General features: G+C 41.7%; 7 protein-coding genes and 2 non-coding genes across 11 annotated transcripts in view; 3 read left to right on the top strand and 6 right to left on the bottom strand.

Moving 5' to 3' along the window:
- LOC139287976 (unconventional myosin-VIIb) overlaps positions 1–16,264 on the bottom strand; it is an 18,824-nt gene extending 2,560 nt beyond the window's left edge. Inside the window, exons 1-42 of the mRNA XM_070909200.1 lie at positions 16,247–16,264; positions 16,047–16,148; positions 15,791–15,943; positions 14,979–15,163; positions 14,015–14,136; positions 13,771–13,913; positions 13,559–13,672; positions 13,266–13,419; positions 13,075–13,151; positions 12,873–12,992; positions 11,787–11,926; positions 11,441–11,651; positions 11,222–11,357; positions 10,975–11,144; positions 10,714–10,854; positions 10,439–10,597; positions 10,244–10,336; positions 9,666–9,760; positions 9,494–9,578; positions 9,186–9,404; positions 8,781–8,990; positions 8,502–8,702; positions 8,233–8,394; positions 7,847–8,146; positions 7,591–7,751; positions 7,371–7,497; positions 7,159–7,278; positions 6,378–6,551; positions 5,886–6,113; positions 5,623–5,790; positions 5,401–5,518; positions 3,955–4,081; positions 3,641–3,807; positions 3,370–3,551; positions 3,163–3,284; positions 2,917–3,071; positions 2,350–2,503; positions 1,435–1,590; positions 625–730; positions 425–538; positions 190–277; positions 1–86 (exon numbers count right to left, since the gene is read on the bottom strand). The exon at positions 1–86 is cut by the window's left edge and continues 21 nt beyond it. Of these exons, the coding sequence (XP_070765301.1) occupies positions 1–86; positions 190–277; positions 425–538; positions 625–730; positions 1,435–1,590; positions 2,350–2,503; positions 2,917–3,071; positions 3,163–3,284; positions 3,370–3,551; positions 3,641–3,807; positions 3,955–4,081; positions 5,401–5,518; positions 5,623–5,790; positions 5,886–6,113; positions 6,378–6,551; positions 7,159–7,278; positions 7,371–7,497; positions 7,591–7,751; positions 7,847–8,146; positions 8,233–8,394; positions 8,502–8,702; positions 8,781–8,990; positions 9,186–9,404; positions 9,494–9,578; positions 9,666–9,760; positions 10,244–10,336; positions 10,439–10,597; positions 10,714–10,854; positions 10,975–11,144; positions 11,222–11,357; positions 11,441–11,651; positions 11,787–11,926; positions 12,873–12,992; positions 13,075–13,151; positions 13,266–13,419; positions 13,559–13,672; positions 13,771–13,913; positions 14,015–14,136; positions 14,979–15,163; positions 15,791–15,943; positions 16,047–16,148; positions 16,247–16,264 (6,063 nt within the window). The remainder of the gene's footprint in view (positions 87–189; positions 278–424; positions 539–624; positions 731–1,434; positions 1,591–2,349; positions 2,504–2,916; positions 3,072–3,162; positions 3,285–3,369; positions 3,552–3,640; positions 3,808–3,954; positions 4,082–5,400; positions 5,519–5,622; positions 5,791–5,885; positions 6,114–6,377; positions 6,552–7,158; positions 7,279–7,370; positions 7,498–7,590; positions 7,752–7,846; positions 8,147–8,232; positions 8,395–8,501; positions 8,703–8,780; positions 8,991–9,185; positions 9,405–9,493; positions 9,579–9,665; positions 9,761–10,243; positions 10,337–10,438; positions 10,598–10,713; positions 10,855–10,974; positions 11,145–11,221; positions 11,358–11,440; positions 11,652–11,786; positions 11,927–12,872; positions 12,993–13,074; positions 13,152–13,265; positions 13,420–13,558; positions 13,673–13,770; positions 13,914–14,014; positions 14,137–14,978; positions 15,164–15,790; positions 15,944–16,046; positions 16,149–16,246) is intronic.
- A 2,851-nt stretch (positions 16,265–19,115) lies between these two features.
- On the bottom strand, positions 19,116–28,456 carry sap130a (Sin3A-associated protein a). The gene is made up of 21 exons (XM_070909008.1): positions 28,433–28,456; positions 27,624–27,751; positions 27,263–27,528; positions 26,287–26,454; positions 26,071–26,197; positions 25,838–25,953; positions 25,619–25,743; positions 24,556–24,703; positions 24,377–24,467; positions 24,147–24,251; positions 23,871–24,012; positions 22,883–22,998; positions 22,410–22,700; positions 22,146–22,317; positions 21,250–21,348; positions 20,782–21,143; positions 20,418–20,663; positions 20,205–20,330; positions 20,007–20,110; positions 19,669–19,782; positions 19,116–19,413 (listed from the first exon to the last, which is right to left on the bottom strand). The coding sequence occupies exons 2-21, from the start codon at positions 27,733–27,735 to the stop codon at positions 19,255–19,257; spliced, it is 3,189 nt and encodes a 1,062-aa protein (XP_070765109.1). The 5' UTR covers positions 27,736–27,751; positions 28,433–28,456; the 3' UTR covers positions 19,116–19,254.
- Positions 28,457–36,618: 8,162 nt separating this feature from the next.
- On the bottom strand, positions 36,619–45,088 carry amotl2a (angiomotin like 2a). 2 transcript variants are annotated; one of them, XM_070908673.1, is made up of 11 exons: positions 44,966–45,088; positions 43,433–44,232; positions 43,148–43,301; positions 42,458–42,602; positions 42,258–42,350; positions 40,428–40,723; positions 39,754–39,944; positions 39,544–39,645; positions 39,281–39,441; positions 38,771–38,959; positions 36,619–38,516 (listed from the first exon to the last, which is right to left on the bottom strand). In XM_070908673.1, the coding sequence occupies exons 2-11, from the start codon at positions 44,155–44,157 to the stop codon at positions 38,431–38,433; spliced, it is 2,142 nt and encodes a 713-aa protein (XP_070764774.1). In that variant the 5' UTR covers positions 44,158–44,232; positions 44,966–45,088; the 3' UTR covers positions 36,619–38,430. The 2 variants fall into 2 exon arrangements, with proteins under 2 accessions (XP_070764774.1, XP_070764775.1); XM_070908674.1 differs by having other exon boundaries at positions 43,148–43,298.
- Positions 45,089–62,305: 17,217 nt separating this feature from the next.
- On the bottom strand, positions 62,306–66,907 carry cep63 (centrosomal protein 63). Its single transcript, XM_070909465.1, has 14 exons — positions 66,867–66,907; positions 66,547–66,724; positions 66,152–66,247; positions 65,873–65,980; positions 65,654–65,767; positions 65,376–65,549; positions 64,435–64,580; positions 64,130–64,273; positions 63,942–64,041; positions 63,653–63,850; positions 63,395–63,481; positions 63,041–63,237; positions 62,612–62,960; positions 62,306–62,506 (listed from the first exon to the last, which is right to left on the bottom strand). Exons 1-14 carry the CDS (start codon positions 66,905–66,907, stop codon positions 62,306–62,308), a joined length of 2,133 nt encoding a protein of 710 aa, XP_070765566.1.
- A 798-nt stretch (positions 66,908–67,705) lies between these two features.
- trnap-cgg (transfer RNA proline (anticodon CGG)) lies at positions 67,706–67,777 on the top strand. The gene has a single exon. It is a non-coding gene; the product is annotated as a tRNA-Pro (tRNA).
- Positions 67,778–68,208: 431 nt separating this feature from the next.
- On the top strand, positions 68,209–68,280 carry trnap-ugg (transfer RNA proline (anticodon UGG)). Its single transcript has one exon. It is a non-coding gene; the product is annotated as a tRNA-Pro (tRNA).
- A 445-nt stretch (positions 68,281–68,725) lies between these two features.
- LOC139288296 (uncharacterized) lies at positions 68,726–70,599 on the top strand. The gene is made up of 4 exons (XM_070909578.1): positions 68,726–68,745; positions 69,134–69,613; positions 69,975–70,079; positions 70,185–70,599. Exons 2-4 carry the CDS (start codon positions 69,267–69,269, stop codon positions 70,228–70,230), a joined length of 498 nt encoding a protein of 165 aa, XP_070765679.1. The 5' UTR covers positions 68,726–68,745; positions 69,134–69,266; the 3' UTR covers positions 70,231–70,599.
- A 6,132-nt stretch (positions 70,600–76,731) lies between these two features.
- On the bottom strand, positions 76,732–121,062 carry rab6ba (RAB6B, member RAS oncogene family a). 2 transcript variants are annotated; one of them, XM_070908656.1, is made up of 8 exons: positions 120,993–121,062; positions 100,924–100,982; positions 92,356–92,409; positions 91,759–91,864; positions 90,480–90,591; positions 84,501–84,594; positions 82,140–82,206; positions 76,732–76,796 (listed from the first exon to the last, which is right to left on the bottom strand). In XM_070908656.1, exons 1-8 carry the CDS (start codon positions 121,060–121,062, stop codon positions 76,732–76,734), a joined length of 627 nt encoding a protein of 208 aa, XP_070764757.1. The 2 variants fall into 2 exon arrangements, with proteins under 2 accessions (XP_070764757.1, XP_070764758.1); XM_070908657.1 differs by lacking the exons at positions 84,501–84,594; positions 90,480–90,591; positions 91,759–91,864.
- A 2,277-nt stretch (positions 121,063–123,339) lies between these two features.
- On the bottom strand, positions 123,340–139,586 carry slco2a1 (solute carrier organic anion transporter family, member 2A1). Its single transcript, XM_070908686.1, has 14 exons — positions 139,501–139,586; positions 133,608–133,745; positions 132,410–132,572; positions 131,643–131,855; positions 130,624–130,722; positions 130,323–130,507; positions 129,462–129,495; positions 129,117–129,281; positions 128,451–128,655; positions 127,202–127,349; positions 125,523–125,686; positions 124,953–125,017; positions 124,000–124,120; positions 123,340–123,904 (listed from the first exon to the last, which is right to left on the bottom strand). Exons 1-14 carry the CDS (start codon positions 139,561–139,563, stop codon positions 123,784–123,786), a joined length of 1,884 nt encoding a protein of 627 aa, XP_070764787.1. The 5' UTR covers positions 139,564–139,586; the 3' UTR covers positions 123,340–123,783.
- Positions 139,587–142,814: the final 3,228 nt, after the last annotated feature.

The following is a 142,814-nucleotide window of genomic DNA, read 5'->3' as shown; positions in this document are numbered from 1 at the left end:
ATCGGCCTCTGTGTCTCTGCCAGGGATCACGTTGAACCACAACTTCCTCATGAAGAACACAAGGTAGGGTATGTTGACTGGCCCGCCTGCAGAACACACACACACACACTTACTTCAAAAAGGTTTTTATAGATTGACACAGAGAAACGTCAGAAGTCCAAATGGTACTCCAATCAGATGTTTTTTTACCGTCTTTGATCCTCTTGGATTTCTTGGACCAGTCAGTGATTTGTCTCAGACTATCAAAGAAGTAGTCCGTGTCATTCAAACTGAGAACCTGGTTTAAACACAATTACAGACTTTTATTTTACAACCAGCAGGGTGAAAGTTCATGACAGAGGGCTGAGAATTTATGAGAGAGCACACATTGTAAAATTCTAGATGATGAGATATAATGTTCAAGGTCGAGAAACGTCAGATGAACCTTGTCATGTGTTTTGACGAAAATGCTGAAGCCGTCCGCTGAAGCCAGAGTGAGCTTGTTGGTAATGTTCTGGATGAGATCCCTGATCCTAGTGCTTGTCGTGACCTCAAATATCTAAGGAGGAAGAGGAATCAGCGTAGGAATATTTGACCTGGCTTTTTTTCTGTAACTTTATACATAAGAGAGGTCTGCGTTCGTACCTCCTCTGTGTCGTTGGGGAAGTGGACTTTGTGGAAGATCTGGGTGCTGTTCTGTTGGATGGCGTCTACCTCAACCTGGGTTGGTGGGAGCTTCCTGGGCTCCATCCTACACAAGGAGAGCAAATGCATAGTCATATGTTTTGTTTTGTTTTTTTACTCAATCGTTTTGACACTAAGCCACAGATCCAGTGCAGATAAAGAAAAGAGCACGCACTAAAACGGCAGCCTTGCACCAAAAGTCTCTTAGAGCCTGTTGTCATTGTGTTAATACTGAATGTAAATCAAATGTATTTATAGAGGAGGCCATGCAAATGCAATGTGGTCAAGTCACAGTGTGAAGTTGATGCAACACATTTGTTTAAAGAGTTCTGCTGTCAATGTGAGCCTCGCTGCAAGCAAGTGTTACCTTAAATTGCACAACTTGCCCTTAACAAATCTAGAATAAGAAGCCCATATACCTCCAATATACTAGTGTATTTACCTCATGAGGGTTTTAAAACACGAGCCACCACAGCTTGACATTTCCTTTCCTCACCACACCAGTCGTGGTGTTGTGTCGTGTTTTGTCACGGTGGGTGTTAATCAGAGGTTGACTGTTGCAACTGCCTTGTACTTTTCTACAGGCAACATTTGCTGCTCTATAAATCATCCTGTCACTGCTTGCACACACCCTGTAACTGTTACTATGAAATCGGGGAGGAGCAGGAGCTGCCATCACGCACTCTTCATCTCATAAGCCCTTCTTTAAAAAGCTTGGAAACTAGGAAATGCTGTGTGTTGGTGATGGGCGATGCAGCACGTCGGGCTAACCTCACTGAGCTCTGCAGCCGCTGCACACAGTCGGAGGCGAGGGGCTCTCTGCGGCGTGACTCCAGAAATCGCTGAGTGTGCCTCAAGAGAGACTGGCTGGGCGGAAACAGGCCGCAGCAGAGCCACAGCAGCTGCCAGCCGTGCTCCATGCTGAACCTGGGCGATGGACAAAAAAGATATATATGTAAGACACCATAAAGCCCATGATGAAAGGGATTTATGTTCAAATCCATTCTTGTACACTAAGGGTTAGGGTTACATTTCAGTTCCACTTCTGGAAAAATGTCAGATTTCTCTTATTTTTACTGTTTGTACTTCCTAATGTGTAAATAAAGAAAAATACACAAGGGAATAACAGTTCTAGCTCCTTAAATTGACCCGATTTATCTTAAAATCTTGGTTTTATCTTTTTTAAATCTGCTAGGGCTGCAACCAAAAATTATTTTCATTATAAATTAATCTGTCAGACATTTTCATCAATCAACCATTTCTCCTATAAAATAGTTTTAAAAAAAAAATCCTAATTTCTGTAATTCCAAGTTTCCAATCTTCAAATGTCTTGTTTTGTCCAATCAACTATTCAGTTTACCACGATATACAACAGAGAAAAGCAGAAAATCATCTTATTGGAGAAACTGGAACCAGAATATTCTGATTTTAAGTGATACTCTGTTTTCTGTCAATCGACTTTACTATCTACAATAACAAAACAATGTATCCTGACAGTAACAGAATGGGCCTTTACCTTTGAGCCACTGCCTTATTATCATTCATGCGTCATAAATAGAAATATTACTAAAACAATGGAGAAGAGTGAGCTGAACAGCAACGATTGACAAATGCTCCTTCCTTTATCATACAGATTTAAACCTTTTCAATCTGAGGACATGAAATGGTGAAACAACAGAAGCATACCGGTTGTTGTTGCCGCTCATCTGCTTTATGATCTGGCAATAGATCTCATCCCTTAGCGCCTCATCCTGAGTGGCGGGGCTGAAGATCTGGTCGGTGAGCTCGAGAGGACTCTGCATCTGCTTGGTGGGATAATCTCCCATATATTTCAGGATCGGTACACAACAGTCAAGGAGCAGTAACCGTCCTGGTTTCATAAACGTTGAAAAAGAAAAAGCTTGGGCTGATGTTGAGCTGTACTCGCTGCAGACGCTTGTTAGCTTAGCATGTTAACTAGCTTAGCTAGGCTAAGGCTATAAGCTATATCAATCAATTTAATCTTCATCATGTCTGTCTGGTCACTGGCTAGGCTAACATGTTTGGTGATGTTGGCTATATTGGATATGGAGAGGCCTTTTGCTAGCACAGGTAGCATGTGTCTCAATGAGTGATGTTAGCCAACAGTGTTAGCTTTGGCTGTGTTGAGTGTATGTGTGAAGGGCAGTTGTTTTCTCTGAGCTGTGGCTCTACTGACAAGTAAATAGTAAGAAAATGCTATTTTTTCATATAAATCCGGTGTGTGGAGGATATCAGTGAAGGCCAGACAGGCTTTGTGGCTGAGCTCTGAGTTGCCCACCAGTTTCTTGAGGAGGGGCTGTCTGATTGGCTCTCTGGAGTTCACCCACAGCCTCTCAGGAGCAGCGTTTCTGGACATCACCTGACGGTTCACGTCCTTAGTGGGCTGCCTGTTGGATCAAGGAAACAAGATGGGCACTCCTGCTGATCAGCTGGTGAAAACATGCAGAATGTAGTAAAGAAGAGGTCATTTCCACATACCTGAAGTACTCGAGGGAGAATTCTTTCAGCGTGACAGGAGCTAATCTCTCCACTGTTCCCATTTCTTTCCTGTTTGCCTCTATGGCACTCTTCCTCTGGTTGGGGGACAAGTTGAGGAGGCTCTGAAATAAAGAAACATGGGCCACGTTTAACACTCCACAGATTCTGAGCACATCTTTGATGAATGTGTCATTGACATCTCCGTACCATGACCTCATTGGTGGGTTTGCTGAGAGTTGGCAGGATTAAGATGGCGTCACTGGGGACGGCCCCTGTTTGTCTTGTGCTTTCATTTTCTCCCTTTATCCAGCCACGTCCCTGAGAAAACTCATCATCTTTGATTATTTTAATGAGCTCTCCTTTCTTGAAGCTGAGGAGCGTGGGGTCGTCTGTAGAGAAATGAGAGTTAGCAGTTAGCGGAAATGACTCTAAGAGAGATAATTCAGCTGTGACAATATAAGAAAAACAGTCCTCTGACCTTGACTGTCAGCTTCCTTCAGAGTCACAGCATACTGAGATCGCTCGGTCAGTCCACTCAGGAACATTGTGACCAGCTCCACCATGTCGTCAGCTGTGCCTCCGCTCAGGGTGAAGTCTCCTTTTAGTGTCAGCAGGCTCACTGCCAGGCCCGACGCCTTACCCTCCCTGGGTGGACATAAAGGGAGAATCATAACACAGGAGTCGTGCGCAGCTGGCAAAGTGACACATCTGCACTGTTTAGGTGAACTTGACTCTTCCTAACTGTAAACTGGCACGCTATACTGCCTCCTCCCCCTCTGATTCTGTCTCTACCTTATGGTGTTGACTCCGGTGACTTCAGGGAAGGAGATCTCCAGTAACCTCTTCTCTCTGTCATCCAGGAAGGTGATACCAGTCCAGTTTATGGCCACTATGAACTTGCTCTTTGGCAGTGGAGGACCTAAAAAATAATAATAAATCATGACTCATGAGAGATATGATGGGAATTATGAAATACATTCCTGACCAGCAGTGAAGTGTTGCTTGCAACTAACAATTATTTTCTAAATTCCTTCATCAGTTATTTTCTTGATTCATCAATTTGTCTGTAAATGAGAAAAGAAAATAGTGAAATATGCCCATTACAAGCTGCCAGACACCAAAGTGACTTCTTCAAATGGCTTGCTTTGTCCAACCAGCAGTCCAAAACTCAACTCACGATGATACAAAACACAAAAAAAGTAGAACATTCTGAAGGAAAGTTTGGCATTTTGGTTCATAAATAACAAACATGGCATGTTATGTGGGCAATGTGCACATATAGAAAATGGGAAATGCTGTTATTTATGTAAGATGAAATCAAATTCTGACAAGGACGACACATACTGTCTGTTTAGGTTTACATTAAGTATAAACATCTATAACTTCACCGGGGAACTCTGTTAGATATGTTATATTGAGGAATCGTGTCATGGAAGCCTGCATAATTACTTTTATCTTGCCAGCATGTTGCCGACCATACAATTACAGACAGTAACAAAAGAAATTTGACAAAAAATGTGATCTGTTTAGGGAAACTGACCCACTGTCAGTGAGCATTAAAATAAAAAAATAAAACAGCATTAAATCTGAAATCCAAGGGAGGAAGAAATGTTGTTCCTGGCCTACTTATCCCCTCTTAATCAACTACTTTGTTCGAGTCTTAACCCCACTGGTCTAGTGTGTCTATAAATAGCCTTGTATATTCCAGTCTGACATAGATACAAAAAGCAGCAACAACTAATTGCTCAAAGGGGGCTGGTTTAAAAAAACAGCTTCACTGCTGATCATTAAAAGTGTTTGTCTCTACATTCCCCAGGAAAGTGTAGAGATGTCTGTGTTATACATGTTTTCTGCTATGCAGTGATTTGAAAAATGTAATAAAAATATAAATCAATGAAATATATAGACAATTCTGAGCTGTTTCTGCAAACTTTTGATGTTCAGCACTTGAGGAAGGAAAATAATCCTGTACTTTCGGAATAATGGCGTGCATGATGCCTTCAATTTTACCCTTCCAAGTTATTTGTTTTAAAGATGTTGGCATTAAGATGATAATCAGCACAAAAGAAACTTCCCTGTACATGCATATTAATAGCAGCCTTACATATCACCATAACACTGCACAATTGTTGCTTAATGAGTTCAAATGTGTGCACTCATCACGGTTTGCCTAACTATAAATTCTTTAAGTACATAACAACAGAAAGGTAGACATGTTCTTTGCTAACAGATGCCTACCTGACACTTTGACCACTTCAAAGAACCTCGAGAAGAACATGGGCCACTCCTCTCGGGCGTAGTCGATCATCTCCGCCTTCACTGAATCTGCCTTTTGTCTTGAACTTAAATATGGACCCTTGTGTGGTTTAAGAAAAACAAACAGATTAAATCTACTGGAGGCCACTGCAGAGCTTTTTTTCCTGTCCCATTCTGTTCGTGCTGATATGTGGTGTGACTGACCTCAGCGTGAGCGGTGCTGACCATTTGCACCCATTTGGCCTCGGACTTAGCCTCCAGCAGAGAGCTGTTGATGCAGTCCTGAACAGCTTCCTTGACATGTTCTGGACTGCCGTCTGAGCCATGCTGGATGTATAAATGTTTTGCAGCAAGCTGAACAAAATCAGCCTCCTGTCAGAGTGAAATGTGGGGGGAAAAAAAGTCAGATTTATATCTGAGAATATGGCAGGAACTTTGTAAGATAATCATCCAAATACAAGCCCCACCTTTTCACTCTGGTACTCCCCTAACTTCAGACCATGGACAATCTGTTTGTAGATGAGGTCTGTGCTGATCTTGTCCTCTTTGCAGTCATGCCAGGGGGTGAAGACCTCCTTGCGGAAGAAGAGACGCCAGGGAGCGTGCTGCTCCTGCCCTCCTCTCCTCTTTACCTCCTGCTCACACTGGGAGATGGCGTCCATCACGTGCTCCCGGCCGCTGCCCAGAGCCCACACCTTCAGGACAGCAGGTCAACATTTAGTGTATGGATGTCGAGATATAATAAATATCTCCACCCTCTAGTCCTAATCCTAAAAAACAACACCCTCATTCTGAAACTTTTAAAAACTGTTTCTTATATTTCCCTTCTCAAAGGCAGAAAGAATCTGATCTGACTGTTAAATCTACAAAGAATCCGTGTGAGAAATTTGCGATAGCGAATCTGCTCATCGCCTACTGTGCTACAGGAACATACACAACAAGCGGATGCAACTGCGTACCTTTTCATACATGGCGACATAGAGAGAAAAGCCGAAGGTGTCTTTGAGTTTGACTTTGGTGGAGAGGCGCTGGCAGATCTCTCTGGAGGTAGATGCTGAGTCAACTAGCAGGTTAATGGAGCGTCCATCCAACAGCATCACAGACACATTCATGGGCTTTTTCGTCTTGGTTGCCTGTCACAGTACAGAAAAAAATGACCACGTTGATTAAACAGTAATGTAAGTTCATAAGTGTTAAAGGGTTGGCTCACTCAAATGACAAAAAAACACGTTCTCACTTAACTGCCGGTTGTATCGAGCCATACAGACAGCTTGGTTTCAATCTGTCCAGGTTTTGAGATTTCAGCTGCCACTTCAATACAACTGAGGTCAATAGAATTCAACACTTATTTCTTTTCTCAACAAACAATCCCCTATACTCGGGATAATCCACAAAGCTCGCTGCCAACAGCTTTCAATGGAACAACTTTCTGCCACAGAAATAGTCGCCATGAAAACTGTTGACAGAGAGGTCTGTGGATTATTCCAGATGACAAGGACACTGTTTCTTCAAAGAGATGTTGCTGCTGAATTATTTTAAATGGGTGCCTTCAATCTCAGAAACTGGACAAATTAAACTAATCAAAAGAAATAAAAAGAAACACCATCTGTTTGGCAAGATACCACTAGATACTGAGTGAGAAAATACATTTTTTTCCCTGATTTTTTAAAATTATTTGTTTATTTCTACAGGGACAGTGAATCAATTTTAAATATGTGCAGGAGCATCTTCTGTCAGTACCTGCAGCTCCAGCCAGGCTGGAGGCTCTCCTCGCCCTCCGTTCAGTCCCGTGCGTTGCAGCCTTTCAGCGCAGTAGGAAGCGTAGCCTCCTGGAGCGAAACGGATGAAACTTTGCAGGTACTGCCAAGACGCGAGACAAAGAAGGGATGAGGAAAACTTCCAATCCTCGCTGGTTGTGAGGCTGAGGCAGCCAATATGACTGTTGAACTTACCCTCATAAAGACCTCGCTTGGAGGGAAAATGCCCAGACAGAGAGACAGCAGGATCCAACCACGGAAGTAGCTGTTGCGATTGTTGTTATCCTGAAGCTGCTTGCAGATCTGACAGTAAATCTCATCTCTGGACAGACAACAGACAAATATTGTATTAGTACAGAATAAAAGAAAAATGGAAAAGAAACTTGGATGTGTTTTTAAATTGAGCTTCTGCTACCTAAGGTCACGTCTGACAATGGCATATCCCACAATGATGTGGAGTTTCTCGAGAGATGACAGCGGCCGGTCCAGGGTGGGTCCTTCTCCGACCATGATGTCATCGTCCTCCTTCACAGTCTGCAGGGAGGGAGGCTTGGACACCTCCATCTGATCCTCTGACTATAAGAAAAAACATGGAATTTTATTTTATTGTAATTTAAAAAATGACTTCACAGAAACACAAAGTCAAGATATTTTTTAGGCTTACACCTCACCTCCTCCATGATGATCGAGGGTTTCCTGAGGCTTGAAGTGGATCTTGGGATTCCATTTTCTTGAATAGTGGATGCTTTTCTGTTTCTGGACAGAAGGTCAGTGAATGTGGATCCTTTCCTTGTCCGAGGGACCCCATCTGGCACAGTGTATGCCTTCGGGTTTTGAGCTGTCTCACTGGGCACAGCGGAAGCCTTCCTGTTTCTCGTCAGGATGTCTGTGAAAATGGAGCCCTTTCTGTTTGGTGCCGGCTCCTCGGGTACTGTGGAAGGCTTCCTTTCTTTCTTACTCCTTAGTACCCTCTAAAACAGTCAGAAACATGATGTTAATCTACAAAATTAGGCAATATTCAACATGTATAAAGTCCTTGCTTTGTGAGGGTATTTACCTGATCCAGGCCAACCATGTGGCTGAGGCGTCTGTCTTTTCTGGAGAGCAGGTCCTGTGGCAGGAAGCGTTCCTGCGAGGAGGTTCCCTTGACCTGCATGTGCTTGGGCTCAGGGAGGTCTCCCATGAACCTCAGGATGATCCACCACACTGTCAGCGAAGCCTGGTGATAACATAACAGAAACACCACTGAAGTTAATGAAATATACAAATGTATTCTTAATATAAGAACAACTGGAATGATGGATTAAAGTGATCTAAGAAAAGCACCAGGACATCTCCTTCATCTTCATGGTACAGCAGGGGCTGCCGAAGCCTCTGGCGGATGTGGGTGGGGGTGGCTGCACCCTGGAAGTACATGGAGGCAAATTTGGAGAAGGAGTACTCATCCAGGTCATCGTCGTCCTCTTTGGGAAGATCTTCCTCCATGGGGAGGGCGTCGATGTCTATCTCCTTGGTGATTGTCCTTTTCTGAAAAGAACAGATGCAGACATGCAGTGACGGACTCTAAAAGGAATACAAAATGTGCCAAACTTTTGGTTCCCGAACCTCAAATCCCACAGGTACCTGTCCCTCCTGCCCTACAACCATAACAGGCAGGAAGTCAAAGATGCTGTCCACCATCTGCTGGTCTGTGATGGATTCGGACTGAGCTTTGGCCTCCATCGCTTTCTTCTGTCTCAGCACTTCCTCCAAGTGTTTCTGTCTCTCCAAAATGACACGTTGTTCTTCTTCTTTTTCTTTAGCAGAGAGGTACATCTGAAAAGAACACAACGGTGAAGAAGATCAGAAAAATGGACATTGGAACATTTGGAACATGACGGGTGGTGTCAATGAAGGAGCACTTGAGTTCATCTGATAAGGATGTGGGGGTACCACCTAAAACCAGCGGGGACGTTAACCTTCTTTTTTTAACCTTCTTCATAGATAAATAGTTCTTTAAGTCGAACTTACATCTCTTTTCCTCTTTTCCAGAGCTTTTCTTGCCAGCACCCCCCTTGTGTGTGCCTGTAGGAGGATTACAGCATCTCTCTTGCGCTTCAGTTCCTTCCTGACCAGGTATCCTCTGGTTCTGGCCTGCAGCACGATGGCTGCCTCCCGCTTCTTCTTGTACTGGTGGTGGAGCTGGCGAGAGCGGACCTGGGCCTGCAGTCTTGTGAAGCCCAGCTGGACCTAGAATTTAAAACATAATTGAAGGTCTAATGCAAGCCAGGCTTGTCCTCTCGCATTGGTGAATACCGACACATTAGAAAGTGACTCACCACTTTGTACAGCTTTCTGCCTTTGTGTCCTCGCCAGTATTTCTGAATGACGAGAGCGGCTGCCTTTTTCCTCAGGAATTGTCTCCTTTAGAAGGCATGGATCAGACAGACATGAAGTTGCAAGTCACATGAGCAAAATAAAAAGATAAATGTACAGCTTTTTGTCTCATACCTGTATTTGTAGCCTCTCAGGACTTTCTGGATCAGAAGTGCTTTCCCATTTAGTGCTTTCATTCGCTCCAGTTCGAGCATGGTGTCATGGAAGTCCTGAGAGAAAACAATAGCAAGTTTGCTTTTTATTTTGGTGGATGTTGGTGTTGGAAATTAACCAATTAACCAAATTATGTGGTTTGAATTTCACTCTGAAATTTCAAAATGTCCCATAGGTAAATGGTGCAATTTAGAAATTGTATTTTTTTTAATTTCATAAATCCTAAATTCGTAAATTCAGGTGTCAATATTCAAACAAGACTAAGCATCTACAGCCATGCTAGTGGCTCTGTGAGGCTGTATTTAAGCACACTGGTGCTTTGAGCTAAATGCTAACATCCACAAGCTAACATGCTTTTGTTTTGCAGGTATAATGTTAACCACGTTCATAATATTAGCATTATTGGTATAAAGATTTCAACTTTAGGTATTCAGCAGTGGTTACATTTCACAATAGCTTATAACATAAATTATTTTGGCTATTGTATCTTCCACGCATACCCATGACTAACAACAGACAAACAGAATGTAAGGGAGCACCTTGAGGAAAATCTTTGTCTTGCCCGTCTTCCAGTCGCCCTCTCCACTGAGCACAGTTTCACAAATGCTTTCACAGCATTTCTCTTTACTTTCCTGTTTGAGCAAAACAATCATATAAAACACAGCAAGAGAGGATGAGAATAAAAGTTTGAGGATGTCATGATCAAAATGATCACTTTAAAACCTCCAACTTACTGTTTTGGGATCACAGATTGTCGTTTTCAGAAGGACACGGTAGCGGCCTAGAAACTCGTCGAATGTGTAGCGTACAGGGTATCCGGATTTCCGGATCCTGATGGTCTCCATCATACCAGAGTATCGGAGCTGGCGCATGCACAGCTGTCTGTCAAATAGCTGAGACACAAAGGGATGTAATCTGATTTACTTACACCCACCCTGTGTCACTCATTTTTGGTACAGATGTAAATATGTTTTATTTTCGGTCGAGTGAACACAGCTTCTTTCCTCACCACAGGCTTCTTGAAGTCATTGGGTTTGATGCAGCGTATGAAATAGGGCTGGCACACAGTCAGTGTTTTCATCAGGGAATCCAGAGACTGACGGAACTGTCCACTGAGAGTTGGCACACGCTTCTTGCCATCAGTCGCTTGCTATCAGACACAAAGAAATGCCACATAGCGTAAGAAAATACATGCAACACTGGTATTTTTATTTTCCACCTGATTATAGCTGCGTCTGATGCTGATGCTGAAGCTAAAGACAGCACTGACCCGGAGGCTGCTGTTGGCCGAGGTGATGATCATCCTGGGGTTGGTGCTGCTCTTGATCTTACCGGAGGATAGCTCATTATGAAACGCCTGTTTGAGGAGTTTATTGGTGGAGGTCTCCACCAGCTGAATCAGATCTGAGCTGAGGGCGTCACGGTTTTTCTCAAGGAAACCTCAAAAAGAGACAGGCACAATAAGGACATCACAGATGACTTGCACGAGAATGGTTTGTTAAAAGCTTTAAAGGTACCTTTTGAATCATAGAAGACCTCTCCAGCAAAATGTTGGACTCCAAACTGTGTCTCATAGTTGTTCTTGGGGGGAATGTAGATGTCCCCTTTCCCATGGACCTGATTCATCTTTTGGAGCATGGTGGTATCTGAGCCCTGGAAATCAACAATAGAAGAGAGTTAAAACCTGCTTTACTTTGTTACAACCAGATTTCATGAGGTCTAAGGAGGATACAGACCTTGGGGAAGTTGCTCTCCTCATCAATAAGTGCCAGCATGTTCAGAGGTTTGTTGGCCAACACGTCCAAGGTGCGCTGGTTGTCTTTGTAGTCAATGTGCTTCCAAACAATGTTTTCACGGGCATACTCCTCCTGCTCCAGCTTGAAGACGTGCTTGACGAAGAACTGCTGCAACTGCTCGTTGGCAAAGTTAATGCACAGCTGCTCAAAGCTGCGACAGTTCAACAAATCCAACAGCAGAAGAGCAAAAGATAGATGGATGGAGTTTAGTCAACTTAACATGTCCTTTGTCTAAAAACAGCAGAAAGAAAGCTCTGATGTCATGAGAGCTGCTGTGAGCCCCAACCTGTTTTTTGTGAAGTTCTCAAAGCCAAAGATGTCAAGCAAGCCTATTGACTGTCGGACCTCTTCAGAATCCTCAAGTGGCTTGTAAATGGCAGCGTTGATTTTGTCCACGACCCAAAGGAAAAGTCTTCCATAAATAGCCTGGACAAATAATACAGAGAATAGCTTACTATTCATACAGAGCCCCTCACATCGTATGAACAACACAACACAAAACATCCAAATGACACTCACGTTATTACTTCCAAGCTATGGTATATGACTTAATTGTTAACTGCCTCTGTCTTTTAGTCTTTTAATATTGTTATCTGCTTTAGTAATGATTCATTCATTGCCCGATTTTGTATTGTTTTGTAACTTTGCAACTTTTTAAGCTGCTGTCTGGCCAGGTCATGATAAAAAACTGAATGTGACTAAGCTGCTAAAGTTAACACATTAGTTTATTAGCATCATACTAACATACTAACATTAGCATGTATCCTTACATAAGTTAGAATGCTAGTTAACATGATAAAATATTGCATGTGACTATGCTGCTAAAGTTAACACATTAGTTTATTAGTATCATGCTAGCATACTAACATTATTAGCATGTATCCTTACGTGCTAAACGTTAGCATGTTAACATATTTCAATACCAAACGTTACTACACTGCTGAAGTTAACATGATGCTGCCTACATTAAGCTCAAAGCACTGCTGAGTAAAACTGTGGACATTTGCTTTAGCTGATGATTTCATTCGTTTTTAGTGTACAAATCAGTGTCTATGCAACCACTCATTGCAGGTGTGGACGTGCAACTTGCAACCTTCTCAGAAATAATATCAAAGCAGTAGAGCAGCTCTGCCTGACAATCTGAGTCCTAAAACAGCCACAGTACATCATGTTTTAGTTTTGGCCTCATTGGTGGTAAGGAATTAAAAAAGTTTCTCAATTTATCATCCATCCATGTATTTTGTTTCCTGGTGTGTATGAGCTTTACATCCTCACAGGGCTTGTTTGTTACATGTTAAAATGAGCTGCATTTATTTCTGAAATAAATGTTTGCCTTCGAAAAAAAACTCAGGTAAAGTGTGACTGATGTTACTTTGACAAAGGCGTCCCTGCCGTCCACAGCCTGGGCGGAGGTCAGAGATTTGGTCACGCTCTCTCTGGCTGTCATGAAGGAGCGCTGAGTCAGGCTCTTCTCCAGCGCTTTGGGAGCCACCTGAGGTTATGGGACAAACACAGTCAGACAAGGTCGTCTCAGCTCCTTTTGTTGGCATTTGTAAAATCAAAACCACACGTACCTCCAGTAGTTGGCTGGCCATGCTGAAATGGGATGATGTGTGGATTTCACAGCCCTCTAGGTTATTTACTACGGTGCCTGACATTATGCAAGAAAAACATGTTCAGTGGCTCAAAAGATGCAGTTATTTTATACATTTGAGAATAGTGTATACAGTACATGCATCCCATTGTAAGGTGCTTAGGTCCTTACTCTTAAAGTCCACATTGCCCAGGTGAAGGATAGCAGCGAGCAGTTTGGATATTTCCCAGGAGTCATTCTCTGTGAACATGAGGATCTTCAGAGCTGAACGGAAGTGGGAATATTCCTTCACATCATCGCGTCCTTCACAGCTGGTGCAGTTACCCTGGTGACATGATCACATGGTTTAAAGCTAAATTCTTATGTGATTATCTCTTATCCACACTCTATGCATTTATCTGCAAAATCAATCAATAAAGACAGTGTTTATTCAAATTTCACAATTTGCCGAACTATTTCAGTACCATGGTCAGATAGTTGTACTCAGCAGCATTCCCGAGGGAAAGAATCTTTTTCTGCTCAGCTGGCATGCCCGTCAGCATGTAGTAAAAGATGTGGTAGTTTCTTTCCTCAGGCGCCTGCACATGAAAGCACATGTTCTTTACCACAAGAAAATTTGACTTAGCAGTAGCCATGCTACTACTCTGGCAAATGTTCAGCCATCCGATCTTCCCACCTGACGACAAACTCGGGACTTCTCCAGCAGGTACTGCTCAACGCGGGCCCCTTCGATGGCCCCATCCTTGGTGAAGTTGACGTCGATGTACTTCCCAAAACGACTGGAGTTATCATTTCGAATGGTTTTGGCATTACCAAAGGCTGAGAAGAAAAAGTATATTTCATCAGAGCAGATCAAGTGAAGAAGGGGGATTCAGCTGATTATGAACACTGATAACTTCATGTTGGTGGTTTGCTCATACCCTCCAAGATGGGGTTTGCTTCAAGAATCTGCTGCTCGATCCAGGAGTGCTGGCCGCTCACTGCAGCCAGGAACTGCAGCATGAGCTTGGTGCTCTCGGTTTTCCCTGCTCCTGACTCTCCACTGACGGAGGAAACAACAAGTAACAAGCATGTATAGAGAAAATGCCTTCAATAATTTCCTTTGTGTTGCATTTGACTGTTTCTCACCTAAACCTATGTTTTAAATCACTGGCTATCTGGTTTCAGACCTGGACAAATCAACATTGTGCTGCTCTGTTTATCGGTCTTAAGCCTTTGATGAGGTAGATATCATATATAAATATGTCATTAAAGGGCCTTACAGATATTCTCAACATTAACAAAGGGGTTCCACAGGGATCAATTTTAGGTCCTGTTCAAGTTGAATATGAATGATTTAATTGATCATTTTGTTCTTGTTATCATTTATTCTAGTAGCGCAGTGTTTTTCCATGTTTTAAATGGTATTTTTGCCATTGAATCATGTATTTGTCTTTTGTAGTTTGTACTTTTGTAATTGATTGTTTGGTCTATACAATGTCGGAAAATGGTAAATCACAATTTCCCGAAGCCAAAGTTGACATATTCAAATGTCTTGTTTTGTCCACAACACAAAGATATTCAGTTTACTATCATAGAAGATTATGAAAACCAGCACATATTTGAGAGGGTGTGACCAGAGAATAATTGATTATCAAAATGCTAGATAGATACGAGTAGATTCATTTTCTGTCAACTGACTACTCATTTCAGCATAACAATGTTGTCTTTTGTTATGTAACTATCACTTATCACACTTATTGCTTGAACTATTGAAAACAGGGAACCCTCAGGGAGTTTCCCCTGTATAAATAAAGGTATCAATCAACCAATTATTTGACACAGTCTTAACAACAATCTGGGATCAGCCTCGGCCTCCTGTAACTAAGTAAGACAAATTCAGACCTGATGACACAGCACTGGCTCTTTTGGTTGCGGCGCATGTTGAAAAAGCAGCAGTCTGCGATGGCAAAGACATGCGGTGGCAGTTCACCCAGCCGCCGGTCTGTGTACATGTGCACATGCTCACTGGTGTAGATGGGCAGCAGCTGGTAAGGGTTGACTGCAACCAGAATGGAGCCTGTGTATGTCTTCAAACAGAGAGGGATGTTAGCTATCACACAGCAGCACAGTTGACAAATGTGTGTGTGTGTGTGTGTGTGTGTGTGTGTGTGTGTGTGTGTGTGTGTGTGTGTGTGTGTGTGTGTGTGTGAAGGCTATATTGGCATTGACGAGTTATTTTGGTGTAAGCCAGTGAACCCAGTGACCCCCTGTTTGGGCATGGCTTCAATGCACGAGATGCATGTTCTAAATATGATTAATTGGATTTGAAAATGTCACGGATGGATTATAAGCATGAAAAGTTGTGGTTTATAAAATGAATAGCGAGTCCAAGACAAGGGAATATCAGCCTTAGTAAATTGTGCCCCCAGCATTTAGCAGTAGTATTTTTATGCAACAAAATGGCCTGATTCATAATTGAACACACAATGTTGAGCTTTGATGCAGTGACGTAGAAACACTGGGACGTTCTCTTTCAACAGAGGCTCATTCGTCTCTATGGAGACAAACAGCACTGTGATAAACTACAGGGCAAAGTCTGAGTTAGAAAGCCATTCACAGCCAGGGAGGACACACACGAGTAAGCATTTCCACAGCAGGTTATGGACATCATAAAACTAGGTGGTTCAGAGGGAATCCAGGAAACAGAAACCTACATAGATGGAGCCTTCTTTGTGTCGCACCAGGAGGTTCCTGAGGAGCCCTGCCTCGTTGAGGTCACCGAGCCTTATCATGTCATCCACACCCTTCACAGAGGTGGGGTGCATGGGCCGGATGGTGCCCTCCGACTTCTTGTTGATCTGGTGCTCCTGTGAGTATGTTACAAAAGAGTCAACATTATAGAAAAGGCTTACACTTTATCCTGGGCCTGAAATACATTAAAGAAAATACTACTCTTGTGGAGTTTTGTACCTTTCCTTCATCATCGATCAGCTGAAGCTGTCCGGTGTCTGTCACCGAGACCTGAGCACCGATTGGCACCACATCACCGGAGTCCACCCACACAAAATCCCCCTAGTTGGGGAAATCAGAAGTTGGGATATCTCAAGATATCTGAGCATCACGAGTTTTAGAATTATGTGTACCACAGAGATACCGAGATAGATTCTTACCTTACTCAAATGCAGCATAGCAGGAACGTGGTTTGAGCCTGTAAAGAAAATGACAGAAATGATTCAGCCCAGTTACAGAAATTCTACTGAACCAATACCTGCTACCAAACCAATATTACTGTTAGTTAGGTCTACTCAGTCCACCTCAGTAGGTTTTAATAGTGTGGGCCGTGCCTCCACCTAATGTTTATAGCAAGACACTGTAGATAAGCTGTAAGGCCATCTTGAAAGGAGAATATTGACATGTTCCAGAAGCCCTTCATCATATCTTAGCATGATATCAATATGACTCTCACTTCCAAGAAACTTCTATTAATGGCTATATGGAATCTCATTATAAGATCACAATGGAAAAGTCACACTGAAAAACTACACATACGTAATCAGGTTACCTCTTTGGAAACAATAAGATAGAGAGTGTAATCACAGATTTGAAGACACTGTTATGTGTCAGTTCTTACCTGAGAATAATTTGGTTTCTTTGACGGAAGCCCCTGCTGCTGCTGCGGCTTTCCTTGACTGACTATAAAGCAGGAAGTAGGGAGTTTTTCTCAGCAATCACCTCTTTATGGCCCTTTGACTTTGCTCCTGCAAAGGTAGAGCCACCCAGTGTCACCAACCACCACACGTCATACTACCACAGAGCATCAATTCATTGAATTAGTTTTCATCACAATAACTGTAGTTTGCTGTTAAATATCTGATGTGAATCGTACGCAATTAAATATGTAAAGATAAATAGTATAAGGATGATACGTGTTCTTTCCCTTTAAATGAACTTAAGTCTGGCTACTGACACTTCATGCTTGGATTCACACAAGCCTACCGTAGTACTGTGATCAACTGTAAACTATATAAACACAATATTTGTCTATTAAATATATGGTAAACAAAATTAACATTATCCAATATTTTGAGTCAACTTCAGGATTTCAAGTGAGTCCTTCCTAACTGAAATAGTTGACAAATTAGTTTTACAAGGCGTGGAAACGTTTAAAAATCTTTTCTTTACTAATTTTCTTCTTGAATAATGACAAACGGTATTCTTTGGCAACATAGTCAGTCAGCTGTTGTCAGAAATCAAAAGGAGAAGGTGGATTATCCAAAACCCAGTAACTCACTTATCAAGAAACAGCCATCACAGGTCAAGTGCTGCCAACGCGCTGTGCTGTACCTGAAAGCCATTATGTTGTAAACAGCAGATAGGAAAGAGGAATGACTGGGCTCACTCTGGAAATGTCAGAATGTGATCTTACTGGATAAAAGAAGCTCATACCATCCATACCATCCATACTGCCTGTGGTAATATTGACAGGTCAGACAGAGCCATGAAGACACACTTCCAGAAGTGGAACCGTGAATAGGCTTAAATCCAAGGTTGCAGACTGGTGTAACATACTGTCAAATTAATCTACATCCAAGGATTAAAAACAGGGTTGTAAAACAGGTATCATCTGCTGGGTTGTAATGTAGGCTCCTCATTTAATGACAATGAAATATAATCACAAGCAATGTATGAGCATGTTCCTTATGAGGACCCAAACTGTAACACTGTAAAGCAATAATCAATCTCACAATCTGTCCTCATGTGTGGTCCGTTTATCCAGTTTACTTGGCACCAGACTTTTTTAAACTATATACAATATACAACGTTTAAAACAGATAATAGAATTAAAGTAAAAATGTGTTAAAAGAACAGCAAACTATTAAACACAGCAAAATACAAACTTCACAATGTACCTGGTATTGTTTAAGTATCTTTACTATAATTACACAGACAAAAACAATGTACAATAGCTGGATGTTTTTTCGGGCCCACTTCATCTCATAATGTCATTATCGTAACACTCGGCAAAAATGAAGCGGCACACATCACAAAATGTTTCATCGAGTACAAAACTTGAAAAGAACCAGGTCAATGAAAAACCAAAAGCACATTTACAGTGATTTACATGAGTTCAGTCCACCGGTACAATCACACGAGGATGCTCGCTCTCACTCTTTCTGAAACCAAGGGAAAATATTGTTTTTAACCACCATGACATCCGTTTACTTTGGATTAAGTAAATGATTCATAGCCGTTTAAATGAAAAGTTAACTTGGCATAATGCATAAGCAGTATGTCCTCACTAACCATCTAATTAATCCTTTAAGAGCATTTGTTTGTATATTAAATAAATTCAACGTCACATTTAGATTCACCCTTCATTTTTTTTTTTTACCTCAACCCACAAAAGTATTCCATTATCTTTTAGATTAAACTAAACTTGTGGCTGATAATAGGCAACTATTAACCCATCCTAGACGAACACTGAACTAAAAAAAAAAAAAAAACATCCAGGTGCAGGACGTTCGGAGAAAAAAGGGGAAGCAGTGAAATTGCCACTTTCCTTTGAATGATATTTTAAGAATATTTTAACAGCATGTCAAACAGCTTTCACACCCCCGTTCATTTCAGGTACACAGACAAAATGAAGGCACAGGTTAATGAAAAGAGCACGATTGAGATTAGTCTGTATACACACAGTTTACTAAAGGGACTCTTTTGAAAATGATTTGGATTTGCCCCCTTCAATAACTCTCGGGTCGTTCACCTTAACTGAAATGCTTTCATCACTTACATGGATTTACTGCGCCAAATATCAAAGACACACAATGCGCCGGTTCAAACATTGTCTTAAAAGAAGTGGCAGAAATTAAGTTAGTACAAATGGTCTCTTCAAAAATTAACAAAAAAAGGGGTGGGGGGGGGGTGACCGGGCCATCCGGCACTCTAATGCAACCTACAATGCTCCACGCTCAATGTGTGCGTAGGTCTTGAATGAGAACCTGTTCCTGATGGGCTTTTCTGCCTCTTGAAGCCCCCCTGTCACTTCTCTCTGTCCGCTCTCAGGCAGATAGGGAGGGTGCGTGCGATTGTATGCAGCAAATCATAGCACCAAATTCTGGGCAGCTCCTTGACCTCTTCGGAGAGGGGACGGTGGTGGTTGTCGACAGAGTGAGGAGGCTTATGCCCGTTCTTTGCGCTTCAGTTTGGAGGACTTCTTGACGGCGCCATTCTTGTTGAGCAGCTTCAGCACTTTCTCTTTGTGGTCGAGCACTTTCATCATGGTGTCTCTGGCCTCGGTGACCTGGTCCATCACCAGCTTACAGCGCTGCATGTTACCCTGAGGACAAAACACATAAATTACTAACGCTGTTAAAAGCAAAAACGTGCTGGTAAAGACACTGATTTACATCTCAACAGGGTAAAAGAATGGGGTTGGATCAACATTTTCAAAGTGGATTACCTGGTTTTGGCCAACAAATAATGTTTATTTTATTAGTTAACAAAACTAATATATACAGACAACTTTTAATAAGAAAATAACTGAGCACAGAAATTGGTATTTGAAGGTGTCAGCCTGCAGCAACAACCTTACCTGTATAAGCTCGTTGATTCGGTGAAGGTCATCATCGGCTCCTGCTCTCTTCTTGGGAATCAGGCCCTCTTGAAGGGTGGAGAGTCGGCTGTACACGTCATGCTCCAAACTCGACTACAGATCAAGTAACAAGCACACGCGTGTTTACAGAAGTCCACTCAAAAAAAAAATCAATCTTACATTATTGTAGTCACATTGTTACAAGGAATTGTGAAAAGCAGTGTGAATTTCTCTGTGTTTCTCTCTCTGTCCTTTTAGCCTCTGTCTAGATCACTGACCATTTTTGAGAAGACCACTAAGATGAGCAATACTAGTTTTTGCAGGTCTGGAGCACTCACCAACTGCCTGAGCTGCGCAGCACACAGGTGAATTTTCCAGCCTTGTGCTCTGCATGCCACTCCTCTCTGGTTGGCCATATCCTGTAAGCTGCCCTTCTTCTCCTCTGAGAGAAAAACCAAAGGATGGTTGTTAGAAAGAAAAAGCCACCATTGTCCATCCTCATTAGCTGTAGAATATATAGGTTTTAGCCTACTGACCTTTGACCCGGATGTCGCTGTACCTCTGGAAGTGGTGGTAGGCAGCTTTCCAGGGGTTCCGGTAGTGCCGCAGAAGAGTAACGGGTGGTCGAGGCCTGACTGGTACATAACGCACTCCTTCCTCATCTGGAAGACAAACAAGTGTTGAACACGTGATGATGCAGACTCAAACACACATTATCATCATCACTGACAGCGGATTACATTACATACCAACATATTCCCTTGGTGGAGATTCACGCCTCTCAGCTCTGCCGGTGATGGGTCTGCCCGGGGCCTTCTCCTCGTCTGTGCTGTTGGTCTCCACCATCTCGCTCTCCTCTGTAGAAATAACATGCTGCTGTTTGCGAGGCTTCTTCCTCGGGGAGGCCCCTGGGATCAGATCTCCTGTGGCAGGAGTGTTCAGGGTGGAGGCCTGAGTGGTGAGCGTTGGGCCTGATGACAAGTTCGCATTGGGATCTGAGGGGAAGAGTTAAACACATTGTTTACTTATGTGTGTATTTCAGCTTTCTTACATTCATCGATTTCCAATCATTTCACATTAATCACTTTCACTGACGGCTGACACGCTCCTCACCTGGCTGGGAGGTGTCCATGGTCTCCACCTCCTGCTTAATTTTCAAATCTGGGCAGGCGGAGCTGGCAGCACAGGCTGCGGTGCTACTAGCAGCTGGCTGAGTGGGGGAGGCCACAGTGTTGGCCATTGAAGCGGGGACGGGGGGAGTTACAGCCATGGATGCTGGCAGGGCTGAGAGCACAGTGGAGGCCTGGGAGGGAGGCACAGGCCCCGGCGTGGCGAGCATGGTGGGGATGGCTTGGCCGAGGTGCTGGGCATTCGAGGACACGGCCTGCTGCTCTCCTCCCTGAGAAGGCAGTGCTTCTACTGTGGCCATGACAGGAGGGGCCACTGTCATGTGCAGCTCAGCTTTGGGTTTCACACTGAGAGAGGAATCCAGAGTGTCAGGTTACAGACTCATATCATAACTTCTAATGACAGGACGTGAACATGGATGTCAGTGATGTGATCAGTGTGACAGAGACTCACCCTGCAGGCCGGGGAGATCCTGCTCCTCTCACGCCACTCTCAATTCGGCCACTGCTGGGTTCACCGGGCTGGGCGGGGATCAGGTTCTTACGAACACAACTGGAACACAAAGACAGGCAGGGTTGGTTTGGTAAAAAGGAAACATGAAGTCATCCTATTGGAGCTTTACAAGTTTCTGTCCGACTTTATTGTGACAATCTAATGCTGACAGTCAACCTGCTATAAAGTGACTATGCGCCACTGAAAAGCCTGGTTTAAAAAGTCAAGCAATGCATTTTAGTACAGAGCAGTCTAAAACACAGCTTCCGGAGTTAGGTCTAATTTTAGGGCTGGGCTTTGGTTTAAAAACTAGGTAGGGGTCACCACAGTCTGTAATGATTCAGAAACTGAGCTAGAGATGTGTGTTACCTCACTATTTGTTCTAAATGTTTAAGTGCAATACATATATAGTCATACACTTCAGTGCAACACATACATACATATACATTGTTATTGTATATATTTTTTTTACCTCATTTCACTTAAATACTGTAAATGTGTATATTTTTTTATTTTCTGTTTCTTATTTTTATATTTTGTACATACTTTTAGTTCTAAATTATGCTACTTCTCTACTCTTGAATGGGAGCACCGGTACTGTACAATTTCCCCCCGGGGATCAATAAAGTATTTCTGATTCTGATTCTGATTAGAAATGTGATATGTGTTTTACATAATTGTGCATTTTAGTAAGCTACATTTTATTACAATCTAACCTCATCAAACAATTCCTTCTTTATTTCGACTGCGTTAAGTCTCACAGACACAGGTGGTGTTCATCAGGTCGATACAAGCTATTTAAGACACGTTTGTGCCGTTACGAGACACGCTGTCTTACGTGTTGGTGGTACACTCACCCTTCATTAGCGGGCTTCTTGCGGAGGATGCTGGGTCGCGGGGAGGAGACCAGGGTGGGAGCTCCTCCTACTCCTCCCTGGGGATGTGCCTGCACCATGGTGGCAACTGGCTGGGTGGTGCTGAATGTGCTGCTGATGGGGCTAGCTACAAATCCATCTGCCAAAACAACTCCTGAATAAAACAAAAAAATGCATTACAAACACAACTCAGTGAAACACTCAAACGCCGCGTTTTTACTGAGGCAATATAGATTTAGTAATTACCAGGTTTTGCATCAGACTGTGCTTGTTGCTGCTGCTGTGTGACGATTGGTGCCTGCTGTAGTCCTTGTGTGGTGATTGGTGCAGACGTGTGCAGGCCCTGCACTCCTATCGGCGCAGGCTGAATGCCCTGTGCAGCGATTGGTGCTGGCTGGATCCCTTGGGTGCTGATTTGTGCAGATGGGAGACCAATCCGATCCACTGCCATCAGCTGCATGTGGTTTAGATGGACAGTGGTTGCCACGCCTACTCCAGCTTGGGTGGGAAGTGCTGAACTCGGAGCTTGAGGAGTGACTTATTGAGAGGGAAAATAAAGTTCAAATGAGAGCTTCGTGCTATCAAATTACATGACAATTTGTCACAGTCAAAGCTGTCATACATCGAGTCAAATAATAAAGGGTACGTACACTATTCACCAGTCACTACAGCAGTTCGCTGTGACTGCCAGTAAAACAACATTGGCAAGTGGTGCTTACCAGGATACTGGCGGATGGCAGATACAGAGCTGCTGATGGGGGTATAGGTGTGTGTCAGAGGGTACGATGAGGAGTACGCCGGCAGGAAATACTGGAACTGCACAGGCACAGAAGGCCTTACAAAGAAAACATACAAGATTAATCATTCATCGTCATCTGAATAAACTATCTGTACTTCTGAGGTTCATATATCTTGATCACATTTTATTTCTTGTCTTTACTACCTCAGTAATGGATGTAAATACAAGATCATTTCTTAATAATCCCAAGATATGGATCTCATAATTATTCATCTTCATCTTCTCCATAGCTATATATTTATATGGAAGAAAACTACAATGAAATTTGCTTCTATGAACATAATCAATATTGGCTGGTAGAGCAATTCATTCTTAATGGCAGGAGCACAGTTTTATCCTTTCATTGACATCAGTAGGTCCATCCCTAGTTTTAGCCTCACTGGTGGCACGTCATATCTTTCTTCAGGATTAATCATACTCTTGGTGATACCATGACTTACTAGTGCCATCATCAGGTCAACATTTAAATTTGTGAAATACTGCATGTTAGCATGCTGACATTAGGCACAGCTTTGGGCTAAATAAACAGCCTCACGAAGATGCCTGTAGATTGTTGACACATGAAGCAGCTAATTACAGCTCATTATTTAACTAGTCACTACTTCCAGGTCAATGTGCCAAACTCCTTTTAGATTACTACAGTTGTGTATATTGCCCAAGTGGCCCAATTTCCAGGAATATAACTCTACAAGTGCAGGCAAAAGAAAAACAAATAGATAACTACTGTAAATATTCACATCAGTGGAGAAGCACCATGTTACACTAGGCTTTCCAAACACAACTATTGGATATCAGATGTAAACCTCTGTCTCCTTATAACCAAAAACAGTCAATTTTATGGAGTTTTTTTTTTCCTGGTATACCCGAGTCAACGAGTCAGACTCAATTCGCCAACATTGTGTGCTCACCTGTTGTCACTTCTTGCTTCCATGGTGACAGGGTTAGGAGACGACCGGTGGCCTGGGATAGGGATGAGGTTGGCTCTCTCTCCGGGGTAATCAGGCTGCACACGGGATGAAGAGTGGGCGATAGGCTGAGGGACCACTTTAGCTGTGAACAACCCCAAGAAACGGTTAAGAGAATGATTTTTAAAACACACTATAAATTGATTTAGATGAAGACAACAGCTCCTGCTTTTGAAGCACACAACAGTGTTCCAACTGGAGAGAAAATGGCCAACTTACCAACAGGGATGGCAGAGGTGGTCACTGCTGTAGCATGAGAGGAGTGTGAGGCCATAGTCATGGTGACAATAGTGTTACTGGTCATTTGGGTGTGTGGCACAGTGCCTAAACATGAAGAAGACAGGATTATAATAACCACCAAGTTTGCAGTTTAATTTTTTCTTCCTTTAGCCAAACATTACAAAGTTATGTGACTAGCTTGCAGATACTAATTATATTATATATAATACCTATTGTGGTGGTTGATGGCACGGTGTTAGTGGCAACAATTGGTGCCACAGTTGCTGCAGCTACTGGTGTCACAGGACTGAAGATGGGCTTCTGTGGGGAACAAAAAACAAGAGCAATTACTTCAGTCGCTGTATAAAATTATTATTTGTTATTTTTGCAGCCATCAAGAAGCAGTAACCTGTGTCATAGTGTGCGGAGGCTGAGGCTTTTGAGCCCCAATTGCAGGATGAGATGGCAGTGTGATCCGTGTGGCGGTGTCACGGGATGTCTGAGACCTCTGAATACTGATGGTGGCAGGAGGGGGGTGGATGGTCAGCCCTGAACGCCTGAAAGAAAATACCACTGCCCCTTTAGTGCATCAAAGGCACATGCAAGGTTTGATAACGTCTAGAGGGAATGGTCAGTGCAGAAAAATTCTTCATGTTACACAAAAGCATCTAAAAAAAATCATCAAAGAAATAATATGAGACAGATAAACAACTCTTAGGTTGAACTCTGATGAGAGGTCAACTCTGCTTTGCTTTAAGGGGTCACAAGCCAAAAAGGTTGGTTGCTATCTTTTTCGGAGACTGGATGCTTGGTAAACAAGCTTGTTATGTTCAATACTCCATCATATACTACACAAGGAGTAACTGTGATGTCTGTGTTTCCTTGAATTCATACAAACATTAAAACAGACCACAGAACACACTGCATACAGAAATGCAGCCTAACTTAAGATGGTGTCATTTTCTTTAATTTCCTTAAAAATGTGGCTCCAGACATCCCATCGCTCTATTGTGCCAATGGAAACGTTACACTTTGGTTGCCACTGTTACATCTCTGATAGTCCACTGACTGCCTGTTGATAATTCAAGGACACAATAATGTTTTGTAAGTTCTTTCAATTACTATGATGCACACACAGGCCATTGGACTACATTTATTCTGTTTTACTAAATGCTTTAAAGCTGCATTGGGTAAAGTCCTTAGGCCACATTCAGACTAAAACTGTAGTACTACATTAAAGACCACAAATGGCAGTTAAAGAATTAAAAAGGATAATACAAAAATATAGTTTTCCATATAGTAACACTAGGAGCAGTTTCCATGTCTGAACAACCGATCACTACAAACTGTTTTGTTTCATTGTGCTGTAAAATTCCTTGTCATCAAATTAAATAGTAATCAAATAGTTTTAGCTTAAACATGGAGAATCTCTGCTTAGGTCCTAGTCAATACATGTTAACACTGCTACTTACCCATGTGCCACTTCTGCAGAGTGTGTTACTGATGGGCTGATAACTGGGGACTGAGTTCTCGTTGCTGAAATGGGGGCCACCACAGTTGGAAGCACGGCTGTAGACGTTGTTACAGCAGGGCGAGACTGCGGACAGAGGGTTATGACACTGTTACACACAATGTGTCCAAATGTCCAACACAATGACATCACTGCTTCAGATGAAAGTACATCAGAGCACCTGAATAGTCTGGTGGATGATGTGCTGCACTGTGGGCTGGCCGGGGCCCGCGCTTGCTCCAGTGGCTGGCCGCAGGACAGTTTTGGAGCTGGACATAACAGCTGCTGCAGCCGCCCCTGTAGGGTACAAAAAGACTGATGTAGAGAAACGCACTGCTACAAATGAGTGGTAAGTGGACTACTGTTTCAAGGACAAGCAAACATCAAGTGTGGCACACTGTTCATCTTGAATACCTCGGGGTAAATGGGATGTGAAGGTCTGGGGAGGGACCGCAGGGGTTCCGATCTGCAGTGCTGGGGCACTGCCCCTAAGGATCTGAATGTTAGCTGGCACCAGATGGTGCAAGTTGCTGGAGTGACCCTGAAACACAATGACAGCAGCCCTCAACTTCAGTCATTGTACAGAAAGAGACAATAATAATAGTAATCGTCAATGCACAGTGCACTCACCTGCTGACCACTGATAGTTGCCACAGGAATAGATGGGGTTGTAGCAATACTGCTCTCTATGGTGACAGTAATGTGACCAGGCACCTTGGGGGGTATGGGGATATGACCCTGGTTGGAAGCTGGTGCTGGGGCAATAAGACGACTTGGCATAGGTGACTTCAGGACGGCCTAAAGAAAGACACAAACAAATTTTCTGTTTTTAGCACTGAAGGGTGTTTACTGAAAGTTGTTTTCACATTCACCACCCAACAGTGTACTTTAACTACACAATCAAGCACACCTTAAACAACATGTAGAGGTAGAAAACAGTTGAATTAAAAAAATTGTAAGGTTAGACAGTTCGCACATGGCCAGTATCGTAATTAAGATTATACTAAATCTTATAGGTGATCCAGTTATAAAGCAAAATAATTAGCTGTCACAGTCCTTCCAGATTAAGCATCTCTGAAACAATTCTAAAGTATAAAATTAGAAACCTAGGCCCTTAACACGTCAACTAGAGCTTTAAAAACTCTTCACTCCTGTTTACTTATGCAACCTGCATGATCTCAAAAATGAAAAAAAGCAGTTTCTTCAGAAAAAATATGGTTATATATACATACATTTTTTTTTCCGGTCATACGGTTCATCATTCCAAATTAAATTACATAACAAGAACTAAATGAAGATGGAAAATCTCTTCCAATTTAAACTGAAAACAGAACTTGTTATGGTTATGATTTTCCCCTGTTCAGTCGGTCCAGCCGAGTGTCCAACCTCTTACATGAACCAGCAATAATTGAACACTCTGAGTGAATAAATCAACATTAGTCTGCAACAGTTTATTGTTCTCTCGCCACAGAATGCATTATATCTTTGCCAACTTATGTATGACTAAACTGTGTTCACCTCACACTTAAGATGGTAAAGACATTACATATTTTACTACCAATGTGTACACAAAGCTTCTACAAGTTTCAACAGTCATAATCATCACCTTCATCTGTCCCTCAGTGAGGACTGCAGGCTGGCCCTGTGGGAGGTGGACAGAGGGGGCAGACACAGTCACAGGCGTGCCAGGCTGGATGGGCATAGTTTGGGGAGTCGCTTGTGGCTGGCCGTGCGTCTGTACTTGTGGGTAAGGTCTGACCACCATGGTCTCCTGCTTGTCATCTCTGAACGCCAAGCTCCCCCCACCCCCTGCAGGTGGATGATCCTGCTGCCCATGGTCAGCATCACGGCTGCTGTCTGCATCTCCACCACCTGTGGAAAAACAGTTTGACGAAACTTTTACTCACAGGTGTTCTCCTCGCCATATGGGAAGTACCCTGCAGGTCATTTCAGTGACAATAAGTTACCTGATGCATTTGGTGGCTGATTGACAGACACCAGGTTTCCAGCAGCAGTGATCTGAGGTGCTCCCCCGCTGGAGGCAGGCAGCCCGTGTCGGGGGAATTGCTGGGAGCTCATTTTAACTATTAATGACCTAAAACAGTGTCAAGATTGAACATTAATTCCAGTAGCAGACATGCTGAAGAAATCATTAAGGTTTTCAGTCAGTTAATAATTGTATTTCGAATATTTAAAATGCACGTCGGCTACAACAATAAAAGCCTACCAGTTTAACCCTTAACAGGCGGCGCGGGGACATAAACAGGCTAATGTAGCGCTGCGGAATATTATGCTAACCAAGTAGCAAAGGAGCAAGTCGGCAACATTAACGTTAAGCAACTGGTGTTGATAAAAATGGATAACGTCGCAAATAAATTTTACTATGAAAAGCAAGACCTTTGTTTACCGTTATATGGGCAATAACATGGCAAAACTGCTCGACAACAACTGCATCGTTGCTTATCGAATATCGAGTATGTGCAGGTACAAAAAAAACGACTTTTCGACTGCCTACATCAAAATGACCTACCGCGATATCTGCTCAATCCGATAATGCTCACTGTGGCCACTGGTTTTGGTTCGGTAACCTTAAAACTAAAAAGCTACCTTGTTAGCCAGCTATCTTAGCTAACAGCAGGCTAACGTTAGAATCGCTAACCCTGGTGCCGTCTGCTTTTCATGCCAAATCCTGAACTTTCTAAACAGCACAACGGCGTAAACTTCGTAGGGCTAAACAAACAAACACGTTTCTACATGTGTGCAGATGTTACATTACCGCAGAGTAACTAGGCAATGGTCGTTTTGTGGATTACAATTTTTTCCATTCGTCTTTTCTTTTTTCCAACATGTAAGCCGGAAGAACACTCAGCGAGGACCGGACCTCCCTCTGTCATTCCACCAATCAGAGAAGAGACTCCCAGATCGCTGACCAATCGGGGCTCCTGAGATGTTTTGACCAAACCTAAACCTACACCAGGAAGGGGGGACGCTGGATGGACCGCTACGACCCGCAACATCGGAGTCACATGGTCGACGGAGGCAGCCGAGTTAGCACTGGAGCTAATCTGCTAGCACTGCCAGCCACCATTGGCTGTGAAGACTATTACCAAAATATTATACAATATTATACCACTTCACCTTATATAGGTTACCATCGGCCAGTGCTGGAAGAAGTTCTCTGATGTAAAAGTAACTATTATGATTAAACAAATGTGTAAACAAACTCAATTACAAGTAAAAATCCTGCATTCAAATTACTTAAGAAAAAGTGCAGATTATTAGTAAAATGTACATACATATCAAAATTGAAATGCAGAAACATGTCTTCAGAGAGTTTTTACATTATTTGGTTACTATTATTGATGCACAACACCTGAGGTACATTTTAATGTTGTCATTGGTCGATATACATACATGTATTTGGTCGTTTAATCTTTACCATCATATGTATTATGTCATGTACGCAAAATCTACAAGAGTATTAGAAATATAGTTAAGTACTCTTAAGTAGCATAACTACTCAAGTAAAGTACAAGTTCCTCAAAGTTGTTTTTAATTGCTATATGTAGGTTGTTAGATTTACTTTTAAGTACTTTCGACTACTGCCATTGTGTATTTGACAGTGTTTTATTATTAAAGTTCCAAACAATGAAGGGTTATATAGTATGTGAAGCCCAATTCTACTGAAAGGCAGTCTGATGACGCCTTCGGCTATCTCCGTCTGTCACGTGACCATCGCTTTGCAGGTGGTAGCAGTCCCTCCAGAGTCTCCCGCTTCACAAACTGATTGGAGCTGGCTGCTTTGCTCCTGCGGGTGAACTAAAAAATGAGCCCTCCTGGTGCACTAGTGCTACTGCAATACTTTCAGTGAAACACTAGAGAGCAGTGGCCAGCTACAGAAATGTCATAGGACTCCACTGTGTGGCTCTCATTTACCTGCTTCAGTTTCAGGGTCCTCCTATTGTGCATGCTGGTTAACTACACTTGAATAGAACAGAGCCATTGTTAATGTTAATAGTAACATATGGGCTTTGCCTGCTATGACAAGTCAAAATGGCTTTTCATAATGTCCGTTACCACTTCATTTTCCAAGGAGCAGTTTGCAATTTGTTCAGAGTTCACTTTCCAAGTGGCCGCATGCTTTATCAGATTCCCTGTCAGGAGATTCCCTGTTTTTCTGGGTCTTATTCAAAGATATTATGATTATGCATGGATTTCAGTTCCATGATTTCTTCAATTATTCAAATTACTGTATCTCTGACTGTCTTCACATCTACAGGCCACAGCTATTTCCCCTATGCAATATATCTGTCACTTGTCCTTACAGAAGAACATCTGATAACATGGAATGGGTTCTGTTATGGTCTGTGCATCTAATTCTGAACTGTTCGGAGCATTTCAACCAAAAATATATTGGTTTGAAACCCGAAAAAAAGTTGGTTCCTAGCTGGAACCAAAATATAGCAATAGCAGTTTTACTTGCACATTTCCCCACTGAGGGATTAATAAAGGATTATCTTATTTGATCTTATCTTGATCCGGAGTGTGAACATTGACGACATCAGTGGACGTGTCATAATTTATAGGTTGGAAAGAGAGGATGGAGAAGGTAGGAGGAAAAGTGAGAAATTGTCAGGAAAAGTGTGTAGTGGTCTGCCGACGAAACCCAATGCTTGGTGATGATTTGGTCATCTACAACTGTGTGAACTATGCAACGCCCTCCGCTGATATGACACATCCTTGAATACAATGGTTCCGCTCAAAACTGGTGGAAACGCGGACTGGTTCGCTAGATAACTCCAAGGTTCCAAGAATCCTGAACGGAACCGGTCCAAGAACCAGAACTAATTTGGTGGAAAAAGACTTAGGCTCTAGAGAAGCATACTCCCCGAGTCTACTCAGTTCTTGAGTTTTTAACTGCAGGCGTTTTGTTCAGAACTGACTTACAATCAATTCTAAACGGTTCTTCCTTTCTGGGAAAAAAAGGTTAAAAGGGCAAGCGCAAAATAATGAATATGTTGATCAACGAAAAAATGCCTGTGGCTTTAAAGACAAAAGATTCATACATATACAGTTTTGAAAAAAGCAGTTTCAACTTTACTAAACTATACTTATTTCTCATTGCCTCCCAGATGTTGCCATGGATTAGTGTATAGCTTTATTTACTCAAACTACAGATATTGAATTACCTTTTTGTATAATTGCATCAAGAACAAAATGGTACTTTATTTTAGGTCTAGGAAAACATCACACGTTTATTTTGGTTTTGTAAATACTGATAAGAAAAAGAAAGAAGAAAAGAAAAAAATGTTTTGTTCTGCCCTGTCAATATCAGTGACAGTGATTCATGATTATCTTAACATTGCTGACCTTTCAGCACCTGAGTGCGTACTATTCAGTGCACAATCCCACAGAGGGCGAGTCAAGAACATCATCATTTAAATACACCTGGGCCATAAAGGGCTTTATAAAACATTCCTGCATGCTGAGGCATGACCACTAAATTCCCCAGCTGCGCTCACTCACTCACTCGCATACACCTGTTGGTATGTTGCTTTAACTGAGAACTTGTAAAACCCTCATGACAAGCATTCTTTGGATATTATTGCTGACTAGTTAAGAAAATGATGTAGGTTGTCGTGGAAAGGAAGCTTCAGAGGAATTTCTTCTCAGACGAGTAAGCAGATATAGGGAACTGCACAGAGTGAGGCAAGCTGAGACTAAACTAGTGTGACACCCAAGAATTAACATGTGTCTGCTGATAGGGGATTTTCAGGGAAAACATACTGCCTATGGCTCTCACAGTTATGCTGACTTATCCATCCTTTAACTTCTCAGTATGAATTCTTTAGCCTCTCTCTGTCACTTCACGTACTCTTTTGCCACTTACTCATTCGTCTACATAGTTAATTACTCATTTGTAGACTTAAAGAAACGGAATTTTCACAGGTAACTAGCTCACACCTGGCCACACAGTGTCTGATCTGTACCAATGACTCAGGTGCCATTGTCTTCATTTAGCCTGAGGATCCTCTACAGCACATCTCTCTGTATTGCTTCAGACACAGAAACTTTTGACTCATGCACCCTGTGAATCAGTCTTTCTGGATTGTGCAGCTCAGTTGATTCACTGACAGTCCAGTTCAAGTCATTGAGGGTAAGTCTTCATTAGCAAATTGCCAGTCAAGAAAGTTTTCAGTCTTTGAATTTTGATCATCAAAAGGACATGGTTTCTGACAAGGACATTTTCCTTTCAAACAGTGTAGATAGCCAATACCAAGTCAATTCAATGTATAAATGATAATTAAATATTGTGAGGCCTGCCTAGCGCTCTCTTATTTGTTCTTTAACCTCATCAAAACTTGAGACGTCATTGTTTTTGCTTTCAGGTCTCAAGTCTCAAGTCAGGTCTTTAGGGAGTCAAGTCTGAAGTAAATGAAGTCAAGACTCAAGTCCTAATTTTTGTGACTTAAGCCTGATAGTTAGTTCCGTATTAAAATTAGACTGGTGTTTGGCCACTTGAGGGGCAGCAGAACAACTCATAAACACAGCATTGACATATTATCACCACATAAAGTCATCATGGCAAACAATTGCCTAGTTACACATCCAGCAAGAACAAAGCAAGACCAGCGTTCATTTGAAGTTATATTTTTGGACACCTGATGGATTTATGTCCAATTATCACTCTCTTTCTCAGCTATGGGCTCACTAACTCATGTACACCAACTAGTCCCTAGCTTTGCCTGTCTTCTGTTTGGTACAGTACATAGGTATATTTAGAACTTTTTTGTTTGAAAACAGCTGCCGGCTGCTGCTGGAGAGGAGGTTAATGACTGAACCAAAACAGTAAAGGCAGTAAAACCAAAACAATGAGCTGAAAGACGCAAAAATACTCAGTAGAGCTTAAGGGAACCTTAGAGTCGGGTAGAATTTCCTGCATCACTTCTCACATTACACTTTTGATCCATTGTTGTTAAAAAGATATTGATGGGAGCAGCTAAAGTCAAAATACTATGCTATAAGAAGTATTATTCCAAAATAACATTTTTTTAAATGTACCCTCTTTTACTGGAAACATGTAAATAGTGGCAAAGGAGCTGCATAAAGCAATTCAAAGGAGATGAGCAGTAGAGGGGGTGGCAGGGGAAAGGAACAGGTGTGGTGCTCTTGCTGCTGCTCTGCCACAGTCAAGTCAACACCTAAATCAAAACACCTTCATACCTTTGGCTTACCAGCCGCACAATGTTGCAATTGACACGTACCTAAAAAACTGCTGCGAGTGGCCTGCTATCTGAGATGTTTGCTGCATCTCAGCAACAGCCCTAAAATTAGAGGACGGTGCCCTGATTTATGTGGAAAAGCTAAGGGGGTGGGGGCACATTCCATGACTGCTGTAGGCAGGAAGTTTTGGAATCTCCATGGAAATTAAGACAAAACATAGAGCTCCGCAGTTATTTTTCCAAGTATTTCGCACTGGCCTTTAGTGCAAAATGTGTTCAAATGCCTCCAAAAGGAGACACATGATTTGTTACCAATTGTCCCCTCTATTGCTGCCAGACACATTGATTTACTCACATTATGATACAAATAGCGAATGACTTTAAAAGTGCAATAACTGCAGAGGCAAGATAAATATAAGTAGAGTGAACCAGCACACATGTAAAGACAGCATGTAAAGAATGCACATCATTTCACATGACTGTCATGACCGTTTACTGACCATGCTAAACAAACAACAAAACTCTTCATTATCTCAGAACAAGCATACTTCGTTGACATCTGTTCTTGATCCACTATGACTGTTGCCTTGGTTCAAGTGAGAACCATTCACAGTTGCTGGGAGTCAAAGTGGTGAAATCATGGTGATAAATGCAACAGTCCTGACAACAATCACAGCAATTCCTGCAGGACTCCAGATGTGTGTGGAATGCATACACCTACGTGGGATTGAATTTTTCTTCTTCCTGGCTGGATGATGATGATGATGAGTTTAGGACACTTGAGCGTCCCCAGGAATGAATCTCCCCCTGAAGCTGTTCAAACTTGGCACTGCCTGGAGTCACGTAATTGTAACCTTTCACCTACAGAAGCCCCTAACATCGCTCACAGTTTGGTGGGGGGGCTCTTGTCTTACATGTACTGATATTAGAGGCAGCATGCAGCATCTGTCTGAGCACAAATGGGACCTAAATAATGGTAAATCACAGACCCCAAGGTGCTACATGTGTGTCCACAGGCTGAAAAAGGTATTCAGCAGATGGAGAGTTATTATTGCAGACTTTCTGAGATGAGAGAAGTGGCACTCGGCTACAACAAGTAAAGGCAGCAGGAGGAAAATGTGTGGCATCTGTGGAATGCCATCCTAAGCTCACCAGGGGGAACAAGGAAGGCAAAAATATTTACATTAAAAGTCAAAGTTTACAGAGGAATGTTTGCATGTCAAGGCTGAATCGACATCTTGATATCTAGACAAATCATACACGTAGAAAATAATCTTAACCTACTTTAACCCTCCTGCACTGAGTCACATTGGTCATTTAACACTGGAGGCTCACATAACCATATTCTCAGAATTTATGCTTCGTCACAGTCAGCAGAACAGTCCCTATTGTGAGTCTGAGCAGGTTTTAAATTTTACATCAAGTGAAACAAGATCTTCTGTTGAAGATGAGACTGCCTGAAATTCCAAGTATTACTTCATTTGCTAAGGATTTGAGTGTACAGAACACAAAGCACAGCGCATAGCAAAATACTACTGACGTTAGTCTGTCATCAGAGACTTGTTTGCTTGATGCATAATGGAAAACAGACTACTGGACTGCACTGTGTCAGTCAGGTGAGGGTAAATGTCATAAAGTAGTATTCAGCTCCAAAATCTTGGCACATTAGCAATAAGACAAAAACACTGAGCTCTGGATTTGTGGACAGAGTCCATCGCCCTGAAGAAATATTATGGTTGGAATTTATGATGTTTTCTCCAGATGTTATAGTGTTGTCACAAATGGTGCCAAGGTTATATCTTACCAATATATAACCTTAAAGTTCTTCATTGGCAAAAGGCTTTAAAGATGTAGATAAAGACAAACCTGAGCGGTGCCATGCCATTGCTTCAACGGCCCATTATTCAGAAACCCCAATCATCTGAATCCCATTGGACTGAAAGCCCATTTGTCCGACAGCCCGTTATTCAGAAAACTAACGCCCATTACTCAGAAGGCCCATCTCTACAGTTCTTAGTTCAGTGACTGCTGGCCCTGTCCATTGTAAATCATTCTGTTGTGCCTCACACACTACATGAGCCAAGACTTAAAACTCCCTAATATCTAATAACTAATATCAAACATTTTTGATTTTGTCTGAACAGCAAAGACGACAAAAAGACTGTAGGATATTAAAACAGCTCCGACTCAGTTTTTGATCAGCCTACATCTGACGACTTGGGTGATGGGGCGCGCACTAACTGAGGTAAAACTCTCATGATTTTATTCAGACATTGAAATGTCTCTTGAAATGTTGTTTGGTGTGAGGCCAGAAAGACAGCCTATTAAGGGCAAAGCCCCCACGGATTCAGCCCCACGTAGCAAAAAGAGTGTATATTTTCAGAGCAATGGGCTGTCGGACAAATGGGCTTTCGGTCCAATTGGACATTTTTCTTTTTTTGCTTGACTATTGGGTTGGGAATAAAGGGCCGTCGGAACAATGGACAGTCCCCACCTGAGCTTCAGCTTACTTTCAGTTGTCATCCAGGAAGTGTTTCATTATCCTGAGTAATGCTGCAATCATCTATACTTTTTCATTCATTTTCTGTCTTTGAATGTGACTCCACAGGATAATCATCCAGCGCTGTGGCTTTCATAAAGATGATTTAAAGCAGTATTAACTGTTTTTCCGCCAAATGGAGGCAGTGTAACAAGCTCTAACTACAGCATATTATCACCTTAAAGTTGTGAGCATTTATTTGGAGTCTGGTGTTTTGTGCCTCCTGGCAAACATATATTAACTGTGACTGTCTGCGGAAACTTTGATGCATTTTGTCCCATGTAAAAAAAACTGGCCACTATTGGAATCCATCATGACCAGTATGAATTCAAGCTGACCACAGCCTCCATATTCTCCATGACGGACAGAAATACAATCATCTCTCAAGCCTACAATGAGTAAGATTTTGATACTCAGAGGATGGATGGACTTAATTAGAAATACCACACACCTCTCTTAAAAAAGAAAAGCTGAATTCCTAAAAGATAAAAACAAACCCTTGCTTAATTCAATACTCTCAGGGGCTTTAGTGGCCTTACTCGGTCTGGTATGACCAGTAGCTTACAGTGGCTAATGTAAGCCAACATTAGCAAACGCCAGACAGCCGTGTAACTTCTGTGCTATGGGATGGTGTGACTGCACTCAACCGGCGGATTTGTTTTAGATTAACTGAATTAAGTTATGAGAGAAAAACCTGTCGTGGAATCGTGGTTCCAATAGATCCCTCAAATGTTAGCAGTAAAATCTTTTGTATCTTGCTGCACGGCTAATGTATTCTTAAATTTAGGAACATGCAACTGCGAGAGGTGGTTGCTGAGTTTTGGCACGTCACATTATGTCTCTTATTGATCAAGAGGGCCAATAGCTGTATAGTGACAGTGAATAAACAGTGATGGTCTTGAGCCAATCTTCACTGACACCTCAGATGTTCAGTAGGGTTTTTGTAGAGGTGGAAAAGTATTCAGATCCTTTGCTTCAGTCAAAGTAACTACACCACACATCCTCTACAAGTCGTATCAGCAGCAAAATGTACTTCAAGTAAAAGTACTCCTTATGCAGAAAAATGGTCAGTGTGTTACTATTATATGCGATGTTTGCTGGATTAATATTACTGGTGCATGTGTATGTTGTATTATACTGCTGTAGATGTTTATGGTTGTGCTAATTTAAAACCAGTGCGACAAATCAAAACAGAAAACCTTTTATCAGACATATATTAAGAATTTTAATCTATTATAGTGAAATGTTAAGGCATACATACAAATGTTTCCTTTACAAAAGTTCACAGCAACATCAAAATGGGTCAACCAGCTGAAGCAAGGCGCCTTAACAGAACCTTTTGTATTTGTCATCGGTTATAACTTAAAAGTAGAGTACATCTTTGGCACCAGAAAACAAGACAAAGTATATAAATGAAAAAAACAACAAAAAAACAACAAGAAAATATATTAACTTCTCTCACTTCAAATAGCCATTCATGTAAACACATTCCAAACAAAGTGAAGGGTATTACCTCAAACTGACACTCTGCATTGACCAGCAAATGCATTGTGATGGGAAAACACGATGAAAAAGATTGAAGGGGAATACCAGTCAAATGTGAGATTTCACGTGCTATTTGTGGGACTTCAAACAATACTCCTGTAGATGGAACCTGACAGTGAACTAGAGTTTGTGGGATGATATATTAGCTTCTTCACAAGTCCACTGAAGTTGAATTTTAGCTGTATTCCCCTCTAAAGAGCACAACAAATCTGAATTGTGGCACATTCCAGTTAAATACAAAACCCAGTCCTGGGAAACAGGAGTCTACATTCAGCAGTGTTCAGTGATCCTACACTATGCAGGGAGAAATAAATAGAAGATTCCATGTTAAGGATATAGTCCGCTCAGAAATGTGAGATACTTGAGCAATGGAGAAAACACAGCTGAATATAACACAGTGATGGGGACAACAAATAGAGAAGCAAATGCAGGCCAATAATAGTTGACCATTTCTGTGCTCGTGGTAGAACCAGCTAGCACGGCTCAGAAGAAATAACCAGCGCCAGGAAAGGAATCATGTGGAGAATGCGTGCCATTTTAACAAGGGCGAGGGTCAGACTTTAGATAGCCTTTTTCTTTAACGGGAGCATTCCCTCAGCGAGAGAATGTGAGAAGATTAGCTCCAGCGTGTCAGCAGAGGGGAGCGAAATGCTGGGCAGTCGCCATCTGAGGCCCCAAACATTAACCCGGGATCTGGAAAATTAGACCGCCGCGAATACGCTGTCAATCTTCGCAGGCTTTTTAAAGAGAGAAATGAGCAGACGCTCTGCGGGCTCCGCATTCAAAGGAAGTTTCTAAATCCTCTGCTGAGCTGTGAGCAGGGCCACGAATGTATTTTAAAGAGAGGAGCAACTGTTAATTTAGGTTTGAGCAGTTCTGTTAAACAGAATGATCCTCAAACACGGCATGGAAACACAGAGGATGCTTATTCTGAGTCATTTTATAAATATTCCCATTACTCTCAGAGGGCATGGTAATAGGCTCGCTACTGGAAATTCAAAATAAACCAAGCAAAACATAGACAGGTTGCGCACTTAATCCAGGAAAGAGAGTATATTTGTATATAATTTAAGTGGAGCAGAGCAAGACATTCTTCTCACCTCTCAAAACATATTAACAAGTAACATCACAATATGAGCAGCATTTACAAATATAAATACAATACATCACTAAAAAAAGAAGTAACATGCACAACATATGTGTAGCCAGCAGCCCATATTCCTCTCATAATGCAGAATACTGTCCAGGTACCTTGAAGAATTCTGACTCATGAGGCAAATGTGAGAGTTTGTGAGTCGTGCAGCAGAAGGAAAGCTCAGCTCTCCTCTCCAAACACATTCTGGACTCAGATCCACGCCAGGCGCCTTTCTTTGCACGTGGTCAGACGTCGAGGGAGGCCTTTAACACCTCAGCCTCCGTCATCGTTGGCTGTCACTGTTCAGTCCTGTCCTGTGCTGTAGTGAGCACTCAAATGAGGATTTCAACCACCTCTGCATCTGAGCTGTTGACACTCTTGAATGTCTTGGGTGGTGCCTTTGGCCCCTCCGATGTGTCTACAGTGAAGATAAAGTGAGCAGATTAGAAAAACAACTTTGGCACGCTAAAGCAAATACAACTGCAATGCTGACTATTTGCAAAGCACACAACCTTGTTTACTACTTATTACTATCAACAGTACATCCTTAGTTTGTGCTGATCCAGGGTCTGGTTACACTTTAGATAGTGGTCAAATAGAATAAAGATCAAAGGGCCGTGGTTTGTGTGGTGGTGATTGGATGTCAAGTGCTTAACAAAATAACAAACGCACCAGTGGTAGCTGCTGAGATCGCCTCAGACGTCTTTAGCTTGCCAGGCTCCGCTGTGAGCTCAGGCTCCCGCGGGGCCTCGTCACTTTGGGTGCCGCAGTCTCGGCTCGGGCGCTGGGGCACCACACAGGTTTGGGGTTGCAGCGCGGCAGCAGCAGCACCACCTGTCTGGTCATCCGAGAGGCTCTTTCCTACAAAAAACACAGACAAAGAGAGGAGGCTGCTTAATTGCCCACTTACATCCTCATTCACACACTCCTGAACATCTGCGGAGCTCTTCCCAGGACTATTTTGGATCGGGCTATTCTGGAGTGAGAGATGATATGCATTCCAGTTTAAAAACACGTTGTGTATTTGAGGGGCACTCAAATAGAGGGTTGTCTCCTACTTCATTTTTTTTAGGAAGTGTGCATTCTGTCTGGCAGACGCTGACCAGTCTGCCAGTTGTCGCTTGATAGCATGTGTCATTGAAAGATTCAAAATTCCTCCGTGGGCAGACGTCTTGTGCTCACCTTTACTCTCTGTGCTGCTGGTCACAGTGTTGATAGAGGGGACGGACCTTGCCAGACGAAGCCCCTGTTTCTCCAGCTTGCCCTGCTCCCATCTGGAGCGCTGCTGGAGGACTTTGATCACAGCGTCCTTCTCGAGGAGCTGAGCGTGAAGTGCGCGGATCCTAAACCCATGGGATACGCCATTAGATCAGAAAAACTCACCAAGAAGCAGGCATAAATTACTATTTATTAACTATCTGACAAGAATGTGGAAAGATGTTTACCTGTTCTCCATCTCCTGATGTCTATGACTCGTCAAAGGCAGGTCTTCATTAAAACTATTGTTTGGTGAATGTCGGGGTGAATGATTGATGATGGTTGTATCTCTGCAAAGGAAATAGAGATCTGTTAAAAAACGTCCCTAAACTTCAATAAATATGTGTCTTATTTCAGATGTTTTTATCTTTGCTATACTACTCAATGTTTTATTGTACCTCTGTGCTGCAGCAGTGGCAGCTGCATCCATTGCAAACTGCCTCATGGTGCTCTCCTCCAGGTACTTTTGCTCCCACTTGGTGATGTCTGCCTCCAGGGCCAGAATGCGCTCCTCCCTCTCCCTCAGCTGCTGCTGCAACGTGGTGGAGCTCAGTTCTGAAGCCGTGGGGTCAGCCGCCTGGTTCTTCGACTGAGATAACAGGGAACAGTTGTTAACATTAGGCTTCCAGGGAAACAAACGACTTTAATTTAAATTAGTATTTTGACATTTAGGGAAATGCGCTTGATCGCTTTCTTCAGATGAGAAGATTGATACCACTCTCACATCTGTACGCTAAACATGAAGCTATATAGGACTAGCTGGTTAGCTTAGCTTAGCATAAAGACTAAAAGTAGGGTGAAACTGCTAGCCTGACTCCATCCACAGACAAAAAAATCTGCCTATTAGCACCTTAAAGTGTGTTGTATGGATTAAACAAACAAAATATAAAGAGTACATAAAACCAGGCTAGCTGTTTCCCCCTGTTTCCAGCCTTTATGCTAAGCTAAGCTAATCAACACCAACATTTAGCGCACAGAGAGTGGAATCTTCTCATCTAACTGTCATGAAGAAAGCAAACCAAAATGTTGAAGTATTCCTTTAAATGACAGTGTAACGGCCTCTCCTCCTCACCTGTTGCGCCCTGAGGCTTTTCAGCTCCTGCTCCAGCCGCGTGCGCAGCCGCAGCTCGAGCGTCTCCCTCTTCTCGCACGCCGCCTGCAGCTGACCCAGCGCGCTCTGCAGCCGCTCCACTTTCTCCACGTAGGCTCTCTTCCTCTGCAGCTCTTCCTCCAGCTGCCGGTTGCGGGCCTGCGCAGAGGCCAGCGCCTGCTCCAGCAGCTCCCGTCTGCGCTGGCACTCCTCCCCGGAGACGCGCAGGTGCTGCACCTGCCTCTCCAGTTGTTCCCGCTCCCGCTGCTGCTCTTCATCTAAGAAAAGGGAGTAGGGTGAATGGTGGTAAGAGCCTGGAAGATATGAGGTTATCCTCCCTTATTGTCCTGGGAATATAGCACCCTGGTAGAAGAGGTGAAATGAATGCTAAAGAAGGGTATACTGTATATATGACTATGACTATGCAGTGGCCATTGATGGGGTCAGTCAAGTGGTTATGTAAGCTCAGGTAGTTATATTTTGAATGGAATGTGACCCAACAAGAGACATCCACACACTGCCATCAAGGCATCATGTGGTCTTAAATCTAAACGAATCACAGAGTTTCAACCACTTTGCTGTACCTGTGAGCTTATTAAATAATTCTCATTTACTAATTAAAACCTAGCCTTTGTGTTAATGAAAACATTTAGACAGGAAAGCCAGTTTTATCTGCTGTGCCACTTTAAAAAGGGGGTTGATTACACAACAGTGCATGCCTGTGGAGGGAATGCAGACTTCCTCTTATCCACTTACGCACACAGGCATAGCTTTGTACTGGGAAAAGCTCTGGAATGCTTCTAAGGACGTGAAGTAAACAAGCAGCTCAGAATATAATTCAAGAGGTCCTTGTAACAAAAAGAAAATATATAAACTACACATCCCAATATTGTATTTTAAATGTGACGTTGCTCCTGTTGTTAAGAGATAACTGTTTCCAGGAAAAGCAAATGGACAATATTTTATGATCTTATGGCTCGAGACAACGACATGGCTGTTTAAAATACCCAGCAATGTGCAATTGTCATTCCAGCTGGGTAATGTACAACAGAACAGTAGGGCTGATTATGTAACTACAGCTGATTCACAAGTCTAATCCTCATTGTCAGATATGTCTATGCAATATTTTTAAAATAAAAACACTGAACATTGTCAAAAAAAATCATTCACAAATGTAACGAAAGTGGCATTTGACAAATAAAAAAAGCTAATTAAGCTGAGGTTAGTTGGGTTTACTTTACAGCACATCCCTGCACAGGACAGAAAAGGAGGATGGAGATATTCACAACTGGCCGATCATGATTAAACCATGAGGTAAAGAAATGACCAAACAAGGAGACCGAACTAGCCAGGGGTCATGTAAAGTTGGGCCTGGACGCCCTGGAGTCCCAGACTTATTAGTTCCCCTTGAGGAGGGAAGTCAGCAGTGATGCAAAACTGAGCAGGGAGGGGGGCGAGAGGGAGGGAGGCATTCCTAATGGTGGAACAGCCTGAAATACCTAAAAAAAATTCCTGGAATCCAGGCCACATTTACTACAGCTATGAAAAATGGCTGGCGTCTAAAGTGCCAAGAGTAACTCTGAACATTAGAGATCGAGCCATCTGTGTCCCCACATGCAGGGCCACCACCTCAGTGAGGGAGGAAACCAATCCCTGCTAAACTATGTCCCTGCCATTGTTAAGTGCTTCACATGGCAGTGTGATTTGTCAAATCAGATTTTAAAAACAAATAGATTCTACTCTTTTATGACATGAACAAAGCCATGAGGCCACAGTTTCTATAATAAAAGACTGATGCAGACATAAACTTACTTTGCTCCAGCAGTTTAACAAAGACATGCTGTCTCTGGTCTGTACACTCTGCCTCCTTGGCCGCACGCTGTTTGGTAGCTGTGTCAAGTTGTTCTGTAAAGGGGAAAACACAACGGTTACACTCATTGGGTTACATTTAAAGGCAGGCTGTGCTGCATTACCAGGACAGCTTTGGGTCCGACAGATATATGGGCACGTACCTCTCAGGTCTCTGTTGAAGTCATGCATCCTCTTAATCTCGGCCTCCAGTTTGTTCCTCATTGTTTTCTCCAGAGTTTCCCGCTTGGCAGAGCCTTTCATCAGAGTCTCATAAGCCTCAGATATCCTTTGAATCTCCAACTCCAACTGTGGAGAAAAGTGTGAGAAGATGATCAGAATCTGGGAGAGGCATTCTCATTCACTGTCTGGACTGTGGTTTATGTTTCAGTTGTTAATATCAATGAGGCTAATTAGTCATCTCTAGAAAAAGCCGCCCTTTTTCTTTTTTTTACTGCCTGCAGGCAAATGGCTTTTTAACACTTATGCGCAACTGAATAGCGGGAATCAACATTCCTGAGTGAACACTTGTGGGTCCCAGGTGTCGAGGCATTTATCTCCTTTCATGGCAATATGCCAGCATGTTGGAAAGACAAAGGGGGTAGGATGTGTTGTAGCTGGAAAGAGGAGAAAACTCTCAACACCTAACTGCCAGAGCACATTTCACACACCATGAAATAAGTATGATAAAAACTGTCACTCCTCCAATCACCGGGATCTCTCTGCTGCACATATTCCCTAACTGCCAGACAGCCTATCACCCTGACATGTACTGGCAGGAAACTATTGTTTTACAACTTCCACACCCTCTATGAGCCATGCGCTCCGTTCATCGCACCACCTTCCTCTCTCACCTTCTGCAGCCTGGCGGCCTTCTCGGCGTAGACCTCCAGCTCCTTCCTGAGCCGCTCGTTCTCCCGCATCAACACGTCGGCCTGAGCTGAGTTATTGCTGGAGGCTGCGGGGATGCTGTTGTGAGCAACCTGGGACTGAGCAGACACGTACCTGCTGAAGGGAGGGGGGGGACATGAGTAATTCATTACAACACTGCTGGAAACCACACGGTCTGGGAAATACTGAATGAAAGAACCGTCTGAAAAACTAAAACATAAATAATGTCCTCCATGTGTTGTGATTACCTGTGATGCTGTGAGTAGAAGGGGGGAGGGGGGTCTCTGTAGTACTGTCCATGCTCCTGTGAGTGGCTGAGCATATATCCAGGAAGTCTGGCAAAGAGAGGATAGTCCGGGGGTGGCCCTCGCTGGTCTACACACTGTTGGGCCCCTTGCATCTCAGGTGCCACAGCGTTTGTAACATTGTTATGATACAGCTGTGGATAGCTGTGTGAAGAGCTCATGGCCAGACTGTGTCTAGGTCCGTTCCTCTCCAGAGACAGCTGCATGAGCCTCTCACTGAGGGAGCGAGCGTGCTCCCTCTTCAAATCCCACTGTCCCTCACCGTGGCCCCCCATTACGTCCACGCTGGGCCCTTCCTGCTCCGCTTGCTGAGAGATCAGGTACTGGGAGTGGACCTTGGCCTCCTCATAGGTGGGCAGCTCCTCTCCATGGAGCTGGTACAGACGGCACACCTGGCTCTCGGAGTGGAGGCAGTCGCCCTGGTGCTCCTGGCCTTGAGGCTCCTGTCGCTTTGACATCTGGATGTACTGGGACTCCTCTTGGGTCAGGCTCTCCAGAGAGGAGCGAGGACTGCCTGCGCCCCCGCCGCCGCTGCTGCTGCCCCCTCCACGCAGGGCCTGCTGCTGGATAGCAAGAAGTGTGCGAGTGTCTGTCAGGTTCCCGTAGCGGAGCTGCTCTTGGATGAGACGGTGCAGGACCGTTCCAGAGGAGTCTTCAGCAGTTCTCATTTCAGTCCAGAGGGAAATTAGCAAAAAAAAAAACAGCCTAGAGGTGGCAGCTTGGGCAATTCACAAGTCACAAATCTGAGGGAAGAATAACAATAATCAGATTTAGCACTTCTCAACATACATTTTATCTCATCAGCTCAGTTTGTTTTCAGGCTTCCTCAATCCTATTGTTAACATTCAATGATCAGTGGTAGCAGAAACTGTAAATAGTAAATTAATTCTCAATCAATTTACTGTTGCACAATGACGTCTGCTGTAAGTGCACGAGCTGCTGCTGGATTTACCCCTGACAGTGATGTCAGTGCAGATCCAGTTTTATTGCCCACGCACTCCAGTGCATAACTTTGTCCAGTCAGACAGACGCGTAATACTCAACGGTTGCTATAAACATCACAGACTTCCCACAAACTCACACAGCAACAAATAGGCTACTTTCCAAAATTTGACATTAACTACAACTAAGTATGGACCCAAAAGTACTAACTAATGTAAAATGCTTCATTTAAAAATCTAAAAAAAGATAACTGTGGGAATGAATGTGATAAAATCCTACTGAGAGGCTTTAAATAGACCAGAAATCCAACTTTGTGAGATTAATTTTAATTTCACATTTAGTCCAGGAAAGGTGATGCTCTTCACTAGATTAAATATATAAATTAACCGCCAGGACTGAGCTTTAAACAAAACATTAAAACTCACATAATTAGCCACACATAAATACTGCGCCATGCACCTAAAAACCCCGTGCCAAGTTACCAGGCATCCAAACACAATCCGGCCGAGAGATAAAACAAAATGTTAAATTTACCAAATGATAGTCTCATCGCACGCGAGACAGTAAACGGCAGTATTCACTTCAATTCAACACAAGTTCCTCGAGCTCCTTCTTCCTCTCAGCTCCTCCAAGTACGTGTGTGTGCGCAACGGCGGCCAGCAGCAGACTGAAGCGGAGCGGCGAGCTGCACGAATAAATAACTGAGGGCCGATTGTTCGCTGCGGCTGGAATGACTGGAATGTAAAGGCTCCAAGTCCCTGTGGGATCAAAAGCAGAGCACAGGGGAGGAGGAGGAGCAGCAGGAGGAGGAGGAGGAGGGGAAGGCGAGGGGGGCGAGAGGAGGAGGAGGAGGAGGGGGTGAGCAAAAATTGGATTCAGAGCAGCAGCACATCTCAGCTGGCTGCTTGTATCATGTAAAGCAGCCTGTTGTTGTTGTTTTTGTTGTTTTGTAGATTGAGGAATTTTAATTCCCCACTGCCCCTGAAGTTAAAGGAGATCCTTACAGTTTTAGGAGCAACAGAGGAATGTTATTGAGAGACTGCAGGAGATTTAAAAAAAAAAAAAAAAAAGATCATAAAACGCAGTAAAACATTACAACCTCACTGTCATAAAGGCTTTATTGAAATAGTCTGGGAGTGTAATGTTAAGAAATGTGATGATATATAAGGGTTTCTGTGTCTCAATGTCAAACACAGTCTCAATCTCTCGTTAGAAAAAGTGGGAAAATGAAAGGGGCTGCAGTGTTTTCATTACCATTCATCTATTAATGAATCTTTTAGCCCATAAAATGTCAGAAAATTGTGGAAAAACACTCCCAGAACAATTGGGAGAAGTTGAATTCCCAGAAGTCCCAGGTGGTGTTTTCAGAGTCCGTTGGTTAACGGAGGAAAACAGCAAATTCTCCCATTTGAGAAGCTGAAAACAAAGAATGTTTGACATTTTTGCTTGATAAAGCAAATGAAATGTTTGGTGATTATGTAGAGCGACTAATCGAACAATCAACTGTCAATCGTCACTAAAACTGATAAAAATGTGATATTGAGCTGAGACCTCATTATAATGTGTGTTAATTAAAGCAGAACCGTATTGCATGGTGGATTTTTACATGATAGAAACTACGCAGACTTTGGCTAGAGATCTTATTGTAACTACCACATTGAGGCAGTGATGAAAAAAATATATAATTGAGACATGGATTAATCATTATTTTCTTGAGCTGCCTTTTGTTTGCATGTGCCTGGTAAATATTTAAGCCATGGCCCGTGCCAGTTAATTGCAGAGTGTGTGTCTGTGTGTGGACATGGAGGGAGAGGGGCGGGTGTGAGGCACGCTGCCTGCCAGCTGTCCGTGGACTGAAATCCCCTTCCCCTCCTTTAATAAGAGCTCTGAGAGATGCATTGTTCTCCCCAAAAAGCAGACATGACGAGGGCAGCCCTGCCATCTGCTGTTCTCCCCTCCACCACTAGCACCGGCTATATGCTTCACACACACACACACACACACACACATACATGCATGTAGATGGAGACCCTGGGATCAGCTGGCAGTGGGGGTTGGGTCGTAGTGTTGGATAGTATTGTCATAGAGTGCAGCCTTTTTTGCATGGAAAAGGATGATCCTAATGTGGTGGTGGAGGTTGTGGGGTGTAAACAAGTCTCCTCTTGTTTACGCGGTGCAGGCGTTCAGCACAAAAACTGCAGGTTACTTTATCTCAGACACTCGCAGGCAAACGTCCACCTGCTGATTTGCATGGCAGTTGAAGGCCAACAGTTGCTGAAGAATGCTGATTACCTCAACAACTGATAACAATCTACCGGTTTTGCCATTTCATGATTCATCTGGGTTGACAAAGTTAAGAGCAGAGCAAGAGGTTTATACATTTTATACATTTTAATGGCATCTTATAATGTGCAGTGCTGCAGCTCACTAAAGGATTAGTTTGATATTTTGGGAAATATACTCATTCGCTCTCTTGCCGAAGGTTCAATGAGAAGCTTGATACCCTCTCGTATCTGTCTGCTAAATATAAATACTAAATATGCTACGGTCAGTAGACAGTTAGCTTAGCTTAGCACAAAGACTGGAAACGGCTCTGCCCAAAGATGAAAAAAATCCCAGTACCAGCACCTCTAAAGCTCACAAATTACACACTGTATTTAATTTGTACAAAACCGAAGAGTAAATAAGTTGTGTTTTTACAGGGGTTTATGTTATCAGCTTGGCCAAGAACAGTCACTTCCTGGAGTCTTGTCATTGCCACAAGGTTGCCAGGCAACTACGAAAGACCCTCAAAAAAAAAGGAAGGAAGGTTCAGATCTGCCTACCAGCACCTGTAAAGCTTACTAATTAACACGTTATATCTTATTTGTTTATTACCTACTAAAACAAAGTATAAATAGACTGGTAAGTGATTTTTTTTCTACAATTGGATAGAGCCAGGCTAGCTGTGTCCCCCTCTTTCAAGTATTTAAGCTAAGCTAAGCTAATCGGCTGCTGGCTGTAGCTTCATATTCAGTGTACAGACATGAAATCGGTTTTAATCTTTTCATCTTACTCTCAGCAAGAAGGCAAATAATCACATTTCCCAAAGTGTCAGTCCTGTATTCCTAAAAATATTGGTTATTTAAATCATGACGAAATGAATAGCATTAGCATCACCTGTGCTTTGCTAAGAGAGAATAGCGAATGTTAGGAATATATTCCAGATGTTATTTTTCATCTTGTGCTTTTCACTAAGAGTTGTTTCGCACAGGTGACAGGTTCTCGGGGGAGGCAGGGATGAATACTGCTGTGTTGTCGAACCGTTGGTTGGTACAGTGCACGCTTTCCCAAAGGAAGGAAGTCAAAGATTTAACTGACGACTCAAACAGCACAGTTTGCACCATGTTTGTCACCACGTTAGCACATTTCTGCTTTATCAAACAGACATCATGTAAGACTTTCAACCTCTTTTTCTAAACACATTTTCAAACAGGAGTGACATTTAAGATCAGCCATTCGAACCTGTTAATGGCGAGGCCTGGGCTGACTGGGTTAACACAATACAGACTGGGATCTGGGAGCGGCAGCCTTGTTATGTGAGGTGGGACAAGCTAGGCGCTTCAGCAGCTCCTTTTGTTTTCCTGCAAAGGAGGAAATGGCCGCATTCCTCACATTACCATGTCCATGGGGTCTGACCAACCTCCAGTCTGCTGTTTTACTGGGGACGACAGGAGGGCAACCAGCAGCCACTGACATTTTCATTTTAATGGGGGGTTTCTCTAATGAATAATACTGCTGTCCTAAATCATAAGCACAACATTTCTCTGTAGACAATAGCTATGAATGACTTATGGAAATGAAGTGAGTTGAATATGCAGACACAGGCCAGCTTAATTCTGATGTGTGTAAGTTCTTATAATATCATCAGAGAACAACGTTCTACAAGTCATAAAATTCAAAAACTGAACACACAGATCAGAGTGATATCCTAATGCAGTGCATCATTTCTATGTAGGAGTAAATGTCATTCATGAAAGCCGTAGACATGAGAGACATGCTATGCTTCCCTCTAAAGCTTCTCAACTAACGCCAGCAGCCATATTTGGGGACTGTGAAACAACTAGAGGTGAACAACATTTTCACAAGTCCGACTTGTTGCAGGTCTACTCAGAAACGGTCCCACGCACCTGGTGACACAAGAAATTCCTCACGTCACTATAAAAGTAAACAAGTCACACTGAACCAGTGAGGAACTCTAAACAGGACTCCGCCTGTGGGTGATGCTGTTTACAGATAAGGCAAGGACACATATTTTCATGATTGCCCTGTGGGCTTTGTCGCTTCAGTGGTTTCACTCTGGTCCACTTCAGCTCAATTCAACTGGATTTGATTCCCTGAATTCAGCAGTTTGAGCACAACATCATTGTCTTTCATGATCTAGTGCAACAATGTAGTGACAATTTGGGACTGGGATGTAATCAATTACTCATCACATATTACTCTCTGAAAAAGTAATTACAAAAAGTCAACAGCAAAATTAGTACCATTACTTCTTCTGCTCATATCAGTCAAAGGTGCCACATCACATCTGTATTTAACATGTCTACAAGTAGCTCACCAACAGCTAACGTTAGCGTAGCCCTGGTGACGGACAGCATGCAGCACTCCAGAGAAGTCCTGACCTCAACTGAAGTCTTACCAATCAAATGTAGGCACAAAAGACACAAAATGTGAATAAGACAACTTTTGAGTTAGCCAAGCTAGCGCACCCCGCAGCAGTCTGTCCTCTGAACGCACATGTAAGAAATTGATATCAACCCTCCATCAAACTCAACAAGTTACTGGCTTCAGTGACTATAATGTAATTGTAATCCCTTAAACTACTTGTTATTGGTAAAAGTAATTTACTGGTTTACTGGTTATAAACAATTCAAAAAGCGTGAGTCATGTGTATAAACAGTTAATAAATGCTTATAACACACTAAGGATTTGTTCATGTGTTTAATCATACACCTAAGATATAATGTTATCAAGTCTATAAGCTTACATTATACTTTACATTATAGTGTGTTATTTTGTGTTTTTCAGTATTTATAGCTACTATAACTGTTAAATAGTGCGTGTACCGATTTATCTAATGAGTCCGGTGCTGACCTGTATGGTGCCGACCGGAGGCTGCAGGCCATTTGCTTTAGCCAGGGGTCAGAGAGCAAATGCTGTGGTGATAGTCATCTCTGCAGCTACACCAACATCCTGCTGCCTCATTTGCCTAAACAAATCTGTTCTAGCCGGTCGTGTATTGATCAAGATGCTCTCCTGACGGCCTCACCGACATACATGTAGCCACATGCCACGTCTCCAAACGGCTTTTGGTCTTCTGGATTACTTTGGGGTGATCTTTTCTGTTGAAACAAACCTATTTAGGAACAAATTCAGAGAGTGATACTGGTTTTGATGAGTTAATCTCACACTGACTCACGCTTACAGTGAATTCTTATTAATAGACAGGCAAATATGTAAAAGATGAACAGGAGAAAGTCTACTGTAATTTCCACAAATTAATGATTCCTATTAAATGACTCCTTGGCTGTGTGAGCTCTTTGAATATTTCCCTGTAGCCAAAGTGTCCCAACAGTCACCTTCATAGGCAGGTAAGGATCGCCTCTTTTGAGCCAATCAGGGCATCACATCTGCACAATGAACGAAGTCTCACTCTGCAGAGGAGGTATGAAAAAGGTCTGGATTTTACTGACACTGTATAATGGAGAACTCTGTTATATTACAAGCCAAAAACAGATTTACAAGCCTTCTGAATCCAAAAATATTCATGTGACGAGACTTTACTGCTTTAATGAAACTAAATACACAAATATGAAATTTGAGTTGTGTAAACACTCAGAACAGCTGATGCCCAAACATTCCTTGCCGTCACTGTTGCGGAAACCTTTGGAAGGTGTTAAGCTCAATTGAGCCATTTCAGGAAAACCAGCGACTTGTGTTTGGCTCACAACACAGCCCTTGTGTCAACAGATAACATGAGCATTCTTCTGAATGCTTGAGTTGTGTGTTTGAATGCGGCCTAATGTTTATTGGAAAAATAACTGATCTGAAAGATAAGAAGTGGCATAAACAAAGTTAAAACCAAACGCAGGTTTGTTCATGTATATGTTGTCCGTTGTCACTGCCGATGAAGAGTAACCTTCAGAATAAACACAGTTAGAAATGTGCATTTTGTGAAAGTCTGAATTATTCATTTACTTTTTAAACCACAGGATGGTATTGAGTAGAATATCACAGGGCTTCAGGCTGAGAGGCAGATGTTTAGTGGAAACAAAGCACAGCGCAGGCTATCTCCTGCCCTCCAGCTTAGGGGCAGATGCACCTGTCAGTCCCCCTAACCCTAACCCCCCCGCCCCACCATATGGACTTCTGCAACAAGAATGTAGTGTATGCAAAAAACAAAAGCAGACCAAGCATACAGTCAACAAACAAGAAGAGAGAGACTTCAAATATGTAGTTACGTTCTGTACAGAATAAATCCACCACCTGTCTTCCTAACTGTGAGGACCTATTCAAGTTTAATCCTCCCATTTCTCTTGTTCAAATTCTTAAAGCCATTATGTTGAGAGCAGGTGGAAGAGCCATTTAATGTCACATCAGCTGCAGTTCACGTACAGCTGTTACACAAATGTTTAGCAGGCCAGCCGTTCATGTCAAAAACTTGCCATTTTAATCCGCACCATCATTTGTGGATCCAAAATGACAGTTACAACAAGTCCAACAATGAATCTCAGGTTACACACACGAGCTCGCCTGCCCCCTCCCCGCCTGGTGCAGTCCCCCATGGGAAGCAGATGGCTGGGTAAAGCCATCGCTTCCAGGCCAGATAAAGATGTCTCCTAGGGCCATGCTGAGTGCAGAGCCCCCAATCTGCTCATCAGCCACCAAGCTTGAGATGGATGCCTCTGTTGCTTGAAGCCTAGAGACGGCCCCCGTGTCAGACAGAGAGCAGGTGGTGGACCTCTGCGACAGGGGCCAATTATCTCACCGCCCTGATACCGGAAGGCAAGGGTTAACACTTTTAAAATGGGGAGAGAAGAGGAGAATATTGACATTTAGGACAAAGAGCGGCCAAAAACAAGAAGAAAATGTTGATGTATCAGTTCAATGAGCAGCGAACAGGCTATGTTTAACATTTAAGGATGAAATTAGTTCATGTTGTTGTAAATAATAACACTTAATGGTTCACCCAATTTATGTATCTCTGAACTAATCATGATTGGAAATATGAGCCTGTTTTACTGCAGCAGTGGGCGATAGATACGCTCAATAAATGTATGTGCATGTTTGTTGTGTTGTATATAAGCTCACATTAATGAGTTGTCTCACTCAGTTTTACTCATTTATTTAGCACAGAATAGACTTTTGTTTTCTCAAAATTATTATTATTATTATTTTTGCATTATTATAAAGTCTGCAAAATATATTTATTATGCTTGCAAAAATATTTTTTCTGTGTTCAAATTGTTCCATCACACGCTGACTTGTGACACAAACATAATTCCATATATAGGGTCAATCCATGTATTAATAGACTCATCAGTCAATATTTGTTTACATTTGGATAACACATTGTCATTAATATAAGTGGAGTAATGCAACATTTTGACTAATAGCTGCAAAGCCGATGAGGCCATTCTAAATAGGCGTCCATCCCCAGAATATCTGACTGTTTAGTTTGTCCTCGGACATATTTATTGTTGAATCTGAGTGTGTAGCAGAGGTTATTGTCTGAAAGCAGCGCCTGACACAGTTTCCTCTGTCTGCCCCCACCTCTTTCCCAAATGTCTGACTTTGTGTTTCTGGCAATTTGCTCCCATTGTGCAGCACTTCCTGATAGGAGGCACTCTGGAAGACTGGGCTCAGTCAACTGCAAAGGAATGTGACATTCCTTTCTAAAATTACGGATGTTTCTTTGGATTTCTGGGGCCGATTTCTGCCATTTTCACTGTGGTGTCTGGAGAAAGTGTTTCCGGACAGACATGCAAGTGAACACAGTGCATACACTCTAAACTTCACTTGTGATTGACTGCAACAGACTGTTGGACGCCAACAAAGTATTTACTTTCAATGGTAACACACCAGTGCATATTGTTATTGTTCTTTTGTCCACATTTAACAACATTAAATATGTTGGAGGGGGAAGTTGATCTGCCATTAAAAGAATAAATAAATAAATACAACAAAGGGAACGTCTGTAAATCAAATAAATTCTAATAAAATTTGAAATATGTTGCATTGCATATTATTGACATATTAAATGCTAAAGCTACTGAACCTGGAGCAGAGAGTTGCATTATTATAAGTATTCTTACACCAGTGTGACTAAAAACAGAGGCTCCCAACTTTTCTGGCTTGTGACACCTTAAAATTAAGCAACATCTACCTGTGACCCCAATTACAGGTTATAAATTAAGTGTGAACCTGAGTTGTGAGTAGTTAAACCATATAATCATTTTCTATCTCAGGCTGTTAGCTAACAATTTTAGTGTTTTTTTTAAACCTGCAATAAATAATTTTTTGGCTACTTGGTGGCAGCAGAAACAAGCTGCAAAAACAACACTGACATATAAGTTGATACAGCAAACCTGCCTATTTACACATCCAGCAGATATACAGAGCGACTTTAGCATTCATTTGGTGTCGTATTTGTGTGCACCTGATGACAGTAAGTGCTCCTCTGTTCACCAGCTGGTCGCTCTAACTTTGTCTGCTGTTTGGTGCTGGGAAGGAGGCGCAAGGCCATTTTTCTCTAGATTTTTTTTGTTGTTGCTGAGAATAGCTGCCAGCTATGGCTGAAAAACAGTGCTATACAGTAAAGTTGCAAGCTGTAAAACCAAATCAATGAGCTAAAGCTGCTATAAAGCTCCACAGAGCTGACTTTTATAATTCTCTGTCGGTTCAATACTACAAGCAACCCCTTTCACATGCATGTAGTCATGTGATCGATTGTTAATATTAAAATTATGATTACAGCCGCTTTAATCGTATTGTGACCCCTTAGATTTGTCTTGAGACCTGTTGGGGTTTAAACCACGGCTTCAAAACTGAAATGCGGATCTTTATGTGCAACCATAATATATCAAAATAAAATCTCAGCTTGACTCTTAACATTAGTTAAAAGGAGAAAAAGTTGTTTGTCATTCGAAAACTGCAGTAATTCTGTCATTATTTGGGAGAAAATCAGGTGTCCTGATTGAATAGAAAGATTAATCTTCCATAAAATAAACCACTTCTTTTCTACCACCAACAGACACTTGAATTTGCCCTCTGGTGATAAAAAAAACTGTATTTTTGTATACCTCAACTAACAGAGCATTCAGTTTGGAACCATTCGTGCCAATATGTGCTGTGCTGTATTTTCCTTCTCTTTGACATGCTTTTATTTTGTAGCTGTATCCCCTCTTAGTCATACCTGTTATTAAGGGCATCCACATGTAGACCTCTAAATAAATAATATTCATTAAAGATCACTATGTCAGCAGAGAGCTTTGCTAAATACAGGTCTAACTGAACAAACATAAAGAGGCCACAGGCTTGCTGTGATAACCTCTATCTCCAGATGGTAGACTGGAGTTAAGGGGAGAGAAGGGAGACAGAGGGGTAGAGGGGTCAGGAATGAGGAAATCCCACCCTGGCCCCAGCAGATAGAGGACAGGAAGCGCTGCCGTTTGCATACAAACTCACCCTCGGTCATGCAACATGTGCAGCTCGGGGGTGAGTGTGCTAAAAGCGTGGGAGGAGACCTGCAGACCACTGATAGTGCATTGTCAGGTGGGCCCTGCGTGCCTGATGACATCCACAGGCCGGGACTGTGGAGATAAAGAGGAGCCATTCATGTCAAGTCCAGGAGTCCCATTCGTCAAGAGAGGATTTGAACCGGTGACCAGCTGAATGGAAAGTACATTTCATTTAGCTTACTTATAGAAAGTAAGCACAGGCCTGAGAGGGAAAAGGCTTGTATAAATAAACAGATGATCCCTCAAAACCCTTTGCGTATGATGCAGACAGAAACGTACACACCACTATTAGATGAATCATATAAATAATGGCTTACAGTAAACAACTTTAAACACCTCCAACTATCACACATCACAACTCAAATCCTGTTTGTGCAATGAATGGATGCCACACATTCTTGGCCTCTTGTTCTGTTCATCTTCTTCTTCTAAATAAGTCAAATTCAAGGTACGTGACGTGTACTTAAAACCCGCCGCATCTGAATAAAAGTGTCTTCCAGATTTGCTGACTCAACGCCGCGAGAGCCTGCTGATTTATGACGGAGTCACCCAGCGGAGTGATCGCCACAGGTGACGACACATTTTCTCTGTGATCTCCAACAACACTGACAATTTTATGGCTGCCGTAATTAAAGACTTAAACACACAGGAGCACCAGAGTTGACTCAAGCATGAAAGGAAGGGAAGCCGTTAAGAGTCTATCACGTCTTAGTCTGACTGAGAAAGCATTTAAATTGGCCTTGGAGATCCCAGATAAGGAAGCGGAATTGGAAATATGCAATTTCAAGCTGCGGTACATGAATAGAAGCCCACTTCTTTCTTTAAATGTCATTAAATGTGAAGTTTAGAATGAGGACAGGTGAAGTAAGAGACCTTAAATAAGAGGATTAGTGAATGCTATAGGGTCAGGTACAGTGTGATGAGTTCACCTTTCTGCATACATACGTGGAAACCGGGAGGAGGTGGGCGTTCTTGGAATGGAAAGATAAAGACATCAATTTCTGAGTGAGAACAATCTTGATAACACTCTTGTTATCTTTCCCCACCTCCTTGTCAAGTGACAACAGCTGCCTGAAAGTAATGAAGCGTGAAAAGGCTCTCAAGACACAAGAGTGTCAAGACATTTCTTGACACCCTGTTTGGTTAATATGGAAACATACATATTCTTCATGGTACATTAGACAACTGGGCATGATTAGATGGATAAATAAAAGTCCAAATATTGCTAAAAAGGCTTGGCTTGGGTGGAAAAGTGCTTAAATGTCACATGCCTAATGTAAAGACGAACAATGGCAGCAGACAAAAACGTCTGTGTGGAGGGATGAGAGCCAAGATGATGACCAAAAAACATAGTAAAAATAGTTTTTGTTTTGCAGAAATGTTTCTGTCTTGAAACAATGTCTTTTCTCCTCTTTTTAATTATGCTGCGACGCCATTAGGGGTCTCAAGCCCTACATTTGGAACCACTGATCAGGCAACGAGAGCAGCATCATAAACTGCAATCATCTGCCCAAAGATGACTGATAGACAACTGGATAATAAAACATGTGTCTAATATATGACAAAGCATGAAGGATCATTTCAGATTGTGTTGCTCAAGACATTTCTACATCATGGAAAGATGGGGAGGTTTGACAAACTGGAAAACGAGGAAGGGCGTCACTTCCTCAGGCATTTCTCTTGAAAAGACATACAAATCAAAACATGCTCAGCTGTTTATGTCACTACGGCTGAAGGAATGTAAACAGACTCTTCCTCTCACCGATTCATCAGCGTATCCCAGGATGCTTCTGTGGCGTAGATTATAATCAGTTGCTGTACATTGCCCCCCCCCCCCCCCCCCCCTTCTTGCTGTAGTTTCTTTGTCAGGCGTGGCCTTATCAAGCAAATCACAACTTTCTCAGACTGAACGGCACCAGAGACAGATGTGTAAAAACCTGGTAATTCCAAAGCTGGTGTTTTAATGGTTTCACTGCAGTTACGGCCGCAACAATGAGCAAATGAAAAATAATGTACCACTACAGTCATAAGTGTCTGGTTGGTTCTGTTTGATATTATTTTGATATTATTTCACAGCTCACACCTCAATCCTGAAGACACTGCACACCGGTCACACTCAGTCAAACCTGTGCATGTCATTGCGTAAGACGGAGAGAGAGAGAGAGAGAGAGAGAGAGAGAGAGAGAGAGAGAGAGAGAAAATGAGGCTAGCCTGGGATGTTTGTGGTTGCAGGGGAGATCTGAAAACTAATTACACGAGACGATCCAAATGGACGCCCTCATTAGCCATGAATGAACAAGGAATGTTCCAAATAGTTTTTACATAACAGAAGCCGACATCAAAGCGTACGCGCAGAAACTGCATCAAAGAATTCCTGTTCTGACGGGGCTGAATATCAACAAGACGATGCGCCGTTATCCAAGAATTTTTATTATTTTGGAGTTCATCCCATCGCATTAAAAAGGTACAATCCATGATCACATAGTAAACAATCAGATTGATGAATGGGTCATAGAAATCTCAAAACAGCTACATGAGTTTGTTTACATTAGTAACGGCTGCAAACACAGCAGGCCCTCAATTTAAATTGTGATCAGTTATCAAACAACAACAACAAAAGTCTTTATTTTTCATTATGTCAGATTCTGAAAGTATTAGTAAGAGTACCTGCAGATTACGTGGTAAAAAATACAGTTTGGGCCTTTAATTTGAAATGTGATTTAGTCCTTAATCTTTATGAATAACGTGAACTCTAAAGCAGGGGCAGCTAGTGTCTGTCCAGGTTTGTATTCCTATTCTATTCCTATTTGTATTTTTTGGAGCTGAAGTCTGCAGAAACCAGGTGAACACTCATTTTTATCAGTTTGGATAAAAACTTCTTACTGTGTTGCTGTCAAAACACAAAACAAAAGCCCACTGTTTAGTATTTTTGTCCGAATCCTCAAATGAGGATTATTATACGCTATATTGTGGGTATTTTTATACCTTAGTGGATGGTTCCCCAGTTATCGCACAGTGAAATGTAAACCAAACCAGCTTCCACCTGCAGCTGCAGCCTAATCCTTTGGCAGAATGCTTTGGCAAGCAGTCTCAACCCCAGTCTCCACTCACAGGCTTCATAAAGCCAGGTCCAAGACCAGTGACTTCCTGCAGCTTCCAACAGTCAGCTGTAACCCCTGCCTCCGCCTAAAGCCTATGAGAACGTTTTCAGCACTCAAAGTCAACAGAAACCTGTAGCTACTGCCTGTCAACTGTAGCGTCTGTCTGCAGCTTCTTACATGTCAGCCGCCACCTGCAACCTCTACCAGGCACCTGTAGCCAGAGCAAACACCTACAGCTTTGCCACAAGCAAAACCTGTAGGCATGTTTCCAGCCTCCGCAGTTTCCGCATGGCTGCACCCCCTTCATCTGCCTCCAGCTACAGCCTCTGACAGCCAGCTGCATCCCCAGCTACTGCCCTGGGCAGCTTCCACCTGCAGCTCCTGTTCTGTTCAAAACACAGAAAAAAGGTACATAAAACATGGATATGCGGTGTAGCCCCAGCCTCCGCCTGCAGCCTCGGACAGTCAGCTGAACCCACAGTCACTGCCTACGACCTTTGGCAACCAGCATCACCTCCCACCTGCTGGTAGTGTCTGCATTAAAAGATGTGGATCTTTAAAACACAAAACAAATGTAACTTGTTTTATTTGATCCAATTGAACAATGTTTTTGTCAAACCATAATGAGCATCTTTATGTTATGGTATTCCTACTTTTACGAAAGAAAAGGCCTAAATACTTCTTTCACCACTGTTTACATGCCACAGTATGCAGACAAACTCATACTGTAAGTGGGACACTAGTGTGCATGCACGCGCTTATTGTGTGTTAGAGGAATGAGTCTTTTCCTCTTGGCCTCTCTGGCACAGTTCCCTTGGCACGGAGCGCCGAGCGGCCTGATAAGAACGCGCCCCTCAGTCTCTGCAGCATTCCAAGTATCCTGCAGCGAACATCCCGAGTCCCGCTGCAAGGGACGAGTCCAGCCACAGCATTGCTCCCACCCCACCCTCAACCCCCACCCTCCCCCGAGCGTGCTCAGACTCAAGAACAATGAGACGCTCCCATCACACAAGGGACATGGCTGGAGCTGGAAGTGGGACATGTGGGACACACGCGAAGCATAACAGGCATGTTCTCAGAGGCCCCGTCACAGAATGTGCAACAAAGAATGCATGCAGGCGGCTACAATTCTGGGAAAAAGACGTCTTATCTTGTAAAGGAAGCTCGGCACTTCATAGAAAGGCATGTTCATCACGTCCGTCATGGTGGAACAACCTGTGGGGGGGGGGGTAGTTCGCCACTTAGGAGCAACATGAACCACACTGAAGAGACATTTCTCACTTTTTCAGGCAACTATCACTGCGGGCCAAATGTGTCAAGCATTTGTTGATACTGGTAAATGGTTTGAATCAATTATCACTCAGAGAATATTCCTCCCTCCCCCAGTCTGGGTTTAATAAATCCCCGCCAACCTGAACTGCCTTTCAGCCATGCTACAGAGATAAGTCAGCCCTCTACACAAACAATCTATCTTCATTCTTCATTCCCGTGACAACTAATGATCTCACAGATAAGGGGAATTCCTCAAACTAATGCCTCAGATATCTCCCTCCTTCAAGATGGGTCGATAGTGCGAACCAATTCTCCCACCGAGTGTTCACTAAGTTTGTTAATTTGGCTTCATGTACGCTCTGAGACGTCTGGTTTGTGACACAAGGCTTTCAGTTCGGTGTTGGACCGCAGAGGCACTTCTGTTTTATGACAGGAGCAGGTAATGTGTCTTTCAGGCAGCAAACACAGACGCAAGCCCCTTGAGTTACTGGCTGATTGAGGAGTATCAGATTCATTACTACCGACCACAGTGTGGCAACGGAGCTCTAAAACTGCCCCCTCTGCTGCTTGCTTGTGGTAGAGCAAGAGAAGCAATGAGAGACTTGAGAGTCTTTAACCATCATCATTGGTCTCTCCCGCAACAATAACTCAATAGATTATAATACTATTAAGTATAGTATTTTACTAATTAAATGGACTTTTCAGTGAAGCAGCAGACATCTTGTGTCCAGCAGCTAAACATTTTGCATATTTATAGATTTTGATGGGTTTTTACAGTAACTGAACTGTTATTGTGGAAACATCCCATCAGACACAAGTTATCATTCAAAGCATTTTATATGTCGTGAAACATGTCCTGAGGGGATCTTTACTATTTATCAATATAAATAATCAATTTGCAGAAAATATTTTCATCGTAAGGTCCCCTTACTTTGGTTTTCTTAAGCTTTCAACCACATCTCCTGCATTCCTCAGCTGACGGAGGTTGCTCAGTAGACTAACTAACTTAACTAAAAAACACTAACCCTAACTGGGCAAACTCCAGCTGCTTAGAAATGCCACAAGTTGGAAGTGGACTTTATTTATTTATTTATTTAAAAATAATTATTAAGGCTTTTCAGACTTTGTATGAGGCCCAAAACATACCAGGTTTTATAATAACCTTACACATGAATTTTTGTCTATGTACTGTGTGTGTGTTACTTTCAACACTAACCCTGATGATGTCATCAAGGTAATCTCAGTTTGAGCAACTTGTTTAGCAGAAAGCCTGCGTTGAAAGACATCAGCATTTACTAGGCAGAGATGGTCTAATGAAAGACTAATGAGTTGCATTATGGGAAATGTAGGATTCAGTGTTAGTCAGAATATCTTGGCCTCAGCAGCTTCAATTTTGACCGTTCCTTTTTTTATCTTGCAAGTCGGCCATGGTTATGGAGTGCCCCTTTAAAAAATCATAACGTAATCATTAGAAGTAAAAACTGATGCAAAAAAATGAGGGTGATGAATAAGAGTATTTCTTTAATGGGATAGTGCCCTCTGTTTGCATCATTGTACTAAATGCACTTGTAACATTTGTCTTGATAAGAGCCTAATGCGGGCAATTCAGCTCATTAAACTAATCAATTTAGCATTTACTCAATCATCTTGTGGCCTGAGGCATTTTTTTCCCTGTGTACGTAAATACGGGAGTCCAAACTCTCCCTGGACTTGAATCCGCCTCACGCCTCCTCCCTTTTACTAGGCCCCTTCAATTAATCTCCACATATAAAAACCTTTTCACCTCCCTCCAGACAGAGCCAGAGGAATGCCTGCCTTGCCAAATTCCTCATTGCTGTTTATTGAGGGCTTGCAGAGCAAGTAACAGAGGCTACCAAATACCAAAGTGAGAAGTCACTGGACTCAGAGACAGCTGAGCAGAACTTCTGTCAGCAAAAAACAAAAAAAACACATATTTCTTGAGATTTTTCCACTTTATTTCCATTCTATCAGTGTGTCCTTCAGTAGGAAAACAGTAAAATATAACGAACCCCCCGGGACTTTCAGTGTTTCTGAGGTTGAGTGCCCCACATGGTTGATATTAACATTCCATCAGCTTTCTAATGATGAGGACAAAGCAGGCCGCAGGGGAAGGTTCATGACAGCATTGGCATGATGCACACATTCCTGCACTTGACTAGCCAGAGGGCCTCTGCAGGGTGGGTGGTGGTGGGGGTGTTGAGAGACTAGTAACTGGGGAAAATGAGGAAAGCTACAGTATAAGCTGCCTTCCCTCCCTCCCCTGGATGCCTGGACAGACATGTACATATGTGGTATTTTCCCCGTTATGACGGACGTGCGGGGAGGACGGACGCTCCTTTGGCTCACAGCTACATTCTTGTCTCTGGATGTGAATGCAAAGCTCGCATTAATGCTGCATTCCAGGCAACTTTGGAATTGGAATGTGCAGCGTCTGACGAGGAAAAGTGCAAAAGGAGCTCCGCTAAATGTCTGAACTACAACAAGCAACTCAGGTGGAATTCTGCAGCCAGATGTCAGTTATGTGAGGTCACACAGATGTGACATGTGACCGACTGCTTGACAGAGTGCACTATGAATGGTCAACAATATCTTAAGGCCATTTCTATGTCTATTAAAAGCACTCCATCTATTGAGCCACATTTCTACCATGGTCCAATAATAAAACCTACACTTGCAGAGACAATGTAGGTTACTCACAAAGTGTTAATGTTAGCTTAAGTAGAAAGCATTTCCTGTCAACTAATGAAACAGATTTCCATGTTTTTCACAGCCAGAAAACACAACATAAAACATCATGGGCATAAAAGTATCGTGACATTACTTCAGATATGGCGATCACTTTCTGAAACAATTGGCACACAATTTAGATGAACTCTTTATGAGCAGTCATTACATGTCAGAGCGCTGACAAAAAAGAAGAAAGCAGCATTGGTCATTGTTGAGTTTCCGACCACCATGACTCACAGTTAAGGCGGTGTGTTTGGGGCCACTTGCACCTTCACACGTTCAGCCAGCGGAGAATGTTGAATTGGCGGCGAGAACTAGTTCACATTCATTTGGTGCAGTTTTCAGTTCTTTTCATCTTTCTATCTGTTTCTTTTTCCACAAGCTGAAATAGGAAATTTAAATCAGTCCGCCTTTGTCAGCACTTGTTCTTTAAGATTGGCTCAGTGCAACGGGACAAGAATGTACCTCGAGCGGAAACACTTCGTTTGAGCTTCTGCCGCCACACAGATAAAATAACCACACGATAAACAGAGAGAAAAAAACAAATCACAGGCGACAATCTGAGCTAATCAGCTACGCAAGACTAATACTACGCTATGTGTGTAACCTCATAGAACTTGTCCTTCACTGTGGGGACGGAGTGGGCTTGGTAATGTTGGTAATGCCTACGTGTATAGTGCTGTGGCCTGACAGCACTGTACATGTTGAGAGTTCACTGGAATTTTTTTCAATTAAAAATCGCTCCTCTTGACAGTTCTTACGAAACACTTGGATGAACTCAAAGCTCTGCGCCGTCACACTGAACGTAAATGTGCAAAGTGTGTAAAAATAAGAATAGAGGTCTCTTAAATTCAGTCAAGTGAGGACACATACTCCACAAATTCTCCACTGCGTACAATCTAATAAAGTACAAGAACGTGGTCTTCGGTACTGCTGCTTAAGGCTCCCCACATTTATTCCACATTACTTAATCACTGACCATTCTGTACTGAAGTCTGGGCAGGCTCGAGCCCCGAGACACTTGGCAGGTACTTGGACACTGTCTTGACGTTGTCCTCGCTCATACCCTGGATGTGGGTGTCCAATCTCTGGAGCAGCTCCGTGGACCGCAAGCGTTCTTCCTCCAGGAAACGAGTGACCATGCCGTCTGCAGGTGACACTGGCAAAGGCTCCTGGGAGGGAAGAAAAACACACTTCTTTCATTCTTTGCTAAAAAGAGGACAGAAGAACGTTACCTTTGCCACAACTGTGGACTCTCTATGTGTGACGAGCCTCACCATTGGAGAGGAAGAGAGTGTGATTTTGTCTCTGGACACTAAAGTCAGAGAGTCTTCGGAGCCAGAGCTTTGTCCCGCAGCAGCAGATTCATTTGAACTCATGTTTGGCACAGAGTTTCTCCTGGTGAGACTTATGCCACCAGAGGAAGAGGAGGAGGAGGATGCTGATGAATGAGACCTGCCGTCTTGGGCCTGGCTACAGGGGTGCTGTCCGGGGGAATGGGACAGGGTGTGCAGCTGTTTAAAGAGCCTATGGATCTGCCCTTCGTAGCGAGTGGCGTCCTCCTGCAGCTTAACTTTCGTCACCTGCGTCTCTTCCCTGCGTTTGTGATGACTGGCATCTTCATTGCTACAGACAAAAGAAGAAGAAGTGTGAGGGTTCGGCCTCTTGAACTTTTGCGCATGCGTGTCTGTGTGTATGCCGGGTACCTGTCCTCAGCAGGCTGGTCAGTTATAGCGTGGCTGAGCAGAGCTCGTTCATATTTGTCCTGACAGGTCTGGTTGGAAACCTCAAGTCGGGCACGCATCTCAGCAAGTGACTGCCTCAGCTGCCGATTCTCTTGTTCCAGGCCGCTCAGAGATGACACGTAACTCTCCCTCAGGGATGCAAGAGTGGAACCCCCCCCCTGGGGAGAGCGAGGTGATTCAGGGAGTAAAAAGCAAAGAGAGCTGAGTCAGATTTAGAAACAATCACTGAAGCCAAATTAAGGAAAGAAATCCTGTCTGCTGCGGTCTGAAAAAATGTGTCATGACAATATAACGACTATGTCAAAGCAGACAAACCTTAGGTGACTGAGACTCCAGCCTGTGCAGCAGACCACTCAGGTGCTGGTTCTCAGTTTGTAGAGTCTCCAGCTGTGCCTGAGTCATCTGAGAAAGAAAAATGTGACTTGTTTTGCTGAACCCCCAAGCAGATGCATGGGCTCCAGCATGATGCAGTTTTTCTCAACCCTCCAAGCAAAAGGGTTGAAAATACAGAGCTGCAGTAGTCATATCACTTAAAATATCATTTCTCAAGGCTACACCTGTTTACTTGCTTACTTTAAGTTCAGCTGCCTTCTGTTCCGCTCGCTCCACCTCGCCACGAAGCTGCTGCTTGATGCCGGATGAAGAGGCATTCAGCACGGCGATGGCGGTGTCCCGTTGGTGCAGCTCAATGGTCAGCCTCGACACCTCCTTCCTCATGCCATCCACCTCACCACTGTGGGTCTGCTTGGCCATCTGAAGCTCTTCTCTGAGCTGTAGAGTGAATCCAGAGAAGTGACAATACAGATGTTACTTATTATTATACTACTATATACTACATAACCAGTCAGAGATGTTTTCTGACCTTTTTCAAATCAGCAACAGAGGAATCATATTCTGCTTTAATGCTCCTCAGTTCCTCCGTCTTTGATTGGTCAGCTCTCTGTCGGCTCACCCTCTCCAGTCTGAGCAAGACATACAGAAGCACAAACGTCAATGTCCATAAAAATAATAATAATAATAATAATAATGATGACGTGGGCCAGCATTCACCTCTCTTTGACACATGCCAGTTCAGCTTTGAGGTGAGCCTCACATGCTTGGGCACAGTGAAGCTTGGTCGCGGCCTTCTCCAGATCTTGTCTGAGGGTTTCCACACCAGCACAGCCCTGAGCTGCCAGACAGTCCTCCAGAGAGCTGGGGCAACAAGACAGTTGTGCTTCATTGATATTTGCAACTATTCAACAATGCAACCTACCTACAGTATCAGTATAGAGCACCCTCTTGTGTATTGTTGCGGTACTACACACTAATGTGACAACTGACAACACATTGTTTACAGGCAGAAATCCACCTACCGAACCACTTGATCTTTAGCTTGCAGTACTTGGTTGAGTCTGGCTGCTTCATTACGAAGCCTTTGGCGTTCAAGACTGGCTCTTCGCACAAATACATCCTGGGTGTCCAGCGTGGCGTGAAGCTCCTCCCTTTCCTCTGAAAAGACCTGCAGAACAGCAGTGGATCTCACTGTTTATGGTGTTTTCATTTGCGTGTTTGATGTCAATTCACAGGAGTCCAACAAAGCTGCTGTATGTTCAGTTTGTTAGGCAGCCTGTCGGCCACAACGATCAACAGCCGTATAAAAATAACATCAATGTCCTTTTAGGAAGCTTCGTGATAAACTCATGTTACAACAAAGGGAAAAAACGTCTCAATATTTCAGCTGTATTTTTTCACTTCAGTAGCACCTCTCAATACACTTTTGGTAACTCTGTATTTAGCTGAGTTCTCTCAGGTCTTTCTCTTTGTTTGTAATATGGGATGGTAGGGCCCCCCACAAAAATGATAGGCCTAGGCGCCCATCATGACCACCTTAAGGCGGGTACACACATTACGACGGTTGAGCTGATTATGAATATGATTTGGGCGTGACGACTGATGGGACCAAGTTGGGCCGGGTCTGTTCCAGCCTGGACCCGCTGGTGTTGACAGTCGGCAGATAAAATCACATTGTGTGTGATAAGACTCTTTAACATTCAGTCTTCAGGTCCAGTTGCTGTCAGTCGTTCTCATTAAGACCTTTTTAAACATGTGTGATATTTGCAACTGACATCTGCGAGAAATGCAGAAGAAGTGTGAGAGTGCACTGGACAACTGAAATGGAGGAAAAGCTGTGCACATTGATGGAAACACTCTTCATGTGTGGTTTGTCCAGTCGTTGTAGGTTTCAGCTAGTCTTCAGGTTTGTCCCGGGCTTCAATCTGCCACTACTCGTACACGTTACTACCACTCTGCTAACCTGCTGCTCTCTCTGGTACTGTCCCAGGCACATCTCCAGGGGTCGGAGGCGTTCCAGCTCAAGCTCCTGTGAGTGCAGGCTGCCCTGAGCCTTCTCCAGCTGAGTACTCAGATGCTGCACCTCTAAGCAGCACTCCCTGTGCTCCCTCTCCTTCTGCAGCGATGCCCACTGGGACTGGAAAGAAAATGACAGATATGATAATATGTTTGAAAAACATCCCGCTTTGACTTTGCTGTTTGACTTGACTTTACACATTAAGGTTATTAATCTGCTTTTACTTTCATGTGCGTGAGCTCATCAGTCAGGCTCTTATTTTGGGCCTCCAGTGCTGTCAGTTGTTTTTGGTACTGGGTGTGCTGCTGCTCCCACTCCACAGAGCGCTGGTGATATTCCTGCAGAGAGAGACAAGGATGATTATACTCCCCATTACCAACAGATGGCAGTAAAGGGCAATATGTAGGAGACTTGTAATGTAAGGAACACTAATGTTGTTGTACCTCAATCTTTTCGTTGAGCCAGTTTGTCTCTTTAGTATTTGCTCCTCCACTGGTCTCCTTGAGCTGTTTGCGCTGAAGCTTGTGATAACTTCTCTTTAATTTATCTAACTGCAGGAAAAGAACGTCTGTGAGAAAGGATTCTCAAATTCAAGTAAGAAATAAAGTAAATGAAAATCTGTTAACTGCCAATTTACCCTGGGATTTTTAAGACATGTTGAGAGACTGAGAGATTTTTACAAAATAAATCTTGAAAGGCTGTTTGACTGACAAGAGTCTCACCTCTTCCCGGACTTTCTGCAGTTGTTGCTCGTACTTTGTAACTAACTCTTGTCGACCAGGCTGGACCTCTTCCAGCTGCTTGCGAAGCAATCCGATCTACGATCAAGGGTGATGTCAGTAATGGTATTGTAAAAATGTGGGTAAAACATCAGCATGATAACATCATTTAGTAACAAAAGTGCAATGCAGAGGATGTGTGGTCAAACTGTCATAATCATGCTGTAAAACAACTGTTATCAAACAGGTTAAATGCTGTGGTTATATTCCTCATGCTATAACTGAAGAAAATGTTAGCCCTCTCAGTTCTTCTCAACAGAGAAACAGCGATACCTCACTGGTTTATCTGCACCATAAAACCAGTACAATATAACTGTAGGAAGGATCTTCTACTCCACCTCCAGGTCCCTCCGTTTAATTAGATTCCTGGAAGTCAACAGCTCCTCTTCCCCACTTTTCAGCCTGAGCTCCATGGCCTGCATCTCATCCTCCCACTCCCTCTTCTGATGATTGATCATAATGTCAATCTGTCTCATCAGCTCCTGCAGCTCTGGTTCACATGATGACAGGACAGAGCTGGAATACAGATACAAATATCAAAACGTGGTGATGTTTGCTAGATCCGTTAAATCCTCCACCGTCACTGCTTGCCTGTGATAATAAGTAATTAACACAAGTTAGTTAGCAAGTCACTGGCTTTATACACATTTTACATTACCTCAGGTCAGGATTCTGCAGAGATCCCAGAGAAGCCTCCATCTGGTTGGAAGTGATACTGTCAGTGTTGATCAAGTCTTGTAAATAACTTAGACTGTGGACACTTGTAACTTGCCTCAAAGTAGCTACCCGCCAAGTTACTAACCTACTAACCTAGCAACCCATGTGACAGCATTAACGTTACTAGCGTTAGCTAACCATACCCAAACTGAGCAGAAACGACGCCAGTTAAATTGCGTGACTTGAAATTAAATAACTAACGTTACATCAATTTAGGTTGGATTACAGCTCAGGCTAAGTGAAGTAAGACAATTATATAAGTTTCTAACATTGTTAGCAAACGTTAGTATCTAACGTTAGCTAGTTTCAGTGAGTCTAACTACTTTTGTTGACATCGTAGAACAACTTACAACTGCATTGAGTATAATGGATTTCCTGATGTAAGGCGGTAACTCCACCTCCAACCTGTGACCTCAGCACGTTGTAACGTGCGTCCAGAGCGCTGGGTCAGATGGAGCTCTGAATCCAGGTATGGTTAAAGTTATCTCATACAGCACAGCTGTTGTAGTAAAACCAAATTAGACTATACATCCAAACGTAGTGCTTAAAATTACAAGATGCTGCAGTACAGCCTTTATACATGCCTCATACTGTATTGAAGCTTGTTTCCTTAATTTGTATTATAATAATAATAGTTTCGGGCCAAATTGGCGCTGGGTCTACAGTGATTACGTAAACGATATGTAATCCAGATAATCATTACTACACGTAGAGAAAGTAGTTGTAATCCCGTCGAGTAACATTCATTAAGACATGTTGTATCGCCCATCGTGAACACGTGGCTCGTTGGTCTAGGGGTATGATTCTCGCTTCGGGTGCGAGAGGTCCCGGGTTCAAATCCCGGACGAGCCCATATTTTGTGGGCGTGTTCCGCAACTGAAGTTAGCATTGGCTATGTGCTAACGCGAAGCTACAACCGGCTGACATTTCAAATAGCGTTAGTTTAAAACATCATGTGCATCACTCAGTCATATTATAGTCGCGGTGGGGCGGTGTACCCCGAACTGTTGCTGTTTGACTGAATCAGGAGATTGAATCTTGTTGTTTTAAAGCATAACGTATATAGCGTTACCATCTGGTCTTTGCCTTCATGTTAGGGTGAGTTAGCTAGCAGGTAGCAACAGCCTTTTAACATTAAGAGAAACGTATGGGATTTATGGGTGTCTGAGTGGAACAGAGCTCAGGACATACCCTTCGTACACATAAACAAAGAAGTGAGTCAACACACAGGCTGGAGACATGGTGACAGATACTAAAACCCAACAATTTAAGACAGTATGTATGGCTCGTTGGTCTAGGGGTATGATTCTCGCTTTGGGTGCGAGAGGTCCCGGGTTCAAATCCCGGACGAGCCCTTCCTTTTTTCAGAATCTGAAAATTAGTTAATTAATTATTTTATTTTAATACATTCAAATATATAATGATGGTGTACGTTTTGAATAGGGAGCAGTGCGAAATGTTCGTTATCACGGTATGCCTGTACCCCCTCTCAACCCTTCTCCTTCAACGTCCCACACCCACTCCTCCACCTGCCCTCCGTCAAACACTGAACAAAGAGCGTCCCCACCGCTCTGCTTCCCCAGCTGTTGTGTTGTGAGGGTTTGGGCCGTGAGAAGGGAGAGAGGGACGTTTTCTGTCCCGCCCCCACAAATACACCAGACACTCCTAACAGGCGGCAGACGAGCGGACTCTCCCTCTCCATTCACTGCAGCCTGGCCGTGATGCTGTACTCTCCAAAGGGACAATACTCTGGAAACAGGTCTGAAGGAGCACTGAGTCTGTCCTGGGAATAACGTTATTACAAAGGCTTCAAGTATACTGTAAGTAGGCTTTACATACATGCATTTTTATTATTATTAATATCAACTTTTTTTCCCCTTCAAATATAATGTTTGGTAGTGGATACTGGTTTGTGTTATGGTTGTCAATTTCAGTGTTATTCAACTCCAACTTTCTCAAGCTTTCTTTATTGTCAGCACACAGTCTGGATGATACTCAAAATATTAATCTGACTGTTAACTATTCAGCTGAAATAACAATATAATTGAAGTCTCATCTGAGAGATATCTGTTCAAATTAAAATAAGTAACTAATAAGTAATTTATTTTCAATTGAATTTAGCTAAAAACCTCTTGCTTTTCAAATATTACTGCTGTGGGTTTTTTTTTTTTATCCAGCAGCACACCTAATAACCACTTTATTTAACAGAGAGAAGCAAACTGGGAAGTTGGGACCTGCAGCAACCATCTATTTCAACAAGCCCTTATCAGTTGCTAGACAGTGGAGTGGTTTTTCACTGGGACTTACAGGATCCAGATCGTCCAGAAAGACTCGCTTGACCATGGTTCTGTGTGAGGACGGCGAGTGCAGCGTCTGCCTCCTGCCCTACTCGCGGATGGACAGGATCCCCCGGGTGCTCCACTGCAGGCACACCTTCTGCGAACCCTGCCTGGAGACTATGTCGCAGGCCAGGGGCGGGCTGCTCACCGTGGGCTGCCCCCTGTGTCGTCGGGTCACCTGCGTGGGACGCGGCCTCAGCCTGCAGGAAGCTCTGTGGGTCAACAGCAGGCTGTGGGGACAGATACCAGAGGACGAGGAGCCCGAGGAGGAAGAGGAAGATGGGTTGAAGCAAGACGCTGAGGAGGAGAGGATGGAGACCAAACAGCAACCCTCGTTACAAGCAGAATGGTGGGTTTCAACAGTGTAAACAGACACACACACGCGGACACAAGATTTGCTGCAATTGTAGCAGGAAGTGTCATTGTTTCCCATGATTTTCAATTTTCTTTAGCTTCAATATTAAGGAGGTTTTTCTGCAAACACTGTATGACACTGCGGTTGTAGTGCATCTTTAAAACCAGTGTTGAATTTGAAGAATTGGAACCTGGATCCCAAAAATTCCAGCCTTGCCCACCCTTTCACACATCGATGTTAATCCGTACGTTTGTCCACAAAGCTTCTCATTAGCGCCTCGGCTCTGCTGTGCCACATTTCTTTGTTGTTTGGGAGTAAAATAGTCTAGTCTGACGCAGGAACTTTCACTTTTCAGCGCTTCCTCCAGGTCCGCCAGAACAAAGCTCAAATTGCCAGCGTTCTTCAGAAAGTTCAGTCTGACAAAGCAACACCAGGAGAAGATCGTGCCTGGCAGTAATGTGTAAGTTCTGACTTTGTGGCGAATGGCTAATGATGACCAGGAGACATTTAGTGAAAATATGGGCTAATATTTTTTTATTTGTCTATTTTTTTTTTTTCTTTGAAGGGAAATGAAATCCTGGCGCAGGCTTTCAACTGAGGAGACTATTTAGGACGAATCGAGGACGACGTGACAAGTGACAGTTCCTCTCAGGATAGTATTCACCGGTGGCCACAAGAAGGCTCGGCTCAACCTCGTCAGAGGAGGGAAAGTTGAGGCCGTTAGGAACCAGAGAATCCATTTGTGTTCCTGTCAAGACATTGTTTTGTCCCCAGCCAAAGATGCCCTGTCTCCCCATTATTTATTCTAGGCTTAATTCTCCCAGCTGGTGTTGTGGGATTTGGTTCAGCTGTCCCAGTGGGACTCAACACCCAAAGACCCCCTCGTAACAGATGGTCTCCCGAGGAGCTTCCCTTTTGCGTAGCCACTGCTGAACACTGAATATGACACATTGGTTTTTTTTCTGTATTTATGATAGCTAGTTGACAAAGTATTTAATAAAACTATTTTTGAAAGAATTCTTCTTCTTCTGTCTGTGTTTTTATTTACTCATTAACGCTGATCAAGCAATGTGGCTTTGGGAAATGACTGCCGTCTGAAAGAATCATGAGCTCAAAGCAAAGACACTTTCCTGTGTACATCATTTATGACACATTAAGTATTTAAGTGACTGAAAATAAGTGAAGGCAGTGGGAGATTTCTGAATAGCATAATGTGAATATTACTTTTTTGTGGGCTCGATAGACAACAAAAACATGTCACAAAAGATTCGTTCAACCGTGAAAGCGGATTATAAACTCCATTCAATGAGCATCTGGCAAAGTAATACATTACTTTCATGGAAATGGCCTTTATTCTTTTGTGTTACCTTATGTGCACATATCAAAAATATACAGCACCGCTCTGAGATGAAGTATTACTGCGTCTGGTGTCTCAGTCATATTAAGGTCATTGTTATTTGCCTGTTTGGAGCTAGAAATCCGTTAGTCGTCACACTGGTTTGGTAGCCAACTAGTTGTAACAGGCCATCTCAACTGTGCACCTGTGAAATACACTCACGCATATTTTGATGGATGGTGTGTCAATTTTTGCCTTTCAGTACCATTTATGTGTTCCCACGTTTTAAGCGTTATCACAGTCAGTGACATCATCTCCTCCGTAATGCCAAACGCGGAGCTGCATCCAAGCTCTAAATGAACTGGCATCGGCAGTGTTGGCTGTCACAGCTGCAGTCTGGGCTACAGCAGGAAGGCAGAAACCCTGCAGAGAACAAGCAAACAACACAGGATTGTGAAAATGGCAAAGGACCAGTTTCAGTTTCGCAATGTATTTACTGGCTCCCAGTGCAGCCCTGGTAGTGTTGATCACTGGGATTAGGGTTAACAGAACAGGAAACAGCTCCCAGTGCTGGAGGTAGAACTCAGTTCATTATAAACAAGAGTCCTGAATTCAAAAGCTTACCTAAATAAAAATACAGAAGTATTATCAGATAAATGTATTAAAAGTAAAAGTACTTTACTATTATGCAGCAAAATGGCCCCTGTAACTGTCACGTGTTTTGAAGTAACTACAGCTGTCAGATAAATGTAGTGGAGTAAAAATACTCACAAAAAAGTACCTCAGAATTGTACTCAAGGTCAGTACTTCATCATTGCAGGTTGGCCCGGTCAGACTGACTAATGAAGCAGTCATCCGATCAGGTGCCGCAACATGTAAACACATTTTATTGGTGGAATTCTAGTGGGGAGTCAACAACAAACATGGCGCAAGACAGTTTCCACAGTACTGCCCACTGGACCAAGCAATAGTACATTCCTTTCTGAGTATGTGTATGAGTACCACTCAATGAGGGATGAACCCAAATACCTTCAGCGCCAATGTGTTTCTGCAATATAGCAAATCAGATAGAACAGGACTGAACTTTAATATAGTGCCAATACCAGAACTGGATTACGGACTGGGTAAAGCGGGCGCTGCCCAGGGGTCCCAGGCACTTTTACTTTGTGACAATTATTCTGTTGTAATTTGATTCATTGCAAAGTGAGACGATGTAACTTGTGCTGATAGCAGTCACTGTGTCATTACAGGATGATGGTGAATGCTAAAACATACTGAAACAAAACAGTCACACAAGCGGAGAAGAGTCATAAAGTCTGACTCAGTAAGTCAGTTACACTGTAATATCTACCTAGTGTTAGCTAACATTGGCTAACATTAGCCACTATAAGCTACTGGTAATACCAGACCAAATAACGCTGTAGCAGCAAAATCCCTGAATGTATTGAATGAAGCCACAGTGTGTTTTATTGCTTAAGAATTTGACTTTTAATTTGTAAGATTAAGAATTCCTATTCTATTCCTTTTCCTCAAAACTTTCATAGTCTTGTTTTAAGTCAGTTCCTGATTTTATCTCGAGGTCTTGTCTTGTGAGGGGGCCCCGTCTCAAAATCTGGTTTTAAACCTTTAATAAAAGTCAGTTGATATTTCAGGTGACTGAATTAAGCTTTCATAGTGAGTATTCTTCAATAAAATTTAAAATGTCGCCCCAGCAGGTGATTCCAATGACATACCTCTAGCCATCAACAGAAACTGGGGATATGTGTTGTTATTGTGTCAAACTAGAAACCATGCATGCCACAACATGTACAGATACTTGTTAACACTGACTCAACTATTGCTTCATTACTGGTAACTACACCAGCGGCTCCCAAAGATGAACTCACGTACCTCTTCATCAACAACACCCGTCATGTTCCAAATGTGTTCATTGTGATTTTAAAGTCGTGCGTGTTAACACTGCAAAAGTGGATATTGTCATATTAAGTTTTTTATACGATTGAATTGTCAATGTTTATTAGGTTGGTTTTGTCAAGTGCAATCTTACTACAACTGACCGCTGTGGTAGAAGCTTTTATTAGCTCACTATTTCAACAACTTATCCATTACTTTAACTAATCATTTATTACAGATTTATTGGTTAATTTTAGGTTATTAATTAAACTGTTATATCCTCTCTTTGCTAAAAATGTAAGTTAATTGATTAGATAACTATTTCAACTTCTCTGCTAGCTTGCTAACTAGTTTCCATACATTCAATGGCAGCCACATCTCCGTGGTGGCAACATGTGTGTCCTTACATACACCCTTCTGTTACCACCATAAATCTCAAACTTTTATTTAATGATGATTAATCACTAAATAGGACTTTTTCCAGTCTTCCACAGTAAAATGCTGGTATTTCTCAGCCCACCCCAAGCTTCTGAGAAGTGGTTTAGAAACTGCTACTCGTCCTCTGAGACCGCTACAAGACAGCCTTCGTTTGACAGGACTTTTGCTGCTTGTAGTCTTGCGTTCTTTACTTAGCAGATTCTGTATCTGTGATGACGCTGCTTCTTTAATCTCTCAGGGAACCAAGCTTGATGTACTGATCTTCTGGTGGTGTGGTCACTTTTGGTCTGCCTGATCCTGCTGCATTTCTGCAAAGCGTTTGAGTTCCATGAACTGCCCCCTTACTAACCTTTAGTCTGGCCATGATTTGACGCTGAGAAAGCCCCTCTTTGCTCAGAATAACAATTTGACTTCTAACACTTTCACTTAGTTCGGATGCCGTGTTTCCCACTATCACAGTGCTACTTAGTAAGCAATGATCTGCTGTTAACTTGAGGCACAGCCATATTTATAACAGGTGAACACTGGCTGCCAGTTGAGTGTCATCTGAACGCATGTTTCGATGGAAGGGATACAACTCGGAAGAAATGTGAACCTTTTGGATGAAGGAGTTAAGTTGGCCAGTGCCACAAATTTGCTTAAATTTGACTGCTGACCTAAAAAATAGTGCAGAATCAAAATATTTATTCTTCATTTTACATGTCATAACTTCTCGTGTCTTTAAATGTTTCTGAATCCTCAAACTTTATTGATTATTTCCAGGTTTACGTAGTCTCAGATTATTATATATACACTCCTGGTTGGGAATCACTGGCCTAGACACTCACAGAATGTAGGTATTCCTTTATAGCCTTATCAATGTCATTTTTTTCAGAGGTGACTCAAACTACACTCGGAGTCTGTAGATGGATAGGCAGAAGTATGAAATATAGATACCTCGGATGCGCACAGTGTTAAAGAAAAGTTCAAGAATAAAAACGACTCCACATGACTTTGGTAATAAGACATCTTTATTAATCATTTGGAGAGACATGCTAGATCTCTGTACAGTGTGAATGGAGAGCCAGCTCTGGACTGATCAGATCTGCCGCACAGAGCTGTGAAAGAACATACACCCACCCCAGGGAATGGCCATGGCCTCCATCCTCAAATGCAGACCCCCGACATGCAAAGACATTTGTTGCATTACTTGGTCCACTTCCAGGGAATGTTACAACGGGCATTGAGGAAACAAAGGTGGACTCTACTTTAATATGTAAGGGGAATAAATACAAAGGAACGTCTACAGTAAGTGATTCATCTTTTGTCCTCATTTAAAAATAAATACCCATTGAGTCATTTCTCAAAAAGTGCTCTCCTTACAAGGCTGGGTGGTTGGTAACGAGAGCAGTACATTCCTGTTTCCAGATAATAAATAGGCAGCAACACAGAGGGGTGATACATTATTACTTTTCTTTTTTTCATTTCGAGGGATTATAACTTATAATGCAACCTGTCTTTGTTATTCCCAAACTCTGTGTGTTCCAGCCAAGATCTCCTGCAACATTTTTTTTTATCCAACTCTGTCTCTTAGTATTATTATTATTTGGCTCATTATGTGGGTTAGAAAGGTTCACTAGTTTTCAGAGAGTGCTCCCCTTTTTGGACATGTGTGAACAATTCGTAAATGTTCAAGTCTACTCTAAGACACAGTACTCCAAATGTTCTGGAGATAAAGATTTTTTTTTTTCATACCATGTTTCTAAGACTTACATCGTCACTCTAACTCTAAAACATGTTCTTAAAAAGTGCAGTAAGATTTCACTTCAAAGACGAGTCAAATCAAAGTAGTGTTCTCAACACTGGCTGACTTCACCACCAGTACGTTATGATACCTGGCTCTAAAATAAAAAAAATAATAATAAAAAAAAAAGAATTGAAACAACATCGCAACATTGCATAACGCCAACGTCAGTAGTCAGTTTAAACACAAGCAGCAAAGAAAAGCTCATCTCAGTGGGGACGCGTTACGTGACAGTTTCTATGACAATCAGACGGGTCTTGGATTAAGTGACTGTACATTTACAATGAAGCTTTTCACAACTTCATATTAACCTGAAAGGTCTACATGTGCAAATTAGTCTTTTGTCAGGAATGAAACAATTCACTGATTTACAATGTTAAAGATCTGCTTTGATCACAGAACTAACTTAAAGACTTAAAGTCTACAGATCACCACACAGGGAGCTTTGAGTTCTCGTCCCCTCTGTGACACAAGGCAAGGGCTTTGATTCTCCACTGCTCACTTACAGCATATGTGCAGACTACCATAATCACAAACTACCAAGATATATCACACAACGCAACGGCAGATGTCATATTGTGGTAAGTGGGGGTATGACATACTGCAAACAAATGGTGACCTAAATGGTGCCGTAATGTGGCAAGAATGACACGACTTGGCAGTGGCCCTCTATATAACTGCATTCTAACGTTGCCTATACAGAAAGCACACATTTACACGCACACGCACGACAAAAAGATATTCTGAAGGCAAGTATACAAATCCAGTTCAACAGTTTTCATAAACAAAAAGACTTGGACTAGTCATTATCAGAGTGCATTAAGTCACTGGTGTAATGTTTACATATTCAAACTTGTGTACACTGATAGACAGTACCTATGCTGGAAAACTAGGCATGCATTAGATACTCAAGATGTTACTGTTCAGTTCGTCCTGTAACGTCCAGAGCGCAAAATTATGGATCCCACGGGGGTTACGGGAAGGAGGGCTGTGATTGGCCAGCCGAACCGAAAGGAAAGGATTCAGGTTCAAGATTAAAAATGGTTATGTTTAGGTATTTAGGAAAAAAGCCTTGAGATGGTTAAGCGTAGGTATAAAGTCAAACATGGCTATGTAACAGGTTAGGTAAGGGTTTCACATGGTTCACATTTGGGTATAATGTGGGGAGGAGCTCCATTTTGGCCTGTAACAAGAGTGGGATGCATAAAAATACGTCTCAAGCCATCTGTTCTTATCAAGCTCTCAAATGCAGAGCTTAGTTGTTTGCATCTTTTAAAAAAACAACCTTTCCAGAGAGACTTCCCTGAATATACAAAAATATACAAAAAAGAAACTGGGGAAACTTCCTTTTCTACTTAAAAAAATCGTATCCACATATGCAACTTGGGGATCTTTTTTTTTTACACATCTCTGTCTTCTTCATCGTTTTTTTTTTTTTTTTTTTTGCAAGTTGTAAGACTTTTTTTTTTGGCAGTTTCATTAACAAAGTAGGCTACACTACTTTAGAACCAAATTCACATATTGCTAGTTCCAACCAGATGACCAGTAGTCAGGTGAGGAGGCCAGATTCTCGACGTGCAAAGTCAACTGCAGGTTAACCAATAGGAAGCAACATAACAAGCATGTGGTGTAAATGATGTTTTCCCAGGACGGCGCTGAGTATTAACAGGAACAGCCGCCTTCAGTGGTCTGGGGCTCCTGGGGTTTGTCCAACTTGATGTCGATCACTGGAGGAGAACGTTAAGGAAGCGTCGGAAACATCTGGTATTGATCTTATTTAGTTCCATGCAACTAAATTAGATCAATTAGCTGATATAGATATTTTCAAAGAGGAAATGCAGACAACTGTGATGGGTTCTCCTATAATTTTGACGTTGTGTTCAGAGAGGCAGAACTATGTATTTTTAATGAAGGACCGCTGTAGTACCACTTAACTACCACTAGATGGTGCTATTCCCCATGAATCTATTTAATTTCTAGACAGAGCATCAACAACAGTCAAAATACTTATGACTCAACAATAAATAACTATAATTTACAGAAGAAATTTAGTTTCAAATATTCCTAAAATAAGATCAATTTATTACAGCAGTTTCTGGACATGCTGGAAGAGTAAGTATCCCATAAATCCTCCTCTGACAAGTTATTCAGCTCAACAGGAAATCCTCTCCTCTATTGTTAGCTAGGTAATAAACTGAGAATGGATGCTGGCTAAAGTCGTTGGCACTGCTGTGCTACAATTAAAGCTGATGCACAATGGCGTGTTAATGAGCTGTTGCGTTAAGTCAGAATGATTTTGCATTTTTCCCCCCCACAATTCAGATAAGGTGTTATTCCCAGTCAATCCTCCAGAGCGTTTTTGTTTTTTTATGATTTGCAGTGAGAATGAGGGGCAGACCTCATCTGCTTTAAGGAGACAAGAAGTGTACCACGACTGAGTGCTTGCGAATGCTTCCATATTCTACTGCTGGTGAGTGTGGCAGCTCAGCTTATTATTCATTTTTCTGGTGAATATTATGCATGTATGAGGAGGCCCTACGAAAACTGTGGCCTACATATTGCATGCAAGTGAGTCTGGAAACGGTCCCGCTGTGGCTTTCAGACGCCCGGCCTACACTGGCTGCTGCTAGCTGTTAAAAGCAGCAGTTAACGTGTGCGTTTTCATATTTCATGGTAGCATGTTATTATGATGGGTTAACATTTGAAGGACAGTCTTTAAATGCGAACATATACTCAAGAGTTCCCATTGGGATTGGTTCCCGTCTGGAATCTGGAGGCCTCATCTCAGCAGCCAACATTACCAAACCAAATGAGCAGCCTCAGTCCTGAATATGTTAGTCCTCTGATACCTGTGCGTGTGTGTGTGTGTGTAGGTACAGTCTACAGCATCGCCTGAGCACTGAGTAATGTTACTGTGCCACTAGTAGATGTGTTTTGATTCATTTTGTTCATGAAGTGAGCTTGTAATGGCTTTTACACAATAAGTGAGACATGAACATTGTCCGTTCCAAATGACAGCCAGAGGAAACCAAAATAACCAGAAATCACAAGTTAAGACGCAACAAGTTGTAAACACAACATTGATATATTATAGTATCACTTTATAAAGTTGGCGAATGTGTTAGCAAACAGTTCAGTAGCAGCAGATACGGAGAAACGTAAGCTATAATTTGAAGCTGTGTAGCTCTGTTTTGGTCTCTGCTAACTCTCGAATAAAGAATCAGGCTCTTTAGCCGCTAAATGCTCCACTTGCTAACTTTGTGTGTCTGCAGTTTAGTACATTCAGTATCAGAGCTTTTTCTCTAAAAACAGCCGCCTGCTGGACTGGAAACAATGCTAGTGAGAGAAGCGAGACTGAACCAAAACAGTAAAGTCAAAATAATGAGCTGCAAGATGCTACATTTGGTGATAATTCTCTGTGGCTTCATCACTGTTAAAATAAAAACACAGATTTCTTAAAAAAAGATAACATATCATTAAATCTTTAAAAGATAACAGTTGGATAAGAAAGTCACAGATGTATTATTGGTGGGACAGCACAGGCATGGGCTTATACCTGACAACACATCTCTTTGGGCGATTCTATGGGGTCTCAATTAGGGGGAGAAGCAACACTATCCTCTGTTGTTATTTTATGATTTGTACTGAAAACAGATGTAATGTTCACTTGACATCTTAATCTAAATCACAAAGCTTTACCTTGAAAATGAATAATAAAACTCCTTCTAAACACAATCTATTAACAAAATCATGGAGTGGCACCTTTCTTTGCCTGCCTTTGTTCAGACCAACATGAGTCTGGTGGGATTTAGTTTGCTTTATGACTCTCTCTTATTAACGTGGATGACCCCAGCACTTGATCTGGGTCAAGCACCCTCTTCGCTCTCTCTCTCTCTCTCTCTCTGCAGACCTACAGTGGTGATAATACCCAGCCTCTCTGTAGGAAATTGTTCTCAGAGAGAGCGAGAGCAGAAGACTGTGCCCCATAGGCCCTGACATCCACCATAAATCCTGTCCTGACCTGTCCGTCCCCAATTTAAAACTGTCAATTAAGGGGAACAGAGAGTACACAGCGAAAACCGATTAAATAACTATTGAAATTCACAAATGTAGGACAAGTTCTCTAAAAGAAACAAGTGGAGCCATAGTGAGAAAACGTATGTTAAATGTTCTTGTATCTAACTGTTCCCAAATGAATATCAAGCGCACCACGCTTATTAAAAGTGCAGGTGCACGTTCAGGCTACATGACACGCATGTATGTATCCTAAGCCTATCTCCGCCCTCCTCCCAGTAAAATCAATACTTTTCACAATGTAATAACAACAGAGGAGCTGCTCCATTAAGTGTCAATGTCAGCCGAGGCACAGAGCCTCAGAGCTGAGGAACTGTCATCACCTGCCATCCATCACCGCACCTCCACCTCACATGGCTCACTCCCACATCCATTTTGTCTCATTAAAGACAGAGATTAGAAACAGAAGGAGAGATAAAGGTAATTGGTGGAATATGAGTGATGCATTATAACCAGGAAATATGGCTGACTGCAATAAAAAGCAAAGGGGGGGATCTCATCAGTTCAGAGGGCTGTTAGGTTACTGAGTTTATTATTGAGGCCATGCAGTTTGCAAAGGCCGTGCGACAGTAAATGATGGCTGGGCGATAATCACAGATGCACAGGGAGACAAATGTAGGCATTCTCTCAACTACACCAAGGTCAGCATCTGATTTATGTTTAGGTTTTGAGCAGAGAAACGCTGCAGTGCTCATCTGGACACCCTGTGAGACGGCTTCACGCTGGAGGAGGAACGCCGTTGCTATATGCACATGGTAAAATCAAAGGCAATTTCATAGTTCACCCACGGTTACCATAGAGATGGCACCCTACTTTGTGTGTTGGGGAGGATATGAAGGACTGGTGCTGTCAGAGGAGAAACAGTGACAACATTAAAAGCTGTTGATTTACTGTATGTACATAAGAAAATGTCTATAGAGGTAGTTTTAGTTATCTGTTTAGGTGACCGGATCATACTTAGTAAATGGAAAAGTCAAGTTAGACCCGAAAGTACAGAATGGGTTGTGTTAGAGGATAGGTTTACATTTTTTCATGTCTGTCTTAAAACAATTGGCAGGTGCCCATACGTACATTGAAACAGGTTTGGCTCGCTGTACTCATCCCCCTGTTCATACTGGCCATTAAGAGATCCCTTCCTAATGCAATTTCAATGGAAGTGACATGGTATAAAAATGTACAGTGCTCTTTCTGTTCAAAAATACAATCCAGAATGTAGCTAAAGCTAATATGAGGCTTCAACAGTCTGAGTTGGACAAATCAAGTGGTTATTTTCCAAAATACAGTCTTTTTAGTGCAAAATTCCCTCTTAATGTTACTAAACATCCACTGCAGCTCAGCACAGAAACACTCCCCCGGAAAATACTAATACTTTTATACTATAAAGACTTTTATACTATAAAGGATCTTTTAATGGTCAGTATGAACAAAAATAATTATTACAGCACGTAAATGTACATATGAGTATTGTTTTTAGACGTACTTATAACTCCAGAACTTGCCTGAGAATCGTCATGTTTTTAAGTTTTCTTCAGTATCACAGTAATCCAGTGATGGTTGTCTGTACATTCATTGGTACATTGCAAACAAAATCTGCTAATAAGTAATTCGGCATACTTTAAAATTAGATAGATTATTATCTATATTTATTCTATAATATGTAAGTGGTTATTGTTCTTGCATTCATAATAAAGTCGTATTATTATTTTTGCATTTATTTACTCACTCAGTGAGTCTACCTTAGACTTCAGCAGTGTTGGTGAGATGGTGCTGTCATCTTGGTTGGTCTGTGTTGTTAGGTTCTTTTCATTATGTGTTTTATCTGTTGTGCTTTTGTTTTTCTGTTCTTTCTCTTTAAAAGAAAAAAATAATAACACAAGAAGACAGAGGACAGTGTGAAGCTTCACAGAAGCATACTGTATCAAAATGGTCTTAAATTAACTCAAATGATTTAAATGCTTGGATTACAGCAAATACAGAAGGGGATCAAATCAAAACATAAGGAGCTAAAGCTAAAATGCTTTCTTTGAGAATCAAATCATTCAAAGTGGAGTGCAGATATATTACGCGTGGAATGCCTCTTTAAACTGAAGACTACAAAAATCATCTAATAGAGCCTGAGTGTGAAGTGTAGGTTCTTATTGTTACCCACATTTTATTGCAGATGTAAAAATCAATGCAGGAGCGTGAGAGGAGCCTAGACAGCCTGAGGGCTCTCTGTAGTTACTGATGAAAATTACAGCTAGAATCTGTCTCAGCTGCTGTATTTATCTCCTTTCACATCAGATATAAACATGCAAGTCTCTGTGTGGCAATTAGAGAACATATTGAGTCCAATCACTCCTTAAATATTATCAAAACAAATAAATTCTACACTGTGCGTGTGTGTTTATAATTTATAAGAATGAAAAAAAGATCTATGATGCTCTCAATAGCTTCTTGGTATTTCAATTATTTTGCAGTATTAAATGCTACTTCCTGAAGAATAAAATGTTAGTTTTGTTTTGATGAGAGGCTGCAGCCCCTGACAAATCTTCCACAGGTGGAGCTGCGACATGCTCAGTTGACAGCAGTGCCAGTTAGCAGAGCTGTGTGCAGCAGCAGCTGACAGACGGCTGGACGCTGAGACTCCTGTCACCGGTTCAAATGAGCAAACCAGCCTACCCACCGTAGACAAAACTGCAGGCGTCTCCAGTCTGACCGACCTCCTGCACTTGTCAGGCACCAGCACTGAAAAAACAGTCAGCGAGAGTGTCGCGCTAAGAACACATTTAATTGGACAGGGAGCCGACACCTGTTTAAATAAGGTGCCAGTATGCAGAGATCACTTCAGGAACTACTTTCATTTAGAAGCGAGCAGTGACTGATGCTATCACGTCAGGATTAAAATGAGAAAATGTTTCCTCTGAGCTTAGTCTGTTCACACATCATTATTAAAAATAGGTTTTTCATATCATGAAAAGGGGGTTCTCATGATATGTAAATTGGTTAAAGGATACTCCCTTCTTTGCTTGTTTCTTGCATGCTTTCCATTCCTGGGAGAGCAGCTGCCACACGCCGAAACAGCTGGAAAGAAAGAAATGAAAGAATGAGGGCACTGAATCAGGGACACACAACATGAACACAACAGGCCTTTTGATACACAGTTAATCAATTGATTTCAGGTGAAAATAACAGCCAGCAATTTAACATCAAGATAATATCAAGACCAATCTACTGTTATCATATTACATATTTCCGCAAGCAACATGTCAACGTATGCTACAGTGTTTTCGTTTTTTTTATTGTGCTCTTTCATAATTTCCATGCAGCCATTTACTACTGACTTGGATATTAACTAGGATATGAACTCACAGACTTACTCCATAAACATTTTGTCTGTGTTTGCTGTTGTCAAAGTTAAATTATTATTATGTAGTAATGCACACCACAGCTTTAGCAGAAACAAAAGAATGTCGTGATTACTGTGACTGCTAACCTGACTAGAGCAAGTGTCAAGCCTCTGATCTTCACTTTCCCACAGTGTGGGAATGAACACAAACAATTGTGACACCTGTTTGGGTACCTTACATTGTCAAGATACCATCCTGTCAAATGATCAGCTGCCTCAACTTGTTTGAAATTTCCATCTACAATGAAAGTCGATGACAGTCGATGATAGTTGAGTAAAATCATAAAAATGAAGACATTCCAGCTTTATCAACAGAAAAAAAGCCATGTTTGAAACATATGCTGAGAAACAAACAGCTCAGACAGCTGTACACACTAAAATCAAAAGTTCAGATTACTGTATAGCCTTATATCTATCATCTGTAACTACTGGATGTTTCTAAAAACAGCTTTTTTTATCAAGCATGTGCACATTTTGGACCAAACTGTGGCTTAAGCATCTGTCCCTTTGCTCCTTTGGGTGCCATTGTAAGTAATAGTCTTTGGAAGGAATAAAAAATATAACAAATAAAGATTACACAACAGGGTAAATTAATTAAAAAATAAGAATAGAAAACTAAATTCATCTCCATTTTGGCTAAACACATAACAAAAACGTTGAAGACAATGATTTGGCACATCTTTTTGTGAAAATTGATGTCTGAAAGCTTAAATTCTGCTGACATAACATGTCAGCGGGTAGTGATGACACAGCCAAACAGTGTGAACACTGCAGCCTTTGGAGGCAGCACTGTGACCTTTGTTTTGCAGGTTTTTCACACCACTACGTTCCATCCTGTCCACAGTCCTGATGTGAGGTGAAGAATGGCCTCCTCTGTCTGCGCTGCTGCGGGCTGAGAGCGGCGCCTGCCAGCAACGCCGTTCACTGACAGACACAATGCAGCCCGCCTTCATCTCACTGCTTATTAACTTAACAGACAGTCGTTGTTTTCGACTGCAAAACATCTGTTTGGAGACAAATCACTGTTGTTGAACCAGGCTGCGCTTCTCTTTGTGTCTGCAACCCACAAATCTCTCTAAAGATTAGACCTACTGAGTAAATGTCACTAAAAAGGAATGAATTCAGTCTTTCACAGGAAGAAACACAGCACTCTCACCTGTATTTACCTGTGCTTCTATGAGAGGTATTTGTATGAAAAACAGGAGACCTTTAAAGGTACCATGTGGAGTTTTTGACCACTAGTAGCGATATGGAGCAACGTTTTGATGACGGGGTTCCAGTTTTGTTTATATTTTGTGCATGCACACAATAACGCACATGCACCTGGACACACGTTCCTGCTGCCAGTTTCATGTTGTACCACTAATGCACAAAAAACGCAGCAAGAGAAGGCAGCGGAGAAGCTAGTTTGTACAACATGTTCATCCGATCATGTCAGAAGGCAAAAGTGTTTATAGTTGTTCCAGCAGCCACGCTCAAAGGCGGGGGGGGGGGGGGGGGGGGGGGGGGGGGGGGGGGCTGGCTGTGAGAGCACGAGGAGACATAACGGCACACATTTTCAGACAGTCTCTCCTGGAAGGCATTCATGCTGTTGCACTCACATGAAAAAGGGGCAAAAATAGTTGTGTAAAGAATGAAAAAGGGAAAGATCTGGCCAACCGCCTGAAGGCTGCCAGTTAGCAAACATGGATGTAAATCATATACAGATATAATACTTTCAAGAAAATCTGTCATCAAACTGCAATTAAAGCATTAAGCTCTAAACTAACATCATCTAATCTATCGGAGGGACCCTTCTGTCATGTTGACAGAGGAATGTTTCTTCATAAACCATGACAACAAGGTGACGACATGATCATAATCCATGGTTATATTTCTGTAATTGCATCAGTCAATCATAGGCAGGACGGCCTGGTATTCTTTATTAAAGGCTTCACATATCTAAGCACCGAACTTACTCTGAACTCACCTGTTTGACGTTGTAACCCGTCTTGGCGCTGGTCTCGATGAACATGACGCTCAGCTCTTTAGCCCTCTGCTCACCTTCCTCAATTGTGATTTGCCTGTGAAAAGAGGATAATTATCATCAAAACACTGCAGATTAATTGAATTAGAGATAATAATTAATTGTTTACAAAATGTGGACACACAACAGAGGCTGATTTTCTCATATTAACATCCAACAAAAACGCACGGTGAAGCCCACTATTTGCAGCTGAAGCTCCTGTTATTCTAGGCTAGCGACAATACACCAGACTTAATTAGCTAATGACGGAGAATGATTCATTACATTGTCCTACAAGAAATTAATAACAGCCAATTTGCATTACATTTTAACGACTCTGGCAGTGACTGTTTGGCTCTCGCTGTGAAGCAGAGACTGTGTCAGGTGTCCATTAACACAGAGAGATCGGTGCAGTCCTGCTGACTCCACAGCCCGCGCAGCCAGCAGGTTCGTTAAGACGGCTGGCTTAAATCAACCTGCCACTGGTCTACTGGGAAAAACCATGACATCACCAGTCTGTCCTCTTTGTTCCTCTCAACACAAAGGGAATCTTGGCTGTGTGCTAATTCAAAAATACCACTCTTTACTTTCAACTAACCCCTGAAACGCCTGTCTAAACATCATCACATCTACAAGTTATCCTGTTGTGCAGAGCATCAAACAAGGAAACATTATATTTAACTGATCCTCATCTCCTTAAATAACTCCTCCTTTGCATCGCCGCACAGAAGAAAGAGAAATATAGTCCTTGTGAGGTAGGAAAAGTAGTTTCTGCAGCGGGAACAGAAAACACTGCACTGGAGATGTATTTACATAATAACACCACCTGACAGAGTTGCACCAGTGCTGCTGTGGCTATTTCTGGATGCATGTGTCTGAGTTCCAACTTAAACAACACAGAGGCTTATTCATCATCAGACAGGCAGTTGGCAAGAAAATTGCATAATGGATGCGCAATATGTGGCACCCTAGCAGCATTCAGGCACGCTAGTGGGCATTTGGAGTTTCAGATAGTTTCTCTTAAGCCACTGGTGATGACATCACCACAGTGTATACAAATAAGGGAGCATCTCCATGACCATCAATGGTCATTATGAACTCAAGCATAACACAACAAAACGATCAATTTGATCTTTCCTTTTACTTTTTTTTTTTTAGTGTAACCACTCATTCTACCAGATGTCATTAAAGATCAACCTGACTAGACCAGGTGATCCTCCAAAATAAAGTGATGCATACTTGTGGTGGCTTATTCAAATGTTGTCCAAAAAAATATATTACTAATGGATCAAATTACTACATGTGGTGAGAGGTGTCACCAATAATGATAAACTCAGAGAGTTCTCTACAGACCCTTTTAGCGCCTTTAAGCTCATTGTTTTGGATTTATGGCCCCCAACTTAACTACTTTGGTTCAGCAGCAGCAGGCAGCGTTTTCAGCGAAACAGCTCTGATAAACCCACAGTATACTACCTGCTCAGCACCAAGCAGCAGAAAGACAAGTTAGCGACTATCTGGTGAATATAGTGGAGAAGAGCTAAGGAGCCAGATATTTCCCTCTGTTGGTGGAGACCAAAACCAGAGCTAAAAGGAGAGTGAGATCTGACTTACATTTGCCAGATGGACAAAAACACAATTTCAAATGAATGCTAATGTTGCTCTGGTTCAACTGGATGTTTATAATATGTCAATGTTGTGTTTACAGCTGGTTGTGCTGCCCCCAAGTGGCCAAAGAAATCCCTTTAAAAAGGTTTCGCATAAGCTTCAACAGAATAGTATTCATTATATGGATACTGTATTAGTTGTGTTATCTGTTTGTCTACCTTATGTATTAAAAGCATGATACATTTGTGGCTTATAGAAATCATTTTCATATCACCTCACCTGTGAAGGCTGCAGATCATTAAGGCTGATTATATTAAGTGAAAGTACATCAACTTTAAAACTGACTTCACACCAAAGTTCTGTAGTAGCAGTTTAGAAGAAAAGGAGAGAATACTTGAACAAAATACTCAATTAATGCTGACATAACCACCATAAAAAGTCCCTGAGCTGACACCTGTCGGTGTGTAGCACATCAGGCTCCACTTGGCTGATGCTGTCTGGTGTACAATGCACATTAGGTTTCGCTTATGCAGGGCTCCAGGGACTCTGCAGCACCTAAACTGTGCATACTTTAACTCCCCGTAGCACTGAGCATTAGGAAAAGCTCCACCACGCATGAATGGATAAACCAACAAACACAAAGAAGAGGCGCTCCTCTGGGGCAAACGATAATCAAAATGCACCATATCACGGCAATGAAATACACATGAATCTGTGCTTCTTCTCAAGTAATGTCAAATGTAGGGTTAGATGTGTCAGTGCTGATATAGTGTAAGATAATGTATCAAAATTTTGAGATGGTTTTTAAACTCACAGTCACCTCGAAACAGATTTAAGATGTCACAGAGAAAAATATTCCACATCATGCCAGACTTCTATTTCTGTTTGATGACTTTCAACTGATTTTTCAATGTCAGCCACATCATTTACAGTGATGTTGCACATTTCTACATCGTCACATAGTGAATCCAAATAAAATCATCATTATCAGTTTCATCATTTGACCGTTGCTGTTGAAACCCCCTCTCATGTGTCACTGGAACCGCTCAACACACGCAACAGTACCCATAGTGACGGCAACATTTATCATCTCTTGTAAGTGAAACATTCACTGGCATGCCCGACTACATTTGCATGAGGAATGTCACTGTGATTAACCTCAATTTCCTCTGCAAAAAAAAAAAAAAAGGTAGAAAAAGTAAACTCATTTATAAGATTCAGAATTATTGGCTGAGACAATGCAAACTGAAGCACAGAAAAACTGCAGGGAACTGTAAAAGGAAAAAAGGAAAAAATTGCATTTACTTCTTTAAAACAGAACATTTACTGGAGCTATAACTTCCAGACCCCATTATGAACCATCTAGACTACAGTTGAGATAAATTACCCAGAGAGTAAAGGGGGAAAGGTTCAAAATAATTCCACTTCGCACAACATATAATTCTGTTGGTTATTTTAACAGCTCAGTTTGCGAGATGTATTTCGACATTAGATAAAACCTGAATTTTAGGCTACAAACCAGCTAGCTTACACTGCATTGGCTAGTCTTAATTTGATATCATTTTAAATGTGCTCCTTGCTACATTGTGGAAGCAGATGGTACACTTTTGCCGAGTCTTATTACACCTACGCAATCTCACTCTCAAAAACCAAAGCTTTTGCCTTTGGTCTGTTGTTATGGCTTTTATTGACAGATGCAGTGAGATATAGCCTGGAAACTGCAATCACCAGCAGTTTTCCTGCTTTCCCTTCAGTCAGTTACACATTGAATCTAAAACAAGTATGCCAGTGGGAACCTCTTTCTGCAGCTCAAAGTATATCCTCGACATGCTAATGCAGTAAATGTTAGTTACTGAACGGGCAAATAATGCAGACAATAACAATTAAACATGAAGAAACATTATTAGTGAAAATGCTCTCCTAAACACTCTTACAAACCCGACTATTCAGTAGGGCTGCATATTTGACGAGTGGAAAAAAAGCAAAGAGAACAGGAAATAGTCTGACCCTAAGCTAAAGGACACCCGAAGTCACTCGACACCTCGTGACCACAAGATCATTGTCTGGCATGTTGCCGCACTGTTTTCTTAAAAGTACACTGAGATCAGTCAACCAGACCAGACAGTGGATGGTCAGCTGTTTCAGCAGAGTGTTGACAGCTGTCCAAACTGAGATAAAGAAAGTTCCAGAGGACTCTCATTACTTAAGACGACAGAACAGCCATAAAACAGAGGGAAGATAGATTAAAGGACCGCATTAAGTGTTTATCAGCCGCCTTACTTTATCTCAGAAATATGCTACAAATGACAACTAATGAGTACTCTTGATGTATATTGAGAACTAAAGCATGTGTACTAAGATATGCATGCATTTTTCTGAATTACAAAACTCATTGCATATGACGTAAATTACTTGAATACATATTATAGGAGAACTGTCAATTTCTGTGGATCAAGTTAATTTTAAGGGTCCCACATTATGCTAATTTCAGATCTATGTTTTTATTCTGGGATTCCACGAGAGCAGCTCTGCATGATTCAGTTGAAAAAACTTGAAGAGTAGTCCTGAGCAGAGCGGTCCAATAACTTAGAGAGACTGAGCGGGTGGATGAGCGTCCCTGTACCTGGGCTTGCTGTGATTGGAGCAGATGACCTGCTGGGGGCGTGGCTGAGGGCAGTGTGAAAGTTAGTACAGTTGTGACATCACAACCTTACGGAAGTCCTGACAGCTCGTTTAAAGGCATAGTTTCTGAACATGGGCGGTGTGCATTCTGTTTCTGAGTGTTTTGATACTTTCACAGTATTTATATAGCACCTAGACCTATAATCAAACAAGACACGGAAATCTCACTTTCTACAATACCTTTAAAAAAAGTGACATAAAAGCTACATAAATGTGTTTCCCAAGAACGAAAAATGAGTAATTATCAAAATAAGACCATGGGTCTACAGGCATGCTAGCAGCTCTATGAGACTGTACTTTGGCACAGTGGTGCTTTGAGATAAATGCTAACATGCTGATGTTCAGCAGGTATAATGTTCACTATATTAGTTTAGCGTGTTAGCATGCGAACATTTGCTAATTAATGTTCTGTAGTGTAAATCTCACCAGGGGGACAGAAACAGACATTTCTGCACATACGCATGAGTAAAGTAAATTAATTGTGTTTGTGTTTTGCTTTTTTATGTGACTATGTGTAAATTACTCTAAACTGCCATTTTGGACAGGGCTGTCTGATAAAACAGATACTGCGACCTCCAGGTACCATAGAGATCTAACAGAATCAATAAAAAATACACAAACACAACATTACTGAAAATTCAGTATATTCACATACTGTATGTTGGGAAATAACGGGTAAAGGTAAAATGGTTCAGCTTAATTTTTTGCACTTCTTTTAGGACTTTCACATGAAAAAAGGAGGCAACATAAAGGGGTGTTTTCCATAGCACTTTCACTTTTCACTGATTACTTTGCATCTGTAATCTGTATCTCAAGCAAACAAGTTTGTACACACTGTACAGTTTGCACCATTAATACATTTTGGCAAAAGGACAAAAGCCTTTTTATGGTTCAATTCTCCCTTTATTTCTCCGCTATTCCTCCTCTACTGTATATTTCTGCTTCACGTCATTTCATTTTTACCCTGTTCCTCTAAGCATTCTCTTTTTAAATCAATTTCCTTCTCAGCTTCATTAGACATCCTGTTTCATCAGCATTTTCTCACCTTTTCCTCACTGCAACCATAGTTAGTTATATATGAAGAAAGAATTCCCTGGTGCACAAACGTTGATGATTGCAAGTGTCACGAGGGGCTAAATCACTGAATCATTTCTCCATGCAAGCTATAATCTTCTCATTTCATAGCAATAAGAGCAGCTGAGTTGCCTAATGTTCCACCATAATGACTATGACAACACTAAACATAACCAGTTATTCTAATCAGTGTATTCATTTTGACATTTGATATATAATGTAGTAAACATTGATTTCTCATACCTGTCTTCATAAAACATTGAGGTGGCATTAATATCAATTCTTATGGTGAAGTATTAAGGAGCTATGTTGGTCTCAAGATAATCAGTTCTGTCTCATTAATATACAGATTTATTCAGAAAGACGCTCCGACATCTAATCAACTCTTCTGCTCTGCAGGGGAGCCCGTGGAGTCAGCCTGATGTTTTTATCATGTTTTGTTCTCGAGGTATTGTGCTCAGCTGAATGTTCCTACAGACTCGTCGTTGCCATGGCGTCGAGACATAAAAGGAAACGCTGACTAAAAAGACAAAATGTGATACAAGTACTGTGCGTCAGGAGGTTGAGCGGTAAACTACATACCTCTTATCTGCCAGGTCTGTTTTATTGCCCACAAGCATAATGATGACATCACTTCCTCTCTCTGTTCTCACATCCTCAATCCATTTCGACGTCTGCTGGAAGGAGTTAACGTCTGTTGAGAAAGAGAAGAAACAGAGTCAAACCAAAGATGTTGTTTGTACAACTGCAGCGACGTTCAACGCGCAGACACCTCTTCTGCTGTGACCGCTCCAAACAAAACCATTAACATCTCGTCTGTTTTTTATCACAGCTGTGTGAAAATATCAATGTGTGAAATCTGCTGATATAAAAAGAATCGAACATTTTGCATGACATGGTACTGATAATCATTAAGGCAAGATACAGAAAAAAATCCCATGTGGTAGATCATATTAAAAATATCTTGCGTATCACGAGCTTAAGATATTAGCTTACATTATCCTGTATGATACACACATGCTCAGTTCTGAAGCATGTCCATTAAGTCAGGAATAAAATTCACTTCCTGAGGGCAGCCATGTAACTATAACTATAACTATAAGTGTCTTGGTCTTTGCTCGTTTAAATGATTAAATAGAGGCCACAGACAGATTTGAGAGAGAATAACGTTCCTCACAACACCAACTGGAAATATATAACATGGTTTTACAGGGTTTTACCTTCTAAATATTACTGTTTCACTGTGCTACCACTGTTCAGCAGAGTATGATAGCCAGGTGATATATTCATATTGAAGTGACGAACAGCTACGTTTACATGTTGTTTAACGTGCTGCAGCTGAGCAGTCCATTAGCTATCTAGCCTGCAAACTGATGTTAGCGGCGCACTTTTCCCCAGTGAATGTTTGTTTGGTTGCTTGTTCAACAAGCTAAGCTGGAGGACGAGAGGTGTGTTCATAGACTTCAGCAGGAAAGTTAATGTGGTTGTTGTTCAGAGTCTGTGGCTCCTGTGTTGTGTTGTGTCTGTCTGCTCTGCCAAAGATAACGCAGACGCTACTGCTTTATGCAAGGTTTGATTGGCTGCATGGAAACAAGTTATCTATCTACGTAGACGGAGAATAAACTGTATTTTGACAAATGAATGCAAAGATAGAGGGCGCCACCATGAAACCAAAAAATGTTAGGTCTAATTTCCCCCTTTCAGGTTTGCGATTTCTTCTCCAAAAGAACACAGGACATGTGGTTTACAGAGCACATACTACGTCTGTAGCAGACAAACAAAAGTAAATTAAAGACTCTTTAGGGTGAGAGAGATGACAATAAACTGGTAAAAAAGATAAGTTTCATGAGGGGACACTGACTTGTAATGTCGTAGACCACCACAGCCACAGTGGAGTCCCGTATATAACTGGGAATGAGGCTCCTGAAGCGCTCCTGTCCCGCTGTGTCCCAGAGCTGCAACCTCACCTGGGGTTCAGAGAGAGAAAGCTGAGGAGGCTGAGATTATTCAGATAGTCAGAGAGCCTGGAAACAGGAGGCTCCCTCCACACACACACACACACACACACATACACACACACAAGCTTACACAACACTGCCATAAACATGTACAAGAAGATGTACGTCTAAGCGCACACAGCACAAGATTCACACTCAGGCATTATTTATATGAGGGGACATGATGAGACTTCCAAGGTCGTACTGCTGTATGAAAGATTCCCCGAGATAAACAGACATGCCGACAGGTTTGATGGTATTCATCTACATATCACAAGCTAGAAAGATGACATGCTGTTCATCAGAGCTGCAGTGCGGCTTCAATGCATGCATTATAGTAGAGATGAACAGGTCTACAGTGTGTGTCTCTGAAAGAATGAAGGAGGTTCTGCACTGCTGACACATTACAAACATTCAACATCTTTGTCACGACATCATGTAGCTGTAAGTGAGGCTCTTACCGTTCGATCTTCCAAGTACATGGTTTTCGACAGGAAGTCGATTCCAATTGTGGCCTAGTTTAGGGAAAGAAGACATCCATAGATCAGCATCACTGTAAATACTGAGGAACTGAATAATGCTAGTTAAAGATGCAAAAGATAAAGAGGAGGACAGATTACTGTAAGATCCATGGTTCATTACAGCCCTGATCACATCACTTCACGCCCTATACGGGTGTAATGAATACAAGAGCATTGCAACACCTTTATGAAGCTTTTAACACTCAATTTTAGGAGATTGTTGATTCAACTCTGTGTTTATATTTGAGTTTCTCATGTCTTTTGATTGATCATGGGTATTTTATGGGTATTTTATGTGGTATTTTTCCAATATGTTGTGTACTTTGTATGTTTTTATACTCAAATGTGCAACTTAAAACCATGGCTCTTCTCGTCCCACATTATCCATTTATAAAAGCAATCTAATCATTCCCTTATTGTGTCACGAGGCAGATGGCACTGTGTTCCCTCTTCAAGGGATGTTTACTTTGCGCAGCCAAGCCCACGGCTTTCTGCTTTGCTGCCTGCCGTGATATCATCAGGTGCTCTGGCTCGGACAAATCAGCGTCGAACTGCAGATCTGGGTTTGTTTGTGCTACTGAATGGTTTCATGCCAGAACCGTTACGTTTTGGACATGTGACAACAAACTTTCAAATCTCAAAATTACAAAGATGGCTTCTTTTCCAAACAATACAGCGCTTGTAAAACATGAATCTCGTTAATATGAAATTCAGCATCAGCAGTAACTATTCTGTGCGTGTTGTGTCATCATGGACCAAGTGTTATAAATCTTCTATTAGGCAGTATGCACCTTCAATATTTTTAAGAATAGATGCATTGTGTGAGAGACAGAGGAGTTTGGAATGAGGGACTTCTAATGACAGCTGGTTAAGGCAGATGTGGTTCGTGACCCTTTCATTTGGCGCATCCAGATGTTTGGTGTCTCGGCGTACGCGTGATGGGGACGAGGATGTAAAGGGCTCAACGGTAGCTGGTGCAGGGCTGTCCCAGGATTACGCAGCAGTCCCCAGCTACATGTTTAAAGCCTGTGTGACCCCAGCTTGCAAACTCCAGCACTGGCCAGCTGGAGCACGTACTGTAGAGGGCTGAGGGGTCTGATAGGCTGACAAGGAATTACCTGCAGAGGATGCAGTTTCTTACTTGTATTTAACAGTCAGGTTTAATGTGATACATTTTATTGGTACTAAAATACATTTGCACCCATCTGGGATTAACCAGGTGGTCTGTTGTCTATGTTAGGCAGTCCAGCAGGGTGCCCACTGCCCACTTTAACAGAACTGGGCATCAGCAGCTTGATCACGCACTCGTTTCCTTGGCGATGCCAGCTACCACAGTGGACTAACTCAGAGGGTCTGGCATGAAGACAGGACGTCATTTATACTCTTCCTTAGCACTCAGTCAGATCAAACACAGCTAGGCTGAAAATAAACAGCATCAAATAATTATAATTATAAAGTAAAATAAAATAATTTTATTATTATTTTTTTAATATCAGCCCCAAAACAGACAGGTGGATTACATGACCTCCAAAATAAATCCCCATTTATTCTGGCAGAATATGCTTTAAAAGTAACTTTCTGTCTTTCTGTCACTGGGATGAATAACAGACTGTGTGCTGGAGATTAAAAGCACACATTTTGTTGCATCGGCCAAACACAACAGCCCATAAAAATAACTTTGAAATTAAAGACATTTTGAACATTTGGGTCACCTGAGAACACTTTGAAAATTGCTGATTTGGAGTGATATTATTGACACAATAAGCTTGAATGAAGTTAAAAGTGTAGAGATGTTGCAGTGGAGGTTTTCTTGGGGGATGGCAGAGGTGCTGTGGGTTCTTTCTGGCCCCAGGTTTAAATATAGAATCCCACACAGACAGCTATACATGAACAGATTAGATCACCAGAAATTATTAATATTCCTTCTGAATTTTTAACTAGCGCACATCGCTAGAAGACAGACCATGGCTCTCTGGCCCATTCTGCCAGGGACTAGGGCAAAAAGAATGCTTTTAACAGATCTGAGGGATCTCTCTGGCATATTTTAAATGCGTTTTTGACATTTTAACTTGAATATGGCCTTCAGATATTGGTCTTCACATGTTAAATCATCATTTAAGTTGACTTTGACGTTTTGATGTGTTGAGTACAAACAAGTCATAGGAAAGTCACACCTTCTGCTATCACCCCACTATCTTGTTTATCTAATAGGCCAACAGGCTCTGCTCTGCATGCTCTATACCTTGTGATACATTAGACACAGTACTTGTCTTTGTCTAACGCATATCCATATGGATGATACTTTTGCTTACTCCCCCCATGCAGCCTTCACATCATGTCATGAGGTTGTCTTACAGTGTCAATGGTAAATAGTTACCGTCAACAATCACTCTTAGATTATATTTCAATACATTTTCCACTTACAGGTACATGAACATTTTAACACCTCAATTTCCATAACAGGCAAAAGACTCTAAATAATGCAAGCAACACCACCATGATCCAACTATTGACCACGAATTTTCAAGCAAAAACCCCAAATTTTTCGCTTTTTAAAAGGTAAGGATTTATTGCTTTTTGTTGTCATATATCATTGTAAAATGAAAAATTTGGGGTTTTGGACTGTTGGTCAGGCAAAACAAGACATTTGAAAATGTCACCTGGAGCTCTGGCAAAATATAATGGTCATCTTTCACTAGCTTACATTCAGACAGTAAATGTACTGAACACACTTCATTCTGGTGAATTCTAAGTGATAGGATGGTTAAGGTGGAAAGTGTTTCAGCAGTGGGCACAGCACTGCAGTGATGGATTAGGCCTTAAATATAGTGAGGAGAAGGGATGTGGCTTTTTGGTGACAGCAGGAGTTGGAATGATCAAAAACTTCACAGCATGTAACTTAGTTAACAAATGCAGGAATATTTTTGTGTTATTACCAATATGCTATTTCTGCTTTTATGTAAGTAGAAGGATGTGAATACTTTTTCCACCACTGCTGCTCCCACCAGGACTTTCAAGGTCCTCCATCTGGCAGAGACGCCGTTAAACCAACAGACCTTGAGTCACAGTACGCGTACAGGAATTTGCTCACAGCGCCGGATTTGACAGCATTTTGTGAACACACAAAATCAGATTATTTTGAAGTTTACTGGCAACACAAGAGGGAACAGATCTATCTATGACCACGCCGTCTTCATCGGACAGCAGGCTCTGATAATAATATATGTAGAACATAATAATTACAGCATGCTACATTTGTAACCACAGTAATGAGCAGTGCCAGTGCACGTTCATAATTAGTCTATTTAACTCATTTTACTCGTGTCATGAAGCATTATGGGTAGATTTGTACTCCACTACAACATTCATTTAAGGTTAAACCAATCTTTCAATAGCAGATTGGGTTGTTGCAGCAGCAAAGAGAAAAAACTCTGGCTGGCTAAAACTGAGTTAGAAGACAGGGCGGCAACTAACAACTGTTTTCATAATTTCATTACTGATTACGTATCAATTATTTTTTTCCAATTAATCGTTAAGTCTTAAAAATATTAGTATATTAATATAATTTTCTCAAACAATAGATTCATTGTTTGGTCTTTATAATGTGAGAATGTAGGGAACAATATCATCACAATCTTCATCTTCATCTTCATCTTCAAAATGCTCGTTTTAACTGATGAACAGAAACTCATTCTACTATCACACAGGACAGGAAAGGAGCAAATCCTCACAACTGAGAAGCTGGAATGAATGAATGTTTGGCATTTCACTTGAAAACATTACATAAACAGTTTTCAACTAATCAATTAATTGTTTTAGTTCTTTACTGTTTACTCAGATAGGCCAATACATATTAAATAAATTATGTGGAAAATAGTTAGCAAACTAAACCGTTTTCAAATTTAGTGAAATGACAAATTCAAATGGAATTTCATACCTTTATTGTCTGACTTCAAATTGGCACAACGCATGATTCACCAGTTGCTGCACTAAATAGCTGGGTGTTTGGGCAGAGCACACAGATGCAGTCACAGCCTGGTGGCCAGACCTGACTGACAGCTCCACCACAGCTGACAAAGGCACTCTGCCTCTGGAGGGCTCTGAGTCCTTTAGCATGTGCTGCCAGGCAGTGAGGACGCCTGCCTCCGTCTCTCTCGGCTGGGTGGCTGCTTGATGGGAGGCTGCTGCTTTAGAGGCAGCAAATCTGGCCTTAGTCATCCTCCTGCTGACTAAAGCCAGTACCACGCTCGGTTTCATCTTTCTGATGGCCCTCAGTCCCTAAATATATACTTCCTTCAAAAGGACTGAACTGGATCTGCTCACATCTAAAAGCTCAACATACGTGAAAACACAAACATGTGGTGTTTCAGTATGTAGGCCTGGGAACCGTGACTTCATAAATCTTCTCATCAGGACAGATGTCTCCTGCAAGCTCACATTCAAAGCATCTTTCCACCCTCACTGGGCAAATCTAGCCTCCCCTTCGAGCAGCAGCATAAACACTCAAACTGAGCTAATGCATGCAGCATTTTAATTAATACTCAAAGGTCTCTGGAGATGAACTGGAAAAAAAAACTGCAAAATCATTTGCAGCCCTACCTGTCACTGAGCCAGGGAGGAAAAAGAAGTGGCATTAATACACACACAGAAGAGAACACATACATTTTAGGAGACACTGAGCTTTGGCTTTGATCTATGGCTACAAAGCAGAGGTTATGGCACCCATAACACAATCATTAATCCACTATCTGGAAAAATAAGAAGGTGGCTGTAAGAAGGGAATGACGAGGCTGTTTTGTGGACGTAGGGTTAAGTGGAGGATTGAAGTGGCTTTGTTTTACACACAAATAAAACAACCAGCTGATTTTCATAGTCCTCCCTGGCTGCTGTTTTGGTGCACAGGCCATTACAGTAGCGTGGGGCAGAGACTGACATTGAACAGCATATGGGGACATTATTAAATAAGCAGATGCTATCTATCCGGCATCTGTCTGCCTAGCATGCTGCCTGCCCACTTACAATGGAAGGGACATGACTGAAAAAGCGAGGCCCAGAGGAGCTCTCTGTCCCCTCAGGCCAACGTCACAACGAGGCCGGTACATGCGAACATTTGTCTAGAAAAGCGCGTTCCCCCATGCTCCTCAGAATGACTGCGCTTAGTGCCGACTTTGACGGCTGTTGGATTTCAAAGTCGTAATTTATCCAGCTGCATTCACGTTGGGAGTTACAGCAGTGGCCTTGGAGCGAGACAGACTGCAGGCAACAACAGACGCCCACGTTCACTCCAGGTAATAGTACTTAGGAGCGTGTTTCTCTCTGAAAATGAGGCAGGAAATGATTGTGTCGCACTTGCCATCCGTGCATTATAGGCCTTATTTATAAAGACATTCATAACATATTGCATAATACTGGATTGAATTAGAGAAGGGGGTTTCAAAGTATGCCAGTGCCCACGAATGTAAGAAGAAAACGTGATGATTCTCAGCCAAGTTCTGGAGTTATTTCTAAGTGGATTTATTGATGTTTATCCATATTGGACATCAGAGATAAGGATAACCTCAGGAAGTGTACGTCACTCTGAATATTAAAATATGTGTAATTTCTCTGTGTTTAGATTTGCCTGAGTTTTGACTATGAGGAGTACAATTTTTAATGCAAACTGGGGGCAATAAAGTACCTTAATTGCCTCGCCTCAGGTCCCCCCCAACTGTCCCCTACCCACCTGGGTGGGCAGGCCTCACAGTTTGAAATCCTCTGAAATGGAGTAAGGAATTAAAAATAAAGTTCTATTTCCTAACTTCGCTGTGTTAAAGGACCATTTGGGACCTGAAATACTAATAATGGGTCAGAAAATATAGAAGCATCTCTCCATTCCACTATCAGCTAATCATCCAGCAACTCTCTTTTTAACAAGAATCAATGAACGAATCCGTTCCTTTTCCCACCGTTGAAGCGCTTTTAAGGTAAGATGTTGGGTAAACAGCTGTTATAATAACTCTGCTTCCCAGTCCACAGCCAACTTTGCCCATATATAAGCCCATTCCATAGCAATTGGTGACAAACGTGATGTTTAAAGAAACACCTTTGCATCATGAAGATTCAGCAGCTTAACAACACAAAGACACGAGCCCTAACAGTGGCTCTGTAGTCTTTCATGACTTGTTATGAATGTAGAAATATAAGAGGATACAGCAGCGGCTATGAAAGCACAGCATCACAGGCCTAACACAGACAGTTTAATCCACACACAATGAGCCATCCAAATCTCATTACAGCACAGCACAGTACCCTACGAACACTGAAGAATAGAGACGCAGGATGCAGTAAGGCCAAAGTAGACAGTAGACAGGTATTAGAAGCAACACTGATAATATCACCCTCACCCTCAGACTGTTCAACCCTCAGTCTGTGTGGCAGATGTTGTGCAGCTCTCTCACAGCAGAAGTTTGACATTTTGGGAAATATGCTTATTCACTCTTCTGCTGAGAGTTAGATGAGAAGATTGATATCACTCTCATATCTACCGCCAGCAGCTGGTTAGCTTAGCACAAAGACTGAAAACAAGGGAGAACAGCGAGCTTGGCTCTGTCCTCCTACCAGCACCTGTAATTAACTGTAATCTGTAAAAAAACGAAGGTAAAAACAGCAATACGCCTTTTTACGGTTATAAGCCAGACTACTTTGGAAAAGAGAGTTACTGGTCACAGCCAATAAACAGTCCACTAACCCCCATAACACCGACGTATTTACTCTTTTTTGGTGGTTTACTGGTTTTTGTGGGGATAGGCAGATTTTGTTAGCTTTGGACAGAGCCAAGCTAGCTGTTTCCCCGTTTCCAGTGTTAAGCTAAGCTGAGCTAACCAGCTGTTGGCGGCACCCTTACACTGAGTAGACAAATATGAGAGCGGTATCAATCTTCTTATTTAACTCACACAGAAAGTCGACCTATTCCTTAAATAAACTTCCATTCCTGGTGATAGACAGACAGTTTTAATTATAGATGTTTATACTGAAGAGGACAAGAAAGTCAAGCTAGATGGAAGAGGTGAGGAAAAAGGAGGCACGGCTTAGATGGAGAACTGAAGCAATCTTTAGAGACTGCTGTGGATGATTTAAAGGCAGGGCCAGATTAACACTTTGAGTTTGTGGGATTGAAGTATGTGTCTCCAGCTTTAGAAGGTCCAGGAGGCTGCAGAACATTATTAACTCTACTGGCCTGACAGCGAGCACGCTGGCCAATTTTATACCTGATGGAAATGTCTTTTCCAACTCAGAGATGTTTTTAAATGAAAGCTTCACCTCTTCAAATTAAAATAGAGACGCTGTACAGTCGGTAGATAAGGTGAGGTTCAGGTTTTGGTCAAATAGAGACATCATTCATAGCCAAGGAAGGCCTCTGAGTCTCTAAAGACTCACCTGCACTGTGTCTTCTACACATACTGTACTCCTTCCGTGGTGAAGACGAATATTTTGCACATGATCCACAAAAATGTGAGGCCGCAACAATATGAAAACTTACGCGCGTGAAACAAGAGTGCCTCATCTTGAGTTAAACAGAAATAAATGTCCTATTATCAAGCTAACCGCTTCTGAAATTTAAATCACAGAGCAATCTTAAATGGTAGAAATCTTTTCTATTGCTATTTAACTTTAAAAAAGTAGACAGCCGGAGCCTGCAGTTTGTTAGGATGACAGAGATTCTTCCTTCTGGCGAACGTAACCAGACATAAAGCAGCTGCACTGAGTGGTATGCTGGTGGTATTATCAGCAGATGATGAATGATATTCAGTCACAAATTAAGTTGTATTTCTTACTTGAAGTTTAGCAAAAACCAAAGTTACCTCTTAAGTTTTCTTCACATTCGGGGTTCTCATGTACTGATGGTATTTCAGTATTTCTTAGGTTAATCTGCTTATGCTTCACACATTATACAGGCTCATAACACTGTACATTCCCTCAATAAAGAGCCTGAGTGAGCTAAAACACACACACTCCAAACTACATGAGAAGGTGGTGCAGAATAGCTTGGTGAGATTTATTTTTAATTCCTTTTTTATTACTCCATAAGTAGATACTTTTTGCTTATAAAGCAATAATACTGCAGGTTTTATTTAAGGGTCCTTTGCGTGTCTGCAGACGCTTGCAAAGGCCTCTATATAAGTGCTGTGGCAGCATAAGCAATATTCTGTTTTTAGGATGATGCGTGAGATTACGCTGCTTTGGAGAACAGGGTTAGAAATAGTGATCGCCCGAGGGCCCACAGCACTCTTGATGTTGTTCAGTTCAGAAAGGTGTCTGTTTTAACATCCATGTTGGCCAGAACTTCCTCGTTTTACACACACAAAAATAGATATTTCTGGTGAATTCATTTCCTTGATTATTATGTCGTTGATTTATGTACAGCTGTGTGTTTCACTAAAAGAAGGAAAGACACACTATTGATCAGTGTGAACAATAGAGACAAAATTGATCATTAGATTCCCTCTCAGCGCCGGCCGTAGCACCTACCTGATATGTGTTGTCAAAGCTGTCATACATGAACCGTGTGATCAGAGACGTCTTTCCAACTGCAAGAGAAGAAAAAGACAGAAAGCGTTAAATGAGACAAGAGGCTCCATCTTTCTCTACTCAGGCAGTCAATAAATGTAACAGCAGGATCGGTGGTTTTGGTTTCTACCATGGCTGTCACTGCTGCCCGGGGAGCTCATTACTGTGTGTGGGGGTGACCGGGAGGTCAGCAGCGGCATCAGGTCCAGATGTAATTGCGGTGCTGCTGCAGCTACTGGCATTATGTGTGTTCCCATAACACTGGGAGAGCTGGGTGATGAGATGCAAAGATGCAAACGTATTTTTACAAAACGACAGGAAACCTGAGCCTTTTCAATTAAAATGCCGTTATATGAGGGCTTCAACTGGGTTTGCAGACATTTACAGTTGTCCATCATCTGCTTAGCATTGAAACTGAATGCCAAGCCAACACACTGATTAATTAATCATAAGAAGAGTTTTTGTAATTTCCAGTGAGAGATTCCTGTATTTCTGTTTTTGACCAAGCTTTTTCTCACTAAAAACGAATTTGTCCAAATTTTAACTTTGATTGTTGCTTATTTAGTTGTGATATATTTAATATTTGGACATTTTTTTCAGGGGCTCTAAGTTTTTTACAAGCACAATATCCCTTGCTGATAATCTCCATCACCGGCCTAAACAGGGCAACTGTATTAGCATAACACTGCATTGTACCTTGAAGTTAAATAATATATTTATTGTTATTTTTTTTTTAAATCAGCTGTCAGAGAACACTGCAATTAATGATTGGAATCAACAATCTGTTGCAAACTCTGCAGCTTTTGAGCATTGTTCAGCTCCAGCACAATTGATTCCCCTGATCAATGTCCGTGCACTGCAAACAATAACTTACAGTAATCCTGGACTGCTCGCTCTCCAACCTTTTTGCATGGGATTTAAGCGATCACAGATGGGAAAATATATTCTAGCATGTATTTCAAACAACATTGGCAACACCATCAATATCAAGATGAAGCTAAAGGAACAAGTGATTCATCGTGCCTGCTTAGGAAAATCCATTTTAGACAAGCTGTTGTTGCAGTGGATACACAAGAAGAAGGTATTCTCATGGTGCACCTAAATGTACCCAACTATTAGATCTGATGTTTTGCTCTGTAAAAAAAATTACAATTAACTAAACTGCCAAGAATCATTACGGAGGCGTGTTATGGTATGTGGCTGACAAACGACTGGAAAACAGCCACCTAATTTAATATCAATTCAATAATGAATTCATCATTTTAGGAGCGTAAGGCATGACATACCAGAATGAATCACTTATAGAAAAGGAGGCTGGTGAGACATGGTTGACTCACTGATAGATGGCGTATATGGTTTTCAGATTTTTTTATCCTCAGCGGTTTTACTAATGAAGGGGACTGGAGCACAGCAAAGGGGAAAGCCAGCAGGAATCAATCACATCCTCTTCTTATATCCATTTAGCAGCAGTGTAGATGGTTGGCTGAGAGAGCTGGTATCCTATATCCCTCTGACTCCAGTGGAACAGACCCAAAGTGCTACAGTTACGTGTAATCTGCCAGGAAACACTGACCAGCCTCTGCATGGTATTGACTAACATACAGTTTACTGACATGTCATCTGATTGACTCTTGACTAATAGACCTTAATCCACTCATCTACATGTACCCCCAGCACAACATGCAACATCTTTTTGTGCAGCTGCCATTCCAGATTTGTTGTTATTAAATATTTGAGAAATTTCAATTAATTATTCATGTGAAAGAAATGTACTGTAACTGAGCCCTCAAAATTTGCAAGCACAGGCTCACTCAGTAAACACAATCTGTCTTTAATTCACAGTTCATCAAATGGGCACCCAGTTACAATTGTTTACAGAAAGAGTTTTAATCAGGCAGACTAATTACATCTGTCTGTGCCCCTGACTTGCTTTCCATATCTGCAAGGCAGGATCTGATGTGCAGCTAGCGATTATGCTAATGATTTTATGCTAATTTATCAATACATCATTTAGCTTACTTAGCTCCAGAGCTGTCCTACTTTAGATAGATACCAGCTAATTCAACACGTTCTACTAACTCAGTCATGGTCTCTTTGGAATTAAAACTCCATCATGACTCGTCTAGTTAAGTCCAAGTTTGTGTGCATGGAGTAGCAGTAAAAGCAGTGCTCAGCATTTAAAGAGTATCAAAGGTGGGTTCCTTTTGTTTAATAAGGAGCAAAAGTGTAAGGAATGGATTAAAAAGCATTTATCTGCTCTAATGTAAGCCGCTAACATGAGCATGCCTGGCTAACTAATTGCCTACAGTGACGTTGTGATACATATAGGCCAAGAGTTAGCATATCATTAGCTAACTACATCATTATGTGGGATTTCAGATTCCGTTAGACAAACCCCCATTCAGGATTGACATAACCACTGTGGTTATGACGGACGTCAGACGTCGCCTGACAAAATCAACATAAATACAGTTTAATGACAACAGTGACATTTCAGTTTCCCATAAACACTACATGTTGACCAACAGGCATTCCCAAGCTACATAATGCAGTTTAATGACAATTTGTTTATTCAGCCATATTGGCATTTAAACGATCACAGAGAAAGTTAGAGGCGACTATTTGTATTCCTAACTATACTGGCCCACAGCCCCCCATCCTCACTTGCCTGGCTTACATCATAATTTTTGTGAAAAGCTCAGTTTACCTCGTACACACCGAAACAACAAGGTGGCGTTTTGAAATGTATACACCCTGATGGCCATTTTGGTAAAGCTCCATTTTGGGGGGAGTTAACCGGCTTAATGTGGATGTACTCTGAGTAAACAAGGCGGGGGCGGGACTTAGCGAAGAGTTAATTGTGATAATATGTTAATCGTTTAAGTAATTTAGCAAGCAAAGATGAAAACATTGCCTGTGTCAAGCTTCTCAAAAGGTAAAGTGGCTGCCTTTCTATCTTTTGTAAAAGTATAAAAGTAAATTGAATACCTTTTGAGTTTCAGACTGTTGGTCAGACAAAACAAGCATTTTGAAGATGTCATCTTGGGACTATGTAAATTGCTTTCACTACTTTTTAACACAAATCATCAATAGTTGCAGCCCCACACATTACAATACAATATTGACTTCATAGCATGTGGCACTATTTTTCACCTGAATATTTATTCGGCACAGCATGCCTTCACATCAGTGATTATGAGAGAGCAGAACATTAGGATGGAGAGTCTGATCCAGTGTCCTCACTGCTGACTCATCCTCCTCGACCACGGAGCAACGTGAGACAGCACTCTGTGCCTCTCAGTCACTGCTGAAAGCTTCAAAACTCAGACACAGACAGCTCGTCCTTATTTCTTCCTCTAACTCAAGTAGTATCTAGGAGAGCGCAGCGTGAACAAAATCTGAAGAGACACCAAATTCCCTTCCTCAAAGACTTTTATTTTGCTTGAGTGTATGTATAAAACAGTTAAATGATACACATTGAATTACATAACTGAGATGTCACACCATTGCACTACAGGGAAACGTTAACATGGCTCTTAATGTCTCGATTCAACCTACAGTATTCTCGCTATCTTAAAAAGGCTGATCTGAGTGTGGTATTCAATTTTTGTCAATATCTTCAGATATAACTCCAGGTCTGTTTGTGTGAATTTAATTACTGGGGTGGAAGCAGGAAGCTTAGTTACGCTCATGGCTGCAATAATTTAGTGAATTTTCTGTTAGGCTAAAAAGAAAATGATTAACCAGGCAGATTTTTGATTACATTTCAGAATTAGCTCCGCATTTCTGAACATTTCCCCCTCATAAGCTTTTCATCCTCTTTGCCATTAACGCTGAGCACTATTTTAGAGATTATGATGGGATTCAAATGATTAGTAGCTTTAGTCAGACATAAAAGTAAAATCCAAAGCAAAGGCAGAGGTAACATCGCAATGACCTCTTTTCATTCAGGTCGTAACGGAGGTGTGTTGTCGCAGGGCAGTGGGTTTACAGAAAACTGTAGCTTATTACATTTCAAAAGGAAGGACGACATTGAACTACAAGAAGTTAAGCTATAATTTAAACCGCCTGTCTAGGGGCCAATAACAAAACCTTAAGCAAAATGAATCACGTAATGAGAAACAAACTAACCTATGTCATCTTTTTAATGAAATAGTTTGCACACAAAATGATGTCCTATGAGGAGGTTCAGTGATTGCAAATATGAAAAAGGTAGATAGAAAAGGTCGACTGTTTTGGTATTTAACTACAAACTACGGGATGGTACATATTCCCTTCGGTGTGAAAGCAATGATGCAACATTTATTGTGAGCGGCCACTTTTGTGTTTGATGAATTCTCCCACAGATTCCAGGCCGTCTGTGCAAATGTCTCAACTTGACATTTAAACTATTCAATGTAGCTCTTTCTTCAGTGTCTGGCACCTATTGATTACCGTCACACTCTAATTGAAGAGGATAAATTGTACAAGTCCCTTTTGTGCAAATGGCCACCTTAATAACAGTGAGAAAGCTGTCCACCATTCACAACATGTCCTCTGACAACAGCAGCCTAATTCACCCAAACCGCCTCCATGTGGCTCTCAACAGCCGAGCAAACCTGCGCCTGTTAATAAACACCAAGTGGGCTTGTTTTAAGAACAGCTCATTCAAGTCCTGATCTGCTACTGGACTCAAGGGGGGACCTCAAAATGAATATGCTAATGTGCTCCTCTTGTGTTACCTTAATTAGCGCCTGTCTGGACTGTGGACAGGCGGGACGCTGCTTTGTTTGTTGTGATTTCTTGATAATGTCCCGATTAAGATTCCCTGCCTTTAATGAGGGTTATGGATTGGCTGCAAGCCCACATTATAGTGCTTTGGAACAGTTGCAAAATTTTGTTGTGACTTTTCTATTTTAACCGGCATGTTCGTGCTTACATATAGTAGCTGTACTGAAATGGCTGTGGTAATTTTAGAGTTGTTCTGTTACGTAGCTGCAGCAGGGGTTAGAGAGGATGAATTCATGAGGTTACATAAGGCATTTAAATCTTTAACATCCTACTGCAGCATTGTATGTGAACTTGACGACATCATCTTCCGTTCATACCTGCAGTGACTCCACATGTCCACAGACTATGGTCCACATCCTGGCATAGAAAAAGACAGAACCATCTGATGGGACCGTTAAATGTAAGTGGACATCTGTTCAAGACTTGTACGACTTATGCTGTTTGTATTATACATACAAAAAAAATGGAAACGGTAATGTTACCAAAAGCCCTGTTATTTTGTTGACTGCCCCATCACAGAAGATCTTCAACATGTTTAAATTCTGCGGGAAAATCAAGTAATTCCAATCGATTCACAATCAGAGGATCCACTTTGAGGCAAAATTAATCCACACAAATGTTCACGTGGTGTTCAAATTTGGTGATGTTTGACACATGAATTTGTGCCATTGACCAAAAGCAAGCCATCTCGACAGTGCTGAGGTTTGAGAGGATGGAGAGCCGGAGAGTCCGAAATGGAGGAGGCTATCGTGGCTTATTAGTTTCATCCACTTTTATTTGACATACTGTGTCAGAGTAAAAACTGTTCCACAAAAGAGCAATGGCTTGCAGACAGTTATGAGACAGGAGTAGAAATACGTCTTTTGAAAAACTGTATGAACTTATTGTCCTGTTAGAAACCAAGCTATGGTAATGAGCTAACGAATTTGCTAACTAACCGTTAGCAGAGAAGTTTATTTTCCCACCTCAATAACTTTTCATTGAAGGTAATGGTGTTCAATGGTGAACAAAATGCGAGGGGGGAGTAAACAGCACAGTAGAGAGACAATAGTGAGCCGTGAGTGACTAGCGCTAGCCTGGCTGGGCCGGTTAGCAAGTTAGCGGTTAGTTCGCTAGCTACAGCAGTTCACCAACTATTCCTGCGAGTATTTTGCAGGGACGAGCAAATGTCACTTTGTGGTGTGATCGCCACTTAACTCCTTAACTCACATTATACAACTTTTTCACAGGCGGAGTCCTCCTTTAAATACATTCCAGGTTACTATATTAATAAAACTTACCGACTTACTTTACTATGTTCTTAAACTAGACCGAAAACTGAAAACAGTTTATATTATTCAGACCCTCTTTACACACTCTCCCTGTTGATGTTATACAGCCACACTGAGTAAGCTATCAGTTATATAGTCACCTTACAGACAGCTTAATAAATAGTAACACAGATAGGGGATTCCTGCGTAGTGGGTTTCCAATTATAGCCTTGGTTTTAATGAAGTCTCCACTTCGTGTGTTGCTTCAAAGACTTTACAGAGTGAGTTAGCAACATGAGGGCCAATTAACAGAGAGAACTGAGCACCGGCTGCTGCACAACCTGCACTTTCACCACCAGGACTCCGCTGAGCACAGTCAGCAGACACCTCATCAGGGCCTCTCTTAAGAGCTCAAAATGCAATTTTACGGCACGTTAAAGGTCCAACACAGTTGGGCTCACATTAAGCTCTGCCTCCCTCCTGCCATTTGTGAACTATGTATCCATAAAATGAGTTAGTTAAGGATTGTCTCACCTCTACACCTAAACAATCAGTGACTTAAATGTGTAACAAATATGCAAGAACGAAATTGATAAATCCCTCCGAGATATCACAAGAACTGTAGATAATTGTGTTGAATGGTTGTGATTAAAAAGAGTGTCCTTTAAAATAGAAAAACTTACACACTTAATGACAAAATTAAGACCTTTTTCAGCATTATCAGAGCATTTATATAGTGTATATGTGTGGAAATGTGCTTTTAACAGCAGAGACTGAAATAAACTCTTTCCAGGGAAACTTTAAGAAGGGGAGGTTTCTTTCCAATTAACTAGTTATGCAAACATTTGTTGCCCTTGCTATTAATCTATGGACCAGACAATGTACACACACATACAAACACACACACACACACACACACACACACACACACACACACGTAGTATTATAAACTACCACTTCTTGCTGAGCTCTATAAAGCTGAATAATAAACTAAGTTGTCCATCCAGCCCTGAAGCTGTGTGCCAAGCAGCCAGGTAAATCCACTGCTGGTCATTTGGCGGCAGGCATTATGGAATACCCTTGAGGACTTGGCAGCCAATCAGAGCATGGCAGTGTTTTCCGCATGGGCCCCACTCCCACTCACAAGGAGATGGATAAAAATAAAACAGTGCGTGTCATGCCTTGCTTTCGCACGACACCGGGATGAGAGCTCGGCACGCCGGAGAGAGGCAGATATCTAATATTTAGCAATGAATGAAGGAACAGAGAAAAAAATTAGTGCTTATTTATGATTGTCCTCGCTGAGGATGGAGAGCGCAGAGACCTGGAGAAGATACAGAACAGTGGGAGAGATATGGACTCTTGCATCTGTGTACTTGTTTATTCATAGTCACAGCAGCTGGCATACAGAACCCGACAGGAGAAAGCCAAACAGCAGATGGCCTAAAAATGAATTTCCTTCAGTCTAAGTTAACGAATTACACACGCATTAACAAATCAAAAGGAACTGCCACCCTTAGAGCAGTGAAACCATCTCTCTGCAATGAAACTGTCTCGTTTCAGCGCCAACTGACATGGATGTTGCACAAACATTGACCAGCTACATCTGAGTTAAATCATTTGACAAAATACTGCGTTCTGGTTGACACATTCCAGGGTAACATGCCTTGCTCATGGGCTACGGGTTTACTTCACCTAGAGCCACGCCCCTCATTTGAAGATATAAAAGATCAACAAAAGGTCTAAAAATGGTTGTGTCCCATGATGGACCTCCAATGACAGAAAAAAAAACAAGAGCTAGCATTTTTCCCACCAGCAAATCCCAAAAACAGAGCCACGATGAGCTCTCTGGATTCAAGCCATTAGATGTGAGGCTGCCTCAGGCAATCTGCGAGACCCTGTTTCATCATCACATACCTCGAATTATGTGTGAAGCAAACACATAACAGAATAAGTTGCAGCTATGTGCTTTAATGTTATGTGTTTTTGTGAATAAAGAATTATCCATCTGTTGTCTATCTGGGAGTAAAGTGTGACACCCTGCCTCTGTGCAATAGACTGTCTATAAAGATGGACGACGCGTCTCCACTTTCTCCCACTCTACAAAAATGAAGCCAAAATATCACGGATATGGGCGCTGCCATCTTGCGCTGGTGACATCTTTTGGAGCCAGAGTCTGCGCAGTGGTGATCGGTGAGTGGAGCGAGGTCCCGCCTATACACCCGCTCAACCCAAACGCGAGCACGTCACAGTCAATCTCAGCTGTCAATTATGACGTTTCACCCCGTTTTTATAGCATCAAATAACTAATTAAAACCAAACATATCAGAAAAACGAACACTTGAAGAAACATTCGTGTGATAAGAACTACCTAAAATGACAGAAACCATCTTTGGGAGAAATATGTTTGACGTGTACTTTGAGTTTGAGTCTTTAGTTTGGCTCATGTCCCATGCATGTCCCTAACATAACATGGAGGGGGCGGGGTTTATGACCTATACTGCAGCCAGCCACCAGGGGGCGATTGAGACGTTTTGGCTTCACTTTTGGGGAGCTGTCATATACAGTCTATACTCTGGGCTTGTAACTTCGTCACAAAGTATGCTTCATGACATTGTAAGCAGCAGTTTTTGTTAAGCCTAGCTCTCTGCTGCATTGATATAAATTAGTGGATCTGCTTTTTACCATGCTGCCATGTTAGGTATATTTAAACGAGTCAGTAATGCATGATTAAAAAAAAAAAGGATTTCCGTAAAGATTTTTAAGAGCACTGTTGATGTTGACAAACTCAACACCACAATGCAATACACAAAATAAATGCAGGAGATACTCATACATTACTTTGCTTTGTTTTTTTTGTTTGTTTGTTTATTTCCTGTTAGTATTAAACACATAATATATGTTGATTTCATGAATAAACTGTGTGACAAGACTGATAAAGGAGGTTATAACTAATCTAAATGATGATCCCTGGTCCATCCACACAAGTGTTCTCACTTAATTTGTCTGATTAAACTCCTCTGGGCTGTGTGGGTGTGTACTATGCTTGATTGGCATCCCCCTGCACCTGTTAGGGTATAGGACAGCTTACATCTCTATTATTCTTGTTAGTACAGAAAATTTGGTGATGTCACGCAACTTCCAGCATACTTTAGCCAAGGTGCAATCAGCCAGAATTGAAAATACCTGTGTGAGTGTACCGGGCATGTTATACGTCATACATTTAACATGAAAAATTATGTTACTTGTTACATGTAACTTGTTATATGAAAGCATTAAAAAAAACTCCCTTCCTAACAGAATATAGCCTGTTTTAGCCTAGAAAAAAGTTTAGACCCTATAGACCCTTCAAGACCCTTATACCCATATGCAACTGACCAGGGCCTCCATTTTTATGGCTCTATGGATGGCAATGTTGACCTGTCCGTCTGTGAGTCCACCACTTTGTTCCCAGCTGAAATATCTCAACAACTCCTGGATAGCGTGCCATGAAATTTTGTACGGATATTCATGGTTCCCAGACAATGAATCTTAATAACTTTGGTGATCCCCTGTCTTTTCCTCTAGATTCACCATGAGGTTCACATTTGTGTTTTTTAGTGAAATGTCTGTTGGATGGATTGCCATCAGCCATCAGCATCTGGTGAGACATTTTATTTGTCCAGTCCTTGGTCCAATACACCTGGTTTATGACCAAATACTACAAAACTAATGTCATTCCCATCAGCATCAGCTTTGCTTGAGTGTTTAGTGCTAATGCTGCTGACGTTAGCATTTAGCTCAAAGCACTGCTGTGCCAAAGTAGAGCCTGACAGAGCCGCTAACATTGCTGTTGATTCTTAACTGCTGATGACCAATGAATGAACCAAGTTATGTATTTCTATTTATTCATTCAGTCATTTTAGAGTCTTTGTCTCCTGTCTGGCTACATGGCAGAATCTGTGCAGCATTAATTGCTCTTACAATGTGTGTCACGTGGACTGCACCTGTAGAAAAATTGCAACATGAACTCTTACCAGGACACGTCCATTTACCAATACCTCTGAATAATGGATGAACATGCTTTCAAACTCAACAAAGGCTGAGTCTCCCGTGCACACATAAAGCACTCAGAAAGCCATTTCAGCTCTTATGCAGCCTAATGAGGCATTTACTATAAGTTTACTAAAAGCAATAGCAACACACGCGCACACCAATACATACACAGTGAGAGCACAACGACATATCCACCAAGGTGTGACACCAGTTTTGAAATATATGACTTTCATGGTGTTTGTGATTGCCTTGGGGAAAGGAGATAGAAGCCATATGTCTACTGTTTGAGTCCAGGGGGCTTGAGACACACCAACTTGACGTTTTAATGTTTAAATTTGATTTCATTCTCGCAAGGCAGAGGGCAGCTTGAGGCTGGAGAAATGAAAACAGCTTCCTCTCAGAGTAAGAGGCCACAGCTTTTACACCTAGACATACTGTATATGTGTATGTTGTACTACTTCTAATATTTAGAGATATGTTCATGTTCTCAGTGTTGAATACAGCAGATAAAAGGCATAATTACATGATGCACTCAGCTCAAATCAGCAGTAGTGAGGTTAACAAGCAAATATGCACTGCCTATGAGTGAGGCGTGAGCAGAGGCGCTGTTTCACACGGCAAACTCAAAATATATAATAAGTGTGATTAGTGTTCAGGCTACCATCTACCAGTTCAATTGATCACAAGATGGAGGTCACAATCTGGGTGGCTTACCAACAAGGCTAACAATTTCCCTGTGATCAGTGTTTCCAACCTTATTTCTCCCAACCCCAGACCAACTGTTTACACATTCATCTGGAATCATAACACAGCTTCTACTTGACATGCCGACATCCCAGGCTGCCCAGGCAGCAGAGGCTTTAGAGATGTCCCACAATACTTTTCTCACACATGGCCAACAATCGGAACACTTAACACTGTAGCTGGGCTGTAAGTCCACATAATGCTACTGGACACATAGACTGCTGTTAACAAATATACAAATATTGAAAATAACAATTAACTATTAAGTAAAAGTATTTTATTATTTCTTTACTTTAGATAATTCTAATGCTTATAATCCCTTTTTACAGTCCCAGCATACTTTCAGAGTGTTGAATCTAAACAAGGCTATACTACTGATGACTCATTTTCATTGGTTTTTAGTCTCTCTGTTCAGATGATCTATTGTCAAGTTGCCTCTATATCACCAGAGACCAATGCCTCTTAATTAAATATTGATATAATGAATACATCCAATTACCTTAATTAATTTTAATGAAAACTTGTGGAATTCTTCAGTATGGACCACCAGACATCATATTTCCATATATTTCCCTCAGGAGTGACACTGGGTAACTAATGCACAAATCTATTTGGTGCACAAAAACATTAAGTCCATTCTGCTAATTAAACGCTGATAAATGAAGTTTGTGTAATAACTTAGGTTGCAACAACATACTCAACAAGAGTATATTCTAAATGACTCACATGGAAACACAGGGTTTTTTTTTTTTCAAGTTGCATGTATGGAACACTAATTAATTGTGCATCAATAATGTGGTCTGCAGTTAGAAATGAATGAGCAAGATGAAGAAAGTGATTTTTCATTACACACTGTAGACCCTGAGTTTAAGAGGTTTGAGAATATTCTACAGTAGAGGATGAAACAATTGAAAACAAAAGCACCTTGTAGCTATGTCTGGCAGTGGGAGTAAATCACTGAATGTCATTCAGACAGTTACTGACAAATCTGTGCAGTTTGTTCAGTTTTCAGCTAACATGAGAACAAACTGTCTGAGAGCTCTCATGTAACAGAAACATTGCTGCTATTTTGTTCGGTGACAAACACTGTGTAGACTGGACTGTGACAAATGTAACTGACTGTAATAATTTACACCCTTTGTCTGCTGTTAATTAACTGAAATTTCATTATCCAGGTGTCCATGAGGTGCAATTTCCTTTGCTGTTAGAGGAATATCAAGGGGGCGGCACAGGAATATATATCGGGCTAATATTGACCAAAGCGCAGTAGTGATAACAACAAGGTTACATTCAGTTTTTATCATTTGGTGTGATCATGATGAAAGATGCAATAGTACGTCTGAAACCCTCTGAGCCATCTGATCAATTCATCACGAGAATCATTTCTGCTTAACTGATTTGTAAATCAAACTTGTTTAAATCAGGATTGACTGCCAGTTAATAGTAAGAATGAGTCCATGTGTAGCACGGTAAGCCATTTAATCTTCTAGTAGGAGTACGAGGCATTTTGTTTTTTGTGATGTTTGTACAACACACTTTCCACTTTACATCATAGGCGTAAATGTATTTGGTCATTTTTTTAACACTAGGAGGCTGAAAGATTTAAAAACAAACCCAGCTACAAAACCTTTAGGCCTTCAAGTTCTCATGGCTTATAGAAGCAACGTGGGCATCCCAAAGGAGTCTTTAATACCGCTCTCTTGACCCTGGCATACAGTCAGAGCCAACATATTTTGCTTCAGCGTGCACTGTGAAACCAGTGGGTCAGAATGCCTTGGCCTTGCATGCACCACACTGACAAGAAGAATTATTTTCAGCCAATTCTAATTAAAAAAAACAACTTAATCAAATTCAAGAGCCCTTGGTCAAACAGGATCTGGCTTCTTAATAAGCCAAGAGCATGAGTTTTGCACTACAGGCACAGTGCATGCCTCACGTGTTAACAAAAGAGTCCTTCCACTGCTAAAGTCCTGCACCTGCTACACTCACTCTCAAATTCTGCCAACAAATAAATCTTATTTATGCTCTAAAAGGTTTGTTTACGTGTGTGTACAACAGGCCTATGCTTCAAATTATGACCTGTTGAAAAATACACAAAATGCTAATTTTTAATTTATCAACCAAACAATTCAATTACATATGTAAATATCCCTGTAACTTATGTGGTCAAAATGACAGACTGGGACTAAGATACATCTGCACATTGGCATGGAAACAGAGTCTATAACTATAACAAAATATAGTTTTGATATTCAGATCGAATATGATCGTGATGGACCCAGCAAAGACGTGCTGACTCAAGGCTGCTCTCACACTGTGAAACTCTAGCTTGTTTACCTTTAGATCTTTGTTGCACAGCAGAAACAAAACAGGCATTGTAACCATTGTGTTTGGGATCAAGGCTTGCCTTTGCTCCAAGGCTAAACTATCCCACAGTTATATGAGTGCGTGTGTGTGTGTGTGTGTGTGTGTGTGTGTGTGTGTGTGTGTGTGTGTATGGGGCAAAGCACTAAAACAGACATCAGCTTCTAAAGAATCATTCAGGTTCCAGGAAGAAAAATAGACAAAATAGATTCAAGCAGGGCCTGGAGATGTTCCTTCCTTCCTGTCCTTCAAAGGATGCTGGCAGGATGAGCACTATGAAGGGCTGTGGAAAGACAGAAATACTTACCATCTGATTAAAAAGAACAAAAATGAATGTGACGAATCAAAAATAGCCGCCACCGAACACAATGACATTATGAGTGGTCCTGCATTGCTGCAGCCCTGTAGCATCTCTGCCACCTGTTTCTCTGCAAGTCAGCGGGTAGTGATTCATTCCTTTGTCCGCTGAGTTAGATAAAACACTACAACCTACTATGTTAAACTGGAGTGATGAATGTTCAGTTTCCCTCCACTCCATAAATCCCACTGGCATCTCAATGAGACTATATATTCTAACAGTCACATCTACTGTATTGAACAGGGCTGATTAAAAACACAAACTAACTCATCAATCAATAAAAACCCATTGAACATGGTACCATTTTAAGGCTGCATTCAGGCTAAAGCAGCCCCATGATGAGGGCTCATCTGGGGAGCCGGGGAAAGGGTAAACACTGATGGAGACCTGCTGAACTCAGTGAAGTGTCACATCCCATGCTGGGTAAATGACAGCCTTCCTCCTCAGCGGGGATTTCATTCACCGAGCCGTTCTGTTTGAGCAACTGGGATTATGTTTAAATGGTATTCTCTGTCTCTCTCCTTTCGAAAGATCGCACATTAAGCAAGAGCCCAATCTATTCCTAAGACACACAATTTAGAGAGAAGGGTCTGCAAATAGTCTCTCCAGCTGAATGATGTGAGGTACTTTAAAAGTTCCTGAATCTATTCCTGAAGTTTTTCTTTAACATTTACTCTAAGAAAGAAGTTACATTTGTACACGCACCCACTCTCGCTATATTATTCTTCCACTCTAAAAAACGGTGGTGTCATATATTGCTTCCGTCTTTTCACTGGCACACAGGCTGGCAGAACTGAATCAGACTGTTTCTCTACATCACTGCATGGGCAGCAGACAGATTTGCAAATCTTGTTTTATTCTGAGTGTATAAGCGAGGCTGTGCTTTCCCATGGGCCTTCAGGAACACGCCCACTCAGCTGTGCAGCATATGTATAGAGCTACCGTCGCTCTGCTTGGTATTCCTTGGCTGCAGACCAGCTCCTGCAGGACTGAAAGCCCCTCTTTATAAGTCAGAAAAAACAAACCTACAGTCATCAATATTATTTTTAAGCTCCTCAATTTTTCTAAGCATCTTCGGGGATGTGTAATATGCGCTGTGAAACGTGATGCATTCGAATCATGCACCTTAGCAGATGCAGACTAAGGCTCTATAATGGCATTAGATGAAAAGTGGATAGGATTCATCCTCTGGGGAGCGTGAATGTCTTTACAAAACGTGGTGCCAGTACATTTAGTCTATATAGACATATTTCACACAAGAAAGGTCAGGGAATAACCACAGTCATTAGGATTCATCTTCTCTTGACCATGAATGTCTGTGCAAAATTTCACGGCAACCGTCCAATAGACCGACTGATAAAGCGACATTGTCTTCCCTAAAGACACGCCTCTAGCATGGCTAAAAAACAAGAGGAGGCTCATCCTTAAGTATATAAAAACGCCAAGTGTGCCGGGCTAAGAAAAGAACACACATGCTCCAAAGACGTGTTCTTGCCACAAAGCCATGGTCGGAGGGACTAGCCTTGCTGGGATGGATGCCATTTGATCAATTACGGCCATTAATGGGCAGCTGAGCCGATCAATAGCAGATCAAAGCTGTCAGGGAGCTGTTTCCCCCAATCCATCAGAGAAGAAGAGCACTTGCCGGGAAGATGCAATGGGATGTGAAATGAAAGAGATGATCAGTTATCTTTAGATGCAGCTAGATCATCAAATGTTACAGCAGCAGACTCCCGGAGACTTCAATCTTCGAGTCAATATGGACAGTTTGTCTTCAATCCCTCATTCAAGGAAAAATCCTGAAAGCTGAAGGTCTGGTAACTTTATTTACTCCACAGCTTGCTGGCTATGCCACATGGCTGTGCCACAGGATTATGGGACAGCCAGACCCCTCAAAAAGAGCAGATATAATCAAGGTATAATTGAGATTCAGACCTGTGTGTATTTATCGGTAGCATCCTTTCACTTAATGACTGTTCCTCTGAAAAAAGGTTCCTCGTTGCTGAAGAGGAGCTGGTGAGGTTCAGCAGAAGAGAGAGCGCGTTCAACAGCACCAGTCAATCCCTGTGACCTGCCCCACTCTGCTCTAACCAGCCAACTGAACTCACCTGCTCCACCCTTCCCATACCTGAGGCTATACACAGCATTACAAGCTCTTGCAAAGGATATTGTGGTTTTGGGCTTTTCTAGAATCTCCAGAACCCTATGGCAAGTCTATTGAAATGTGTTGTTTCTTGGGTGTGGCATCATGTTATCCTGGTTCAAGCTCATGTGGATCAATCATCAAAGTGTCACATAAATATTATACTTTGTCCTGTGTCTTTTAGATAAACATAGATGACTACTTAATGGCCTGTGTTACAATGAAATGCTTCTGAAATGAATCATTCTCCTAAGTTGTTGCACAGAGTTTCAAGGAGCTGAAACAGAAAAGACATAACAAATAAAACAAACCAACCTACGTGAAAATCACAGCAGTGTTCTCCACACATTTCCTCTCCACCCTCCTCCGATTCACACCAGCAAGACATTCTTATCGTTGAGTATTTGTCTCAGTTTCTGTGAGGAAATGACTGCACACACATGCTCCACGCATACGTTATCTACACATCAAGTCCCGGAAGCAGTTTTTAGAAGTCAGTTTCAAATCAAACTTGCCTCTATGGAGCCAAAGCTTTACATATTACGAGACGGAAATACATCCAATACAAAATGAACTACCTGCTCATCTGTATGCAAAAAGGTTGGAAAATCACATTCTAGTCTTCAGTGGTGTCCAGACAGAACTGTGACTTTCTGTTTGCGACAGTATTTCAACACTTCCTTATCATTGATCATTGACACTGATGTGTGGACATGTATGTAAATATGTAGTTTCTATCTGCATCTGTGGTTTCAGTGGGGGAATGTGTCAGCTGCTGCCTGCCAGGGCAAGACAAAACTCAAGTTTCATTTGCTTAGAAAGCTGTTCCCTGAAGACACAGTGATTGATGCATTAGATAACAAACTAAACCTTACTTTAAAGCATGCGGGCCGGTGATTCAGCAGTATTTTGATGCCAGCTCTAGTTTTTGTGCGATGGCAATCTCTGTGCAGCGAAAGACGGAAGATGGCATTTTGATCCAGTGAGCAAAATCTCGTGGCAGCCATGCGGATGCATCTACCAAATGTATTCCCATCTGTTTGTCTAAGGTGAAATGAAGCATGCAGCGGGGGATTACCTCCAAACAATTAGCTTTCACCAAGCACCACACAGTATTGCTCCTTTGAAAACTTGCCTATGGCAAAACATCTATGACCCAATAAATGCTGAGCAGTAATCTGAGGTGTTCTAACAATGACGTGGTCGGTTGCTCTAATGCTGGCAATTGCAAAATGCTGTTTCCACCAGGAGCGTGGGCACACAGACTTGGAAACAGCTGATTGGCCTGCTTAAGGCCTTCAGCTTTGTCAAGGAAATCTTTAGCCAGCCTCCTTTGTACAGGCAGTGTAGAAAACACCACCAAAGAAGTATGCAGGAGGACAGACTTCCTGACAGCTCATTTAACATTCTGCCTGCTTCCACCCACTTAATCTGGAGCCCCCACCTCTCTGACGCTAGCTGGTTCTTTTATGAAAAACAGAACATCTTGCCATCTTTCCCTTTATAGACACATTTTTCAGACACTTTCAGCCACCATTATGGGCCTCCACTGTACACAAGGAGCTATCAACCTAGAAAGAACAAGTGATCTTTCCACAGCAGCCTCAGTACTCTTGCCCCTGTTCCTGACATACTTGAGTCCAGCCGTGTACATTAATAAATGATAGTGGCAGAGCTGACGGGATTCACGGCCGCCTGGGCACCAGCTGCAATTATAGCAGACATGTCAGAGAGACACAGCTCCACCGGAGACGACCCAATCAAACTATGAGGCTAGCGCAGCCACTGTCTGGATGAGCGCTGGTTGACAAATTAAGTCCCCTCGCACTGATAACAGGCACAGACCTCACTCCTCCAGACTGGCTGGGACCCGTCCCTGCAGACCTGCCTCCAGCGGCATAAGAGTTCAACAGCCATTTTACCAAAGACGCTACAGAATGAGGCCAAAAACAGCATCTTACTTTCCAAAATCCTTCAAACCTCCGAGATTATATTAGGCCAAAGGTTTATCTTGCTGATAAAACTTTACAACAGTTACCGTAATTAACAGGCAGTGGTGACATCAGCAGTAATTCTGGGAAATGCTGATCCCGTGCTACCAATCAAGAGAGCAATAAACAAAGACACTGCAATTCTTTCGTATGTGTGGCATACAATATGTCTCAATAGGACAGACAGACAGACAGACAGGAACACATTAATAGTCATCCACTTATCAATGTTTTTTTGCCAGTGAAAACACACAACCCACAAAGGACCAGTTTTTAATGAGCAATGAGTGCGAGCTATAACAAAGACAAATAGAAAGTTATGGAATTTGATTACTAAGTGACCCACATTGCTTATGAGGAGAAATGATTCATTGATGAGACATGTTCCTCATTAATAATTCAGGCCTACTGTCCGTTACAACCAATTTACCTTCATATATGTCACACGCATGTCTGTAATTACAGACCACTGAGACTTCCACTGAGAAGGAGAAGAAAAGGGAGCTGCAGCAAACCTCAAAAGCACCATAACCCTTTGTCTAACATGAAGACCTGAAGCCTCTGCTTTCATATTATTACCAGTTGCTCATTCGGCATGTAAATAATAATAAAGAGAGATGAATCTTGGTATTTGAGGTATGAATCACAAGCCTGAAATGAAGCTTTACATAGCACACTGAAAATAGTGAAACAATCAGATAAATGTGTTTTGTCTTCATGATGTCTCTTTCTCTCTCTATCTCCCCAGGTTGGCCATTATTTATAATGTCAAAACATTCAGCCAGCTTTGTGGTCTGGTGCATACAGTCCACTCCCTGATATTATGTTTGTGCAGCCAAATCCCCTTTGGCTTGTTGCTTGGCACTTAATATCATAAAGTTGCCCCAAGAGCAAAGCCAACCGACAAGCCTATGTTTGTATACTATATACATACCGTATCGAATTTACTTTCACTTACAGTTGAACGTGAAAGATGAAGTGTCAAGTTTTATAGGTTACAAAGAGTAGCATCACATTTAATAACTTTTTTTTAATGCAAAACAAACCCCTCAATGCACTGAAATACATCTTAACAAGGGCTGCAACTAATCATTATTTTCCGTATTTACTACAATTTCTTTTTTTGCATTAATTGATTACAGTTTAATCTATAAAATAGTGAAAACGTCTTGTTTTGTCTGACCAATGATCCCAAAGATATTCTGTTTGTAATGATATAAAACAGAGAAAAGCAGCAAATCCTCACATTTGAGAATGACTTGCCATCAACCACCATCAGTTGTCAGTATGCATTCTCAAGATTCCTGTTAAGTTTACTTAAGGCATCTCAGTGTTCAGTGATCATCCCTCGTTGGTTATAGAGCCAATGCTTGGTTGTGCAGGTTGTAAATGGAACAATAAACTATGTTATGCATGACACCACTATACTGGATGATCAATAGGACTCACTAAAGGACTGAACCATGACTAATGTGGTTCATTCGGCTGCTCAAGACCTCTGAATTAGACCATAAACAGACCTGCCCTGTTCCAAAGACAAAGTAAACCTAAAGATTCACATCATGTCTCAGCCAGCTCAGTGTAATCTCGTGGAAAACAACTGTGTTGCCACATTGGAGCCTCCAGAAAAAGGAGAAGCTTTTGAATGTCTGAGGGTGTGGGTGAGTAAAGCTCGGGATGGAGGCGCAGATAAAAAAATAAATAAAAAAAAAGACAGACAAATCAGAGATGAGTCTCCACAAGAAACAACAGTGAATAGAGCAAGCCATCGTGCGAAAAATCCCAAACTTGATCAGCCACAGCAGGCAGACCGGAACAACTCCAGGGCAGATACTGCAGCCACACAAGTTATCTCATCGCCACTGACAACCTGGGTGTGTCTCAACACACAGGAATATTTACCAACTTGTATCATCCACCGCATCAGACCTGAGGCTGCACACAGCCCCCTCTTACATGCAGATGTAGTATTACTCATTCATCCTAATAGCAGGCTTAAACGCCTTTGAAGGCGGACATTAAAGCATTATTAGAGCCTCTGTCATTTCACTGTTAAACTTCCAGACTGCAGGCTACAATTCACACACTCCAGTCCATTGTGTTGAAGCCTTACAGGCTGGTCATTTGATTATAATAACGCCCCCCCCTCCGCACCCTCCCAAACTGAAAACATTTCACCAAAGAAGACATTTTCTTCTTCTTCAGTTTAAATCCTACAACTCCAAACAGACGCATAACCGCCGGACTAAGCTAGCTAAACGTCAGTTTCTTCTTCAAGATGAACTTGCCGACTGGACGGCAGGTGCAACGGGTTCACTTGACACACGACCAAAAAAAAAAAGAAGAACTTCTCGGGAGAATTAAACATTTCTTACCACTTTGCTCCCCCAGAAAGACGAGTTTGAATTTTCTTAAGGGGTTCCCAAAGTCACTGCCCACGGACATTTTGAGGAGGAGGAGGCGGGGGGAGCTCTGGACACCGGAGGACAGTCTGGGTGTACTTGTGTGTGTTCCCACTCGAGTTCGGTGTTGGCCGGTGAGGATGCTGGATGGAAAAGGCGGTGGTGTTGCTTTCCGTTCAGCCCCGCTCTCTCTCTCTCTCCCTCTCTCTCTCTCTTCTTCGTGATGGGAGCACACTGCTGCTGCACCGGTCCGTGACGCTTGGGGTGTTTTTGTTTTTTTTCCCCCCTCTCCTCACCCGAGGGCTTCTGCGCATGCGCGGCCTCTCCTCGTTCTCCGCCGAACTGACAGCCGTGATATAAGATGACGTCATGTGAGCCGGAGGAGCCGGGGAGGGAGAGGCAGACATGTACAATGTGCTGCTGCTGGGCTCCAGCTCCAGCTTCAGCTGTCTGGAAGAACTTCTTCTCTTGGTTCAACACAAATTATAAGTGCGCACATTTCTGTGCCTACCCAACATAAGTGCTTACCCACACGTGTGTGGCAAAAAGCAATCAAGTTAATATTTTACACTATACTGCTCCAGTGATTCAGCATTGAACTCCCATAACCCTGATGGCGTCATCAGGGTTATTTTCTCAGACTTTGCGTTGTAAAAGGCACAGAAAATATAATTAAGCTGTTTTCACAGGCTAAGTAGTACAATCCGTGGTGACTAAACTGATCTTCATGTATAAAATCGGTGGTTTGAAATTGTAGAAATATATATTTACAAAATATTCTATGATATTCATCCATCTCAGTATGTTGGAAAGTATCCAACATATATTTAAAGGCCTCCTCCACTCCAAAATGTTTTTCTTCTTGTTCCTACAGTCGGATGATCGAGCTTCACTGTGCAGAATGATGTATGTGCAGAGTTTGACACCATAAGGCTGTTTTTAATATTCATCTGCTGGAAGTGGAAAGTTTCTCTGTGCTCATTGAAAATCAGATTTTTTAATGGGCGGGGCCTACGAGCATGATTTGTGACATCACAAATAGTTTGGAAGCCAATCCTGGTATATAATATTCAATTTATACAAGTGTGATGTAGGAACTTGAGGCCGCCACGTGCACATACACTGAACACGGACTTTACAGTGAAGTAGGAGACATCTTGTGCCCAGCAGGAGTAGACAGTAGTAGGATTTTAATGTGGAAGTTATATATTTTTTATCAGACACACATTATTGTTCCAAGCTGACAATTTGTATATATGTTTTAATACATGTCTGGAGGGATCTTTAATACACATAAAAGTGCTATACAAAAGCAGTTCAGATATTTATTAATTTAAATTATTAGTTTAGATGAATGCCACATGCAATTATGTATTATACAGGTATGTACCTCTGTATTTCATACCTGTACATGCGTGTACACATAGATTCACTGTATAGTTATTTTCAATACTTAACTATGCAATTCCAACACAGCACCTTGCTATACCAATACAGGACAATATAAAGTATATAGTAGACTTACATGGATCATGTACAGAGTATTAAATAAAGTACTCTCTCTAGCTATCTATATTGCTGGCTATTTTGTGTATTGTGAAATGTGTGTCTCATGACTGTGGGGAATGCGTTATATTTTCCAAATGGGGAGAGACACATATATGGCCTATTGGGTCACTAATGATCCTCCAAACCCCACTTTCTGTCCTCTATGCATTGTGCACCTGTTGGCCCCAAGTAAACATGGCAGCTTTGTTATTTACCCAACCAGTATTCCAATGCTACGTTTGTCCTTAACTTGTCCCCAGGTTTTCTGTGGGTCAGTTAGTTTACGGTCAATTTATCACAACACAACTTCATTTAGGAATATGCACCACATGATCACAATATAAACTGCAATAATAAAGGTCTTAAAACTAGATTTTGACACAGGGCCCCACTAGAAGATATGGCCACAATATTATATAATGCAAGACCCACCTTAGCTGATATTGTACTTTTGTGGTGCAGATTTGTATTTAATTAAAATAGGTGGGTTGGTTATCCACAGAGACATAGATAAAAACAGAAATAAAAAAATGACTTAACCCTGACTTGATTAATACTACTATATATATTTTTTATTAGCCAGTAATGCTTACACATGTATGCACTCCACTGTAATACCAACCATATAACCACACCAGCAGATAGCGTAATGTGTGTGGTTAATTCACTTTATGAGTAACAGTGTAGGTACTTGATATCTGAAAATGAATTAGCATTGCAATTAAATCAAGTGTTATATGTGATCATATATTAATTGAGTATTGCAGTTATCACAGATGTCTCTATATATGAGACAAACATCTATAAAAAAATAAACTTAAATATTAAGCTAATACAGTTAATTGTTACAGAATATGTTCCCATTGGAAATAGAAACCCGAACAGATCCCTACCTTATAGGAACAAGTAATACACAATGATATTTATCTGTTGCTTGATCTCATCAGTCAGACGCTCATCGCTGTCTCAAAATGTTGTGAGGTACCACACAAGAGAGGTGTTTTAGCTGTGGAAAACGTATATCTTAACTCCAACCAGTGAAGCACCAGGTAGGGAAGTGGGCCTACAGAAACTGAGGTCAGTGTAGGCCTGTCTTGGCAGTGGCTTTCTCCCACTGACGCAGCTTCGCTCAGCACACTGTTCTTCAAAATGTTTAACACCACAGCAAAGCTTTAAGAAACTTTAAGGCTTGGATTGACAGGGACGCTCAGCAGGGTCACAGCAGTCCTTCGGGCCTCTTCTCCAGACTGTACTCCTGGGTCCGCTGCACCTTCCACCCCAGCATCATCAGCAGGATGATGCCCATGACCTTATAACCCACCTGTAGGCCCAAGTACCTGCAGGGGTCAGACAAATGAAGGTAAATGACAGTCAGCTGGGATGTGGACGTAATGTGTATGTGACATGTGCGCTCAGTGACAAGTTTACTGACCGGTTCCTGAAGATGTTGTTGTCATAGTAACCACAGCTGAACTTCTTTCCGCACACACGCTTCCACCAGATACACGACGTATCAATGGCCATCCCGAAGAGAGCCGGGGCAGGCAGCCAGGCTGAGGGGGAGAAAGAGAGTGAGAGAGAGTGTTCAGGGTAAACGCATTTCTGTCCCCGTATGGTTGAACTACAGCCACTAGAGGGCAATGCAACATTTGCTTAAAAGAAGAAGAAGTCTAAATCAAATACTCATAGTACTGAAAGTTATGTTTAATTACACTCCCTGATTTTGTTGTAGCACCCAATAGTATCCCCACATCCCAGTGAGCTAGGAGGAAATTCAACTGTATGGAGCCCTTAAGTGTGAAATGTGAAATGAATAAATAAGTATATGTATATGTGTATAAATGAACCAATAATTTATGAAATAATTTAAGACTAATTCTTATTTTCATATTAACAGATTTATTTCATTATGGACATTTTTCTTTCAAATGAACCATTTTCAAGTCTGTTTTTATGTCATTATAGCATATTTCCCATTGAAACTATTATTTCATGTCACGTTTTATTTTATTATGTCCTTTTTCCTTTAATGTAATATTCTCCAATAAAACTGTTAATATAAACACAAGAATGATTAAATAAAATGTCATAATAATTAGTTGTTAGAGTAGTTTTAATTATTTATTTCCTACACAATTCCTATACAATTTATTAGTTTATTTATAGGTTTTACACAATCTATTAATGGGATTATTTATTTCATGATGTCTTTTTATATGTTAAATATTGGACACTTGAGCTCCACTGGAGCTCCATACATCTGCTGTTGAGTTTCAAAATAATAACAGTGGGCAAGAAGGATATTTGGGGGAAACTTTGAAAAAAGGAAGTGTATCATTAATACAATAATTAGTTATTCATATAAGTATGACACTACACACTTACCTAATACTCTAATGAGTAAAAATTGAATTCCTATAGCAAATGACTTCTCTTCAGAGGGAACAGATCTGAAATGAACAGGAAAAGATGGTCAATACTTACTTAATACTATTTTCTATTGGTTCTATTAACTACAACACAATGCTGGACAACAGTGGCAGTGATAAATTGATCAATTAGTTTTCATATTTCAAGCGTTTGAGCACCTTTATTAACCTAGTAAAGCAAATTTGTATTAAAATTTCTGAACTAATATTAAGAGCCTAGTGCTCTCATTTATCAACATTTGAGTTTGACTATTTATGGAGAAGAGCCTTTCAGAGGTTGATAAAAACAAGAGCAGACTGGAAAGAAAATGGTCATAAAAGACAAATTAGAGCCTAAAACATGACAGAGGTTCACACTGGTTGGGAGCAGCCGTGTGGTCAAATTAAGACATATTTAATGTAAGTTTTGTAAAAAAAAAAATCAGACCATAATAAGTAAATTCTATGTCACATAATTCAGTATTTGTAGGTAACTAGATTAAAATATAAGGTTCATATGCTGTAATATATTGTCATCCTTTCTCACCTGAGCACCATCATGTACATGGGGTTGTGAGTGAGGCAGGCGATCAGTGATGCCAGAGAGATGACAAGCATGAAAGGGAGAAGAAAATAAGGGCAGTTGTTTGGACAGGGAGCTGGGCGGGCATGACTCTGGCTCCCAGGTATACATCTGCAGTTGGTATATAGCTGTACCCAAAAAGAAAGCAAAGGAAATATTAATGTCGGTATCTGTACAAAGAAAAACAACTTTTTACTTTTGTTATGTTGCACTACATCTGCTGCAATACTTATTTTCCCCACTGGGGACTGCAGTTAGACTTTTCGGGAAATGCTCTTACTTACTGTTCGAAGAGAAGATCGATACCACATGACCGAGGTATTGATCTTCTCAAATAAGCGTATTTCCCAAAATGTCAAAGTATTCCTACTCCTGGTTTTAAAAGGGGCAAAACAAGTAAACTACAATTAATTTGTTTTTCTGCATATGTTCCGACAGCTTAGCAACTCCTTCACTGTTCATTTTTTAAGTTCAAATCAACACCATGTACTTTTCAGCCGATTTCTAAAAATCAAAATACAGACATAGTTTATGTAAAAATGTATTCAGACCTTGGTCTAGCAGCTGGCTGAATCCCACTTTCAACTGCCCACTTGTCCCCAGAAAGAGAAAATAATTCTTCTGTGATTTATTGAGATAAATCTATTAAGCTAGCTGTAGCCATCACTGTCTGTGTTTGTGCTGCAGTATTACACAGTGGGCTTACATACTGAGTCAAACTGACTAATACTCTATTAGCAGTCACACAATCCACCCACCGGAGGATTATTCACAAGCTGTGACGTTTAAATACTGACTTTTTCTCCCTCTTAAAACACCCCCTATATGCTCTGTGACTAATAAGCATTGATCGGACATTGATTGTGAGCCACTCGTGTCCTGTTAGTCTGTCTGCTCGGACCGCTCCTAGACTGGAAGATCCTGGCTGATGAGACACATTACTATTATATTGTGGGACTGGGACTTTATATCACTTCTGGTATGAAATGTTTGATAATTTCAAGGACCATATGGCAGACATATATCACAAAGTCTAAATACTGGGACACTGAACCAAGATGCTGGGATATAATTTGTGTCTCAAATCTAAGGAGGGACCCAGGGACAAAGTCATTTCCTGTTCCAAGTATCTACTTAACACTGGAAAAAAAATGCACCTTAATGGCATTTCATTTGCGGTACGCATTCCCTGCCGTGTTCTGCCCCTGAGTACAGAGTTAAATGGTTAATTACAGATCCGGTGCAAGGACAAGAACCTAATGCTTATTCCTTTTTCCCACACTGGGAAAATTATAGAAGATTAGAAGATTACAAAAGAAAATTGTACAAGTTTGAAAAATGTTTCCCTGCTGTAAAAACAAATGAACTCATCTTGGATCTCATATATATATCAATTTTCTTTTCAATACACTTCATTCCCATCTTACATGATTACTCTGCATCAGGTAATTTCACTGATTACTGTTGATGCTTTATTGTACAACCTTATTCTAGAGTTGTGCAAATATTCTAAACATTTCATGCACATGTAGTATCATTGTATGCTGATGTTAAATATATCGTTGTATACAACAGCCAAACCTGCAGGCATTTATACTGTGGGAGGAAACCATGAACAGGTGCTTAGAGGAGGAGGCACTGACCTGAACCCTGTGGGTGTTGTTGGGGTCTTTGGTGAAGTTGGTGCAGCCCGCATGACAAGGAGAAAAATACTCGACACCATCAGAGCCGCACACGGGGTTGAAGGCACTGGCAGGACAGGAGCAGTTGGAGTAGCACATGGATAGAGACCTGTGGAGGGCAGACAGAGAGACAGAGAGTCAAACAAAACAAGTTCAGAGCTAATGTTTGAGCAGTCTGCGTTTCATTAGCATGTATTTGCTTTTGACTTAACTACATCCCAGTACTTTGTGTCTGCAAGTTGTTGTTGTGATAAAGTCACAAAGGTTCTAATATTATGTTTCCAATGTGTTTTATATGTAATATACAAATACATGTTAAATTATAAAGAAAACTGAAAGCAAATAAAGTTAGTTACCATGCTAGCGTAAACGCTACACAGTGAAAAAATTAGCTATTACCATTTTGTTTAGGCTGTTGTCAGACCCTTAAAGGTACCCTGTGGAGTTCTTCACCACTAGGAGTGCTATAGAGCACTGTTTTTATGAGTGGGCTCCTCGGTTTGTGAAAGTGTGACAACGCAATACGCTTTCCAGTCACCAGTTTCAGGCCATTCCACTGATCAGTAACGGGCCAAGAAGCGTAGAAAAGTACCAACAATAGGCAGGGAAGAAGAAGACTACGAGCTAGCGAACATGGATGTAAACAATGCAGGTTCCAAAATACTGACACAAGCATGGATGTCTTTTTATGGTTGGGCATGCAGTTGGAAGAATGTTGAATGGTAAGATTGGCCTACGTTAGCCCAATTCTTTGCCAATCTAACCTATAAGTTATATATTCATGAAGGCAAAAACTAACAAAGGAATGCGATTATACTGTAGCAAGGGTCCTGTCTACTCCCTGTATATGTGTATGCCCTGTATACAGTACTGTACGCTCCAAAATATCAGTATGAAAACTCACTTTTTCAGAAGTTCAATATGATTGTGAAACTGTTTGAAATTTGTAGGAATTGGTCCAAAAGTGTTGATATACTCACTAATTTCGTTATGGTGCCCAATAAAATGCCCAAATATTGCACTGACTTTCAAAACATCAATGAACTAATATGACATTTTGGGACTTGGGGGCCATAATGTGTTTCTTGATTTAATTGTATCTGAGCAAGTATTTCACATGAGCTAGGCTGGATGTGTGTGACTCTGACACACATAGGAATAGGAAACTGCTCCTTTGAGAAAGCATCATGACAAGACTCCTGTCACTCACCCATACTGTCCGATTTGGTAATGATTGACCTCCGAGACTTTGCGTGTGGGGCAGCCCATGAAGAAGAGAGGGATACAGAGGAGGGTGGAGATGGTCAGCATGAGCACGGAGAAACGTGGGATGGCCTTCAGAGAGAGACCTGCCCTCTTCATGATGACCCCACCAATCAGCATCCCCACCGCTACTGCTGGAAGATTCACAGCACCTGGGAACCATGAATTGTTTTATAATCTTTAAGTAGAGATTGGCATTTATTGTCTACTTAAGATGTCCAAAGGGGTTTCCCACACATCATGTGCCATTTTGCTTGTTTGCTGACACCGTGACACAAATGACAGGTGTAGTCTGAAAATAAATGCAATGTTAGCAAAGAGCCTAACTTGCTTAAAGCACAAACCCAAATAACATAAGGAAAAATGACAGAACAAGCCTGATTCCCTCTTTGGAAAGCAGCCACGACTCCAAGTGTGCTGACACACTCCAGAGTGTCCATACAATTATTTAAATAAAACTGTTTCATTTCACTTCCAGAGAGTTCATATATACCTTGCTGTATAGTATGACTTGAATAATGGAACAGCTGACATTGATTGCAATCAGTTGACTGAAAGAGCTATAGTAATCTATTATAGTAATCTATTATATTTGCACTCCTACAGTACCTACCTACTATCAGGCTGCTGTAGGCGAGCGAGGCGCCGTACTGTCGCTCCAGAAACTTGTTCAGGAACGTCGAGAAACCTGCAATCACTGACGAGAAGCAGCACTGGGCCAGGATCAGCATCAGGAAGAGAGGGCTCAACAGGAGGTGGACAAACATTCTGGGAAACACTGATCAGACACAAGCACATACAGACACACTGATTATTACACCGATACTGGACATTACTTCAGCAAAAACTCTCTCTCTTATCTATCTGTTGCAGAAAATGTTAACAATATAAAACTATGTTGAGTCAGTTTATGAATCTAACAGGGGGAACCTTTGCAGTTTGAACAAAACTAACTTACTTTTCAGGAAGTCAATTAAAGAGATATCTGGCTTCTTGAAGTCATCATTCATGTCAGTTTCACTTCCAATCACCTGGAAAATCATATGCAGAATAAACTGTTATAGGAGTATGTGTGAAGGCATATATGAAACAGTTGTACCAATTCAAACATACAGGACAGTGTGAAACTGGAGGATCACATCAGCCCTGTTCTCACTAGAAAGACTTGATTCATCAGGTAAAACATTACTTTTTTCATACCCCAAACCAAGCATAGTGTTGGTGCCTTAATGCTAATGATCTCATACTAACTGTTTCATAGTAGGCTTTATGTTTATTTTCACATGATTTCTTTCTTGTTGGAAATGATGAATTTAAGCAAGAGTTATTACAACTTTTTTAAAGTAAAGATGTCTTTTATTATCAAAATGACAAATTCCCAGGGAGATTTATATCCAATTGGTCCAAAATGGAGACATTTACCTCCTTATCATTTACATATTTTTATCAGGTCAAGTCCTGGACAAAGCTGGAAGAGCCAAAATGTGGTTTCATAAGACATGTGTGGGATACAATCTGGCTTTATCTTATCTCTGACTAATGTTTTCTGCAGATTGTTTAAGAGGTCGGATACAGAAAAGTACAAATCACGTCTTGGGAATTGAATGTGTTCAGTAACATGATGTGTCAGTTATTTTGTGGACTATATGTTAACATTGAGAAACTTTGTTTTGTACGCTCAAGATGGTGAAAAGCCAAGGAGGAAAAGTAAATGCAATGCTGACATAAAGCCAGTAGGTGTCAGTAAAACATATAGAGAGATATACTGTAGTTTTACATAGTCCACAAGATATATTCAATGAATGTTTTGTCATAAAACAGGGCTGTTTTGTTCTAGTAGATCTCTGTGAGTGAGGGTGTGACTTACATCATCTTCTGAAGGCATTCTACGAGGGAAGAAGAAGTAGGGGATGGAGGTGAGAACCAGGCAGCCAGTGGCGATGAGCAGGCCCATCCACCAGGCCCCGACCCAGCGGGGATCACCGTGTCGCAGCTCTAGTTCGGCTCCTGCAGGAAACAGTAGTGAGCCCTTAGTCACCAGCCACAATAGTGAACCATATTTCCTGCTTTAACCTGTCTATAAAACAACTTTGGGATGCCTGTAAAGACCTAATCATTACCTAAACCAGTCCTGTCCACGTCCACATAGATCCGCAGCATGACTGAGCCCAGCAGGTAGCCAATGGCAGGCCCGAATACAGATACTGCAAACAGGATGGCTGTGAATGACAAAGTGGCTGTGAGGCAGAGTTTCTGAAGTACTGTTGAGCGGTTTTGTAATTTTCTTGTCAAATCGTGACCTTATAAAACGGTTCTTTGTGTTTATTTTTTTGGTTATTCACATGGCATTATTCTTTGACTTCCTAAAATTAGGATGGTTGTTTCTCCAAAATCAATCTCTAACTTGGTTCTACAAGGTTCAACCTACAAAGCACCAATCAGTGCTGCTCAAAGTGTTCACAGCAGAACCAATCAACTTCAGTCTCTTTACATTGTCTCCTCACTGCTCTGTGACTGTGGATTAAGGGGCAGAAAAAAATCATGAAAAGCTGCTCAATGATTTTAAGGAACGCATTACGAATGATACAAATGTCACGTCTTACTTCAGAGATGAAAACAATGAAGGCCATCATTTTAATATGTAGCATAAATACAGGTTTCTAGCTGCCAGTTGCTGAACATTTTAGTGATCTGATGCCACCGGTTTATGTCCTTTTATAACTTGTCACAGTGGTGACAGTGACAGTGTTCTGAATCGTTTTCTGTGCCAAAGTATCTTATATAACTCCCTTCACAAGTTAATTAATTGATTTTGTGTATTGACACAAAGAAAGACTAAACTAAATAAATGAAACACTAGTTCTTCTATCTGAAATCCACCTGATCTAGAAAACCCCATTTAAAAATGGGATATCAATATTATATATTTAGACTGCATTGAGGATGCCTATTATTTTGACCAATAAGAGAGCACTTTACTACATAATAGTTTTGCTATCTGGGATGTGAAACCTTTGAAATTCAATATCTGAAATCAACATGCAAGCCTGAAGAATCACCCAGGATAACATCATGACCCTCGGATTGTGTTCTCTTTACCCAAACAAATCAATCTACCTCTGAACCACAGGCCACTCACCTATGTAAAGAGGGGAGTTGCCAGGCCCAGCAAAATCATCTATGTAGGAAATCCCAAACGGTTGGATGGGCACCGAGCCCACGCCGAAGAGCAGCTGAGCGCTGGCCATGAGCAGCCACAGGTTGTTGGTGTCGGTCAGACGCCTGGTCTCGTCGCGGCCGCAGGACTCCGGGTTGCTCGTGTTCCCCTGCGGGTTGCAAATGTCGTGGCGATCTGGATCACATCAGGTGGTCGCACACGGATGGAGAGGGAAAAAAAAAAAGACAGCTATAGTTAATGAAAAGCAAGTGGACACAGCTGTCCAACTTCTTTAATATCCTGAAGCTTCTCTGGCCTTTAACTGACTCGAAGCTACTTTTTCTGGGGGTAAAATTAAAGAAGGAAGAGGGAGATTGTTATTACAAATTAAATGCCCTGGAGGTAACTTTAATCTCCTTAGCTTTAGGCGAGTACATGGAATTTCCTTCTGAATTATGCAAAAGTTCAGCTGGAGAGCACCGGCAATACTTTCTTAATACACCATTTGCTGCAGAGTACAGAAAGCCAAACAGCAGATACTTGTCTGACTCCTGCTGAGTGCTATGGAGCCTTTGCTGAGAAGATGCCGCAGCGCTCCAGACGAACCCTTAAGTGAAGTCTCATAAATTGCATTGACATATTTGTACATTCACATGTCCCCTAGTCTGGACTGAGTCACATTAGCTGTCACAGCGGTGTCAGTGGAGACAGAGAAGCAGTGCGGCCGTATATTTAGGTCTTTGTCTTACTGTGTAAAACCGAGTCGTATTCGTAGGGCTGGGACACAAAGTGAGGTAAGGTCAGGATCACGGCGCTGACAGCCATCAGTAGTCCACCAATCCCAATGAGGCGAGGACGGTGAACCCGATTTCCAAAGTAGCTCACAAACACTATCAGCACGCTGTTACTCACCTGAAGAGTCAGACAAAGACACGTTTTCTCTCTTTACGATAGTTACACATTTCAAACCAATCCTTTCACACTTGCATTAAGTTGCTGGTCTCACAATTAGTAACGGACTCTCAAAACCAAATACGGAAGTGGTCAGGGTTGCACTGTAATCCAATGCACACAACCCAGGCACAGCTCAGAATTAATGTTTGGGTAATGTAGAGAAATGTAGTAATTTAAAGCTGCATTGTCCGATCTTTTTACAACTTGGAGGCAGTGGAAACAAGCTGTTAAACACATATTGTATGTCCCGATTCTCCCGCTGAATCTGGAAACAAGGCTGATGAGAGCAAATCAAAAAGTAAAGTTACATTAAACCTGAATAATGAGCTGAAAGATGCTAAAACAGGTGACTGCAGAGTCGGGTGAGAATTACCTGCGGGTTCATTGCTAAGAAAAACCCCTTTACCATTTCACATCGTCATTTGATCCATTGATAACATAAAAATATCTGTCATAGCAGCTTTAAATAACCACACTAAGAGGAGATGCGAGACTGACATTTGAAGGAGTTGTTTGGTTTGTGTTTCCATAAAAGTATCATACAGTCAGATCAGCTCTCGTAAATCACAGTATAACTGCAAGTGCAGCCAAATCCTGAGAGGATCTGAGCTGCAAAAGAATTTAAAAAGCCTAAAGGTACCAAATGTCAACACAGTGATTTAATTAGTGACTAGTGACCCGTGGTCATGCACAATTGAAACCTGAAAAACAACTGGAAAACATTCAACTGTGTGATGTATTTAAATCCCACTTGAGCATAAAAAATTCCAGCCCCCTCCACGACGAGCACGTACAGTACATTCTTTCATTATTCTTGACCCCCTCCTATCTGTAATGAAAGCGTTCCAAAATACTTGAGTCTGGCTTGAGTTGTCAGGAAGTGTGATTTTGATATGTTGCTTGTTCTCCAGTTCCTCCTTTGTCATCGGTATCCTTGTAATAAAGCTATCATGATCTGAAACTGTGTGAGGGTATGTTATTGTTGGCTCCTACCTCGTTGAGAGAGGAAATGGTTCCTGAGGAGTAGCTGCTGAGGCCATAGCGTCTCTCGATTGTGGTGATGGTGCTCTTGAAGTAGGCGCTGTACAGCAGCTGAGAGAACTGCAGGAGGCCGTGGCACAGGACAAACAGCTAGGACAGACGGACAGTACAGGAGGCTTGAGTTGGAATTATGTAGTCGAAAACAGAAACATGAAATGATACAGATGGGCAGGACAGAAATGGAAAATCTGAAAGAATATTTGGAAATGATTTGCCCCATGGTCTGCCTCACTGCAGCACCTTGTTGCCAAACATACACTAAATTAGGTACATTACATAGAAACATATGAAAACAATTTGTGAACCACGGAAAATGCTTGCTAATAACTGCTATCCATTTCAATTATTAATACGTTTCGCAAATGTGCAGTACGCTCTGACAAAAGCTTGTAATAGAGATTTATCCAGAGCTAAAATAGGTTACAGTCATAAATGTCAACTGTGTCGTTTGTGCCATTTTCAGCCGCAAGAGACGTTTGGCAGCACTCACATAGAGACAGAACAGACAGTAAAATCCACCCCCCCTCCCTGAGAGGCCTAAAGTGTTCCAAGGAACAGAGGCCGATTCAGAGGAGCCACGTATGGGATGACAATGACACAACTTTCCTGTGTTTTTAAGCCCCGGCAACACGCTGAGACGTCTCACATCTCAACAAAGAGCACACTTAAACATCAGAGATGAAACGTTGTCTGTGCAGTGAAATGCAGTGTGGAAAGTGGAAAAACCAAACAGCTGCTTCGCAAACATGTGGCACAACTTGCAAGTACCAACACATTCATCCATTTGAAAAGACACGAAACCACATTCGAAGGACTAAAATCTACATATTCTAGACATTCTGTTGGATCATTATTACTGATTTATTTATAAGTAAGACGTATTTTAATGTTGTAGCTGGTTGGGATGGAGGTCATTTTAACACTTTTAAGTATCATAATCTCATCATACGTTTTGTATGTCAAATCTTAAATTGCAAAGTACAACTACGGAGATGTCTGAGATGGGAAAGAGTCATTGTTTTTTTTTTCAAGTCACAAGTAAGTCTTGGCTATGAAGTCCAGAGTCAAATCCCAAGTCAAGTCCAAGTTCTAAAGTTTGAGTTTCGACTCCTGGACAAGCCGTTATGTAGCCTTCACCAAACTGAAAGTCATTTTATGTCTTAAAATGAGTTAGAATAGTAAATTCAAAATTTGTTTTTATTAGCTTCAAAAACTTCATGACATATAAATCAACGTTTTGGGAAAGGCTTATTTTCTTTCTTTCAGAGAGTTAGATGAGAAGATTAATACTGCTCTCATGTGTGCGCTAAACATGAGGCTGCAGCCAGGAGACGCTTAGCTTAGCTTAGCACAACAAATGGAAACATGGGCAAACGGTTAGGCTGGCTCTGTCCAAAGGTAAGAATAAGTGTAAAAACGACACCCGGCACATGGAGGCATATGTCTTGGATTTCTCCCACCCAAGAAATTCTGGCACCTAACCAGCTAGTTGCTAACTTTGTCCGCCATTTGGTGCGAATTGAACCTTAACAGTAAAGCTGCAGACCATAAAACCAAAAACATTGAGCTGAAAGACGCTAAAATGCTCCATAGCGCTGAGCAGAACTGCAGAGTCGAGTGATAATCATCTGCGGGAATATCAATACAACTGCGCCCTTTCACATTACACCATCATTTGATCGATTGTTAATATAAAAATACTGATTACAGACGCTTTAAGTGAGGTACCAAGTGGTACTTAAAGTGAGTACTTGAGTAAATGTACTTAGTTACGTTCCACCTCCGGTTTCATAAGCTTGCAGAAGTTACAGCAATATGACAAAAAATGGTGTCTTATAGCAAAGCAGTAATTCATCTGGTTTTCCTAGAGACTAAACAGGATGGCTCCAAAAGAGTAATGAATTGTGGGATTCAATGATGAGACTTTGACTGGATGATTGTCAGCCAGTTACTTTGCATCAGGTGTGTGGAAAGTTCAGAGTCGCCCACTGGACGTGCTCCCGGTGATCTGTTAGAGCCACTCGCCTGCCTGCGTGTCAGGAGGCGTTCACAGACACTCGTGAGCCTCCCTGTACATGGGTTTATTCACACAGGGGGGGCCATGATTGAACAAATGACACTCAAGATATGTGTTGAGATTAGGAGTGACTTTGCTATGAAAACAGTAATAAATCCAAGCTTTCAGTTTGTTTACCGGCTGCCAAGTCGGCTGAGGGAGAATAAACTCTGCGTTCGACTCAGAACAGTTAATGCTCCTATTAAAGCTTGGCTTTATGGTTTGTTAGCACACACAATGGATGCTTTTACACTGTTGCTAATATTTCATCCTCATTTTGTATCATATGGGCTTCGATTATCTAAATGATTCGACAGGATTTATTTGTTGGCGGGCAAAAAGCTTCTTTTGTTTGTGATTTAGATTCAAACAAAAAGTTCACAACTGTTTCTTTAACCAGGTCAGCTTAAAATCCACTTTAGCCTTTAACGAAGTCGGATTTAGATTTTTATTGCAGAAAACACCTGATACAAATATCACCCTTCAGAGACAAGTCTCTGGCTTTCTGGCTATTTGGCTTTAACACTGGAAACACATAATAAATTTGATAACACAAAATCACCTTACGCCCCATCAATATGAATGATAAATTACAGCAGCTCAGTTTTTCTTGATGAAGGAATGTTGCATAATGTTGAAGCTTGGACAAGATATCCATGGAGAGTTATAAACTGAGGAAAAAAGGGGGCAGCAGCAATACAATTAGTGCTGAACGGTGCAGTATGTCAACACTATGTCACACTGTGTAGACGCAGGATTTATGATTCATCTATACTGATAACACAAGTGATTTAAGCCTATTTGATGTTCGCCAGCAGGAAAGTGGTTGTGCAGAGTTGGACTCTCTGTGGATTATGTGTGTTTATCCTCTTTGCGCACTCTCTGCTCCGTCTGTCGGGACGTTATTGTCCAAGCCTTCGACCCCACTGCGAGGGGAAGAATTGAGGGAAGTTCACACTTGATTTTCAAATGCTTTTATTTCAGGGACACGTGTTGCAGCTATGACCTACTTATTCAAAAAACGATCCCAGGATACTTAAAAGAAACTAAAGCCACAGAATCACGTCCCCTTCATTGTGAAACAGACATAAAAAAAGTTTAGCTGCACAATAGCATCGTGATCAAAGGAGCATTTTCTCTGATTTAAAGCAATAGCTAAATATCTGGGGAAATTGGACGGTAGACGGTTAGCTTAGCCTAAAGGCTGGAAACAGCTAGCTCGGCTATGTCTGATGGTAGGAAATCCAGCCTACAAGCACCTCTAAAGCTCGCTAATTAACATTTTATATATCAACAGTACAAAAGCCAGAAGTGTAGAAATGACAGGTTCCACTTTTACCGACGGGTTTACATGCTGGACTATATCTTGGTTGAGAGCAGACGACCTGTTGTCTTTACACATGTTTTTTTTTAGTACGGATTGAACAAACAAGGAAGTAACACGTTCGTTAGAGAGATTTGGAGGTGCTGGTAGATTTTGATTTTATCTTCGGACAGAGCTGCCTCCCGCTGTTTCCAGTCTTCTTTGTGCTAAGCTAACCATGTGCTGGCGGTAGCCTCATGGTGAACAGACAAATACGAAAGCCAATCAATCTTCTTACATAACTCCCAGCAAGAAAGTCAATAAGTGTATTATTACGCGTATGTGCTCAGGTGCTCTGACGTGTGGAGAGAAGCGAACGGCAGCCGAGAGCTTTCGAGCGTTTCTCGTCCCATTTTGGAGGATGTGAACACCAGAAACTTGGCAGAGATATCTTTAAAGAGAATCTGATGGTGTGAAGCGGGTGCAGACTAGGTGTAGCTCACAGTAGATAAGTTCAAAGTTGTGGGGAAAAAAACAAACAGAATGAAACTCAGCAAACAGACAGAGCAGAGCGCATGTACGGGATGTACTAGTGTCAGGGAAAGACGAATGATTGGGTGATGATCGCTCCCCGTGAAGTCATTGTTGAGCGGCTGGTTCTGCTGAGCGCGAAGTGATTTGGTTTCATGTGAAAAGCAACTCGGCCAATTTTTATACTCTGTTGCAATTGCTGGACAGGAGGCCAACGGTAATAATGAGCTCTGGCATTACAGTTTGTGGCAAACGCAATTTAAAAGATACTCCTCTGCTTCCACCTCTCACTGCTGGAATGACTTGCAGAAATATGTCACTGACACATTACCTGCTGCTGAGCCTGCTTTTATTCTGAACTACTCCCATTATCTAAATACACCGTCATGTGGTTTGAACTTCAGCTACACTCCTACTGCGCAGGATGGGTTAAAGTTCACTCTCGGCCGGCAGGATGAGCCATACTGTGTCACCGTCCTCCACCCCATCTGTATCTGTACATCTTGGTTTCAACAGAGGAGGGGCTTTAAAGTGAAGACTTCAAAAGATAAACAGGAGAGGATTTTGCAGTAACTGGACCTACCACAGTCTGAGTGAGAATGCCTGAGGTAAACACTCTGAAGATTTTTCAAATAAACCTCCACCTTCTGGAAATGCAGAAGTTGCTCAAGTGTCTCCTTCTTTCAGTGTCCCCTCCAAACTCCAAGCAGAATATAGGTGTATTAGTCACGCGTCATTCATGCAAAACACAACACCAATGAAGAAGACAAGTCATTTCTCGCTGAGTTGTGCTGCAAGCAACATGGAGTTTTGCCTCATTATTACTCACAGCCCTGGAACAAACTGTTTCTCTCCTATTATTGCCATACGGTGAAGAATGACTACTGCTTTTGGCACTCAGTGGGGTTACATTTCTCTCACTAATCAGTGAGACTTTCGGTATTGGAGCCAGAAGGGCAGAACATATACCAATATGTTGAACTGTTACAGCCATCAAACACATAAAAACATTCGTCAAAACTGACTCACTGATTTATTTAATGATAGGAAAAACAAAGCTGTCAACCTCTTTCTCTATCAAAACCCATCTGAAGCTGAATGAAATTTCCAGAGATGCAGCAATTGATTAACAGACAATTAATAAGAAAGTGTTTTGATAATTGGTTAAGTCATTTTTTTCAAGCAAAAATGCCAAATGTTCTCTGGTTAAAGGCTCTCAAATGTGAGAACTGGCTGTTTTTCTTTGGCTCACATGACTGCAACTTGAATATTTGGGTTTTTTTGGGGACACTAGTCAGACAATTTTCACCTTGAGCTCTGAAATATTGCTGATTTCGGATGTTTTACAGACCAAATCATGAAAATAATCAGCAGATTAATCAATAACGAAAATAACCGTTTTCAGTTTTCTCATGTTTCATAAATTAAATTTTTAATTTGGCATAAAGATGAGTCTGTGAAACAGCTTGAACCACCGAGTAGTAAAATGATTAAACAGTTGTATTGCTCTGAACGGTTTGAGGTAACAGCAGTATAAAGACAAAACATTGCTCTTCGTCACTTAAAGCGATCATAAAATAAAATGACATTTAAACAATCGAGGAAAAACTCTCCTTTCTTTTCTTCTAAGCAACTCAAGTTTTTTGCGTTAATGCCAACTAAAATTAATCTGACTGAAATCTGAACTTTTTGAGGTATGAGCCACTTGTTTACCTAAGGTGAAGTTAACTCTTAGGCAACACCACACAGGAGACACTGTGCTCAGAAGAAAAAAAAACACTATGAAATCACTTTTTATTACTCCAGTATTATTATCTGTGTAACGTTACACAATCTTCTAAAAATACATCCAGCTCGGATGGTTATATAAACAGTGAGGGAACAAGTGCTGCAGGTTAAAACAAGACATTTCATGGCCTCCTCTCCGGCGTGTGACCGCTGTAGCTGATGCCTACCTTTATGCTGCGGAACAGCGTCCTTGGTTGTTTCATGTCTTTGGTCTTTGAATGTATGTCCATTAGTTCGGCTCGTGTGTCCTCGCGCGCTTCACCGGCTCCGGGCGGTAGAAAGCTGCCTCTCGAGGTTTGTGTCAAGAGGTTGTCTCTGTCGCCCCCCCACCTCCCACCTCCGGTGAGCCGGAGTGCTTTTTTATGACCGGCGGTGATGTAATTGGCCCACGGCCCCACGCGCAAATGTTTTGAAAGTTGTGAATCGGGAACAGACAGTCCCGCGCTGATTGGCTGAGTCACGCGCGAGCCTGTGCAACACTCACCTGCGCGAGTGTGACCTAACGCGTCTATAACCACTTTACAAACGACAGCGCAATACGACACGTAAAGGTCGTTTTATACTAAGTGTGTCGCCGTCCTCTCAGTGAAGCCCCGCTTTGTTCTCCTGCGGGCTTAATGCTTCATTAATTGCGGTATGCGGCTCTGTGGGCTGGTTCCGCCTGGACATAATGAGTAGTGGTCCGACTGAGGGAGAAACGGCCGCTAATGAATGAACTCCTTCGAGCTGAGGAGAGTCAGTGTAACTACAATAATACATGTTTAACTATTCCGGTAGAGCTCTCACTCATTTTCATGTATTCCTCTTTGTCGGCCTACAGGTGCTCAACGTTTTAGTCAACAACTAAACATATTTGCGTCCTTGTGGCTCACCTGCTGGAGCGCGTGCCATGTGTTGGGTCTTGGAGGGTCTTCGCAGCTGCGGCTCGGGCCCCTTTGCTGCGTGTCGTCCCTCTCCAGCAGAAATGGCAAAAAAAAACAATCAAATATAAAAATATGATATATATATATATATATATATATATACCTACCATGAGGGTTTTTTATTTGTAGAATGTGCCCCGGACCAAACTGCCCCCAGGTTGCCAATACCCCCAGAAAAAGATAAAAATGGCAGCTACGGCCCTGATTACAAGTATGACATCCTAACACTACAAAAAGTCAAAGAGTCACCATTACTTATCACTCTAACCCCCTCTTCAATGTCTGGTCCGCCTCGAGTGAAGTCAGGATGTATTGTTATCAATAAGTGGCATTCAGGTTTACAGAACTTTTATAATTCACAGACTCTCGTGCTTCTTGATGTCACATATGACAAGATAAGAGTTTGTATTGTTTTGGTCTGGTTGAGACAGTATTTCCTCTCAGTTCCCTCAAAAAGACTCTGCATGTTTTCGACGTGCTCTCTCGGTTATCGGCCTGTTTGTAGCCTTCGGTATGTCTGAACAATATCAACACATGCTTATTGTACTTGAAGCAGACGACTGTCATGGAGGTGTTACAAGTCATAGTCAGAAATCACCTTGATATACAGAAAATCTAAAAGACACTGGGGCAAAATTCTCAGATTTCTCAGAAAGTGTTGCCTGTCAATTAATAACCCCTAAATATAAGTCATGACCAGCTCATCGGTCAAATAAATGTGTTTCCAAGCAACCAAGACATGAGAGTTGATTTTTGGTAGGACAATATTTACATTCCAAGTGTGTGTGTTCAGGTACAAAACAATGACATTATGATTCAACCAATTAAAGGTGAGAACGAGGCGTCCCTTTCAGTTATATCACTTGTAAATACAAACAATAGTATCACTAGATCAAAATGTACTTAACCTTGACAGTAACTACGTCAGTAAAGGTGAGTCATACTGAATTGAATACAGGCTTCAAACTCTAAAGGACAAAATCCATCTTGTTTTATAAGTGGCTACAAGTATGAACAGGGGCCAGTTTTAAGTAGCAGGTTTACAGTCATCTGGATGAGTGTGCTGAGTAAAACTCAGACACCCCCCCAGACCTGGTGAAGTTCTGGGTTTTACTTTGCAAACTTGTCCAGATAACTCGGTAAAGGCTACAGTATTGCGACAGCCTGGTAATGAGCATGTCCACTTACTCAACATGCCTTGCGGCTGCATTGCATTACGGTCTATTATGACTGCTGGTGGTTAGGAAATTGTTGAACAATTGTGCAGAACTGACACAGGCTCTTTGACTGTGACGAGGATGTCGTGGAAATATCTCAACGTGACTTCACATCACTGACGTTTAGCTGGTTATTCAAAGAAATAACAACACTTCACCACCAGAAACAACAAAAACACAACACTGAAGCATGAATGCGAGTGAGATTGTCAACATTTGTCAGTGCGACACCATAAGACATTAAAGTTAAATAATATCTGAGTGAACAAATAATAATAATATTAACTGACCAGGTTGACACGCCCACACAAAGTAAAAAAAAATGTTGTCCTCGAACAATTTTAGTGTTAATTTAAACAAAAAAAAGCTTTTTTTTGTTTGTTTAAGTGTTTTTAAGGTGGATTTTTCCCTCCAATACTAAGCCTTTCACAAATATAACTGATTGCATGTAAGGATGAGGACTTGTAATGCAAGGGGTTTAAGGATTCCGCACAAATTAGATTTTACATAACTTTCCATTACAACATCATGAAGAACCAACCTAAGCCTAAAGCTAAAGAGGCAAAACAAAAGCAACTTGAATAAAACAAGGAAACTAAGAAAATTAAGAACCCATAACAGTGTTCTTATGTTACATACACAAAGACGCGTATTTGGTAATACAGATACCTGCGTATGAATGCGTTAACTTTTTTTCTATTAACAAGCGGACGGTTGGCATGGTTGAACAGCAGAGGCATCACTGTGGTACAAAGCTTTGCAGGCTAAACAGAAAAACATTGTTGTACCAAAACACTTGGCTTAAACTGTGGCTTTTGTGGTACAAAAACAATCAACGTGGTATCAGGTGTTCTCCCTAAAACGATGAGAAGAGCCGTTGTTATAAGCGACACAGACACGCTGCATGCTTTTGCTTTGAAAAAAATAAACTAAGCAGACATTTTATATTTAAAAGATCCCATTTAATTTGTGGATATGAATTCGGGAAGCAGTTTACAACCTTAATTCAACATGCAGTGACCATAAAGACACATCACAAAGATGATAAAGGTGTGAGAATAAGATTAGACCCAGCTGGAAGGCAGTTTTGTGTGTTCACAGTGATTATTAGTGCTGGTAGTTACTCACAAAAATCTGTCAAAAAAAAAAAAAATCCTGTGAAGGGCTGTGTTCTGACGCAGAACAATCAAGCTTATAAAGTAGAAACATAATGATAATTCAGTTTGTAGGTTGTGATAGTGGAAGTAAAATGTACAAAAGAGGAAGAAGGTGGTGGCATTCAAATAATAAAAGTTTCCAAAATTCACTCCGGATGTTGTTTAAAAGTCAAGATCACATATG

This window comes from Enoplosus armatus, chromosome 7 (genome assembly GCF_043641665.1).
Source record: "Enoplosus armatus isolate fEnoArm2 chromosome 7, fEnoArm2.hap1, whole genome shotgun sequence".
Classification (NCBI taxonomy): Eukaryota; Metazoa; Chordata; class Actinopteri; order Centrarchiformes; family Enoplosidae; genus Enoplosus; species Enoplosus armatus.
Note: the sequence above shows the minus strand (reverse complement) of the source record. Positions and strands in the feature narration are given on the sequence as shown.

What these genes read in the sequence shown, in the direction of transcription:
- sap130a (XM_070909008.1), bottom strand. Translation starts at nt 27,735, where the DNA reads ATGAGCTCCCAGCAATTCCCCCGACACGGGCTGCCTGCCTCCAGCGGG. An exon ending in GGATCTCCCCGGCCTGCAGG is followed by an intron (nt 21,144 to 21,249) that starts GTGAGTCTCTGT and finishes TTCCTCTCTCAG; the next exon opens with TGTGAAACCCAAAGCTGAGC. An exon ending in CATGGACACCTCCCAGCCAG is followed by an intron (nt 20,664 to 20,781) that starts GTGAGGAGCGTG and finishes TCTTCCCCTCAG; the next exon opens with ATCCCAATGCGAACTTGTCA.
- amotl2a (XM_070908673.1), bottom strand. Translation starts at nt 44,157, where the DNA reads ATGAGAACTGCTGAAGACTCCTCTGGAACGGTCCTGCACCGTCTCATC. An exon ending in CTTCAACAGAGACCTGAGAG is followed by an intron (nt 42,351 to 42,457) that starts GTACGTGCCCAT and finishes TCCCCTTTACAG; the next exon opens with AACAACTTGACACAGCTACC. An exon ending in CAGCAGCACAGAGAGTAAAG is followed by an intron (nt 38,960 to 39,280) that starts GTGAGCACAAGA and finishes TGTTTTTTGTAG; the next exon opens with GAAAGAGCCTCTCGGATGAC.
- cep63 (XM_070909465.1), bottom strand. Translation starts at nt 66,907, where the DNA reads ATGGAGGCTTCTCTGGGATCTCTGCAGAATCCTGACCTGAG. An exon ending in CTGGCATGTGTCAAAGAGAG is followed by an intron (nt 64,042 to 64,129) that starts GTGAATGCTGGC and finishes TGTCTTGCTCAG; the next exon opens with ACTGGAGAGGGTGAGCCGAC. An exon ending in GACCAGCCTGCTGAGGACAG is followed by an intron (nt 62,961 to 63,040) that starts GTACCCGGCATA and finishes TTTTGTCTGTAG; the next exon opens with CAATGAAGATGCCAGTCATC.
- LOC139288296 (XM_070909578.1), top strand. Translation starts at nt 69,267, where the DNA reads ATGGTTCTGTGTGAGGACGGCGAGTGCAGCGTCTGCCTCCTGCCCTAC. An exon ending in CCCTCGTTACAAGCAGAATG is followed by an intron (nt 69,614 to 69,974) that starts GTGGGTTTCAAC and finishes TTCACTTTTCAG; the next exon opens with CGCTTCCTCCAGGTCCGCCA. An exon ending in ATCGTGCCTGGCAGTAATGT is followed by an intron (nt 70,080 to 70,184) that starts GTAAGTTCTGAC and finishes TTTTCTTTGAAG; the next exon opens with GGAAATGAAATCCTGGCGCA.
- rab6ba (XM_070908656.1), bottom strand. Translation starts at nt 121,062, where the DNA reads ATGTCCGTGGGCAGTGACTTTGGGAACCCCTTAAGAAAATTCAAACTC. An exon ending in GCTTTGACAACACATATCAG is followed by an intron (nt 92,410 to 100,923) that starts GTAGGTGCTACG and finishes TCCCTAAACTAG; the next exon opens with GCCACAATTGGAATCGACTT. An exon ending in TGTACTTGGAAGATCGAACG is followed by an intron (nt 91,865 to 92,355) that starts GTAAGAGCCTCA and finishes TCTGAACCCCAG; the next exon opens with GTGAGGTTGCAGCTCTGGGA.
- slco2a1 (XM_070908686.1), bottom strand. Translation starts at nt 139,563, where the DNA reads ATGGACATACATTCAAAGACCAAAGACATGAAACAACCAAGGACGCTG. An exon ending in CGCTGTTCCGCAGCATAAAG is followed by an intron (nt 133,746 to 139,500) that starts GTAGGCATCAGC and finishes CGTCTGTCCTAG; the next exon opens with CTGTTTGTCCTGTGCCACGG. An exon ending in CAACTCCCCTCTTTACATAG is followed by an intron (nt 130,723 to 131,642) that starts GTGAGTGGCCTG and finishes TGTCATTCACAG; the next exon opens with CCATCCTGTTTGCAGTATCT.